The sequence below is a fragment of the Canis lupus genome, chromosome 16 (assembly GCF_011100685.1).
Source record: "Canis lupus familiaris isolate Mischka breed German Shepherd chromosome 16, alternate assembly UU_Cfam_GSD_1.0, whole genome shotgun sequence".
NCBI classification, from domain to species: Eukaryota; Metazoa; Chordata; class Mammalia; order Carnivora; family Canidae; genus Canis; species Canis lupus.
The window spans coordinates 47465153-47581878 of record NC_049237.1 but is presented as its reverse complement, the minus strand read 5'-3'; the positions used below and the strand labels follow the sequence as shown (position 1 = coordinate 47581878).

Below are 116726 nucleotides of genomic sequence, written 5' to 3'. Positions count from 1 at the left end.
GTGCTGAATTATATCAAAATTATGACTAAGTTTATTTTTATTTTCAATATATTGTTCTTTAATTTACCCATGGGATCGATTACGATAGACTTAAAGGGGATAATGATATGTAAAATAGACCATAATTGAGTTGTAGGAGTTAGAGCTGTGACTAGAGGAACATTTGTCCATGAGCTTCACTGAACAACATGGGTGGAAGTCTGGGCTAAGAGAGGATCAGTGATGGGAGCCTTCTGGAGGAAATGGGGAAAGAAATTGCAGTATGTTCTCAGCTCAGAGTCTATACTTTCCCCTGTGCAGTGACTAGCAGAACTGCAAAATGAAAAGGAATCCTGAGCACTTTGAAGGTGTAGGGTATAACACAGCTTCCATCAGCACGATTAGAACTTTCCAAATCCTCACGATTTCCCCCACTCTCTTTGCTGTGGTCCTCAAGCTCGTCACCCACTTCTTGGGCTTGGTTCCTAGTGTGAACACAGCACTGTGTGCCTAGTCTCACTAGTGACAATGACAGGCTGTCCCTAACACAAATAGAGACCCGCTTACCACATGTTTAACTATTCCACAGTTTTAAGTCAAGCTAACAAACTACTAATGTTCTCAGAATGTGCTTTATTCTATTAGTTGATTATTTTTACTTTGTTTTTAAAAATTTAATTGCTTTATTGAGATATAGTTTACATAGCATAACATTCACCTCTGTTAGGTATATGATTCAAAGAATTTTTGTATATTTACAGAGATGTACCTTTACTACCACAATCAGATTTTAGAACATTTCCATCACTCCTAGAAAGAAACCTCCTGCCCATTACCAGTCACTCTTCATATCTGCCCCAGTCCTAGGGAACTACAAATCTACTCTTTGCCTCTATAAAGTTATCTTTTTTGGACATCTCATGCAAATAAAAATGTACAGTTAGTGGTATTTTGTGTCTGCCTTGCTTCACTGAACATCGTGGTTTTGAGGTTCTTCCACTTTTTAGTATTTATTACTACATCATTCTTTTTATTGTTAAATAGTATTCAATTGCATGGATATACAACTTTTCCCCCCATTTATTGGTTCTTGGACACTTGGATTATTTCCACTTTTTGGCTATAATGGATAATGCTAGTATGACCACTGTGTACAAGTCTTTGTGTAGGTGTATGGTTTCATTTCATTTCTTTTGGGTAGATAGCTAGAAGTGGAATTACTAGTCACATATAAGACTGAATTTCATTTTTTAAAAGTATTTTATTTATTTATTTGAAAAAGAGAGAGAGAGAGAGAGACTTAGAGAACGAGGATGAGCAGGATAGAGGGTGAGGGATAAGCAGACTCCCAGCTGAGCAGGGAGCCGGATGTGGGGCTCAATCCTAGGACCCTGAGATCATGAGCTGAAGGCAGATGCTTAACCAACTGAGTCACCCAGGCGACCCTGTATTTCATTTTTTTGAAACATTGGTAAACTGTTTTCCAAAGTGCTACAGCATTTGACATTCCCATCAGCACTATATGAGGTCTCTAATTTGTTCACATCCTCAACGACACGTGCTGCTGTCTGCCTTTTCCATCATAACTACCCAAGTAAGTAAAAAATGGTATCTCACTGTGTTTTTGTCATTTGACAGTGTGCATTTTCTGTTTTCTTTTTTTAAGATTTTTATTTATTTATTCATAAGAAAGACAGAGAGAGGCAGAGGCAGAGGCAGAGGCAGAGACACAGGCAGAGGGAGAAGCCGACTCCATGCTGAGAGCCTGACATGGGACTTGATCCTGGGACTCCAGGATTACGCCCTGGGCTGAAGGTGGCGCTAAACCACTGAGCCACTCAGGCTGCCCCCGGGCTGCCCATCAGTGTGCATTTTCCCAATGACTAACGATGTTGAGCATCTTTTCATGTGCCCATTGGCCATTTACACATGTTCTTGAGAAAAATATCAAAACCATTTGGCGTGGGGCGCCTGGGTGGCTCAGTCAGTTAAGCAACTGTCTTTGGCTCAGGTCATGATCTCAGGGTCCTGGATTAACCCTGAGTTGGGTTCCCTGCTTAGCGGGGTGTCTGCTTCTCCCTCTGCCCCTACCCCTGCTCGTGGGCATGTTTTTTCTCTTTCTCATGAGCACACACACTCTCTTTCTCAAATAAATCTTTTAAAAAATAAAATCATTTGCCTTTTTAAAGAATTGTGGTATAACTGACATGCAACATTATATTAATTTCAGGTGTACTATATACCTTTGTCTTTTTGAGCTGAAATTTTTATTGAGGTAATTGCCATTAAGTTTTGAAGGTGATTTATATATTCCTTATGAATATTCCAAGTTCCTTATGAATTACATGATTTGCAAATATTTTCTCCTAGTGTATAGGTTGTGTTTTCATTTTCTCAGTAGTATCTTTTGATGTACAAAAGATTTTCATTTTGATTAAGTCCAGTTTATCAATTTTTAAAAAGATTTTATTTATGGATTCATGAGAGACACAGAGAGAAAGGCAGAGATATAGGCAGGGAAGAAGCAGGCTCCTCAAGGGGAGCCTGATGTGGGACTTGATCCTGGGATCCTGGGACCACTCCCTGAGCTGAACGCAGAGGCTCAACTGCTTAGCCACCCAGGCATTCCAATTTATCAAATTTTAAAAGTTGCATGTGTTTCTGGTGTCCTATATAATAACCATTGCCTAACCCAAGATCATGAAGATATTTTGCCATTCCTTCTAGGATTTTTATGGTTCTAGCTGTTATGTGTTGGCCCATGATAATTTTGAGTAAATTTTTTTTTTGGTATGGTGTAGGTTTTTTTTTTTTTGGTGTAGGTTGTTTTACTTGTGAGTATCCAGTTGTCCCAGCACTATTTGTAGGAAACGGTATGTTTTTCTTATTGCATTTTGTTGGCATACTTGCTTGAAAACCAGTTGACCATAAATGTAAGCTTTTATTTCTGGGCTCTCAATTCTTTTTCATTGATCTACATGTCTGTCCATATGCTAGCACCATACTGTCTTGATTACTATAGTGTATCTTTTCATTTTGATAAAAACATAGTTACAATCTATAAATTCAGGTTCTAATTTAGAACTTTTTGATTCCAGGGCATTCTACCTAAGGACACTCCATCACAGGCCCTCGCCTCTAGCCTGTCCCTTCTCCCTTCTCTTTGCACTCCCAGATCTGTCTCATAGTTCTAGAAGTCTCCAATACACATGTTCAGATGCCCTGACCCTCAAGTGTAGTACTGAGGTCCTGTTTCTGTGCTGCCTGCCAGCTGGGGGACCTCAGCTTCTAGAGGGCTCACTTTGGTTCTCGCACATGGGCCTGCACATCTTAGAGCCTACTATGATACACTGAAATCTCTCTGACTCTCCTTTCTGCCATATCTTTCTTCTGCCTTTCTTTTCATCTTCAGCTGGAAGAAAGCTCTGGTTGGAGGAACCCATATGATCACACATAGTTAATCCAGACAATCTAGGATAATCTTCCTATTTTGAGGTCAACTGATTAGTAACCTTAATTGCATCCTCAAAGTTGGTTTTTCTATGTAATGTAACATATTCACAGCTTCTGATGATTAGGAATTGGCATTATTGTAAGGCCATTATTCAGTCTGCCACATGGGGGTTAGAATTATTAAGCTAGTGCTGTGGTTTTTGAAATATTTTTTGCTCACCTTCACTTTGGAAAGTGAAATATTTTCAGTGCTGTCTGAAATATTTTTTGCTCACCTTCACTTTGGAAGATTATTGTCACTGGCTATAGAATTCTAGGTCAGCAGTTATTTTTGTTTGGTATTTAAAGAGGTATCATTCCATTACTTCTAGCTTCCATTATTTCTACTGAGATGTCAGCTGTTAACCTCATTGTTACACCTTTGAAGACAATGCACTTACTTTTCTTTTGGCTTATTTTTGGTATTCTTTTTATCTTTGGTTTCCAGCAGTTTTATTTTGATATACCTGTGTGTAATTTTCTTTGTGTTTATTCTGCTTTGGTTTCTGAAATCTGTGAGATGATGTTACATTTTCCAGTTTTGGAAAATTCTCTTTTGTTATCTCTTCAAATATTTCTTCCTTCCCATTCTCATTTTCCTCTTACAGAATTCAAATTATACACTTATTAAAATTTTCCAATATATCCTACATATTTCTGTTCCCTCCCAGAGAAGGACATTGTACTTTCTTTTTTAAATTTTGTTTGATTTTTTTTTTTTTAAGATTTCTGTTCTGTGGTAAAATCTCCTCTTGGTTTCTTTTTCTCCATTTTCCCCCTCTATTTTCTTGAACATAGTATAGATATTTTAAAGTTCTGATCTGCTATGGGTCTGTTTGGATATATTTCTATGGATATATTTCTTCCATAAGGACTCAATAGAGTTCTTTTCCTGGCATGCCTTGTAATTTTTAAATGAATGGAGTGTGTTTGTGTGTGTGTGTGTGTGTGTGTGCTTAAAATATTACCTTCTTCCAGAGAGAGTTAACCCTTTTCCTTCATAAGTAGAGAGAGTAGGGGCAGATCACGTTAGTTCACTAAGGGGCTGAATTGAATCATAGTCTGGATTGAAGTTCTGGCATAGCTCCATTTACATTTGATTCACCCTCTTCACATGCTGATGTCTCTGAAGGCTTTCAGGAGACAGCTTGATGTGTGTGCTGGGGCTCTTCCCCCTGGCAGCTCAGGAACTCCAATCTATCTCATCATTACACTGAGGTTGCCAAAAGCTTTACTTTACTATTCTGAGGATTTCCGCCCAGCTTCTCTTCCTCCCATCCTTTACAGGTGTCTTGAAAGAGAAAACTTCCTCATTTGAGGCCTTTCAATTATGTCACTCCAGCTGCATAAAACTGCCAGAAGTCTGTTGGTTTCTCCATCAACCAGAAGCAGCTTTTTCATCAGGCAAAGAGTGGATTTTCAGCTTCTGCTCATATCTAGGAAGTGGGTTAACCAGTTTCCTTTGGGGCAAGTGACTGCAGAAGGTCAACTCACTGCTTCATGGGTCTTCCCTTTGAAATTTCATTACTTTCTTTCCTTCTCGCTTCAACAACTATGTGATGCCTTTAAGCAGACAATGTTTATATTTTATATAGATTTTCTAGGTTCCTGACAAAATCATTGGTCCAATGTTAGCAACTCTATCCTACTCAGAAGCATAATGTCAGTGCTGGAGGTGGTATTTTCGATATACATAATTTTAAGTGCTTTTACTGAGAAATTTTGAGGATATATAGTGTGCTCCATTGCCAGAAATGGAAGGCCTAAATGCACTTTTTTCTTGATAATCAGTATGTTTTCTATTAAAGCACATTGACTTTGTCGTATGTATATATTTAATTCCAATAAGAAATATATTATGTAGACAGGAGCGCTTATCTAATTACCTTTCCAAATTATGTTTATACCTTTTAAAATATTTAAGTACAATAAATAGAACAAATTGAAAGTGGTGAGCTGAAAAGACACCAGGATTTGCAATAACTGTCACAGATGATAGACAATTCTTGTCAATGTGCCACTTCTAAATTATTAAAACAATCCCCATTAACAGTATAAAGGAAATGTGAACAAATTGCAAATAAAACTATAATATTTTTCCAAGACAGGGTATCTATATTTTTTCATCTACAATAAATGGGATAAATGTTTAGAAGTTAATAACTCTGTTTTGAATCATTAACAGTAACCAACTACATTTACTATTTTTCTAAATGCTTTACTAATCACATTTCTAAAGTAATTATGTGTAAAACAGCATTAGAATCTAATTCCATTTATAATTGAATGCCCAGGATAAATGATTTTGAAGTTCCACTTTTGGACAAATACAGCATGAATTAGATCATTAAGCTTTCTCTTGTGAATGACTGTGTTTCTGCCTTTTAAAATGTTTTGATATCTGCACGTTTCAGATAGCAGTTATCTGATTAACCATAGCATTTTCCTAAAACTGTCTATTTTTAGCTAGCCCTTCTCTTGGCTCTGGAGATCTGCCATGTGCAGTGATCTCAGAGGAAGGAGGGCCTGTTTACTGGAGAATACATACTTTGGGCAAGATGGCAGAGTTCTGACAGGTTGTAATTTCCACTGTTGGAGATCTCAGACACAGCACTCACTTCCTTATTTGGAGGAGACATAATCAAGGGTAGAACTTGGTGATTATATTGAAAAAAACCTCAACAGATAAGGAACTGATTTCATTCCAGTGAGTAGGAGAAAATATACAAAAGTTGTGTTTGCTTTATCACGTTGCTTTGTTATTAATATCAGCCATTGTTATTTCCATGAAATAGCAACAAGATGTTTATGTTCATCTAAATACTGATAAAATTAATGATGGTATAGTATGTATTATAGCAGCACTTTTTTTTTTCCCACACCGCAGCTTTTATGGGGAATACCATTTACATGAGGGATACAGTCCCTTGGGAATGCTAATGAAATGCACAAATCCTGGCAAAGTAGTTGTAACTCCACCCCTTTCTTTTCCTATCTAAGAAAGCCTTGAAGTTTGCAGAGGAATGAGAGTAAACTTATTGTTGGAGGGACTTTGAATCTACACTAATTTAAAAATAAATAGAAAGGATTCAATCCCGAACTGATATTCTATTGTTAATAATCATTTTCTATGACACACTTCCCAGTGATAGATACTCACTAGTGGATCATATCCTTTAGTCTGGAAGGAGCTATATGTAAAACACCAATATCATACAATAAATACCTACTTTTCAAGTGTTAGCTCAATATTGCCTAATGTATGAAGTCTTATCTCATTCTTAATGTCACTTTCTTAATGAACTTAATGAATGTATGTACATACTTATACCATTGCATCAATAAGGCCATAATTTCACTTCAGGGAGATTATTTGTCTATTTCCTCTTACAAACTATGATCTTCCCCAAAATAAAGACTAGGTCATATTTATTTTTCTGTGTCTAGAACTCAGAATGCCTAGAATACAATAGTTGTCTAATGTAAGATTGTAATGAATGGGACCAAGATTTAGTAACTCTCAATCACTCGGAGTGAAAGCCTGAGGCATGCATACTAATGCTGTGAACATCCAGTATCCTAAAACATTTCATGAAAAAAAAAAAACAACAACCCACATTAATTTGGTGTGGCTGATGGAATTTTTGCTCAAATAAAAGTGATTTTAGCATGAAATTTAGAGTGTATTGAGTTGGGTTTACAATAGTAGTCAGGAAAAATGTTAAATATTTCAATGAGGGAAAAAGTATTATTCTAGACTGGTTTCTACTCTTAAATGCTGCTATGCACAGCTGTAGGAATTGAACATGAATGAACCACTAATAGAAACCTAAGACAAAGATAAGTATATTTTGTACACTGGTCTTTGAAAATTGACTGGGATGGGCTTCTGCCACTGTAATTGAGATGCCAAAGCTGGTGCCATCTGACAGCCAGAGTACAGAGGGGTCATGGCTGTGTGATTGTCAACAAAGGCATTATTGAGAAGCATGTCAAGAAGCATCCAGATGAACCATCTTAATTTTTAGGCTATGTGAATCTCTCCGTTATAGTGGCAATCTTAAATTTTGTCCTAGGAAAGATTAATTCTTTGAAGGGAAAACTGAATGAGGAATCAGAGTAGCATCTAGAAGCACTTGGAGCCATTTTGAAAAGGTGTCTCAGGCAATGACAAAATCTTCCATGTAAGGAAGATCAATATAGGTCTAGACTAAGGTAAAAATCTTTGGTAGGTTGTTGGAAGAAGCAAAGCATGTGATATACTTTTGCACTCTTTTCAGTATCAAACTGATTCTAAACCACAAAATACAGCCCATATCCTCAGTGATTCACACAAGTTTGGCTATGATAATAAGATGATCATTAACTCTTTGAAGAAGAGGAGGGGCCTTATAGTATGGTTATCAAGAGCACAGACACTAGAGCCAGACTGCCTGGATTTGAATCCAGGTGACTTATTGGTGACTTAACAGCCGAGCCCCTGTTGCTTAACATCTCTGGATCAGTTTCTCATCTGTAAATATAGAATAACAACAGTATCTACCCCATAGGGTTGTCGTGTGGATTAAATGAATGAATATACATAAAGTACATAAGGCATAGTATGTGATACATAGGAAACACCGTATAAATTTTATTTATTTTTTTATTAATCTAGGATAAGCAGTTGTAGACTTGTAATTCAGGTCATCAATAATCAGTGTTATTATTTTTTTAAAATATTTTATTTATTTATATAAGAGACAGGGAGCAAGAGAGAGCATGATGGGGAGGTGCCTAGGGAGAGGGAGAAGCAGATTCCCTGCTGAGCAGCAAGCCTGACTTGACTCTGGGCTAGATCCCAAGACCCTGAGATCATGACCTGAGCTGAAGGCAGATGCTTAACGAATGAGCCATGAGGCGCCCTATAATCAGTGTTATTCTTTCAAGATAGTAGGTAAGCATGTAGTCGTAAGGGTCAAACAAAATCATTAATACTGCATAAGTGGTGTGACACAATTAAGGATGTAGGTGGATTACCCTTGAAATAACCTTTTAGGAGGCTTTTTTTTTTAAGTTTACATATATGTATATTTTTAGTAATTTCTACACCCAAGGTGGGACTTGAACTCATGACCCCAAGACCAAGAGTCATATGCTCTACTGACTGAGCCAACCAGGTGCCCCACCCCCTTTTATTTATTTATTTACTTATTTCATTATGAGGCTTTTAATTAGATGAAGCAGTGACCCCATGATTATAGAAACTCTGGAAATTCTGGAGTCCTACTACAGCAAGATTTTATTAAGTGGTTTGTGCAGATGTCATTTTTCCTGACATATTAATTGGTGCCTTAAACTTGTTAGTCTAAATCCAACTACAGCACTGGTGATGAAACAATAACATAACAGGACTTCCTTTTTCTTTATACAAGTTGGCTTTCCATAGATACCACACTCAGGATGTCATTGAAATACTATTTCCTGCCTGGATTCTTATACATTTGAATTTCATACACAGCGTGCAAACACAACAAGAGCCAATAGTGGTCCAATTATCTATTGCTTTGTAACCAATCCTCTCAAAACTCTGTGATGAAAAATGGCTGCCACTTTATTATGCTCACAATTCTGTGGGTTAGACATTCAGTCGGGCTCAGTGGGGATGGCTCACCTCTGCTACACTAAGTTGGAAGCTTTGGCTGCAGTGACTTAAATACCCAGAGATGTCTTGACTGGAGTTCAGTCTGGGGTCCTCGTTCTTCTGTATTTGGTGGTCAGCTGGGGCTAGAATGTCTCCTTTACTCACATAGGTCAAGTATCTGGTGCATGAGCTGGGATGGCGAGAATGGCTGGGCATTGGCTGACACTGCTCTCTCTTCATACCGTCTTCATGTGGCTAGCTCCAGCATTCTCACAACATGATGATCTAAGAGGAGTTGCACTTGTTCTATGGTGCCTGGCTTAGGACTGGTCCTCTGGACTCCTACTGCCGCAAGATTTTATTAAGTGGTTTGTGCAGATGTCATTTTTCCTGACATATTAATTGGTGCCTTAAACTTATTAGTCTAAATCCAACTACTACTGGATTAAGAGGTGGGAGTGAGAGCAGTGAGGCCAATAAGGTCTATGCCCAGAACTGGCACAGCATCAATTCAACTCTATTCTATTGGTCAAAGCAATCACAGGGTCTGGCCATAGTCAAAGAGGGAGAGAGAGAGAGAGAGAGACAGAGAGACTCTCCCTCTGGATGAAGGAGTGGCAAAGTCATATTACAGAATGCACATCCCTGGGCAATATCATGGCAGCCGTCTTTAGAAAACACGGTCTGCCACCAACAGAAATTCCAAAGTGAAGGCCCTTGGACTGGTATGTACCTCCTGGAGTGATGATTGTCTGAGCTTCTGTTATATCCCAGTGGACAATCAGCAGTTGATAAGTCTGGACAAGAGAAAGTTTAGCAAAGCCCTCTTTCCCCACAAGAATGGCTGGCCGTTGACTGTAGGCAGTGGGGGGAAATGCTGACAAAGAAGTTCATTCCCAGGCTTTACGTCCTGCACAAAATATCACTCAGTCTCAAGCTTCAGGATTGAGACAACTAGGCAAGTGTTCTTCCCAGGGTGTTGGATTTGGTTTGGGAGTTTCTTGTCTGATTAATAGTCAAACACTTCTAGATTGTTTTTCTTACATGTTTTCAAGGAAATCAGTGTAAGTATTTCTTCTGAATGAAGTGACATTAGGTCTGTCTTGTGGGTTCTTGTTTCTTTTGGAGGCTGCAGTGAATGCTGAACAAACGGGTTCTGGAGTCATAGATCTGGTTGAAATTTTGGGTTGATCAGCTAGTAGTTTTTTTGACCTTGGAGAAATTACTGAATGTCTGTGAATAATTCAGTACTGAATACTGAATTATTATTACTGAATAATAACTGTTTGTCCTTATTGAATTTTCTAAGAATGAGGCATTTGATAAATGTTGAACACCTCTCCTTGGAAATTGACCAGGAAATTTTCATGGCATTTGGGTCAACATAAAGGTCCTGAATACCGAATCTAGGGAAGAAAGCAGTTCCCTACTGAGTAACATTTGCACCTTCAATCAGGGATAGGAGAGGGAAAAAGAGAGAGGAAGACTAAGGAAGAAAAGAAAGCTATATTCGTGGACAGATTTTGGCGAACTGATGTGGAGCAGGAACAATTGAGTTCATGGATAACTGGGAACTGAGGGTTGTTGAAAATGAAAATATGTTAGGCTACTTATCTCGAAGATATTATTGCCATTATATTTATCCTCTGAACAAAATCACAATAATATCAACATATATAAAAAGTTCTTACTACATTGCCTGGCATTTTGTGAGTAATCATAAAAGGCCATAATGATGATAATGAGGTTGATCATGTAGGTGATGACAGTGTCAAGGATCAATTAGGTAGCTCCTCATATTAATTCCACTGAGTTCTGATGGTATAGACTCTCACACAGCCCTACCTGTTCAGAGGATCAGTAGTATTGTGTGTGTGTGTGAGGAGCTTGCTATCAGTATGTGAGAGAGAGCACTTATAGTAGAAGTTTCCCTTTTAATGTTTCACATTATTACAAACATTGTAAAAATGGAAACTTTTCACTGGTTTATTTTATTTTGTATTTTTAAAAAGATTTTATTTATTTGAGAGAGAGAGAGAGAGAGACAGAGATAACGACAGAGAGTACGAGTGGGGAGGAGAGGGAAAAACAGTTCCACGCTGAGTGGGGAGCCTGATGCAGGGATGCATGGACTCTATCCCAGGACCCTGGGAAAATGACCTGAGCTGAAGGCTGACGCTTCATGGACTGAGCCACCCAGGCGCCCCCCATTGTTTCATTTTAGTTGTTGTGGTAGCTAGCTTCTAAGATGACCTCACATGATCCCTACCTCTTGGTCTTCATACCTTTGTGTAATCCCTTGCCCTTGGGGTTGGGGTTTGGCTTTAGTGAATCACTTCTAGCAAACAATGTAGCAGAGATGATGAGATGTCACCTCCAAAATTAGATTGTGATTTCTGAATTGGATGATCTGAGGAAAGCCATCTAGCATGTTGTTACCGTATGTAGATGTTCATATTGTTAGGAACAGAATGACTCTCCAGAGAGGGAGGGACTAAGTCCCTCAGTCCAACTACACTCAAGAAACTGAATCTGGCCAACAGCTTAGTGAGTGAGCTTAGCAGCAGGTCCACACCAAGCCTTCAGATAAGACTATAGCTCTGGCTTGACTGCAACTTTATGAGAGACTGAGCTAGAGGCATCCAGTTGAACTGTACCTGGATTCCTGACTCACAGAAAGTGTGAGATAATAAATGTTTTGTTTTTTTTTAAGCTGCTAAGTTTGGGGGTGATTTCTTGTGCCCCAATAGATACCTAAGAAAAATGTTAAGTATCATTTATTCGAGAGGCACCATGGAAGGCCTTTTTTGGAAAATTTTATCTGCCAGTGGTTGGTCAGTTAAATGGAACAGGTATGAAAGCACTGGGGTTGAGCCTTGGAGACAACCGATCTAGGTTTAGATTTCAGTCCTATGGCTTCACGGACAGGGGAACCCTAGACAAATTACTTAATGTTCTTTTTGCCTCTTCCACAAAATAGGCATGGTCATATCTAACTCAAAGGGCTGTTGTAAGGATTTGCATTCTATGAGTGCTGATCAAATGCTACTCTATTATTATTATCAAGGGAGATTGCTGCCCAGAGAAGACAGTGACCCCTGGAGCTCCATGTGGAAAGAGTGTGCCCGTAGGACTTGTCCAGACATCTCAGGGCTGAACTCCTAAGCCCTGTGTTTGGGTAAAAGGGGCTTTCTTTTCACTGAGGCAAGGAGAGGGGAAGCTTGAGTTTTACCCTTCATTAAAACATGGCCCCTTGGGGGATCCCTGGGTGGCTCAGCGGTTTAGTGCCTGCCTTTGGCCCAGGGCACGATCTTGGAGTCCCCGGATAGAGTCCCGCGTCGGGCTCCCAGCATGGAGCCTGCTTCTCCCTCCTCCTGTGTCTCTGCCTCTCTCTCTCTCTGTCTGTCATAAATAAATACATAAATCTTAAAATATATATATATATATATAAAAAACCATGGCCCTTGGGCAGCCCTGGTGGCTCAGCGGTTTAGCACTGCCTTCAGCCCAGGGTGTGATCCTGGAGATCCGGGATCGAGTCCCACATGAGGCTCCCTGCATGGAGCCTGCTTCTCCCTTTACCTGTGTCTCTGCCTCTCTCTGTGTGTTTCTCATGAATAAATAAATAAAATCTTAAAAACAAAACAAAACAAAAACATGGCCCTAAGACCTTTCCTGTACAAGAGTAGCAGAAAATGGAAAGCCTGTTGTTTCAAAGCTCCAAGCAATCTTTCAAGAGGTAGTTTTTTGTGCATTCTAGCCAACATTCTTTATACTGGGAAAATCATTCCCGCGGAGCATTAACCCCTAATGCTTCTTCTGATAGTCATTGCTTTAGATACATGACAATATAGTTTTTCTCAGTGAAAAATGAGCAAGACACAATTTTGCGCAGAAACCTTAACGAAGAGTTTTTCTTTTTCTTTTAAAGCATGATTGTTACTTTTTCCTGGTAATATCTGTATCGTCTTCGTAAAGGGACTGTTGTGCATGTAACAGGGGGGGAATTACTGGGCTGCTTCTGTAGCCGGCCCACGGTGCGTGATGGAGATATGACAGGGGAGTTCCACAAGAGTTTGGGAGGAGGGGCTGATGACACATTTTCGAGGTTTGACTAAGTTTTTTAAAAAAGCCACTTCCAAGGGCCCATCAACCAGTCAGCTAATCCACTTGTTCCAGCAGGAGGTGGAGGGGGTGGGTGGAGCGTGGGGAGGAGCGACACTCTGCTCGGGAATCCTTGCCTTCCGAGTGTCGCCATGCCCCCCCCCCCCCCCCCCCGCCCCGGGCTCCAGGTCTCCCCTGAGCCCTGCCACCTAAACACCTCCCTCACCGCCACCCCGCCCCGGCCTTCGGGGCCACCCCCACCACCTTCCACTTGGGCCTCCTGGAGACTTCTCTGGCCAAGTCCAACCAGGAGGGTGCCCCGGCCTCGGCGCGAAGTGCCCTCCTCCTCCCGCGTCTCCGCCCCCTGCCGGGGCCGCGGGGCGCCGAGGGAGGCGAGGGTGCCGCCGCTGGAGAATGAGCGCTGCCCGCCCGGTGGCCCGCGGCTGCAGGTAACTCGCGCCGGACCTCGGGCCGAGCGGGCGCCGCGCACCCTCCCCTTCCCGGCGCGGCGACCCCGGGGCGGCGCGGGGCGCCGGGGCGCGGGGGGGCGCGGGGGGGCGCGGCCAGCCCGGGCGCGGGGGGGCACTAACGCTCCCCGCCTGCCGCGCAGCGACGTCCCGGCGGCTGTTCCCGGAGCGGCGGCGGCGGCGGCGGCGAGCGGGGCCCGCGCGGCGGGGGCGCCCGCGGCTTCGGAAGATGGAGAAGTTTCTGCAGATCGCGCCCCACTCCCTGGCCATCGTGCTGGGCCCGGCCGAGGGGCCGGCGGGGGAGCGGGCCGCCGCCGCCGCCGCCGCCGCCGCCCCGCCCGCGCCCCCCGCCCCGCCGCGCCAGCTCGCCCGGCACCACATCGGCTACGAGATCTTCGCCGACTTCAAAGCCGAGAACATGCAGCACTTCTGGAACAAGAGGGTCACGGCCGCGGTGGCCGAGACCTTCTTCCTGGGCTGGATCGACGAGCAGGTCCTGCTGATCCAGGGCAAGGAGGAGCACCTGGAGGCGCTGCGCGAGGGCTGGACGCGCCGGGCGCTGCGGCCGCCCTCGGGCTTCCACATCCGCTGCCTCGGTGAGTCCGGCTGCCGCGCCCGGGCCCCGGCCCCCCAACCCCCGCCCCCCACTCCCTGCCCCGGCCGCCTGCCTCCCCCGCGCGCCCCGCGCCGCCCTCCGCGCGCGAGCCCCGGCCGGGGGAGGGGCCGGCGGGCCTCCGCGGGCGCGGGATTGGGGAACTTCCTGGCACCCCAAACGGGGATTCGTACCTTTCCCCCCCCGCCTCCCCCCGCCGCGCGCCGGAGCCTCCCTGCGGCGCAGCCCTGCGCTCCTGCGGGGCGGTGCCTGCGGCCGGCAGGTAGGCGGCGGCGCTGGAGGCTCGGCGGCGGGGCTGCCCTTGGGCGCGCGGTCCCGAGGAGTCCGGAGAGGATCCCGGTCGCCTCCGGTAGCCGCGGGCCTTCGGGCGCTGCTGCCGCCCCCCCGCGCCCCGACCGCCTTCCGTGGCTCCCCGCCGTCGGCCCGGGGGGCGCGGCCCGGGGCTCGGGGCTCCGCGGGGTTCGCGCGCCCGCCGCTCGGCGCCAGGCGGACCTGCAGATTTCGTTTTGCTTCCAGTTACACCTTTCCAAGGTGCGCTTGAAGGGAAGAAGGGACACGAGGAAATTGGGGGGGGGGGGAGTCTGATCCTCAACAAAAGAAGGGGGTGTACGGGGCATAGGAGATGGTCGCTGCGCGCTTCCCGGGTTGCGTGACTTGCTGTCGATTTTCTTATTTTTATTTATTTATTTGTTTATTTAGTAATTGCACTCCTGTATTTTTTGTAAATGCACTCCTGTATTCTTCGTCCAGGTCGCATGTCTTGTTAGAATACACTTTTTAGTTTTGTGCCTTGGGCCCAGCGGGTAAAAGCGCATATAGTAAATAGCAGTGTTTAATGAAACGATTTCAAGAAAGAAAGCATTCTTTCTAAGTACCACGGCTTAAAAATTCTTTCATGACATTTTGGGAGGAGGTCAAAAGTTCAAACGCGAAAAGACTGTAAAGCCGCCTTTTTCGTTACCCGTTCCCGTTCCCGGTGTTGCCAGGCTGCCTTCCTCTGCCGGATTAGCTAATACCTGCTAATGTGTCTTCCTGTATGCCTGTCGCACATTTATAGCATTTAAAAAATTTAGTTGTATCTTGCCTGTTTTTGTATAGCAGAAATCTTTACAAAGCTTCCTTTGAATCGAGTAGACAATAAACCAGGAAGGCTTGCTTGCATCTTGTGTGTTTTGTAACCTGCGCTAAATTTCAAAAGGTGCTTTATTTATTTTTTTCTTTTTTACTTTACCAAAAACCTCAGTGGAGTACCTGTAATTAAGCTGCCTTAGTAAAGGGGCCAAGGTTAATGCCTCCGAGACTTGATCTGCTCTTGTAGGTAGGGCTGCAACACATCAGAAAGTAGGGATGTACGTAGTTATTTTTAATGCCCTGTATAGATAACAGCATTTTAATAGTTTACTTTTAAACTTGACTTCATTCCTGTTTTTCCCTTTTCATTTTCAAAAATCTCAAGCATGTAAAAGTAGCATAATTCAAAAATCTTGTATTGAATTCCCATGTGCCCATCGTCCATCTTTGAAATTTATCAGCACATGGCCAATCTGATTTCCCCTCTACCCTTGTCCTCCAAGCTAATGCCATTTTGACATCCCAGGCATTGTATCAATAGCATTTGATTTGTAAATGTTTCAGTTCACATTTTTAATTTTTTTTTTTTCATCTAGGCAGAATTTGTAAAATCGTAGGATTTGAGAACCTGTTACATATTAACCAAAGAGAAATATTCTGGCAGTTTGAAAGGTTCCAAATTGCTGTAGTTGATTGACTCTTGCCCTGATCCGGCTGATTAGCTAGAGTCGTCTCAAGCTGACTGGTAGCTGGTGGGGGCAGCAGCTGCATTGCTCAGCTCAGCCCGGAACTCAGTACCATGATGGGAAGCAAAGACACCGCCTCTTGAAACAGAAGCATCAGATAAAGGAGCAGGAGTGGTGCCTGCTGGGATCCAAGTGGTCACTTTCTTTTGAACTGCTTTGGGGGTTCAGAATTTCTACTGGAATTCCAGTTGTGCTTCAGTAATGACCGTAAAATGCTAAATTGTTGGCGAGAGTTTATCTACTAATTCTCTGTGGGAACCTCCGTTTCTGCTGCAGGCTCTGGTGTCTGCTCTATCAAAGGTGCAAGCAATTCCAAATTACTTTTGCCTGTAATTCCAAAAGTATGTGGTTCTAACCAACTGTAAAACTTCAGGTGAGCGTTGGGCAATGAGGAGGTGATAATGGATCCAACAAAATGAAGCAAAATAAGCAAGTCAAAGGAGAAGTTTTGATTTGGAATAGTCAGATTCACTCCTTAGAAATTATCTTCTCTGGGCATGTAGCAAAAAGCTTAGGCTTTGGATTTCCAGGATCCTTAGATGGGACATGTGTGTTCAGGAAACTAGGAACATTTCAAATTTGTGCTGTAGATTTTGAGTAAATCCCATATGTGTCTATTGAGTGCGTACTAGTTCCAGTCTCTGTGTCTCTCCTGAGATTGTAAAGACTGGTGAGGTGTGCAGTCTTTCTTGGGAGACTCCCACAAAACTGGGAAGTGCTTTGAAAAGGGAGCAAGGAGCAGGTCTTTCTGCCTTGTGAGCTGGTAGAGAGGTTTCACAGAGATGAGACTTGAGCTAGACCTTGTGCAGGTGTGGGGTGCAAGGGGTTCCTTCAGAACAGGACAGCTTTCCTATGCAGGCAAGAGCATGAGCAGAGTTAGTAGATGTGAGGTTGCTCATGACATGTTTGGAAATGGGCTGGTTTGGGTGGCGGGGAGACGGATGTGATCCAACAGTGCAAAAGGAGGCTAGGCCCAGATGTAATGATTTAGAAGCCACTAGTAGCAGGGAGGGGGTGACATGATTTGATTGTTGATATACGGAGAATTCTGGGGCCAGTGGGAGTGGTGGATGGGACTGGGAGGGATTAGACCCAGGAGCTCTGGCTAAGTCCATAGACACAGTTGTGGGGATAGGTGATGGGAGCTGTATTTGAGTGGTCACACTCTAAGGTACATGCCATGGTCAAGGAGTATTTCCTTAAGACACCATTTTAGCTGGGTTGTGTCTGGAGGGCCTTCCCACAGACCTGTGTATGGAGTGCACATGCTCCTCCTGCTGGGGCTCATGGGGTTTTCCCACCTGCCAGCTGTAGTCAGATCAAGCAGTCAATGCCATAGGGTCCCTGACTTCACATCTCAGGGGGTATGGCATGGCTTGGTTCTCTGTCCCTGCCAGTGGTTCTTTATAGGTTTCCACTTTATCCTTCAGTCTTCAAATACTTAGCACCAAATATGCTATATGCTTTTTAGACTTTAAATCAGAACTTCTGTTTTATATTATAAAATTGTTTAGAATTTATGGGCACCAAGATTTTATTCTATTTCAGTATCTTATTGGTTTTCTCAAAAGGAGTTGCTCTCTTGAAGTGGTTTCTTAAAATAAAACTTTAAGACAGAATTGAGGGGTTTGTGTGTGTGTGTGTGTTTTGTTCTTTGTTTTTTTTTCTGTTTTTTTTTTGTTTTGTTTTGTTTTGTTATTGTTTTTGTTTTGAGAGGGAGGCAGGGAGGAGCAGAGGCAGAAGGAGAGAAAGAATCTTAAGTAGGCTTCATGCTGAGCGGGGAGCCCATTGCTGGGGGCTGGACGTTACCACCCTGAGATCAAGACCTGAGCTGAAACATAGAATCAGATGCTTAACTGAATGAGCCACGCAGGCGCTTTCAGGGCAGCCCCAGTGGCTCAGCGGTTTAGCGCCGCCTTCAGCCCAGGGCCTGATCCTGGAGACCCACATCAGGCTCCCAGCATGGAGCCTGCTTCTCCCTCTGCCTGTGTCTGTGTCTCTCATGAATAAATAAATAAAATCTTTAAAAAAAAAATTCTTTTTCTTTCTTTCTTTCTCCTTTCCTTTCCTTTTCTTTCCTTTCTTTCTTTTCTAGAGGTGCCTGGCTGGCTCAGTTGGTAGAGCATGTGACTCTTGATCTTGGATCCCTGAGTTTGAGCCCCAAGTTCGGGGTAGAGTTTATTTAAAAAACAACAGGGGCACCTGGGTGGCTTAGTTGGTTAAGTGACCACCTTTTGATTTTGGTTCAGGTCATGATGATCTTGGGGTTGTAGGATTGAGCCCCACATCAAGCCCCATGTTGGGCTCTGCACTCAGCACAGAGTCTCCTTGTCCTTCTCCCTCTGCTCCCTGCCACCCACCCCTGCTGCTCTTGCTCTTTCTCTCAAATAAATACATAAAACCTTTAAATAATAACAACCCCCAAAACAAACAAAAATGTATATTCTCCAAAAAAGTTTGTATATAATCCCCCAAAAGTTTATTTTGTTTATTTGAGTCAACTTAATATTAAATAATATTTGTAGACTGATGGTTGGGATTGATTAATGAGTGTTATGAAGTTTTTTGAATGAGAGGTACTGATTTATTCAACAACTGGAACTCCATCTGTTTTCTAGGATTTGTTCTGGGAACTGAAGTGGAAAACCCGTCAGACACAGTCCTTGTACTTTTGGAGGTTCCATTTTTTTTTTTTTTTTTTTTTTTTAAGATTTTATTTATTCATGAGAGACACAGAGGCAGAGACATAGGCAGAGGGAGAAGCAGACTTCTTGTGGGGAACCTGATGTGGGACTCAATCCTGGGACCCCAGGATCACGCTCTGAGCCAAAGGCAGACGCTCAACTGCTGAGCCACCCAGGCGTCCCTGGAGGTTCCATTCTAATGGGGCAACAGACATTTCGAAAACCAAAGACATGAGAATGTCACATAGTTACAAGTGCTGTAAAATTTATGCAGGTGATGGGATAAAGAGTGATGAGGAGAAATGGGATAATAGTCAACATTTATTGATCCTTTATTATTGTCTAAGTGCTTTATTTTTATTAACCAATTTTTTTAAGTTAACGTATAATATTGACACACAATGTTACATTAGTTTCAGGTGTACAACATAGGGATTCAACAAGTCTATATGTTTTGCCATGCTCATTACAAATGTAGTTGTTATCTATCACCATTCAACACTATTCCATCACCATTGACTATATTCGCCATGCTGTACCTCTCATCCCATATTCACTCCATAACTGCAGGCCTGTCTCCCTCTTTCCTCCATGCAGTTTGCTCTCCCCCCACTCTCCCAACCCCCTCACAACCGCTAGTTTGTTTTTGGTATTTATGCGTCTGTTTCTACTTTTTACTTGTTTGTTAATTTGTTTTGTTGTTTAGATGCCACATATAAATGAAATAACATAGTCTTTTGCTTTCTCTTATTTCACTTAGCATATTATTAATGAATCTTTAAGACAGCCATCCTATTTAGGTATCATTATTTTACCCATTTTATAGATGAAGAAATTGAGGGACAGAAAAGCAATTACTTCTCCAAGGACACCTAGTTAGTAAGAGAAAGAGCTAGGATCTGGGTGCAGACAGTGAGTTTTGTTTTGTCTTGTCTTCTCTTTTCCTCTTCCCTACCCTTCCCTTCCCTTTGGTCAGGTTGTCCGGACCAAAATTTCCTTCCAATACACATACTCTCCCAACAATTTAGGGGACCAGATGGCTCAGTGGCAACTGGCTTGGCTGGAAGTGGCTACGTTCTTCTTTTCTCTTCAGTGACACAACAGAAAAGAGAAACCAGTGCCAGGGTCCAGGCTGTTGCCTTGTACCACTCTGTTTGAGCTTCCTTTGCACCAAACAGGTCGGTTCATTACTTTGTGTGGTGAAGAATCTTTCTGCAAGGCTTAGGCAAAGGACAGCAAATACTTCACTTTTTGCCCCCAAAGCTAGTGTCCTTCCCCACCAGTGTTTTGAGTGACTTCCCTGTCATAACATCTCATTTCACGTGGCACTTGACTGATGAGCAGTCTGCCAACAATGCAAGAGCACACGGAAATCAGCTTGACATGTTGGAGGAACGGAAAGAGCCAACGAGGCTGAGGCTTGTTGAGCCAGTGAAAGAATGGGAGGCAGGACAGGAGATGAGGTCAGAGGGGCTCTTGGCCTCCAGGTCATGTGGGGCCTCCTGGGATTTTATTCTGTGAAGACAAGGCATTGAGCATCCAATAAACACAGAGCACTGGATGGGGGTCTGTAGAATATCCAGAAAAGTTTCAGACATGGGCATCCCTCTCAGAGAACCTTACCTCTCCTATTAAAATCTCAGGATGAAGTCTAAACAGCAAACGATGATGCATGTCAAGTTTTATTAATTTCTGGATAGTCATAAAAATATTTTTATGGAATACCTCACTCTGGCTCAAAGATGTTTTCAGCCAAGGTGTGTCAGTTTCATTGTAATAAAGCATTTAGAATGAACTTTGGAGACTCCCAGGCTTGCTGTGATAACTGAGAGGCTTGGCAGATATTTGTAAATTTTATCTGGTAGGGCTTAATTCTGATCTTGAGCACATGTTTGTTTCCCTCTTGTATTAAGAGGTAAATTTTCCAGTTATCACCAAATTCTTTTTAAAAGCATAAGACTGAAAAATGTTTGTCTCTGTCTTTTGTGCTAGAGTGAAAGCACTCAGGTGTTTTGGGGTAAAAAACCCAGAGAGGTTTGTTGGATACAAACTACTTGCTACAAATAATTTTAAAGGTTTCATCCTGTGTACAGTATCTCCCACAAAGATGTATATGAGGTGGGCTTTACCATGGTCCTTTGGGGGTTGGAGATGTACTTGTGTCATTGTTCTCCTCATTTTATGCATTTGTAAAACAAGTTTTGAATCCTTCCATTCTGTATTATAGCTGTAGACATAACAATTGCAGACTTTTTTTGGTAACTTTTTAAATTAATAATCTGGTTTATCTGAATGAAGAGGTTAAACAGATGTCTTGATAAGGTACAAGCTGTGAATATAATCTAATATATAAGTATTACATATATGCACATATAGAAATAAATTTACCTTTTTTAAAAGATTTTATTTATCTATGTGAGAGGGCGCGGTGAGAGCACAGAGGGAGAGTGAGAGGGAGAAGCAGGCTCCCCGGTGAGCAAAGAGCCCAATGTGGTGCTCGATCCCAAGATCCTGAGACCATGACCTGAGCTAAAAGCAGAGGCTTAATGGACTGAGCCACCCAGGTGCCCTAAATAAATTTATCCTTAAGAAGATCCTGTGCGAAGAACTTTTTAATAAACTTGAATCACACTGGCATCAGAGGATGTTTAAAGCAGCTTTTGATTTTTTAATATCAATCCTTTTTTTTTTTTTTTTTTTTTTTTTTTTTTTTTTGGAGAGCGAGAAAGAGAGTGAATGAGCAGGTTGGAGGGAGGGGCAGAGGGAAAGAGAGAGAAGCCCAAGCAGGCTCCATGCCCATTGCAGAGACTGATGCGGGACTTGATTTCACGACCCTGAGATCATGACTGAGATGAATCTGGAGTCAGACGCCTGACTAAGTCACCCCAGGCGCCCCACAGTCAATCTCTCTTGATAAAGAACAGTAAATTAGGACACTGTCAAAAACCAGAATGAGAGGTATCTCTGAAGAATTTGATAAATAACTTAAGGTAAAGAGGATCCATCAGAGTCATTTTGGGGTGGAGATAATGGTAAATCCTCCTGGGAGGGCAGACCCAACTGATAAGAAAGTCCACAGGGTGGTGGTGGACACCACGTGGAACAGACTGGGCGTGAAGCTGTTCTTGTGATGTTAACAATATGAGAGCATACCTCCGTGCTGTCAGTTTAACTCTTAAAACACACAATAAAATTCCTCTATTTTTTCAAATTCTTGTGAAGGCCCTCAAATAGAATTTTCTAAAGTAAGAGCACATCTGTTGATGCAAAATGACTTGTCTCTGAAACCAGGATGTCCCCTTCTCCTTTCCCAATACCAAACACAAGGGGAGCGTATAAAGTCCCTCAATCTGCTGAATGCTGGCTGATTAGTAGTACGTCCAGAATAACCTTCTTCTCATGAATCTAGGGGTCCCTGGAGGCCCTAAAGGCTTACCAATGTCTTCAGGGGCTGTAGTACAATCTGGTGGTATTTCATCTTCTTCCCACCTGGGATTGCAGCAGCCCGTGTCCTCAGGCAGCCCAGGGTGCTGAGGGGCTGCTGGCTCGAAGCACAGCTGCCAGGCTTCTGCTTTGTTACTTCCTGGGGAAAGTTGCGGTCAGCATCCTCCTGTGTGCCAGCCTTCCTCCAGTGCTGGGTCAGATACCCTCCCTCTACTTTCCCTCCAGGGTTTAGGCAATTTTTCCTTTCACACCTTTGCAATAAAAGATTATGATTACATCTCTGCCTTTCTAGGTAGCGCCCCCCACCAAGATTTTTCTAGAAACTAAAGTTCCCCTTAGGTACCCATTGATAGGACAATAGAGCTCAGTACCTGCTCTTCTAAGGAACTTTATTTCAGAAATTCCAGGCTGACCCCTTCATGGTGGGAAAGGGGGAGAGCTGTCTACATATTTAACCCCTTGGAGGATTGATAGGATTCTCAAGATGAAGTTTTATTTCTTTGTAGATATTCCCAAACCTTTGGCTCTTGGCCCTTTAGGCTGTGTTCTGTTCATGGGGCGGTGGTGCAGTTCCAAGCCTGCTGTCAGCAGGACATTCCTACATGCTCACCCCAGAGAGCTGTAGGTGTTTGTGGCCACCCCTGCACCAATCCTTGGTTCCTTCCCTCTTTGACTTCGGCTTGATGCAGCTGTGCTTGATCCATAAAGTCTTGCCCCCTAGATTCTGATGACCCATCCTTTCCCCATGGGTTCCTTCTCGAATGGTCTTGCGCAGCGCAGGGTAGGGTGACTTGGAAAGCCTGCTGACTTTGGAGTTAATAAAGAATCTTAGGAGAGATGAATGGTTTGTTGTTACGGGGGATTTTGTGACCACAGTTTTCCTGGGTTGATCACTTTCCTTTCATCAGAGTCTGATTATTAATTTGTTAAAAAAAAAATAAGAAAGAAGCTTTAAGTTTGTAACTGCGAAGCGCCGATGTAGAGCAAAGAAATCAGTACTTCAGAAACCATGTCTCTGAGCACTCCCAGGCAGTGGGGGTTATTCTAGCATCTTCTCCTCTTCCTGTATCTTTAATGTTTCCTCTTATACTGAAGAAGGAACATTCTAGAACACAATCTTTACGCCATATGCTCCTTCATTTTATTAAATGTGTACTGGTGCTACTCCAAGAGTTGGTCATATGGGTCAGGAATTATTCCAAGCACTTTGATACATTGTCTCCTTTAATCCTTATAGGGGTAATGATAACATTATTTCTATTTTGTAGAGGAGAAAACTGAGGTTCAGAGAGTAATCTTGCATGAGTAAGCAATCTCAAATTTCAACCCGCTAATCTGATTCCAGAGTCTGAGCTGTCAACCCATTTAAAACTGGTTGTCATTTCTCTCTCTCTCTTTTTAATGAGACCATTTTCATTTATTAAACTTTGGCTTTGTCAGGGGATCAGTGGAGCTCATAAAACCAAGTCCACAGAAGATGGAGTTGGAATTGATGTTCTCAGCAACTGTGAGGATCTCTAGATTGCCTTCCCAATCTAGAGACTGGGTAAGTAGGGACTGTTTGCATTGAGAGCGATGTGGAAGCCCTGGGTCTCTCCACCTCCAATAAAAGTCATAAAATCTTTTGTGTCTTTGAAGAAGAGGCTCACAGAGATTAAGACTACTATCAAAGACTTGAAAGGTTCAGGATGGAAATTTCTGTCTCAACGCCATTTAGCTCTGAAGTATGACAGGTGCAGAATGGCAGAGAATTGCAAGCTTAATGAAGTAATGACTAATATCATAGCTCCAGATCTGGACATGGTCTTGTTAGAATATATCAGTACAGCCGTTGGCACAGTGACCCACAACTGATAAATATGTAAAAGTTTCCAAATACCAAGTGGTATACATAAAAAATTTCCACAAAATATGTACATACATACATAAACACACACACACATAATAATATTAAAACAAAATGTGTGCATCCGTGATTTAAGAATGACATGCAGCATCTTTGCACTTTTCTTCAACAGCATCCTCTTCTCTCTCCACCAAAGATAATAATTATCCTGAAATTTCTGTTACTCCTTCATTTGATTTTGTTTTGTAAGTTTGCCAAATATGTGTTCATTCCTTTTTTGAACTTCATATGAGTGGCATCATACACCAAAACTGATAATCATTTCTGTGGGATGAAGGTTTTGGCTTTCTTCATTATCATTGAGAATTTTTTCTCTTGTACTGTAATTTCTTTTTTAAAAATTTCTTTTAAGATTTAATTTGTTTATTTGAGATAGAGGGCGGGGGGAAGAGAGAGGAATGATTCAGGGCAGAGGGAGAGGGAGAAGCAGACTCCCCACTGAGCAGGGAGCCTTACGTGGGGCTCTATCTTAGGACCCTGGGATCATGACCTGAGCCGAAGGCAGATGCTTAACTGACTGAGCCATTGAGGCACCCCAATCTTTTGGGTTTTGTCGTTGTCGTTTTTTTAGAGAGAGTGAGTGCATAATGGGGAGAGGGGCAAAGAGAGAAGGAGAGAGTGAATCTTAAGCAGACTCTCCATTGAGCCAAACGCAGGGCTCGATCTTATAACCCTGAGATCATGACCTGAGCTGAAACCAAGAGTCAGACGCTTAACCAACTGAGCCACCCAGATCCTCTTGTGAATTAACCAACTGAGCCCCAGATCCTCTTGTGAATTTTTTTAAATGTAGATTCCATGCCTAGCATTTTAGTCTTTTGTATCCTTCTGTTTTAATGTGTGTTTTATAAGCAAGATATAGTTAGAGTTTGAATTTTAACTCAGGGTGAAGAGTATTTGCCTTTTAGGTATATTGAACCATTAAACATGCTGTAGTAGCTGATACGTTTGGTCTTGTTTGGAACTTTTTTATTTATCTGGGAGGCCCTATAGTATCAGCTTCTTATAGATCATTTGCATTTTTTTATAAAGATTTTATTTATTTACTCATGAGAGACACAGAGAGAGAAAGGCAGAGACATAGGCAGAGGGAGAAGCAGGCTCCCCTGCAGGGAGCCTGATGCAGAGACTGGATCCCAGGACTCCAGGATCACACCATAGGCTAAAGGGAGGCACCCAACCACTGAGCCACCCAAGCATCCCAGATCATTTGCGTTGTGAGGAAATGGTGCAATGTTACTCTCAAGTGGTCACTGCCAGTTTTACAAATGAAGAATTAAGTACCATCTTTGGTGTTTTCCTTTTGACCTTGTCACTAGAGCAATGATTCGCAAACCTGATTATTCTATAGATAAGTGAGCCCCAAATTCTCCACCATCACAGAGACAAAGAAAACCACAGCTGCTACCTTGCATTTCCCAGGAAGGAGCCAGTGTAGATGTGAGTTGGTAAAGCATTCCCTTCCTAGCCTCAGACAGTGTCAACATGGACTAGAGGCAGTTGAGGATGCTCCCACTTGACCAGGCTTCAAAGCGGGGAGAGAAGAGGGGAGTGCAGGGGGAGTGGCACCCATTTATTCTAAAGAGGCTACATCAGTGTCATTTGGAAACTGGACACTTTGTTTTATTTTTTTTTGTTCAGGCTGTGCAAGTGTCTTAGATTTAGCATTCAAAGGCAAAAAAGTGAGGGATGTTGGCATTGTTCTGGGTTAAACTGGCTCACAAAGCACACAGCACTCTCAGACAGTTCTGTAAAGAGATCTCCAGATGTTACAAGCAAGCACCAGCTCTTTGGTCCAGGCCCAACATATGGAGTGTCATGCTGTTCCTTTGGATGACAGTGTTCGTTGTTGTCCTTCTCCTCTGCTGTTTTAGATCTTCCATCTTTTTCATGTGGAAAGGGTTGATTTATGTTTTAAACTACTTATGCCAAATCAAGGAATAAATAAAGACCAGAAAGAGAATAGAAGCTTCTTGTAACGGAGGCAAGTCTTCAGTTTGGAGAAGCCCACAAAGACAAAATCAGATGGAAATTGCTGATGGCATGCGCTCAGCCTGTATGGCTAATGATAAAAGGTTTATTGTACAGAAAAGTTTTAATCTGGTGATTTCCCCCCTACTTTCTTTGAAAAAGGTGCACTTCTATATCTCTTTGGTTCTATGGAGAAAACAAGGCTCAGAAGACTCAAAAATGTCATTTTCTTAATATAATACCAGTTTCTTTTGTTCTGAAGTCGAGGATCACTCCTTATAAAATGACCAGCTTCCTTAAAGTCCAGCTGTAAGTAGCTATACTTGTGCTGAAAACTGTAACAGCAAATTTAATCAGCTAATTTGCATGTAATTTGAGTAAGTTATATTTTAAATTTATATGGACTCAAAATGATAAGTTGATAAAGTCACATTGTGCATAATACCTTTTAATGTGTGTAAACTTTTTAAATGGCGTTACAGATGAAAGAAAAAAGGGAGCTTTGCTGAAATAAGCATTATATTGCTTTCAATTATTTTTTACCCCCTGTCCCCCTGTTCCTTTAAAATTTCTGGAGATTTATTAGTAGAAGAGGGAGGGATCATTTTCATGCTAACAGAATGTGAATTGAAGTTATTTCTAAAGAGCAGTTTGATGTGAATTGGTGAGTTCACATAATTTCAGTGACTGGAAGGTTGCCTTCTCTGTTAGAATGTAAATCCGTGTTGGCCCATCTGAGGGTCAAGAGTATGGTCTATTCAGAAAATGCTTTTACATTCATGGAGAGGGATTTAGAGTACATGCAATTGTGCCAGAGAGAATGTGAGTACTTTTCCCTAAGCCCTGACCCTGGGTGCTCAAAAGTTCTGATGATTTAAGCATGTGCACTCAAATGAGTGAATGCAGTCCTCTGTACTGCTAACATAGTATTGCTAACATATTTAATTTCCTGAGTAGGTGGGTCATTGTGCCAACTTTGTCCTCTTGCCAAAAAGATTACTCAGTCATTTCAATTAAGATACTGCCTCTCAAAAGTCACAAAAGTTGGCATGATCACCATTTATACAATCACATATTTTAAAAGGATTGGCATTTGTATCCTACTTGCTTATATTAGCAGTTCACTATGAATGTGTCTTTCCCATTAGATTGTAACTTCTTGGGATCCCTGGGTGGCGCAGCGGTTTGGCGCCTGCCTTTGGCCCAGGGCGCGATCCTGGAGACCCGGGATCGAATCCCACGTCGGGCTCCCGGTGCATGGAGCCTGCTTCTCCCTCTGCCTGTGTCTCTGCCTCTCTCTCTATCTGTGTGTGACTATCATAAATAAATAAAAATTAAAAAAAAAAGATTGTAACTTCTTTGAGGGTGGAGACTATAAACTTCAGTATTTATTTCAAAAATTTTATTTATTTATTTGATGAGAGAGAGAGAAAGAGAAAGAGAGAGAGAGAACAAGCAGGGGGAGCTGTAGCAGGAGAGGGAGAAGCAGACTTCCACTGAGGAGCCTGATGCAGGGTTCGATCCCAGGACCCCAAGATCATGACCTCAACTGAAGGCAGAAGCTCAACAGACTGAGCCACCCAAGTGCCCCTAACCTTCAGTTTTTATGTCCTACTCCAATTCTCTATGTAATATGGATTTAGAAGTATAATATACGTATACTTATAGGTATAGTTAATGCTAACTGGGTGCTGGTGGCAATTTTTAAAGTACCATTTGATAAAATAGTTAAACAAGGAGGCCATTAGACAGGAGTAGCTTTAGTGCCTTTCATAGCCTGTGTAAACAGATTAAATCCAAAGTCATCTAGATTTTCTTGAATCTGAGAAAATGGAACTCAAGAACAACTATCATAACAGCTGAATAAATTTCCCACGTAAGGCAGAAATTTAAATTATAGACAATTAAATAATTGCTTTGCTTTACTTCCCTGTCTTCTTTTTTTTTAATTTTTAAGATTTTATTTATTTATTCATGAGAGACACAGAGAGAGAGAGGCAGAGACACAGGCAGAGGGAGAAGCAGGCTCCATGCAAGGAGCCTGATGTGGGACTTGATCCCCGGACTCCAGGATCACACCCTGAGCTGAAGGCAGATGCCCAACCGCTGAGCCACCCAGGCGTCCCTCCCTGTCTTCTTTATAAATACTTCTGCTCTACTGGGGAGACCCTCAACTGGAATGGTTTGCTCAAGAAAATTTTTAAAAATTTAATGTGTCTCGGTTTATCTTTTTAGATATTTTAACACTGGGGAAAAATGACTCAGATCTGTTAAAGGCAAGATAAGTCTGAGAATCTTAATATATTGACAAAGGTAGTATAAATTGAAAAACACATTTTTTGGGGAAAAGATCTTGTCAGTATGTAACGAAAAGCCATGTAAATATTCACATAGTTTGATGTAGTAAACCTATTTTTAGAACTATTTTGAAGGTAGCAATCCAAACTACAGAGAGCTATATGTAGGAAGCTATGCATTATACAATTATTTATTTATTTATTTATTTATTTATTTATTTATTTATTTATTTATTTATTTATTTATGATAGTCACACAGAGAGAGAGAGAGAGAGGCAGAGACACAGGCAGAGGGAGAAGCAGGCTCCATGCACTGGGAGGCCGATGTGGGATTCGATCCCGGGTGTCCAGGATTGCGCCCTGGGCCAAAGGCAGGCGCTAAACTGCTGCGCCACCCAGGGATCCCACATTATACAATTTTTAAGAAAGATTGTGGAGCTCCTGGGTTGAGGAGCTCAGTTGGTTGAATGTCCTACTCTTGATTTCTGATCTCAGGGTCCTGAGATGGAGCCCCCTCCCCCCCAAAATCAGGCTCCTCTCTCAGCTTGGAGTCTGCTTGAGATTCTCTCTCTCCCTCTGCCCCTCCCCTTACTCTCACCTGTGCTCTAAATAAATAAATAAATAAATAAATAAAATCTTAAAAAAAAAGGAAAGAAAGATTGTAAGTAACCTAAATATCATTAGTAGAGAGTAAATTATAGTTCTACATACTAGATGGATATACAGCTGTTCACATGTCATGACGGTTATGGAACCACATGGAAAATGTCTATACTACATAGTTTATGTGAAATGCATGTGGTGTTTCATAGCAGTATAAATCAGAACAAAATATCAAACAAGGTGCATAGGAAAAAATGGGGAAGAATAAGAAGTACTAGGTACTGAATAATGACTGTCTTATGGGCACAGTGCCAAGTATTTTCTCATTGAACTTTTATCTTTTTAATTTATTTTTTTAATATTTTATTTTTTTATTCATGAGAGACACAGACAGAGAGGCAGAGACATAGGCAGAGGAAGAAGCAGGCTCCCTGTGGGGCACCTGATGCAGGACTAGATCCCAGGACCCTGGGACTGTGACCAGAGCTGAAGGCAGATGCTCAACCACTGAATCACCCAGTTGTCCCCTCATTGAATTTTTATAAATGGCTTTTGATGCACCCGTTTTGTGGATGAGGGAACTGAGCTTTTGAGAGATTGGATAACCTTTCTCCACCATGTTAGTTGATGGAACCAGGTCTGGACCCAGGCCTGGGGGACCTAAAATCTGTGCTTGAAACTGGTGATTCCCAAAGTTGACTGTGCATCAGAATAATCGTGAAACTTTAAATAACTAAATAAATTAATAAATTAATAAATACTGTATGGCTTCACCCCAGATCTCCTGGATCAGGATTACCAGCCAGACAGCCAGGAGCCTGTGTTTCTAATACATAAGGTGGGTTCTGTGACTGGTCCATGGCCAGCATTCAGGACCCCCTGCAGATTCCACTTGTTGTGTAAAAAAAATACAGTGAATATTAATTTGTGAATATAATAGTAGTTGAATTTAGGTAATGGGACTAAGGGTGATTTTATTTTTTCCCTCCATTTTTCCATGAGGCAGTGATGTTACTTTGAGTATAAACACTTAATGAAGATGATTGAATAAAATACTTCATTTAAAGAGTCTCCCATTTTGGGGGGAGGATATTATATGCTGATGCTTTTTAAAAGTCCATTCTGAAAGTGCATAACTGAGAAAAATGGGATGATGCCCAAAAGAGGTATAATTTTAGCAAGCTACTATAAAATGTATCAGTCTAATGATGTTTACAGTTAACAGCACATACTAAATTTCTTTGCATTGTAACAGTGCCTTAGAAAATATAACTTGGACTATAGATTTAAGAAAAGAAGTTGATGGTATATTAATTATATTTCAACTAAAAAAGAAAATAAATACATTACATAGTTAGACAAAACCCCAGAGAAACTGATCTATTTAGCATTTTGAAGAAAAAGAAGACTATGATCATGGAATATTTTTGTTGTCAAGCAAAGGGGAAAGAGTTCTTTTTCTCATAGTTGGGAGGAAGGGGTGTGAAATGAGATCATAATTACAGGAAATAATGGACTTTATTGTTAATGTACAACCACGTGACACTCGTGTTGGAGAGGTCAACACTGGGCCTTTTTCATCGAGTCTCTGTGACACTGTGAGCTGCCATGTTGGGTCACCCTGAGGCAAGAATAACAATGTGAAACTTTAAATAAGAAGAAAGCAATGCTGACAAATTTCTGTTTTTTTTGGAGGACAGAGGAAGATGTCAGAACTACACAAGTCATATGTGCATATCTTAAAAGGAGTGTCCTACCTGCTAATGATATTTTTGTATTTATTAGGATACATGAAATGATCAAAAAGTTTGCTTACATGATGAGGGGCCCAGGGTAGCCTTAGACTCCAGTATGTAAGTTCAATATTTTTTCTTTGCAGGCCTGGCCAAGCAGTCTTCAGAATTCCTGGGTGTATTCAGATCATAAATAATTGCCTGAGTTATAAATTATATATTCATGAATGTATATTGTAAAGAATAAGGTGCACATTGTGTGTGTGTATATATATTTAGAAAGATTTAATTTTTTATTTTAGAGAGAGTGCGTGATGGTGTGAGCAGGGGGGAGGGACAGAGAGAGAGAGAGAAGCAGATTCCCCACTGAGGGTGGAGCCCATCGAGGGGTTCCTCAGTTTCAGGAAACTGAGATCATGGCCTGAGCTGAAATCAAGAGTTGGGTACCTAACCAACTAAGCCACCCTGGCGCCCCAAATATTATACATATTTTTAAAAGCTGAGTAATGATGAACCTTAGTTGTGAAAAATTTATTTAAAAAACGACAAAAATTTTGTCCTCTGGAGCAGTGACTTCTACATGAGAGAGCAGATGGAATGGGAACAGAGAACCAGAAATCCACAAAGACAGTGGAAGTTTTCTATTAAATCATTCCTTAATTGAAAATAAAAGAAGTCCCCATTAAAGATATTCTCATGAAAACCAGAGTTTTACATTGGTCCCAACTTTGTTGAAGAGGAAGGGGAGAAGGAGGAATTTCAGACGGTGTCCTTGTCCATTTCAAGGCAAGTGTTGAACTGGCTGAACTGATGGCTCAGTGGAAGCTACCGAATCTCCAGTGTAGCCATAGTTCCAATACTGCTTTTGCTGTTGGCTGTGATCATTGAAATCGTGTTCACCTGCTCTGGGTGTCATGTATCCCTGAAGTCATGATAGAAGAAATGAAGTCTGTCCTGTTTCTTCAGGGTAGGAGACCACCACTTGAGCTTTGAAATGCTCTCAACATTCTCGCAAGGTATTTGAATCAAAAGAAGAACCCTATTTTGGGGTCAGATTAGGAAACAATGGCCTTCACAACTGCCCCCTTAACCTAGAAGACCTCTGTCCACTAATTAGGTGGTTATTCACATCCAAACAAATGTGCTAAAGGTGGTGCACCTTGCTTTGTAAATCCTTGAATGATAACCCTTGGGTCTGTCCTTTGCTGGGTTATCAGAGGGAAATGTGCTTGCTGGATTTGTGAGTAAAAAGACATAGTAGCTCTGGGGAACTCCAGGGGAAAAAACCGACTTCTTTGCACTTCTGAACAGTTTTCAGTTGGAGCACTGCATATTTGGTAGAAGAAATTGAAGCTCTAGATACACAGAAATGGATACTCCATGGGATAAAGATCCAACATTATAGTTTGTGCATTTATAGCTGATTTTAAAAATTAAAGCCACTGTTTTATTTATTTATTTTTATTTATTTATTTTTAAATTTATTTACTTGAGAGAGAGAGAGAGAGAGAGAGAGAGAATGTGAGCAGGGGAAAGGGCAGGAGAGCCCAGTGTGGGGGCAGGATCCCAGGACCCCGAGATCATGACCCAACCCACAATCAAGAGTCAGACGCTCAACCAACTGAACCACTCAGGTGTCCATTACCTTTTAATTTTTAAAAATTTGATGACACCCTCAAGGCTTCCTGTAGGTGAATTTTAAGACGTTAGATCACATTCAGTCTGTCTGCTGGGTGACTCCAGGTAATGTACTCTTGTCACTGGTGGTAAGTCACTTTTGTGAGCTTTTGAGGGGAGACCTTTTCTCTCTGATATTCTTGAAAAGAGGACTAAGAGGAGTTTTGGAAAAGGGATTTGACTCAGGTGTCAGACATACTTTACAGATTACTGTGGTGATCTCCCTATTCGTATTAAAACAAGCTTTTCCAGGTATGAGCTTATTTCTTTCATTTACATACATTAGCTAGGCTGGTTTTCTCCTTCACTTCAGAGTATGAAAACAAGCAGAACACTTTGATGATGAAGTGATTGTCATTGTCCTTTCACTGAGCAAGCATCCTCAAGGGTCTTTAAGAACATTGGGTAATGAAGAAAAAATATGAATCTTTCAAGGTTACTGTAAATATTTTTCTTTGAAAATATCATTGCTGTGACACTTTTCATTGCTGTGTTTAATTTTGCAACGTCCAGTACAATGAAAAGAGAGGGTGAGATTTTTATGTTTACCTAAAGGAGGCAGGGTTGTGAAAGCTTGCCATAGTACATCACAAGTGGGAAGATAAAACTTCTTCCTCCATTTTTCTCGCTCACTTCAGGGTTGTGGTTTTGTTCCCCTGTAAACTGCTCCTGGAAGAGAAGTTGTGAGGGTCATGGTCTTAAATAGGGTAAGCAAATATTCTAGAAATAGTTTTACAATACAATTGAGATTAGGAGTGCTTAGAGAATGCAGTTTATGGCATGAGAAGTATCGGAATTAAAGTTAAACCCCTCTCCGTATTAGTGGTCAAAAATGATTTGTGTTTGAGATTCATCTGTTTTTGAGGTATTAGTAAAATCTGAAAACTCCAGGTTATTTTTGTTTCATTACTAAAACAATGTTCTGTGTCCAGGAGATCGACCCCTGCCTATGCTTATTATATCCCTCACTTTTTCTTTTTTACATTAGTCCCTATTATTAGGGTCCTATGTGGGAAGGAGGGGGATCATGGTCCCTTAGCACCTTTTCCTGCCCTGTGTGCAGAGGCTTCGGGAATACTGCTGACTGTCCACATTGTTGCTCTCTGGGTTGGGTGGAGATAAGCCTTTTTTGGGTGATAAACCTGGGTGGGATGTCAAGAGAACCCAAGGATGGGTTCTCATTCCTTTGAATTTGCAGCTCTGGGGTCTTGGATGAGTCAGCGTTCTATTGGAGTATTATTTCTTTTATTTTTACATTAAAAAAAAAGATATTATGTATTTATTCATAAGAGACACACAGGGAGAGGCAGAGACACAGACAGAGGGAGAAGCAGGCTCCATGCCGGGAGCCTGACGTGGGACTCGATCCCAGGACCCCAGGATCACTCCCTGAGCCAAAGATAGACGCTCATCCACTGAGCCACCTAAGGGTCCCTCTATTGGAGTATTAAAGGAAGTCAGCAAATACAAGTATAACCATTTATTCTTTCACCTTTTCTTGTTCCCTGATTTGTGTTTTTTTTTTTTTTTTTTTTTTCTGGTCTCTGCGTATTTATACGTAACAATGTCTCATTGGCTTCTGTATCTTGCAAAGGACTGAATTTTTCATACTTGGTTTCAAAGTATACTGATTGAATAACAGGCTGTCAGGACAGTAAAATTTGGCTAATTCCAAATTTTGGAATTTTGGTTTTTGAGAAGCTCAAGGTAGCCCTGAAACTAGAAGAAAAAAGAAGAAAAAGAAAGAAAAAAGAAGAAAATGAAGCTAAGGAGTTTTTTCTGCTCACGGCTCTGCTGACTTCCTGGCCCTCCTTTCCTGACGCTAATCCAATATAGTGTAACGACTTTATTTTGCTTTTGAATTTTTCACAGAGGCTTGCTGAGAACCCTCCCTTGGCTGGATGCCCATGTGTAACCATAGGGTACTACACGGAATGCGGATAATGGCTTCATTTTCCTCTGTTGTAATAGGTAGAAACCTGTGTTAGCAGGTAGCAGAGCTTTTATACGGAGTACAAATGAAAGCACACGCGGTGGTATTCATGCCAGGGCACAGCAGCCTGAATCTGTTCAGAAACAGTAATTGTCTTCTTTCTGGACGTCTCACTCATGACTCTGAAGACTTGAGGGTGACCGGCTTCCTTGCTCTCAAGGTCAGAGGTCCCAGCTGCAGCCCTGTCTGTGCTCCTTGCTGTGATGCTGCAGGTGTTGGGCTGGGGGGCTGAGAGGCAGGGAGGTCACCATGGTTAGGTCCGGCAGTGTCCGCTCCCCGATGCTGGAAAGTTCCAGTCCCCTGGCCCCCGGGGCCCCTGGCAGACCGGGGAAGGGTCCCCTTGCTCTCTCAGGCTGCCTCTACCTCCCCAGCTGCCAAGGCGCCCCCACTCCTGTCCCTGTCAGCTTGATGCCACGCTTGTCTCAGGGGTCTGTTAGTGAGTAGCCTGGGCGTCCCTAGGTCGCAGAGTTGGAGCTTAGGATATTAGATCCAGACCGGACCTGGGGAGTCACCCTTCCCTCAACAGGAAACAGAAGTGTAGAAAGATCTGATTGACGTTAGTGTCTGGCAGCCAGGGTGGCCCAGGGCTGGTGCAGGGCTCAGCTTTGCCCCCCAGGATGGGTGCCCCACACACTTCTTCCTCCCTGTCGCAGTTCAGGCTCAGGCTTTGGATGGGGTGAAATGTCTTTTCCAACTTCGGTCCGGGAGGGTCGGTCCCCATTTGGTGTGAGCCTGGAGGGGATCCGCATGCCCTTCTGGAGCTGGCACACCTAACTGTTGTTTAAGAACAAGGTTGGAGGGATCCCTGGGTGGCTCAGTGGTTTAGTGTCTACCTTCGGCCCAGGGCGTGATCCTGGGTCCTGGGATCGAGTCCCACATCGGGCTCCTTGCATGGAGCCTGCTTCTCCCTCTGCCTGTGTCTCTGCTTCTCTCTCTCCCTCTGTCTCTCATGAATAAATAAATAAATCTTTTTTTTTTTTTTTTTTTAAAGAACGAGGTTGGAAAATGCTACCATTTATTGCATACCTGCTGTATGTTAGGTTCAGAAGTAGCCCACTTATCTATGTTGTATTTAATCTGCATAGAAACCCAATGAGCATCATATTCTTACCTCCATTTTATAAGAAGCTGAACTTCAGAGAGGATGAGGGTCTTAGCTGCTGTCAGATGGATAAAGAGCAGCAGTGCTGAGGCTCTGAGCAGCCTAGGCCTCTGCCACCCCCCTCCTGGGGGCCTTCTGCTGGGTGCACCCCTGCCCCCACACTCCCCTGCTTCCCACCTGGCCACTTTGCTTCTCCTGGAACCTTTGGGTGCTCTGCAAAGTTTATACAATCAATTTTTTTCTTCCAATATAAACTTTACCACCAGAATCTAATAAGGGTCCTCTTTCTTTTCCAAACTCTGTTATCAGGAGGCCGTGGCTGGCCAGAAGTAGATGCACAAAGCATGTACTTATAATTCTCAAACCAGAGAGACAGCAGTGCCTAAAGGCATTTACTGCCCCTCAGGTCCATCTGGGGGACAGCTTCAGCAGGAATGAAAACTTGCTTGATGAGCAGGCCTTTCAATCCCAGTGACTTCTACAACGTTCTTGGGGTTTTCCTTGGCTCTTTCCGTCAGTGCCTCTAGACTGTAAATGCTCTAGGGCAAAGAATTTTGTTCTTTGGCTCATTTTAACTATTGTAAAGTGTGGTGTACACCCTACATTAAAAAAGATATAACAACAATACAACCTTGTCCTTCAAATGCAGCCTCGGGTCTCGATCTTTTCCCCAGATATGCAGACGTGTATAGCCATGTACCTTGTAAAGTTGGCTACCATGCTTCCCATGAGAAGTGTTTTTTAACAAGATCCATTTTGCTGTGTTCCTGCAAACTTGGGAAGTCATGAAGCGTTAAAGCAGTTTGACAGTTTTATGTAATGGTTGTGTTTAGCTCATCCTGTAAGCTGTTACCTACTTGAAAATAATTTTGAGAATAAGACAGTCTTATGATAAATTTAGACTTGCCAGAATAGGAGAATTTATTTTTTTTATTTTTTATTTATTTGGGAGAGAGAGAGAACACACGTCAGGGGAGAGGTGGAGGGAGAGCGAGAAGCAGACTCCCTGCTGATCAGGGAGCCTATTGGAGGGCTGGATTCCAGGACCCCAAGATCATGACCTGAGCTGAAGGCAGATGCTTAACTGACTGAGCCACTCAGGTGCCCCCAGAATAGGAGAATTTAAATAGGAATACTGTCATAATAAGCTTTACGTTTTTTTCTGCATCATAAAGCTAATAAAATGTTTTTATTATTCCCAATATTCCCCATATTTTAATATAAATTATTTCTCACCTATGATCTACTTTCATTGAGCCTATTTCATTTTCCTAGGCGGTTGGCCTTGGGTAGTTTCTTGAGACTCATTTCAGTTACATCTAACATGAAAAGACATACTAAAGAGAATTAAATGGAACAGCCAACCATTGTGTTAATCTTCAACAGCTTCTCAAATAAATGACCACAGAAATGTTATATTGTGTGATTGTTTAAAAAAAAGGAATGAAATTCTTTTTTTTTTTTTTTTTTTAAGAAATTCTTTTTGACTAACCAGTTACCAAAACTCCATTTGTCTGAGCACATGGAATAGTCCACTGGCTGGTGGTGAAGAGCCAAGCACCTGTTGCTGGGCAAGCTCCATGGGTTCATGGAAGGGGATAGAACTGTAGAGCTAGACTGTGGTCCTTACCTTGGACTACCAAGTGTGGGATCCCAAGGTGGCTTTCTTCCTGGCCTGTACATCCAGAATGCCTTCCTGTCCCTTCTCTCCTCAGATGGCCCTGGGGCTACTGGACAGGGGCAGAAACGTGGTGGATAATCCCTGGCTCTTAGAGACTGAGGAGGCTGCTATCAACGACACTTGCTAAAGAGAGGCGGAGTTGAGCTGAGGGTCTGGGATCCCTCCATGGTGTCAGCAGGTCAATGGTGGATAGTTCGAGGTAGCGGGGACATTCTTTGCTACTTATTAGGCTTTGAAGATCTTGAGCTAATATTCATGGAAGGGGTGGAGAGACTGTGGGTGAGAAAGAAAGCGGGCATTCTAAGGTGGGAGAAGCAGCTTGCATGAGGCCTCCAAAATGGTAGGGAGTAAGGCAGGCCTAGGGGGCAGTCCAGAGCTGATTCATCCCTCCCCCTGGGTTAAGCTCTGCTGGGGCTGGCAGAGGTCAACCCCTAGCATCAACTAGCATCCATATTTCAGTGAAATATACTTGCACTGGGCCTGAGGCAGCCTCAGAATGGAGGTGGGTCTTCAATCCAAGCACTTCATTTGCAAGTGCATGGGATGGAGGATGCCCTCCCCCACATCCCTCCCACCCCACACCCCCCCACCTCCCCAGCCTGGAAAGCCCTGAGCACTTGCTTCCATTCTGTTCTCTAGGAGGGCTTGAGATCTAAACCTAGTGCCACATTAAGGAGTATGGAAAATTGGGAGGGATTCTGGGCCGGCCTTCGTTGGGGAGGGAAGCAAGCAGAGGAGTTTAGATTTGTGCCATAAGCAATAGAAAGATGCCTGAGTATGATAAAAGCAGTGTTGGGAGATGATGAGTCTGGCAACAGGCAGACAAATGCTGGGGAGAGGGCAGGAGCAGCAACAGATCAGTTGGGTGTGAGCTGAAAATTGACATCATTTTTTCAGTCACTGAGTCCTTTGGGTAATCTTTGGCTTCTTCTTCTGTTTCCTATTTGTCTAACATGGAAGTTCTTGATTTTTACTTTTTTTTTTTTTTTTTTTAAAGATTTTCTTTATGAGAGAGAGAGTGAGTGAGAGGGAGTGCGTAAGCAGGGGAGAGGGAGAAGCAGGCTCCCTGCTGATTGTAGGACCCCGGGATCATTACCTGAGCCACCCAGGTGCCTTGGAAGTTCTCAATTTTTAGTACACAGCAGACTCACCCAGGGAGTGTATTAGAAATACAGATTCCTGGGCTCCCCCACCCTGTGGGTCTCTAAGTGAGTCAGCCAGGAGCAGGGCTGGGAGTCTGCATTTTTATTTTGCATCCCAGAGGATTCCAGTGCAGTGGATCTGATGACCATGTTTGAGAAAATTTACTCAATTGGTCCCTGTTAGGTTCTTAGTCTCTGTTCTGATTTTCCTTTTGCATTGAGGACCTCAACTGCTTCCTCTCACCCTGTCCTTCTCTGCTCCCCTCAGTGAGCCTGTGCCCAGCAGAAGGGCTTGTCACTGAGCCCAGGGCCTAACTCAGGGTGCATCTCAGTCCTCAGGCTCATGCCTTGAGGGGTCCAGCTCTGCACTCCTCTTCCTCTGAGACCTTCTGCTCTAGCCTCCCCAGCTGAGTCATCGTGGGGACCTCCTTTCCACTTCTGCGGCCTCTCGTATTCATACTAGGTAATAGTGATGAAGGGTAAGCCACCAGCTTGTCGAGAGAGCAGGGGCTTTGAATCAGGCCCCCCTGTGACTCTAGGCAGGTCGCTTCACTCCCCTCGAGTCCAAGTTTCCTGGCTGCATGGCCTGCCCCATGGGGTTTGGTGGGGTGGAAGTGAGATGCTGCCCAGGAGGGGACTCAGCTCAGTGCTTCGCATACAGAATGTTAGGTAAGTTCTTTCACCTTCTTTTCCGGGTGTGTCCTGAATCCCCAGCTGGACCAAAAGGCCTTTAAAAGAAAAAGGTTGTGCCTTACTTTGTTCCTCTTTGGTCTCAGCATTGGGCTGACTGCTCAGTAGGTAACAGTAACACAAAAAGTAGTAATAGTAGCGGTAGTGGGAGTAGCAGCAAAGGCAAATTTATAAAGTACTTGTGCTCTGCTGGGCATTCTATAGAGCGTTATCCATTTAATCTTCTCAACAAAGCTTTGAGGTGGGTGCTAATATTAACATTAGGTGAGGAAACAGGCACAGAGTGAGTAATCCAGTTGCTCAAGGTCACCCAGCTGCTGTGTAGCAGAGCCAGCGTTGGAACTCAGAAAATTTGGCTGCCACCTCTCACAGCACTTGAAAAAGAAGAAAGCCCATTTTATTATTGGGAAAAATGTTAATCATGTACTACAGAGATAGAGGGAACAATATAATGACTTCCTATTTACGCAGCCTCAATCATAATCCCACATGGCCCGTCTGTTTTGTCTATAACACCACCTACCTCTCTGTCTCCACTTTAAATTATTTTGAAGCAAATCCCAGACATCATAGAATTTCGTTGTAAATACATATGTACGTAGCTCTAAAAGATGCCTTTTTTTAAAAAAGTATAAATGCAATGCTGTTACCACACATAAAAATATCAGTTGTTCCTTGATGTCAACTATTCAGTTTGTGCTTAAATGTCTGCGATGGTAGCATTAACATTCTTGGGTTGTTTTGTTTTGTTTTGTTATTTTAGAGAGAGGGGTGGGGAGGGGAGGGGGTGGAGGGAGAGAGAGAGGGAGAATCTTAAGCAGACTCAACACCCAGCATGGAGCCTAACGTGGGACTTGATCTCACAACCCCGAGATCATGACCTGAGCCAAAACCAAGGGTGGGATGCTTAACTGACCGAGCCTCCCAGGCATCCCACATAAACATTCTTTACAGTTTATTTGTTCAATGAGGATCCAAACAAAGATAGCTTATTTTTAATAATGTTTTTTAAAGCAGAGTACCTGAAGACTTGTACTTCTTGGGCTTCCTTCAGCACGTATTTATCGCGTGTCTGCATTTTGCAAGGCCCGGTCTGAGGATGATGAAAGATGATTTCCAAGGAGCTGTCAGCTGCCATGGTAACTGACCGGATTCAGAAAATGGCAGATGGTATTGGCTCATTTTGCTTGGATGGGTAATGCTGGACTAGAACTCTTGACAGAGATAGAAAGGTGGAAGGAAGAAATACGATGGGTTTGTCTCATGGTTAGTATTTAGAATCTAAAATCATATTCTATCCTACATGGATATTTTCTGCATCCCACTCTTCATCTCTCCCTATACACTCGGTCCTTCTTTTCATGGCAACTGGAAAGTCACTGTGTTGGCTTTTTTTCTTCCCCTTTAAAAAGTTGATGGAAATTTGGGGGATGTAGTTAAACAACAGGATCTTTTCGTGAAATTAATCTAGGTGTGGTGGGGTCAATCCATGCACTTTAGTGGCATAATCTCAGTGGTGACAGGTGTAAGTTTCTAGATAAATGCTTTTATTGTTTAGTCGGGCTCTAATGTACCGGAGAATGCCTTGTCAAATGAGCAAGCATTTGGAGAAGGGGAAAGATGAAATTCTATGAAATATTTCTGTTTGCTTTGAAACTATTCATCTCTTTGTTTTGGGGACCTTGCTAACTTCAAAGTAAAGTGTTGTGATTTACCTTGAGTTTGATGGAGTTTTTTTTTCTCTTAACCAAGACCACACTTTAAAAACTTGACGGAGAATCATATGCACACTCTAAAAATCTACTGCTGAAACCTGCTGCTGCACACATATGAGTTTCATCAAGTAGATTTAAGTTGAAACAGGCAGACGAGAGAAAGCAATTTGACTTTGGTGCCAACCAGGAGAATAGAACAGCAGTTTGCTTATTTCGGCTGTTTCAAATAGCATTTATAAAGTTGGCTAATTTCCTCCACAGATATTTTGCCAGCTAGCACTGAGAAATAAGAGATTTTAGAGATAAACTTTTTTTTTTTTTTTTCCTGTCTAAAGAGATGGTATTCGGTCTTTTAAAATCTATCATCTTTTTCTTTGGTTAGAGATACTCTATTTGATGCGTGTCAGTCATTTTTCGTACCCATTAAAAGTTATTTTCAAAAGTACATCATGAAACTCCTGGTTTTTCTTTTTTTGTGAGCTATTTAAGTTAATCTGCTGTGCTTTGAATTTAACTTCAAGCATGAGGTTGTCATTTTAGAAATAATAAAAATATTAATCTTTGAGGCTCCTGGGTGGTTCAATTGGTTAAGTGTCTGCCTTTGGCTCTGGTCACGGTCTCAGGGTCCTGGAATCGAGCCCCGCATCGGGCTGCCTGCTTCTCCTCTCCCCCTTGCTCCTGCTCTCTCTTGCTGTCTTTCTCTCTCAAATAAATAAAATCTTAAGAAGAATAAAAAAAATATTAATCTTTATAGTCGATGTACTTTTAGGCTGCCAAGGGATTGTGAGTTGCAGTAGTAGCAGAAAGGGAAGAGGAGGAAACATGGAAGCAGCCTGTTCCCTTCTTGTTAAAGCTGTTGGTCCATTATCATATTATTGCCTTCCTCACTGTGTAGATCTTTCCAGTCTCAAGAACCCACCAGTACTACATATAACCAGAAAATTCATAGCTAGAAATTTTCTGTGAGCAAGAAGATTATTTATTGTTCTGCATTCTCTGTATTTTTGTGTTACACTATAAGTCACTAGGTTAAGTCACAGTACACATTTTACATTTCAATGGACATTGGTCTCTGAGCCCCTGGGCTGTGCCCCACCCCCATTCCAACCCTCCCCCTGGAGTTTGCATCATATGAGCGAATAAATTCCATGTAATTTTAGGGCATCTCGGCTTGGGGTTTCTGTTACTTGCAACCAAAAACACCCAACGAATTCTAATTGTAATGAACTTTATAAGCAGATGAACTTTACAAGGAAGTAAAACAGAGTCATTCTCCTCAGTGCGCCGAGGAATTTATACCCCCAAAGACTTAAGAAGGCAAGTGAACAATTATGAAGCACTTGCTGTGTGTCAGCACAATGTAAGATGTTTTCATATTTTCTAGGTTAATCCTAGAAATGGGCATGATTGGGGATCCCTGGGTGGCTCAGCGGTTTAGCGCCTGCCTTCAGCCCAGGGCGTGATCCTGGAGTCCCAGGATCGAGTCCCGCATTGGGCTCCCTGCATAGAGCCTGCTTCTCCCTCTGCCTGTGTCTCTGCCTCTCTCCTTCTCTGTGCCTCTCATGAATAAATAAATAAAATCTTAAAAAAAAAAAAAAGAAATGGGCATGATTGTGCTTGTTTACCTGCACAGTTAATGTCCATTTGGTCGTGCACGTATAAGTGATGTACACAGGATTGCAAGTCCCTTTTACTGCTTTTCCCATTGCTGCTGGAGTGATGAATTTCTACCCAAATCTGGGCACAGTGCCTCAGGAGGGCAGTGCTATTCTCAGTGGCTGTATGAGAAGAACTAATCTCACTCCTATTCTAACATAAGGTATTTTGGGTCACCTGGTCCATTCTTATTTGCCTTACATCCAATTTGTTTTTGGGGCCCATGGTAGAAAATTGGGCCAAATATAACTTTAATGTTCTGACTATAATTCAAAGGCTTTCTTTCCATTGGCCACATGCAAGCAGATGTGGTTTATTAGGTTCTCAGTTGGCTGGAGTATGTTCTAGATGCACCTCGAGAGATTACTACTAAGGGTGGTGACATTGTTTCCTCAATTCCCCAGGGCTATCGTGATATACTCCATTCTTTGGGAGAAAGGAAGATGTCTAGTGGAGGCCTAAGCGACGGGCTTGACAGAAGTAGTCACAAGGTCCTTATACTCTCACCTTGGAGGTTTCATTTTCAACTCTGCTCTCTCAATGTGTGCAGGGCTGGTCTGGCCTGGCTTCTTGTTCTTCCTGTGGAGATCAGATGAGGGCATCTGAGGGTGATGTTGGGCTTACCTGTTGGTTGAAATTAGCTGGAGTGGAAACCATATCTTTCATCACAAGCCAGTGGCTCCATGAAAAGAAATTAGTCATGAGCTTCACTCCTACCTGAAAAGTAATAATTAAGTGTCCTCCTCCCAGAATGGGAAATTGGTCATGCTTTCAGCATCACCCGGTCCACCATGAACATGGTTGGGAAAGTCACTGTAATAGGGGGCTATTGAATGAGAAAGGTTTACGGGATGTCTTGAAACGTTCTTGTAACAGGCAGGTCTGTGGTTTTAGAAAAATAATATTTTCTTATTGTTAGCTGCATGGAATTAAGTTGTTCTCAGTTGAAAAAGTGTACCTGTTCACATCACACCTGGGGCCAGCCTTAGGAGGACTGTGGGATTCTGAGCCAGGCCCTCATTGTGAAGATGCCCAAATGCAGGTCTCAGATTAGGCCTGAGCAGCTGGGTTGGAGGGTGTTGGCTTCCTTCTGTGGGGAGGGGCAGGCAGTGGCGGATTTCAGTGGGAGTGTTTGCTGCCAGAGGGCTCTGGAGAGGCAGGATATAAGAAGGTTAGAAAGGTTGTCCTGGGAAAAACACACCCACAGTTGTACACATGTAAGGAAAAATTTGACGGGACAGAAGCTTGGCTCCTTTTGCCAGCACTCATGTCTGCCCCCGGTCCTGCCTTGAACTTGGAACCTCGCTTTGCTTGTGTTGCCAGATTGCAGCCCCTGTCAGGAAACAGGTGGTCACACGGTTCCTGGAAACGCTAAGAATTGTGTGGATCCCGAAAGTTAGTTTTTGATGACGACCTCGATGGAAAATTTGGAAACAGGAGAATGTCTTGTGAATATCAGACTTAAATTCTGGGGGAAAAGATGTCTAGAAATAGCTCTATTGTCATATTGTTGGGATCTAGTGGTAGGTGCAGAATGAATCTGCTATCATCTGAAAACTGTACTGTGTGGTGTAAGAGAAGGACGCTTCATGGATTTCGTTAACCCAGTTCTTTGGCATTTTCTCTCTGGCCCCAAGCACGCTGTCCCCACCTCTGGGTCTGCGCTCGATCTGTTTCCTTCCTGCTCTGCCCAAATCCTCTCTGGCTCCCAGTCCTCTGTTGGAGCCAACTCTAGCAATTCTGGAGCTCATTGGTTTCTGTTTGCTTTCGAAAGCAACGGCTCTGCTATCCTTACCACCCATTCTGATGTTTGATCATTTTCCGTCACCTGCTGGCGAAGACCCTGTTGAAATAATCTAAGGGGTGTAAGAATTCATGCAATCTTTTAAAACTCCAGAAAACTAGATTCTGCAGGTCTTTATCAGCCCATGATTTGATTCTTATCTTTATTGTCATTGTATTTTTTCCCCTAAATCTTAGTGAGAATGAAGGCAAGGTCAATGTCATGCATAAGACCCTTACATATACTTAAGAGATAGCAATATCTCCTTTTACTTGCACCTCTGCAGGGCAGACACTACAGTCTCAGTTACTTTAAAACTTTCTGCTAAAAAAAGTAAAAAATAAATAAAAACCCAAACTTTCTGCTATGCAACACTGTCTCTTTTTCATCTTATGTGACTTTGGAAGATTAGCCCGTTATTAAGACTATTTTGCTAATTTGTTAAGATTTAGATTACCCTGGAAGACAGTGTACTGAAAATTTCTCCCTTGGGGTGGATGTGGTTCAGTAAGTTTTAGCACTGGCGAGTTTAGTTCTTAATAATATTTTAAAATTTAGCTAAAATTCATTTTGCTGCATCTAATAACTGCCTGCAAAAAGTCAGGTCCCTAAAGGGCCAAAGTCTCTTTCTGATTTTACGGGAGCTTTTGTGCTTTGCAGCCTCTCTTTAGGGTTTCTTAACAGAGCACTCGGGTCCAGAATCGTCCAACAGTGCCAGACTGTATTTCGTGATGATGAAGCCGGTAGAGAGTTGTTGAATCACTCTTACAAAGTTGTTTCCCAGGATCCCTGGGTGGCGCAGCGGTTTAGCGCTTGCCTTTGGCCCAGGGCGTGATCCTGGAGACCCGGGATCAAATCCCACGTCGGGCTCCCGGTGCATGGAGCCTGCTTCTCCCTCTGCCTGTGTCTCTGCCTCTCTCTCTCTCTCTCACTGTGTGCCTATCATAAATTTAAAAAAAAAAAAAAACAAAAAACAAAAAACAAAAAAAAACAAAGTTGTTTCCCTAGTTAAGTTCGCCAGAGTAAGATCATTTGTCAAGTGTTCATTAGACTCTTCTGTGTCACCCACCCTTTAACACCATCAGGTCTTTGGCTCCACATCAGGTCATGTGGAGAATATCCTGAAGAAATCTGAGCACAGACGATGGTAGACCAGGAACCGTTGTTTCACGTTTGCCACAACAGAGAAGTAGCAAGTCAGGGGCAGAGACAGACCTCAGCAAAATGCCACAGGCAGAAGAGGACCTTTGTATTTTCTGCTGGATTTTTGTTTTTCACACCAGGCACACAACAGCTTAACCCAAGCAGGTCAGAAGGATGGGAGTAGGGGCGCCGGGTGGCTCAGTGGTTGAGTGTCTGCCTTTGTCTTAGGTCATGATCCGGGGGTCCTGGAATCGAGTTCTGTATCAGGCTTCCCACGGGGAGTCTGCTTTTCCCTCTGCCTGTGTCTCTGCCTCTCTCTCTCTCTGTGTCTCATGAATAAATAAGTAAAATCTTTAAAAATTTTTTTAATAAAAAAGAAAAAAAAAAGAAGGAAGAACATGTCACAGGATCCAGGCATACCTGTGCTTTCTCCACCTAAAACCAGGGGAGCCTCCTCACAGAAGCCATTTGATCTTGTTGAGTCTCAACATTCCCATCTGTAGAATGGGTACAAGAGCATTAATTGCTTCACAGGAGAGGAGCTCTGCCTAAGCAGGAAGGCATTCACTAGCCTTTGTTTTAGTTCCTTGTCACAGCTTTGCAGGAGAGCCGAGCTGTAGGAGTACTCCCCAGGTATTGGATTAAAGGGTCCCTGAAGGCTTCAGATGGTTCATCTGAACCAATTCAGATCTCTGAAGTTTTACATGGTGAAAGCCTGCGAGCAGTTGACCAACCCATACCTGTGTTGGTTGGTTTGTTCCCTCTGGACCAGGAGAAGCTGGGGTTAGCTGAGCGGAGCCAGGAGAAGTAGTGGAGCTGGTGTCTCTCAGTGGTGATGTTGCTGTCTCTGCCGCAGTGATAGAGCTGCTGTCTCTGCCTCAGTGAGGTCGCAGCCACATGGTCCTGTGCAGTCACATAAGAGGATGAAGGTGGGGGGCTATAGAATTCCTTACAGTCTTCCATCATCTCTCAGAATAATCGTGAAGATAGTGCCTATACCCCTCTTTCTCTTTGTCTTAAAAGGATACTACTGTGAGGCAAGGAGAATACACAGGCTCTGGAGCATTAGCTGCTTGCTTTGAATTTCAGTGTGAGACATTCATTCATTTGTTCATTCTCCAAACCAGTGTAAGCACTTGCCTTGTGTCAGGCACTGTGCTAGGGCCTGAGGGCCCTGCCCCAGGAGCTTTAAGTCTGTGGTGGAAGAAACATGCCAGCTTTATGGTCCAGGGTTATTGAGGCAGGGGATGAACCATGAATCTTCTCAGGATAGGGCTGGGGCAGGTAGGAAGCATGTGATCTTTAGAGTTTGATGCAACTCAGTGGTGTGGAGAGGAAATGTGTATCTTTTTTTTTTTTTTAAGTTGTATTTATTTATCCATGAGAGACAGAAAAAGAGGCAGAGACACAGGCTGAAGGAGAAGCAGGCTTCCTCCAGGGAGCCTGATGCGGGACTCGATCCCTGGACCCTAGGATCATGACCCAAGCCAAAGGCAGATGCTCAACCATGGAGCCACCCAGGTGCCCCAGGAAATGTGTGTCTTAAAGCAGAGCATAGCTGAGCTTGAATTTTATGATGATGTAACAAACAATCCTAACATCTCAGTGGCTTACTGCCATGACCCAATCATATGGCTCTATTCTGCTTTGGGTGAAGGAGAACAACTAGTAAATTTTCAAGGACTGTTCATTGTCTCAACCCAGAAGTGACAGGCATCTGTTCTATTCACAAGCCATTGGTGACCCCTGACACATGGCTGTATCCAGTGGAGCAGGATCTAGGAATCTAGGAGACCTGATGTTAGTGAGTGCTCGTAATCTCATTAGAAAAATGCCATCATGGTGACATCTAGACTGGTGTTTGACCATCTCCTCACCAAGTGGACATCATCACACTGATCTAAAAAGTTTGGTTACCACTGAATTCGATGTTCTTTGATGAATATACAAAAAAAATTTTTTTTAATTACTTGATTTTTTTCCCTGGGAGCCACTGGAGGGCACTGTGAACAAGGGAAACAGAAGATACGGCTCATTTGCTGTTTTTTTACAACAACCAAAGTAGGCACTGCGAGGAAACCCTGGGGATTTCTCTATTCAAGTCCCTACTTCTACAGTTGAGAAGGTTACTTTCACTGCCTGAAAGTTTACACCGCAAGGTTACAGAGTAAATAAATGATGGAGGTGAGGGTGTTATACTGTACTGAATGTTGGCAAATTGAATTTAAATTTTTTTAAATTAAAAAATAAATGATGGAGGCAAGAGATAAAACTGTAGCTTTTTGGCTTTACATTTCATGCCATCCTGAAAATGTATATTAATATTAATTGCATAATAATTAATATAAATTGATAATTAATGTTAATTAAAATTAATTTGAAATAATTTGAAATATGAGTTTTTTGGTTCTTGTAAGTTACATGTGATGAAATGGTACGCATATATTATGCAGATTGTATGAGTATAGAATCCATATAACTTTTTATAAACCTTATGATACTCAGATTGTGTTGGTATTGGGTCCATTGCTAGTTTTGGTGAACACTCTAAGGATTTTGCTTGTTTTTCTTTTTTAAAAACAATACTTTCAAGGAACTGAGGAAGCTTGTGGCACAGAAAGACTCAGCACACAAAGATTCCTCTTTTTCCTGGGGTGTGTGTGTGTGTGTGTATGTGTCTTAGGGGTGGGGGCTGTTTAGGGGAAAGGAGGATGCCAAAAAAATAATTTTACTTTTTGAAATCAAGTCTTTTGTACCTGGATTAGAATGTTCTAATACCTTTGTTGTTAGAAGTAGGCAATGTGTATAAAAGGTGAAAAAATTTTTTAGAATGGATGGGTGACTTAAAATAATGCTTCCTATCCTATTTGGAAAACTTTGTCTTATTCCCAAATACCTGTGCTTTGTCCTTGTTTTTTTTTACAGCCGACTCTGTTGTCTGAAGGATGAATTTTCTTGGGTATTTTTGTTTCTCCTTCAGCTGGCTGGCTTAGGTTTGGTTTCCCCACCAGGGGGCAAGCGAAGAAAAGCAGTCAGTCTGACTCTGCAAAGGCCCTGCAGTGAGGCTTTATGTGGGAGTGTGTATGTGGCAGGTGCAGGAGGAAGAGGGACCTTATTTGATGTATTTTGACTGTATAAAATTGCCATAGTTTTCACCTGGCTTCTTGGAAGTCCTTTATTTATTTATTTTATTATTATTATTTTATTTTTAGTCTTATTTTTTTTAGAAGTCCTTTAAAAGTGCCTGGATGGCTCAGTTGGAAGAGCGTGTGCGACTCTTGGTCTTGGGTTTGTGAGTTCGAGCCCCATGTTGAGTGTAGAGATGACTTCAACAAAACTTAAAATTTTAAAACATGATTAGAACACAGCAGTTTCAGTGGAAATTCTAATACTGTGGGGCTTGTCTAATCTGCGTATTTCAATCTTGCCAAAATCCCGCTTCCAGTCCCTGAGATTTGGTCCTCTAGCTACAGAAATGCTTAGGAATGTGATCACAGTATGTTCTTAGAGACATTGCATACTGCAGATCTGTGGCAGAGAGTTTTTAATGCAACATCACTAATAATCAGAACCCTCTGGACCTCACTGGTCCCTCTCCAGCCTCTGTAACTGCCCCACCTGTTTTTTATTTTAAAGTGACGTTCACTTGGAAGCTGCCTCTCTCACTATTTTGGAACAATTGGAACAAAGTTTTATTCATTTATTTACTTAAAATTGACACACAGCCCCGCACAAGTTGAAGGAGCACAGCGTAATGACTTGACAATACATATGGTGCGAAGTGTACAACAACTTTCTAGAACAGGTAAGAAAGTTTAGAAAACAGGAGCAGGAAAAATAAACAACTCGTTAAGGCATTCCGAAATATATCCCAGATGATGATGGAGAACAGCCCTGTTTTAAGCAGTTCTTAGTGGATGAACAGTGGAAACAAATACAGAGTTGGTCTTGCATTATAAGCACGATTTTGAAAAATCATGGGCAAGATAAGCACTGCTGTCGGACCAGCTATTTTCCCACGAAGGCATATGATTTCAGAGAGTCCTCCATATGGAAAAAAATGTAGCTGTGGAATTATGGATGGTGGCAGTGCTTTCAGCAAGTGCTCTGTTCTTGCCAGTGTGTGGCTTACGTAATTAATTTCCTCATATAATCCCTGTAAAAAAACCCAAAAAACAAAAAACCCAACTATATGGGTAATGAAGTCACTTGATCTTTTCATGCTCATTACAACATATAGTCATTAAAATATAACACATAGGTAATTCCCCGTTTCCCTCGTCATTCTTAGTGCCTGCAATGACTGGAGTGTTTAAGAAGCCAGCCTAGAATTGGCGGCCTAGGCGTTCTGCAGGACTCAGTCTTTGTGAGAATGTATTGGAACTGCCTTTTTAGATGGAGCCTAGCCCGTGTCAACCTACTGGCTCCAAACTACATGACTGCACTAATTTTTCAGATGCTTTGAATGGCGTAGAGAAGACTGTTGGTTTACTGAAAAAGCAAACACGACAACTCCGGGTCTTCCAGCTAACCGCTATCAATTTACCTTTAATTATCTCCTGAAGCACCTATTAATGATTCATTACTTATAAAAATAAATTATAGGTACTGTGCAACCCTGTTGGTAGTTGCTTTAAAATTTTTGACTTGGCTACCGCCGGGAAAATGGGTGTGTGGCAAAAATATGGACCTGTGAACCCAATTGCTTTGCAATTTTATGTATTTTAATAAAGTGTACCACAGGGCTATGTGTGCATGGGGTTAAGCTGAGGTGGAAGAAAGTGTGTTAGGGCAAAAATCCAGGGCTTCTTATATCATACCAAGTTGGCGGCCTGCACTGTGGTACAGGACATGCGTGCTCAGCGGAGAGGGCTGCTTGGCCGGCTGGCCTGGTTTGTGGGGTTTTAGATGCATGGTGGTTTTTCCATTCATGGCCTTTGAAACTGGCTTGAGTTTGCAGTCACTTCTCAGAGATAAAATAGGTCACAGTGAGTTCCAAACTCTTTTATTTTTTTCAAGAAAACCCTTTTTCTTTCTTTTTTAAGATTTTATTTATTTATTTATTTATTTATTTATTTATTTATTTATTTATTTATTTATTTATTTTTGAGAGAGAGAGAGAACAGAGGGAGAGGGAGAAGCAGACTCCCCACTAAGCAGGGAGTCCAACGTAGGGCTCAATCCCAGGACCCTGAGATCATGATCTGAGCCAAAGGCCGACACACTTAACTGACTGAGCCATCCAGGCACCCCAAGAAAACCCTTTTTCAAATAAAATTACACATAGTATCCCAGTCTATAAGGATGAAAGCAAAACACCCGTTTTAGGAGGAGGGATAAGAGTCTCAGAAGCTTATCCTCATATCTCTCAAAGGGACATCACCCTGACCTAGAGGACTCCTCAGAACTCAGTGTGAAAAACACTGAAATAGGAGATTAAGTTGTTTTTTTGCGGGTAAGTGCCGCGTATTTTCCTCTCACTCTTTGTACTTGCTGTGTCCTCTATGTGTACAGAAGCATTTCTCTGCCTTCATGGGAACGAACCTTAGTTCAGGGATTGGCACACTTTTTCTGTAAAAGGCAAGATTGTAAATATTTTCAGGTCTGTGGGCCATATGGTCTGTGTCATAGCTGCGTAGCCCTGCCACTGTAGCGCCACAGCCGTCCCAGACGTATGGAAACTGAGCGTGGCTGGGTGGGAAAGCTCTATTCATGGACACTAAAATTTGAATTTCAAATGATTGTCACATGTGATGAAATATTATGGTTTCTATTTTTTTTTTTCAACCATTTGAAAATGGACAAGCAAGTCTTGGGTGACGGGCCATGGAGCTGGCTTTGGTGGGTGGGCCAGAGTTTGCTAGCTCCTACTTTCGTCATTCTATAGGTATTTTGGAAGGAAAGAAAAAAGAGGAAGTTAAATGTGTTTAGCTGAAGTTCAGATAAAGGTGTTTGTAGTTTATTTCAGCTTTTCTGACAACCTCTTTCCCCTTTTCTGAGACTACTGTAGATGTCTGCTTTGTGTCTCAGAGGCTGCTGATTCCTGATACAAACGTTCCCTTGAGTACATGGCGAAGAGGCAGTTAAATATAGACCAGGCTGGTAGGCCATTGACATAGGTCACAAAATGGCTAAGCTGCTGTGTATAAAATTAAAACGCTATTATTTTCTATTTAATATTTGCTTTCTTCCCCGTGTCTTCCGTTTCCTTCTCAGTCGACATTTTCTCAGGAAGAGATTTAAGACTCAGGCTAGAGAAATGTACTTGATGTCTTAAGTTTCTCACTTGGGCTGCACCTGTTCCTGTCACAACCTGAGCGTGGAAGAGTCAGAAGAATGCAAGAAGAGAAAGAAAAACAGCGTGCACTGTGGATCTGCTCACACGCGCAGACATGCTCTGTGACACGACTGCACATGTGCACTAGGACCCATAGAGCTGAAAACAAGAATAATGCTCTTAGTACATGCAGTACACTCTGATATTTGATATCCTGTTTTCTTCTTGCTTTTTTTTTCCCTCCTTACCCATACCAACCAGTGAAATCATTGTGATGACTCATAAAGGATCATGAGGATGCCAGGTTGATGAACATGGCCTTGTGTCTTGCATTGGAACGAATTCGAATCTTCTTTCCACAGCTTTGCAGACTGAGAGACCCCAGCGAGGCAGCAGTTGCAGTGTCCACCAAGAGGTGGTGGCAGTTCTAAGCGAGGTGTTGGCTGTGGAGGTGCAGAGGAGCTGGATACCATTGACAGGAGGAAGGAACCAGAGGGCGGGTATGGGGTGGAGAGGAAGGCGGTCAGGATGCAGGCTCAGTTTTCATGGGAGTCTCCTCTTTGAGTCTCCATGGCTTGCCTATGAAGTGGTAGCAGGGCAGGTACCTGCCTCCTGCGTTTTGTGAGTTTTTCAAAGCTGATGGCATAGGGTAGATATACCCCCCACCCCAGGCAGAGGTGGGCCCAAATCTCTGCTCCTTAGCTCTGGCAAGACCCCGATCTCTCTCTCTACTGGACCCAGCACTTTCTCAGTTTCTTCACTTGTCTTGTGGGGACAAGACTACTGTTTCATAGAACAACTGTGAGGATTAAATGAGAGGTTATTTGTAGTGCCCTTAGTAAGTGCTCACTGAAGAGCAGCACGTGGCATGTCCTTGGCCGTCTATAAATGACGGACTCCTCCCCTTTGAATCTTTTAAGTTAACAATGGCTACTTAAAAAAATAATTTTTATTACTTTTTTTTTTTTTTTTGCATCATGTCTGTATCTGTCTGCTTGGGGTGCCATAACAAATACCGTGGACTGCATGGTTTAAACAACAGGAATTTATTTCCCACTGTTCTAGAGGCTGGGAAAGCCAAGATCAAGCTGCTGGTAAAGTTGGTTGTGGGTGAGGGCTCTTTTCCTGGCTTGTGGACATCTGTCATCTTGCTGTGTCTTCCTATGGAGGGCAGAGAGAGTGCACTAGACCCTCTTCCTATTGTTAGAAGGACACTAGTTCCCTCATGGGGGCCCCGCCCTCATATCCCCATCTAAACCTAATCACCTCCTAACGTCTCCACCTCCAAATACCATTGCATTGGGAGTTAGGTCTTCAACGTAGGAATTTTTTAGGAGAGGGGAGACACAAACATTCAGTCCATAGCACTCTCTAATTTCTTTGTTCCCATTTTTATAGAAGAGCAAAAGGGAAACTAATACTCTGAGAGAGTTAGTGAGTTCCTATATTTGCTCTTGTTACCAAAAAGTCAAAATCATTGTCATTGTCACCAAAAAGTCAAATCCCAGCTTCCTTCTCTCTGAGCTGAGCAGCAGGTTTTAAAGACAGGAAGAGGGGTGGAAAAGGAGAAAACACAGAAGCAAGGGGAATAGTTCAAATAATGTATGCGGGTTGAAGTTTATTTCTATCAGTAAATACCCATGCAGAAATTTGCATCTTATGACTTGTCACCTATTCATCCTATCCAACCACTGCAAGCACAGTTGTATTTCCCTGATGTGTAATGATGTTTGGTGGTCATATTGTGTGTGTGTGTGTGTGTGCATGTGTGTGATAATTGCTATGTTATTTGCTGTTCAGTGTTGGCCAGTGTTGTTACGCTATGCTGTTGCTCCCATCCCCCTGGTGATCAAGACCAGAAGCATGAGGAGTTGGGCAGACTTGCCCTAGATCACATCACAAGTCAGTGACAGAGCTGAGATTGAGCCTCGGCCTGATACTCAAGTCCTGTGTAATTGTCACATCTCGCTACTTCCTACACCCTCCCGGGTAGTTGAAAAGCACTTGTCAAAACCTTATCTTTGAGGCTGGATAACAGAGTTTCCTGTTTCAGCTTCCCATGTCCTACCAGCGTCATATTTGATCTTGCTATTTTGTGTCTCAGTTTAACTGTTGGGGAAATTTTAGGGGGTAAATTCTTTTTCCTTCTTCTAGGGAAGTGCCACTGTTCTGTACCAGTCATTTAATGTTGAATTCTGTAGGACGTTAGGGACAAGCTTATATTGGTTAGGAAATTAAAACTAATTTTTTAGGGCATTGTCCAGTTTGTATAAAGCATTTTAAAATTGAAATTTTGCTTTCTTGAGATGCTGTTCGAGGCATAGACTTGTGTAGGAGAGTAAAGAAAGATGGCTGATAGAAAACAATTTTTTAAAAAGCAAGATATAAGTCATTTTCTGATCCTAGCAAATCTTCAGGATAAGTATTTAGTTCTCTTTTGAGGCTCGAATCTCAAGAATTCTCAAGAATTCTTCACATTAAAAAAAAAAAGAATTCTTCACATTTATGACATCACATTATTTTTCTAGACTGCAGCTTCTTACAGTGTTTGGAGTTTGGGAATTGCTTTTGTTGAGCCACATCCTTCAGGTCAAGTGTGTTGATCTCATCAAAGCTTGGAATATTGGTGCCTGGAGCCTGGACTCTGTTAATGGGGAAAGACACAGGGAAAATGATGGTCTCTTTGGTTCTCATGAGCTGGAAGGCTGATCTTAGAGCAGCCTCCTCATTCTCCCAGGCTCATAAAAAAGGGTTGACATGGTCCCCAAAAGTTGCTTAAACTTTCTGAGTAGAACTCTTGAGGCAACCCCCAGTCCTGGTTCCCAGACCTGGATTTCAATTTCAGTCCTGTCCTTCACTGCCACTTATCCTCTGTAATCTTCATTTTCCTTGTGCCTGCAAGGATGACAGATTCTGACAAAAGTCTGAGGATTAATGAGGACAGCATCCACCTTTTTCAGTGCAATAACTGGCACAGAGTAGGTATTCAACAAAAGGCAGGTCAGTTTCTCCTTCCTTCCCATCATCTCCTCCATGTGGTGCCAGGATAAGTGGCCCTGAAGGACAAAGAAGTCCAAAAGACCCCAGAACTAGCCTGTGAGTCAGGAGTGTGAGATCAAGGGACCCTGGGCATCCAGGTCTGGATCCGTCCCTTCCTGCCTTCTGGGAAGGTGCTAGATTTGTGCAGGGACCTGTGAAGTCATCAAGGGAGCAAGAAACCTGCCACAGAAGTACGTGACTGCCTGGATCCAGATCTGGGCTTCTCCATTTACATTGTGAAACTGGCTTTTGAATATCTCCCAGTTACAAAATGAGATGTTCCCATCGCTTCTGTCTCTGCCCTGTTCATCATTCCTGACTACGATTGTGTGTTTAATAGTTTATCCTCCTCATGTGACTATAAACTCTGTGAGGAGAAGGACCATATCAATCTCAGACATGTATATTCAGTGGCTTATATGTTGTTACAAAAGTGCCTGGGAAATGAATGTGGGGCATAGTGCCTTGCCCAGGATACAGTATGGATTCGATTGATGCCAGTGGAGTAACTATGGTTTTTTTTTCTTACTTTAAAGTCATGTTTGTTTACTTAAAAATTGAAGGCTAACATAATACAGGTGAAACATGTAAAGTGCACTAGCTTTAAGTGTACAGCTCAATGATTTATATATATATAAATACACATATAATAACATACATATACATACATATGTATACACACATACACATACATACATATGTACAATGGAACAGCCAGTCATGCTGAGATACAGAAATTCCAGGCACCCTCTATAGTTCATTTGTAGAGGGAGGTGTCTGCATTATATATTCTAACAGTTTAATTCATTTACTCAGCTCTGTTTTCTAGAACACTTATCATGTACACAGCATTATGCTATGTTCAAGGGATACCTACAAAAAGTAAGGCACATCCTTGTCCTTCAGGAGCCTCCTTATTTGGTTTGCAAGACAGGACTCAACATGAAATAACCCAGTACCTGGTTGTTTACCACAATTAGCACTGTAGACCAGTGGTTTCTGGCTTTTACACTTGTATTTATTTTTTTTTAATGACAATCCCATCTTCAAATTAACACCTACCTGGAGCCTGACATATAGAGCAAACAAGCAGAGGGATGGGATGTTTGGGTTGGAGCTAGAGTAGGGAGGCCCTCCCCACGTAGGGGTAAGTGCTATGGGAGTTCAAAGCTGGGGCGGGGGGCACTGGGGCTGGATTCCTGTTCCTGGAGCATGTAGGGAAGACCCTGGGTTTGCAGATGAATAGTATACCACCCAGGGGTGGGATGGTCAGGGCAGCTGGAGGAGGGGAGGGTGGCCTCCCAGCCTGGGAGAGACGTGGGAGGTAAAGGTGCCTGAAGTCTGAATGGGTGTCATGGAGGTGGCCCCTTGCCAGGTGGGTCCCTCGGGAGGGTGCGGGGCAGGGGGAAAGTGAGGACCGAGGAGCCCACTAGTGACAGGTGTGAAAGAGGACAGCGAGAGTTGTCCACCCTACATTACATTAGATTTCCTCATGCATTTTGTTTAAATTTTACACCAGACAGAGAGACATGGGATAGTTTTCTTTAGATAGCCAGATAACCCTGGAGAATAATGTCGGGGGAAGGAAGGTGAGTGAGTTCTATCTGTGGGCAGCTGGGGTCAGGGGCAACAACACCAGTTGATACCATTTCCTTGAGCGGTTGGAAGACTTTCGGGACCGAGCAAATGTCTCAGGACTCTAAAATGGGAGTTGCAAATAATGAGTGCAGAGACTAAAAAGAAAGGCATGGGAGGTGCATTTATATTTATAGAATCTAACCTCATAGTGGTGTGAGTACTCCTAATTATAAATAGAAAGGCTGTGAAGAGGCTTAAATGCACAGAGTCTGCTTCTACCAAGGCAAAGTAAGCTATCGTTTACCTGCTGGACTGGCGGGCACCCCTACAGGTGAATAGGTTGTCATTAAGTGTAGTTAAATGACAGTTTACAAGATGGATCCCACTACCTGAGTTCTGCTTTGCAGCAACCCCTGTATGTCAGCAAGGCGAGCTAGCCCACAGTAAAACGATGCTCTATCTGGTTCTATAAGAGACTCAGAATTTAGGAGATTCGACTTTAGAAAGTAATCATGAAAAAACCTTTTGTTGTTGTCAACAGCAAAATTGATAAAATTTCTATTTGTAATTCTTTGACCACTAAATTCAAACTTTTGGTGATTTAGTTCTATAAGTTCAATACATATGTGACAGACAGCTGTATATCAGGCACTGTACTGTGAGGTCAAGACAGAGCCATGAACAGAATTGCCAAAGTTCTTGCTTTCCTGGAACTTGGATTATCGTGTAATAATTCTAATGTTTTTCTACAGTCTCATCAACAGGGTGAAATAATTGCTTAAGAAAGCAAAGCATAAGTAATTCATTTGGCTGAAGTCTCAGGGGATTTTCAAGTATGTAAAATTTAGGGAAGGTGAAGATTTTAAGGAAAAAGTAGATATAAAGGTGAATTCCAATTCAACATGTTAATAACTTCTTGATATCCACTATTTAGTAGTATTGTAGAACTTTCTCTCTCCGTCTTAATATTCCAGAATTCTTTCAGAATTACTAACAGATATTTTTAAATACCTCATTTCATGTGGAAAATAAATAGAATTTGACAGCCAATAGCCATAGCCAAGTATATACATGGCCAAAGTATGTAAATATCAGTGATGTAGAGGTGTGTCAGCCATAGACCAGGAAGGTCTTGACTGATTTTCACAGTAAAAAGAAAAAAAAAAGTATCTGAAAAATGTATGTGAAAACATTAGCCATTTCTTTTATGTTTAGTTGTTACAGATGTATCTTAAAGCACTAAATATTAAGTGACACAAAGAAACATTGTAAGGAATTAATGTGGTCCAGGGGCTAAAACACTCTCACTTCCCTGACTTTCTGAGAATAGTGAGGGAGCAGAAGCACATAAGCAAACAAGAGGAAAGACATTTAGTGAGAATTGTCTACCTGGAAACCAAATAAAGTAAACATGTTAAAATAATCAGCACACATGTTTCTCTCTTATTTATAAAAAAGCAATTGCTTCTTAGAGAGGGTTATTAAAAAATGCAAATGAAACTTATAACCCTTTCCTTAAATAGAAGAGCACCAATATTAAAATGAAAAAGATTGATTGCCCAATGTTTTATTTGGAGTTTTACTTCAAACCCAAGAATTCTTGGTTGTTTCCAAACTTGGTGCTAAGGAATTTTTCTGTTCCACATTAAAAAATACAGACCATAATTTGTCAGTTGTTTTAACACTTCTTAAATTTAAATTTTAGACACAATTTAGAGAATAACAATGCACGTAAACTAAGAACTATGTATAGCATTAGTAGAAGAAAAGTAATTTTCCTAAAGGGCCCCTACAAATATATTCCTATTATTTTTTGTATTCAAAATTGGAGAGCACTGAATGTATTAGCTTGAGGGCTTCAAAGTGTTTTGTTTTAGCAAACAAAACAAAACAAAACAAAACAAACAAACAAACAAACAAAAAAGTCCCAAACAAAAAAATCCTAGATTTTCTTGTCTGAATTTTCATATCCATCCATGATTCCATAACCCATCTTTTTCATATTCTTCATACACCAGTGTATTTTCTAATAATTGTGATTATATTATATATAATATATATAATATATAGAAATATATATTTCTAATAATTGTGATTATAGTTGACTCACAGTTATGTACATTTGCTTTTCTCAGTATATATCAACATATATTAATATATATTTATATATGTTTCCAGGTTATAAAATATGATATATATTATAGATATAAAATAAATATATATTGAGGGGCACCTGAGTGGCTCAGTTGGTTGAGTGACTTTGGCTCAGGTCATGTTCTTGGGGGCCTGGAGTCAGGCCCTGTGTTTCCTCCCTACTCGGTGGGGAGTCTGCCTGTCTGTCTGCTCATGCTTGTGCTCTCTCTCTCTGAAATAAATAAATAAAATCTTTAAATAAAAATATATGTTGATACATGCCAGTATATAGCTATATATACATATGTAGATAGATCTATAAAATCCTATTATAATAATTTTACATAGTATAGGTAAAATTTTGAGATGAAATTGTTTAATTCTTTAATTTCATCTGTACCCAGTTGCAGTTTCTATTCTAAAAGTCGAATAGATTTTTTAGTATAAAAACAAAACCCATATGCATTTGGTAAATTTATATTAGTTGAGTATTCTGAGGTATCAGTCTCTGAAAAATAGACACATCATCATGAGTAGTTACTAAGATGGCAGTCATTGTTTTTTTTTCTTCTTCCACTCTTAACCTGCCCCAGGGAGTTCCCATGGTCCAGTTGAATATTTTGGTGCTGAAAAATGTCTGCAGGAAAGCAACAGTGGATTTCTTAGAAAAACAAACCCGTGAACTCATTTCTCTCTTTAGGCTGCCTGACATTTGTAGGTGAGTGAAACCAAGGCGAACAATTGCTTTATTTTACTATAAAAGCAGCAGTTTTACTCACTTAATCTTCTTGTATTTGAAGTCTTTTTTTTTTTTTTTAAATAAAACTGGTTATACCTTCACTATACCTAATGTAGTCAGTTTTTCTTCTCTCACTTTCATTTGACAACTTGATTATTGAATTGTGAAAAATAGCCCTGGGTTCAGAAAATTTTTACCTTGAGGGATACCAAAAAAAGTCATGTTAGTAGTAAAATAAGTCGTTGCTGGTGTTTAAAGTCAAGGTAAGGCATTTAACTGCACCTATTAAAAAAAAAATCCTTGTACTGATTTCCTCTGGTAGAGATTACGGATAATATGGTAAAATCATGAATAAAAATGCCTTTAAATTATCTTTAAATTAAAAAAAAATTTTAAATTATTCAGCTTCATCTTACCACAGATTAGCATGCTTGCTCATTCCACAAAAATTTATTGGGCACCTCACCTACTATGTGTTGAGTATTTTATTAGACATAAAAGTGACTGAAATGTGGACTTTGACCCTAGGCAAAAATGTTAACTTCATAGATAGAGTTCATATGTAAAATGAACTTTACAGATTACAAATAACATCATTAAATCCTCACAAGAATCTCGTAAAGCAGATGTGGTTTCACTAATTTTAAAGATGAAACAGAAACAGAAAACAAAATAGTCTACCCAAGGCTGTCTATAATGCAGTTCCTTAGATTACCAATCAGGTGTCCTTGGTAAGCTACAGAGATGACTCTGGAAATCAAAAAGGAACAATAAGAAATGTCCACTATAGCTAAATAAAAAATAGAAAATAATATATACAATTAGAGAAATACAGCTGAAGTGGTGCAGGAGTCCAGAAGAGGGAGAGATGGCTTCTGGGCAGGGGATGGACAAAGGAATGCCACTGCAATTAGGTTAGATGGACTTTACACTTCCAGAGTTGGGGTAGGTCTTTCCATCCAGTCCTGGAAAAGCTTCAGTAAAATTTAAGCCAGGTAGGAAATGAGCATGGGAAGATTGGAAATAGGAGTAGTCAGCAGTTCTGTTTATCTTATAAAATGTGGCACACAGAGTTTTTAGAGATGAAGTCGAAAAGATGCAAAAGAGACACATATTCCAAGTCATTGATGTAGATTAAGAGGTTTGAATTTTATTTTCAAGGGGCAGCCCGGGTGGCTCAGTGGTTTGGCGCCGCCTTCGGCCCAGGGCCTGATCCTGGAGACCCAGGATCGAGTCCCACGTTGGGCTCCCTGCATGGAGCCTGCTTCTCCCTCTGCCTGTGTCTCTGCCTCTCTCTCTCTCTCTCTCTCTCTCTCTCTCTGTGTGTCTCTCATGAATAAATAAATAAAAATCTTAAAAAAAAAAGAATTTTATTTTCAAGAAATGAAGAACCATTTGGGGTCTCCAAGCAGAAGTGGGATTGATCTAGGAGGAGTTTTAAACAAAAGAGTTGCAAACTCAAATGCCTGTAAATACCAACAAGTGAAGCAGAGAGGATGTGGCAAAAGGAAAGGATGTCTTCTTTTGTGGATTGTTGTCATTCATTGCTTTAGGGACCCAACTTCTTACCCTAATGTGGATTTATTGTTCTCTTGTGCACATGTGCTTTATTGTCACAAATTACATCTTTCTACCACGAGTGATCCTCAACATAGATTATAATTATTATTTTATATAGTTGTCTTTTAGGTCACAGAAGAAAAGGAAATAAGTACATATACATTAATACTGACTTTTATGTTCACCTATGTAGTTACCTTTGCCAGTGTTTTTATTTCTTCATGGAGATCAGGTTATTGTTAGTCTCCTTTGATTTGTACACAAGGGACTCTGGAGCATTTCTTGTAGGGTAGCTTACTAGCGACAGACTCTCCCAGTTTTTGTTTATCTTGGAATGTTCATTTCTTTGTCATTTTTGAAGGATAGTTTTGCTGAATACAGAATTCTTAGTTGATAATATCTTTTCCTTTAGCACCTAGATGTCATTCTATTGACTTCTGGTTTCCGTGGTTTTTAACAAGAAATCAGCTGTTAATCTTATAGTGGATCCTTTGTATGTGACAGGTCTTTTCTCTCTTTCTACTTTTGAGATTCTGTTTTTCAATACTTTGATTACAGTGTGTCTCAATGTAGACCTCTCTGAGTTTATCACACTTGGAGTCCACGTGGAGCTTCTTGAATATGTAAATAAATGTTATGGTCATTATTTTCTTTCTACCTCTTTTTCTCCTTTCCTTCTGGGTCTCCTATTATCCATGCATGCTTGTGGTGTCCCTTGGATTTCTTAGGCTCTGTTCGTTTTAATGCATTCTTTTTCTTTTATCCTGCTCCTAAGATTGGGTGATTTCCATTCATTTGGGTAATTTCCATTCATTTATCTTCAAGTTTACTAGTTATTTCATCTGTTTGCTCACACCTGCTGTTGAACTCCTCCATTCCAATTACTATACTTCTCAACTCTGGAATTTCTCTCTCTTTCTCTCTCTCTCTCATGTATATATATTATAGTATCTGTTGATTATCAATATTTTCTATTTGGTGAGACACTTTTTTCTTGGTTTCCTTTAGTTCTTTGTATATGGTTTCTTTAGATTTTTGAGCATATTTAATATAATTGATTTAAAGTCTATCTAGAAAATTCAGTATCTGGGCTTCCTCAGAGACAGCTTCTGTGGATATAAGAAATCCACAAGGATAAGAAATAAGATATTCCCCTAGATAAGATATTCCCAAATAAGAAATTTCCCCTAGATATGGGCCATACTTTCTTGTATCTTTGCATGCCTTATAATTTTTTGTTGAAAACTGGATGTTTTGAATAGTGTAATGTTGCTACTTTGGAAATCAGATTTCTCCTTCACAGGTTGTTCTTGCTTTTTGTGGTTTAGTGACTGTTCTGAATGAATTTTGTATTCTTTGTCATGTAAGGTCACTGAAGTCTTAGCTTAGTGATCAGCTAGCAATTTTGACAGAGATTTCCTTAAACATCTCAAACAGACAAAAAGTAATAATAATAATAATAATAAGTAGGAGGAAAAAGAGAAGGAGAAAAAGAAATAAATTTTATAAAGAAAAAAACCACATAGTAGGCAGTGTGTGTTGAGGCATGCCTTCAGCACTCAGCCGTGCAGTTTACAACTCTACCTTAGCCTTCATTTTCTGCTTGCTTGCAGCCTGAAAGTCGGGTGGAAGGGGATGATCATGGTCTTCTCAGGTCTTTTCTGAACAATATATGCCCTGGGCATGTATATGAGCTATTAGATTCCCAGCAATATGTGGGAGCTTTTCAAAGTCCTTATTTCCCAAAATATCTCACTCCCAGCTTTTTCCCCCAGGCTTTTTGATGTGTTTGTATCCCTTACCCCTAGTGGCAGCAGAAAATTCATTTGCCTTTAACATGTTTAATAAATGCCTCTTCACCAAGGGAGAATTCTGAATTAGGTGAAATAAAGATAAGCCCTTTGCACCAGTCCTTTAGAGAGCCCCCAGATAGGTCCAAACAAATAACCTGGTCCATAATTATTTGGAAAGGAGATCTATACGGCTCCTTCCAGCACCAGGAACCCATACCAGGCCAGAGGGTTGTGTCTTTAAGACCACCACTCAGCTACACTGGGGACGTGGGGTTAGGGTAAGTTAAAATGCCACTGATCTCTCCTCCTGATATTTAGCCATCTTTTTTGGGATTGTGTGTTCACTTGATTGCTGCAAGCATTTAACTAGTTCCCAGATTGTGAATGAAGTTGATTCTGACAGTGTTCAGTAGCTGTTGGCGGAGGGTCTGGCCCATGCAATTTCCCACTCCACTGTTCTCAGTGATGTCACTCATATACCTTAAAAGTAGTGTACCTCTCAAAGAAAACATATGTATGAGCTAAGTACAAAATGCTGCCTTACTACTATTTTGGTTTTAAAGAGTTCCATTAACAGAAATGGGAGGGGATACCGACCATTCCAACCTGGGGCCCCAGAACCCAGCACAATTTTCCTGGAAAGTTATGCAGTTTGTGTATGTCTTCTATTAGGGGAATGGCATTTGGTCATCTATGACAGAAAAGCTGGCTAATGCTAGCTCAGACAAGTAGGAATTTATTTGACTCACATAACAAGAAACGTGGGATGGACTGGCAAGAGCTAAAGAAGTAGCCTAATGACACTGTCAAGAATGCAAGCCCCATGATCTGTCTTTCTCTCCCAGCATTGTTAGAATATTGTCTCCTGCATCCTCTGTTGCTGCCTTTTAATCTCAAGGTGGCTGCTGTAGCTCTAGATGATTCCTGTGTGTTCAAGGTAGAGGATTGGCACAAGGCCTTTTCCTGGTGCTTTTTATTTTATTTATTTATTTATTTATTTTTATTTATTTATTTTTATAATGGTATCCCCAGAGTATTGCATTCTGGGCTTTTTTTTTTTTTTTTTAAGATTTATTTATTTTTTTTTAATGATAGAGAGGCAGAGACACAGGAGGAGAGAGAAGCAGGCTCCATGCTGGGAGTCTGACGTGGGACTCGATCCTGGGACTCCAGGATTGTGCCCTGGGCCAAAGGCAGGCGCCAAACTGCTGAGCCACCCAGGGATCCCCTCCTGGTGATTTTTAAAAAAATATCAGGACATTAGTCCTTCTCAGAAGACTTCTTATATTTAGTTAGCCATGAATGGATCATAGGCCTCTCCTGTCAGTCACTCTTTCTCAAAAGAAATGAGATTCACCATGACCCTTTCCTTAGGGCCCAAGCAAGTCCTGTCTGTCAAAAGATCGATGGATCAAGGTCCTATAAGCCAGGAGGAAGGATGGAGGAGAGCCATTCAGTAGGCAGGGGACAGAGGTGATTGTAGGCAGAAACTAGGAGAGTTGGCAGATGAGGAGGGTGGGAGGCGGCTGTTTGGAAGAGTGGCAACTGGCTGCTTTGTCCTAGACCATGCCCAAATGGGAGCAAGTTGTCACAGTTATTGGGGAAGTGGAAGGTTAGGAATGAGGATCGGAAATACAAAATGTCCAGACAGTTATTTAACAGGGGTAAAACCAGAAGTGTCAATCCAGAGCCAAAATAAGCCAAAGCCTGTGGTGTTGTCCAAGAGCTGGAACAGGATCCCGAAGCCCATGTCAGGCCCAGATGGAGCAAATACAGTTCCGCTGAGCGCCTGGTTTCTGGCTCTGGTTTTTGCTTGGTGGGAGTTTCCACTGCATTGAGGGCTGACAAGCCGTTTCTGACAGGTGTGGCAAGCTCTAGGGCCTCAGACAACTAGTTAACTCTGGGTAAGAACACAGTGTGGCAGGGGCTAGCAGATTCCAAGTATTGAACCGGAGATGGAAGAAAGATTTTTCAGGGCCAAGTTGGGAAATTGGCAGGAGTCCCAGACCCAGGAGGAGCCCAATGTTCTGGGCAATTACCAAAACAGGAGTTTGGGAACAAGGCCTAGAGGCGAAACCTTGTTATTTGAGGGTTGGAGGCAGGCTGGGATAGGGGAACTCTAGGGGGGACTTTAGAGAGGGCGTGTCAGTCCATGCTCCCTGCTGTAGGACTCCAGGGTAGAGCTGGCTCAGGTTAAATGAAATGTCTCCTGTCTCAGGGTGGGACTGGTTGTGGGAATGGAAGAGAAGGCCCAGCCTACTATACATGGGGGTCGGCTGGTCCCAGCTGGGGATGAAAGACAGGATGTAGCTTCATAGGAGACAGATATAAGAAATATTTTGGAGGTCAAATTTATAGGATCTTGCAAGAGAAGATGGTGCTGGCATTTGAACCTGGGTGGCTGACCTTATCAAAAATATGGAATGTGGAGGGGGCAATAATTGTTGAAGCTAAGACCCGTTGAGTCTGAGCCACACATAGGACACCAAGGTGGGGATGTCCGTAATTGGCCATATGGGACTAGAACTTGGGAGAGAGTAAAATAGAGGCTGGAGTCCTCCACATCAAGATAATGATGAGGTAAAACTGGAGCAGGAGAAGGCCTGAAGAGTTCAGCACGCTCTTTCTGTTTCTGTGCCACAAAGGAGAAGCCCTTGCCTCAGATGGAGGTGTTTGTTTCCTGTTCATTTTACTGCCCCCTGAATTCTTTTTCCAGATCCCTGAGATTTCTGATTGGTTTTTCTTTCCTAATGTTTACATTTGTACCCAATTTCCCCAAATAGCTGCATTTTCTTATGCTAAAAGGTTTATTTAGATTCTTCAAGGGCCTCAGAGAAGATCATCTTTCCCAGCCCCCAGATGAGGATTTTTGTTTATTATTCTTTATGATTTTTATTTGTAGCAATTGTTACTTATGGATAATCCCCAAGATTCTGTAGTGATATTTCTTTTAAGAAATGTCAAAGGAAGACTGTGTTGCTACTTTATTCCTACTTTCATCAGGCACCAAATAGGAGAGAGGACAATGGTGCCTCATGTCACACCCACATCAAATTACTCTAGATTGAATGATCTAGCCACGCCTTGTACTTGGGAAGGAGCCTTTCTTTAAGCTGTGAAGGATTCTTCTGTGTAAGTTAGAGGTGGGTTTTTAAGGGTTTATAGTAACAAGGAAAAAGAAAAATACTCAAATCTGTATAATAAGATAAATGGTTTCATGAGGGGATGTAATAGTGCCTCAGTGTAAGTAACAGGTGGGAGACAGTTGTAAGTTCTTAACAGTCGGAATAGCTAAATAGTTACCCAAACCTGTGCTTTTGCAGGTAGAGATGTCAACTAATTTTTCAGACGCACATGGTAAATGTAAAGAACTTTCCAGAATTGAGGTCAAAAGCTATAAAGATAAGGTAACCAAGTGTTGATGAGAGCAGGACAGTTTTGAGGGCAGTGTGGGGGATGATTACACACTGGGACCTGTTCCCAGTTGCATGGGACTTGCCGCCTAGACCTCAGCGGTGGTTCACTGTTCACAAACGTCAAGGTGAAATGAAATGAAAGTAAGGCATTTTCTCCTTGCTCCGGCCTCTAAGCCGAAGCACTATTTCGTTATATATAATACAGGTGGCTCAAGGGCCTGGAAATGCCCAAATGAGATGGTCTTAGTTGTCACGCTTTTCCGATTGCTTTTCAAGTCAAGGTGACAGTGTTTGGAGACTGTGTTGAGTGGATTCAGGGCCCGGCCCCATAGGTACTTAATGACTTCAGTGTGGGCTTTTAATCTCCTGCCCAAGTGTTATCTTACTTGCCCAGACAAGCCCTTCACCATTACAGGAGAGTGTGGGAAAATTAACACTGCCAGAGCAACCAGGGAAGGAAAGACATGTCTGAAGGTGGAAATGAATTGCATTAATATTTATTTTAATGCGACCTGGAAATGTCCAACTTTAAACCTCTGGGCTGCTTAAGGAGGACCCAGCACCCTTCCATGGAGGGTGAAAGAGAAAGAGAATAAGAAGATTGAAAAATATACAGAGCATGGCTATCTTTAATGTTTGAGTTAGCTATCAGGAAACCTGAAATGCTGAACGTAATAAAATGTTGACAGCAGCTTCACTTAACGTGCGGTAACTCTGGAACAGAACGACATCTTTGGCACCAAAGGAAATCAAGAGAATAAAGCAGCAGTCGTCAGGATTTGAAGTAAGCCACAGATTATTACCATCTGTACGTTTTACAGACCCATCGCAAAACCAGAAACCAGGACCCACACTGTAGAGTAAGTATATTGAACTCTGGGGTATGTTGCTAGATGGAAGAAACTCAGAAATTGGTCTGAATTTTTAAATACAATACTTCATAAAACCTGACAGGCTGGTTTTTTTCATTCTTCTTCTTTTTTTTTTTTTTTTTTTTGGTCTGGTGACAGTGGCACTAATAGTTCATTTGTTCAAAATCTGGAACATGAGGAGGAATTATTTGTGTGTCTCATGTGGGAGATACCATTGCTATAAAGTTTTACTATAGCAGGCCTTCATACTTCCATGATTTCTCTGTAAATGTAGAATTATTTGTCAATTGCTCTCCACTTTCAGATGGTTCTTGTAAATGCGTTTTTGCGTTCTTTCCAGAAACTTGTGGAAAGGTCATCACGAAACACATTTAAGTGTTTGGGAATGAATTGATTCATCACTGTCATAGATCACTTAGCTGGGACTTTGCTATTTATTATCCAGAAGAAGGTGCTTTCTGATGAGCCCACATGAAATATCTTCAGATTAATGTTTTTGTCCCCTGTTTGATTGACATTATAATTTGAGCCAACAGCAAGATTCCCTACAGCTGTGACCTACGTAGAGACCAGACATAAAACACAAAAGCTTTAGACTGTGTGTGTACACATGCATGTGCTTTAATCAAGATTTCTATTTGTTCTGAGAGCTTAGACCCAAACTTACAAACTCTAGCCCTTGAAAAAAACTAGATTCATGGGAGGTGGGGAGGGTTTGGGAAAGGGAGAGATGAGTTTGTTCTTTTGTTTTGTTTTTAAGATTTCATTTATTTATTCGAGAGAGGGAGCATGAGCAGGAGAAGGAAGGGCAGAGGGAGAAGCAAGCTCCCCGCTGAGCAGGGAGCCCGACGTGGGGCTCGATCCCAGGACCCCTAGATCATGACCTGAGCCGAAGGCAGATGCTTAACTGACTGAACCACCCAGGCACCCCGAGTTTGTTCTTTTTTATACAAAGTGAATGTCTGTTTTAAAATAATAAGCAGTGCACAGGAGTGGCCGGCTTTTCTAAAATGTTTACTTAGAAAGTTGAATCCTATGGAAATGGAACCATTCGGTAAATTATTTGACATCTCATTTGGGAAATAGAAACTTGCTTATAAGCAGGTTTGATATAGAGCACTGGAAATAAATCTAATGGGATAATTTTAACTTGAAAATAGCAATTAATGACAGATTGCAGAAGTCAGCCAGTGAATTGTAACTTAGTGCTTTTCCGTCCAACGCATATGGAAGATTGTTTATAAACAGGGAGGGTTTTTTTTTTTTTAATGTGCATACGAATTTAGTAGAATACTTGGCAATTCTTGGCTAGTTTGGCAACATTGAAATCTCAAATCTTCGAGACTCAGTTGAGTCTCCTGGATGTGAAATGTTCTGTGGATAAGCTTTTTTCTTTCCCGACAGGCCCTGAAACCTTAATGTTTAGCAAGAAGCTCTTCACCTGGCTTTTTTTTGCTTTGGTGATTAATCTAAAACCCACAGAATAATTCAATATGGAACATTTGGCCAAGTTAAAATGAGGGAGAGTGGAAATAATAGAATTAATTCCCACACCTGTTGTACACTAGATTAGCAAGCAAGTTGAATCACACACATTAGTTTTAAGTGCTTAATTCTGAAAACTCCTCATCCCAACTGTTCGCTTTGCAATTAGAGCGTACGTTTGAGTCTCTCCTACAGCAGGGTGCTCTGAGGTTAGTACAGCCCATTCCAGTTCTTTAATTAATGATGCAGATTCTTAGTCTATAGGCTGGTCTTGGGGGAGTCGTTTAGCATATGTGAAAGGGGCCATGCGGCTGGACTCTTGGGTCCTATTTGATAAATTGTTGCTTCGGTATATTAAATGGACCCCAGCGTCCTGAAAACGTTCATGTCATTTCCACATGTTCACTTTCTCTTGCCGGAAAGTGTAACTTATAGCAAGAGTAGCTTGGAAAGAGCCAAGCTCATTATTGAAGAAAAACCAACGTTCGTATGTTTCGCATACATTTTGAAAAATACCGCAGTGTGGGAAAAGTCTCTGGTAAAGTTTATTATGAATATGTTTATAATACACTTTTTATGTGTATGTAAGCATCTTTACGCTTAAGAAAAAAAGTGCCAAATGGGCATAGTTGACTTCTCCTGTTGCAAAATACTCGTGAGCAAGCAGCAAGGTTTTTGTTTTTTAAACAACATTAGCTTGGTGTGTTTTTTAAATTTAGTTATTCATGATAGAGAGAGAGAGGCAGAGACACAGGCAGAGGGAGAAGCAGGCTCCCTGCAGGGAGCCCGACGCGGGACTCGATCCCGGGTCTCCCGGATCACGCCCTGGGCCGAAGGCAGGCGCTGAACCGCTGAGCCACCCAGGGATCCCCAAGCAGCGAGGTTTTATGCAGCAGAAAGTACGGTTGGAATTATGGATTGAGGAATGTTAATGGTTTGTCTGGGAGCGTGTGAACAGAGAGCAAATGGAGCTCTTCATTTCCATCCTGCCTTCTTTTTGAAGTGACATTTGGCATTTTAGCCTCCTTGTGGTGCCAGCTCAATAGGAAGCTTGGGTTCATCCCACGATCCTGGGAAGGCCGTGCTCAGCTGCTCCGCTGTGGGTCAGGGGCAGGCGAGCGTGGCTGGGGCCAGCGGCCTGGGCGGGTCTCTTCTGAGTCAGCTTCCGTCCGGGCTCCATTCCCGACCTTGCTGGGGGCACCCTGACCAGCTTCCAGAAAGTCTTGCTGCAGAGGTGTACCTCCCCTGGAACCGTCCTGGGCATGCCCGCTGGGATCCCAGACAGGCCCGGGGATCTGCCCGCAGGCGCCTCGTCCGGGGCTGCCACTGCCGTCCCCGCCTGTCCCCAGCTGGCGCGCAGCGCATAGTGGGGCCGGCACAGGACCGTCGCTCTGCAGGCAGCTGGCACGGAGGGTGGCGGGGGATGACACTCCCTCACTCAAGTACAGCGGGGGGTTTGGCTGTTAGGGAGAAAGGGCAGGGAGATGTCAAGGTGCTCCTTCAAAAATAGCCTTTTTTTTTTTTTTTTTTTGCAGTTAGCATCTGTTTAAAAGTTACTGCATATGTATTTGGGTCTGTGACTTTATGCTGTTTGGCCCTGATCCCACCGGGACCGAAAGCATCAACTATTGAATCTCATGGAGAAATTTGCTGTGGAAAGTCCCTGGGGTCCAGGCTGCCATGTAGGGAGCGGAGAGGATGCAGGAGCCGCAGCGAATGATCTGAGCGTGTAATTAGAGCTCGACTGTGTGGCGTGGGCTGGGATGCCGGCCTCCAGAGCCCGGGGAGGTCACACCGCTGTTCCTCTTCCTTCTCCCCCCCACGGGGGCAGGCTCTGTCCGGGCCAGTGCCTGTGCACCCCGGGGACCCTGCTCCGCTGCGTCCTGGCCCAGCGCCTGTGCGCCCCGGGGACCCTGCTGCCTCCCCGCCAGCACCTGTGCACCCCAAGGACCCTGCTGCCTCCCGGCCTGCGCCTGTGTGCCCCGGGGACCCCGCTGCCTCCTGGCCAGTGCCTGTGAACCCCTGGGGACCCCGCTGCCTCCCGGCCAGCGCCTGTGAACCCCTGGGGACCCCGTTGCCTCCCGGCCAGCGCCTGTGCGCCCCCGGGGACCCCGCTGCCTCCTGGCCAGCGCCTATGCACCCCCAGGGCCCCGCTGCCTCCCAGCCAGTGCCTGTGTACCCCGGGGGCCCCACTGCCTCCCCACCAGCACCTGTGCGCCCCGGGGACCCTGCTGCCTCCCGGCCAGTGCCTGTGCACCCTCAGAGTTCTGCCTCCCCTGCTCTCCTGGATCCTGCAGAAGTCTGCCCTGACTCAGCTTCTCCTTGAGCTGAGCTGTTCCTTTACCTCTTCACTGCTCAGCTTCCAAGAGTGTTGCTATCATGCCTTGTGTTTTCTTCCTGAAACCATTCTCTCTTGAGTCACCAGTAACCTCGTCATTATCGGTGACCTTCCTGGTCCTGTCCTCTCCCACTGTGACTACAGGGGGCCTTGTTGGTCTCCTTTTTTGCTTTGCAGCTCCCCTCCGGTGGATTCTGGAAAGTTGCCTTGTCCTTGTTTTGCAGCCGATCGTGTCTATTTTGTTGGCACTCCCACGCTTCTGTATTTCCCAAGTGTCTATCCACCCAGCTCCTCCTCCTTGCCCTCAGACATTTCATCCACTCTCCCTGCCTCAGCTGTCACGGTGGAGGATTCAGCAGTCCGCTTCTCAGACACTCCTTGGGCACCTGCTCTGCCCCAGGCATTGACCCAGGCATTGAGGGTGACCTGACTCGCCAGCTGGGCCCCATCTCCCAGAGTCCAAAGTCTGGTGAGGAAGGAAGACCAGTAGATGCCTTGCCTTGGCCCAGTCCCAGGCCCGCGGAGGGGCACCTCCTCTGACCTGGGGCGGGGTGTGACTCCTAGATCTACGGCTGCCTCACTCCCACCTCCGTCACCCCCGTCTTGGAACTTCAGTGTCTCTTGGATGACCTGTCACTACTTCAAACATTCCCCAATATCAAGGGGAAAATGATCATTTCCTCCAAAGTCCCTGCCCTCAGTGATGGCCCCATTCCTGGTGGCATAACCAGCATTCCCCCTACATGGGCTGAAAACCTGGGGGTCCCACTGGATTTCTGATTGCCCTTAAATCCATCACCCAGTCAGGCACCCACTTCTTCTGTCAGCTTTTCCTCTGTAACTGCTCTCAGCTCTGCTTCTCTATTCCCATGGCCACCGCCTGCGGCCAAATCCTCACCACGTCCTCCCTGCACTATTTAATATTTATAAATGTGCTATTTACTTATTCAGAGGAGATTTTAAAAAAAATTGCCTGAGTGGTTCATGTGAGGAAAAAAATTAGAAAATAGAGATAACCAGGAAAGAAAGAAGGAAAGAAAGAAGGAATGAAAAAAGTAATCTATTTCACCACTCAGATGATACCCCTGTTAACCCTCTGAAGTTTATCCTACTTATCTAAATATTCTCATACATAAAAAAGAGAAAAATATGTTACAAATTGTGGTTCTATTACCTATATGGTTTTGTAGCCCACTTTTTGTACCTAAACTATATCATTGCTTTTCCAGCTCTAAAGATATAATTATTTGTAATAGTTTTTCATGGCTGCATAATTATTGGAAATAATGTACTTTAATCTCTAGGCCATTTCAATATATTTATGTACCACTGCTAGCTATCCCTCTTAAAACTTTTTTCATCCTGACTCTTCTTCTGTGGAAAAAACATCAGTGATTCCCATTGCCTATGCACACACACATGCACACACGTGCACACACGCATACCCTTCTTTTTTATAGGAAGATTTTCCTGACTCAGTCTTCAGGATTCCTTCCCCCATGAGGAGTAACATTATTTACGCCACATTTTGGTGGCTATCGAACATTAACACCTTATATGGTACATCTTCCAGGAAGGTGGGGGCCTCGGATGATGCAGATCAGTTCTTGGGATGTGCACAGTGCCTTGCTCAGCACCTTGCTCACCCTTTGTCCATTTTCTCTTTTTCTTCTTTGCCATCCGGGTATCCTGGGCTACAGATGGGACCAAGGCCCCTCTGAGCTCCTTCAGACCAAGGCTCCTTCAGAAGTAAGAGTGGGAGGCAGCTGTGTAAACAGGCAGATACAATACGGTGGGATCACGGTGCTGTGGGAGCAGAGGGCTCTGAACAGGGTGACATCATTGCGAGAGGCACTTACTGAGTTAAGTTGCTTGTGATCAAAGAGGATGAGGGTGGCCAGGACCCACAGGGATGTGGGAGGCGGGAGGTGGGGGCACTGGGAGAACCAGACCTGGAAGTCCGCGAGATGAGAGGCGGCAGGTGGCCCCTGGAAGGAAGGTGGGGTGCTGCATTGTGGGTGTTGGCGTGGCTGTGGCAAGAAAGAGATGGCATGTCCAGGGGTTGGAAAGCCTTTATGGGGAAGTCTCAATCCATCCAGCAGACGGTTTTGACTGTGAAGCACATAAAGCCAGCATGATTCTTATCCTCGGGGAGCTCTTAATCAAAACCAAGATAAATTTCTGTGTTTTTATGAATTTTCATATTGTAACTCAAATCCTGAAACCCAGATGTTAGTGGGCAATCCAAATTATTTTATTAAACTGATCGGAATTTTTTTTTAAGTATACTAAAAGACAACACCTTTCTGATATCTAGGACTTTATTTTCATCGCCTCGATAATCCTTTATGTCAGTGTGGATTACTTCATGTCGGAGTGTGTGTGTGTGTGTTGTGTGTGTGTTTATTTTCATATTTGTCAACCTATTAAAGCGACATGAAAATCCCTATAGCTCTGCAGGGAAGAGAGGTATTCAAAGGGTAATATGTAATTTCCCAGTTAACTGTGTGCCTTTAAATCACATCCCCTTTCATTGATGTGTGTACCTGTCTGTATTTAGCTCACTGTGAAATTTTAAGTCAAAGAGAAGCACTTGCTTCAGCTTTTGGATAAGGAGACAAGGAATTATTCAGGCTTCACAAATAGGATCATCATGTTTTAAACTGGGAGGGACTTTCCATTTGGGCCAACCTCTTCCATCGTTTTGCTGAAAAGGAATCCAAGACCCTCAAAGGTGAAGCAATTTGCCTAAAGTGACACAGCTAATTAGCAGCTCAGCCAAAACCAGAATCCAGTCTCCTGGCTGCCAGTCCCGTGACCTTTCCATCACAAAGAAGAAAAAAAAAAAAAAAAAAAAAAAACAGAAAAAAGTAAAAGCAAAAGAAAAAAAATTGAGGAACTGAACTGACATTGCTTTAATTCTCCTCCCTCTTTATAGAGTGTGAAAAATCCTGATGTACTTGAAAGGTAACATTTAAAAATGTATCCGGACTTGTAAAGACGATCAGGACTATTTGTGATATGCTAATTAGAAAGTATCTCATTATGCAAGGAACAGGAAATTTGGCAGAAGGATGCTATTCAGAGAAACTTAAGGAAACCTCAAAGATCGGACAAACGAGTGTTCATTTTATTTATTTGATAATGTGTGGCTGCCATCACATTTCTGATAGGGTCTGACACCTTTATAATCAACCACATAGAAACTGGGGAAATCTGTCAGACACATGGAAGGAAAAGCAAACAGTGTCATTTCCATCTGAGTTTCCTCTGGTGTAAGTCAGGGCCTTTCCCGGAGAACTCGCCTGCCAAGCTTCTTCCTGTAGAAACTTGTCCGTGCCCCCATTCGTCGTTTGCAGAGGGATTATATTTTGGCAGCCATGCTAATCACTCCAAGGTGACCCCCTCTCTGGAGAAACAAATCCTTTTCAGTTGTTGTTACGGTACACTAATCCAACAGTGCAAGTAGTTATTTGGGCGGGGGACAACAAAGTGTTTCTCTCCCCACGATGGCATATTTCCCCAGATGTCTTCTAACCAGAAGTGCTGTTTCTTCCAAGGAAATTCTAAATGACATAGAGAAAAACACTAGGACCTGGTCAGATTCCAAACTCAGGGCCAGACCTGAAGCCCCAGACCTGACTCTGCCCCTGGGAAGTCCTCCAGGTGAGCGGGGGCCATCGTTGTTACCTTGGCAGGTCCTCACTGCTGCATTGGGGCACTCTGCCCACTGTCTGCTTTATGCCACATGAGACTATTTCTGGTGTGTTTGATGCAAAGGTGAAGTTCGTGTGACTGTGGCATTTGTAGGTACCTGAGAAGGCGGGGAATAAGGGGCCGCATTCGACCACTGTTGGCCTGTGACAGCCTCTAGATGGGAAAGGGGAAGGGAAAGGGGAAGGATAGGATGCCTCGGAATGACAGTCTTGACTTTGTAAGTGACTTTCAAGCAGGATTCAATAGAATACTTGTACATTTTAGAATTAGAACAAATGGGTTTGGGATCCCAGTTGTGTTGACTTACTAGCTGTGTGACCATGATCATATTACTTGGCTCCTCTGTGCCTCAGTTTCTCCATCTGTAAAATGGGTCGTGATGATTACTTACATAGTATTTTTGAGGATTCGATGTGATGATATAGATGAAGCACCTAGCAGAGCGTAGGGCTCTTTGTGGGTCCTCAAGAATAGTAACAGTTACTCTCATCCCCTATTCGTGATTATGTAAACATCGGTATGTCAAAAAACCCTTTTAGTGTAACCCAATACCCAAAAGAGGGCAGAAATACACATTTACAGCTTGATGAATGATCACAAAGGGAATGCAGCCATGTAAACACCCTTGGGTAAAAGGGGAACACAGGGGCAGCCCCAGTGGCGCAGTGGTTTAGCACTGCCTGCAGCCCAGGGTGTGATCTGGAGACCCTGGATCGAGTCCCACGTCAGGCTCTCTGCATGGAGCGTGCTTCTCCCTCTGTCTGTGTCTCTGCCTCCCTCTCTCTCTCTCTCTGCATCTCTATGAATGAATAAATAAAATCTTTTTTTTAAAAAAAAAGGGGAACAGAAGCAGTGAGAACATGGAAGTCTTGTGTTTTTCAACAGGGTATTAGTGGAATATTAGGGACATACAGTACTCATGAAAGAAGGGGTCCTGGGTTGAGTGCATGAGGACACAGGGCACAGTACCTCCCCCACTCTGAGGTTTCTTAAAGTAAAATGCTGTAGAGGCTCTGGAGGCTCTGGGAATCTGCAGTAAAGAAATCACAGTAACCTCACCATTGCCCACACCTGGCCCTAGGCCCCTTTTTTATATGCAGAGATCCATTGACATCTCAAGGAATACAAGTTCTGGACATGCCATTTTGGAAAATACCAGCCCAGAGAGTTGCTATTTACTGTTTACTAAATGGTGTCTTGAAAGAATTCAGTTATTTTCTAAGCATGAAATGCCTCTCTCTGTGAAAGGATTAGAAACCACAGATGTAAAGCACTTCCATATGCTTAGCATGAAGAACCTGGATAAATGGAGATTCAAAGTGATGAAAATCATAAATCCACTCCTGTTTTGAACACTAATGTTAATTACTTTGCCCTTTGGACTCACAGCATTTCCATTATGTTGTGCCACGATTGGCTTATACTTCTGGATTCTAGGATGTTGGAGTTGGAACCAGTTTTATCTGGTTTAAAAGATAAGTGTTCTAAATCACACATGGCTTTGATTTGGGATTATTATGTACAAGGATATATATTTACAAAGAAAAGAGTCCATTTACAGATCACTCGCAATCTCCTGTACCTGTTTCCATACAGATTCTTCTTTTAATTATTTTTTGCTCTTCCCTAGGGAGGTATACAATCCTACCTGCGCTTGCAGGAGATGCTTTTGATAGATTTTCGCAGAAACCCCACTGATCCCTGGCAAAGTTTGCGGAAAGTGCCTGACTCGCTTCTAACTTCAACTTTATAATTCCTCACAGATTTTCACATCTCTTCACACCTTTGTTTCTCTCTGCTTCTTAGCTCCAGCTCCATCTGTGTTGTCTCCTTCATTTTGGTAACTCTGTGGTCTACACTTTTAAAAAATGTGAGTGTTACTTTATTTTAATACTCTGTGCTGCCTGGAGTTCAGCATGTTTTCAGTTAGGGTTCCCAAAACAAAAATTTTTTTTTTAAATTCGTGAAAACCTAGAGGTAAATGGGGGTCTTTAGTGCAGGACTTCTCAGTGCCTTGAATATTCTAATATGTATCGTTAATCTCCAGAAGGGAGACCAGATGGTATTTTCCAAACTTGTTTAACTACCAAACCTCTACCCTCAACCCCTTTAATAGCAACTTGTAGGAAAACTTGCAAATCTTGCTTTGGAAAGTGCTGTCCTCAGATTCCAACTCAAACCTCTCTCCGCCTGCATTTCACTGCATTATGCCCCATCACCCCTTGGATTATCTGTCCCAGCCAAACTAATTATTTTATAATCCTCCAAAAACAGTTTACGTTTCTCTACTTTCAGTTTAACCTTGTGATAGTCCCTCTCTTGTCTCCTTGGCTCCAATGATCATTCCTCATGAGTCCAGAATGCTTTATTTTCTTTTCTTGGCACCTGCATGAGAGCTTGCAATTCTTCCGATCTCGGCTCCTCTGGGAAGATTTTCCTGACCACCACAATCTACAAAGGATCACTCTTAGCATCCTTATCGTCTGTATCGCCCCGTTAGCCAGTATTATAAATGTTTACTGCCTTGTGGTTTATCGCATGTGTGCTCTCTCTGCTCCTGGAGGCTGAACCCTCTGTGTGAGTGCGCATACGTGTGTGTTTAATCTCCAGTTGAGCTTTGCACCTTGGGAAAAATCCACTGGATGGAAAAGACAGTTTATATTTTGTTTGGAAGACTAACGATGCGTTCGGTCACTTCCCGGATAAGGAGCGGAGTGGAGTGGGATTGTTGGTTCACCGACTGCCTGGTCCACGGGGCAGACAGGGGCTATAGAAGAGGAGTGAATAATTGCTGGGGAAATTGCAATAAACAAACATATTCAGCCCATGGAGGGTGCCAAGCTCTGTGAATAAAAGCACTGTTATTTTCCCTAAATTAGCTTGTGGTCTGTTGGGGGAGATATATACAATTTAATGAAAAGGCCGCACGAGTGGTACTGAAAACCATTATAGGAATACAGAATTCGGGATGGTTAGTGTCAGGTGAGGAGGGCTGCTGGAAGGCAGATGCATGGAATTTAAGAGATGCAAAGAAAAAGATTCCAGAGGATGTGGTGATGGAGGCAAGAAGAGTAAGGGGGATTGGGAGTTTGGAAGGTGAGAGGAAGGAAAGCAGATTCCTTCAGAGGGAAAGTGGCACGAGTGAGGCCCAGAAGGGGTGGAGTTGGCCTGGGGAGGGGTCGTGGAGATAAAAGCAGAATTTGAAGGGGATCATACTGTGAAAGGCTTTTTATCAGGCAGGCGTGGAGAGGCTGTTAAAATAGAGTTTAAGTGAGGCCCCTGGGTGGCTCAGTGGTTGAGCGTCTGTCTCTACCTCAGGTGGTGATCCTGGGTCCTGGGATCGAGTCCCGCATTGGGCTCCCTGCATGGAGCCACTTCTCCCTCTGTCTGGGTCTCTGCCTCTGTCTCTGTGTCTCTCATGAATGAATGGATAAAATCTTTTTTTAAAAAACAGAGTTTAAGCTACTAAGGGATGTGGTCAAATGTTCGGGCAAAATGGAAGGGGGAGTTGACTGTAGGTGAGAAAAAAAAACGAGGGTCCAGCTGGGGCGATCGTGGATCCAATCCAGCTATCCTTTTTATTCCCAGCAGATCTGGGTCTAAGGCGTCGAGAAAGCCTCCAGCCTCATCTGGGGAGACAAGGATGCACATGCAGGTGGGATTTCCGCTCTCCCGGTGAAGTAGGCAGTGCAGATGCCTCAAGGCCTTGCCGTCCACTCACACGCGTTCCCTGATGACAAGTGCTCAGCCTGCCCGGGAGGGTACACTAAGCCCTGAGCAGGTGCTCCACCCCCCTGGGAGTCTGATTGCTGGTCTCCGCCGTGGTCTCTCTCCAGGTTTCTCCAGCTAGCAGCCTCCACAATATCACATTATACTGAGTGAGGAAAGAATGTTCTCCATGGAGAACCAGTTCTGACACTCTCAAGATCCTGTTTCTCCTGGTGTTATGAGTAGGATGGTTCAGTCTTCAGAGCTTCAGGGTATGATTTAAGAGCCATCTGTTCTAATCAGGCCTTTTCTGAGATTTATGGGGAAGAGGAGGATGTGGGGGGAGGGGGCTGGTGTAAACTATATTCTCCTAATTGGATCAGAATTATTATGCCAGTACCAGAGGCCCCGGCGAAGGTGTGTTTATATTATCTGATGCCATTGTTGTTTCTCCTCTAATTGCTCTTGAGCTTGAAGTTTCAAAGCCCTTTGCCAGGGTTTCTAAAACTGCAACAATTTATATTTTGGGAGCTCTCAGACTTTGGATTTTCAACCTAAAATAACACAATATTTCTTTATTTTATGCATATCACGATGCATAACATCTCCCTGCATGGAAAAATGCTTAAGAGTTACATAGCATTTACTTGGTTCAAAAACTTATTCTATATCCCAGACATAATACAAATTCAACTAGTCTCCTGGGAGCCCCCTGAAAGAGATGCTGGTGTTATTACCACCAGAGGACAGGTGAGGATACTGAAGGAGGAGGTCATAGCAGTGGGAATGGCCCAGCTGGGGTTTGAACCCAGGCCCCCGAGATCTGCAGTCTGCCCACACCAGTGCGCCACGACCCAACCTTTCCCTTGGGTAGTCTTCTCATTTGCTATGATGCAGAAAAGATGCTACTAGTGACATTTTTCTAAAAGAAAAAAATAAATATATATACTTCAAATGGATGTTCCAGATAGGAATGATGCATTTCCCACTGTTTATCCCCTTCCTTTCCAGAAATACTTTTTTTTTTTTTTTTAAGATTTCATTTATTTGTTCATGAGAGACACACAGAGAGAGGCAGAGACACAGGCAGGGGAAGAAGCAGGCTCCATGTAGGGAGCCCGACGTGGGACTTGATCCCAGGACTCTGGGATCACACCCTGAGTCAAAGACAGATGCTCAGCCACTGAGCTGCCCAGGTGTCCCTCCTTTCCAGAACTTCTTAGGGAAAATACAAGTGACATAAAAAGTTGCAAGGTGGACTTGGTTGTGAGAATGCGGCACAGAAAATGGAGTGACTTGAAAGTCAAAAGGCGTGAGTTTCAATTTTAGCCTGGACTCCGACGAGCTCTGGAACACTGTGCCAATTATTTACATTTTCCGAAGCCTCTTCTTTCCATGTGAGACGATTCCAACTTTAAAGTTCCATGAAGCCGTTGACACAGAGCAATGGAGAGGAGCTTCTGGCTGCCTTTGAGAGAGACAGAGGGTGAGGGCTTGCTCCTTTCAGGGTGACCAGACCTTGTGGAACTGGGCTGGAAGGTGTGCGGCTGGGTGCAGTGGGACTGGAGGGGTCTGCCAAAGGAACATCACCTGTGGGTAAGATTCAACTCATACAAGCATTTTATCTTTTCTGGCATGCTGTTTGCCATTTTCATAGAATTATGTGGAGTTTTTTCCCAGATTATAAATGACTGCCATTTGGAAGGCTGTCACTGTTTCTTGTTAGCACAAGCATCATTGTCGCAAGGAACAAAAGTTAAAGGAGTTTGCTTTTCTTTTTTTGTGTTGGTAGTTTTGTTTATGAATCAGATTTAACTTGAGCTCTGCATCCTGATGGCCCTTTGCATTTACATGGGTGACCACTGTGTCACCATATCAGTGGCGATGATATTCCAGTGGCTCTGACTTTGGAATCAGGCGTTTATTCCCATTCTAAATGCAATATTTGATCTGTCAGATTTCTCTTTGGTTTCTCATAGTATTGTCGATGGAAAACTGCCACTGTGCCAAGGGTCTGAGGAGCTACTACATTATTTGTACTGAAAAAGACATATTTTATCATATGGCACCTTGCACTTTTCTTTGGGACCCTCTTTTTTGCTCTTTCTCAGTTTAACTTTTCTTTAATATTATTTGAAAAAGCTAGGAGTAGGGTAAAATTTAGGCATACATAAACATCCTGGGCCTTCCGTATTAGGCGGCTTTGAAATCTGTTTTCTTACAACGAGAATATTTGGACTGCCGATTTGGTTGCGAAGTAAGCTTTTTCCTCTGCTGACTTGATAAACTCAAACGGCACTCACTTTAAAACATATGAAGTATTAGATCCCAGATAGTTAGGGGAGGTGAAGTAGGGAATATAGGTGTAAATATAGTAGATTAAATGATCAATGTATTTTGTTTATTTATTTTTAAAAAGATTTTGTTTATTTGAGAGAATGAGCAAGGAGGAGAGATCAGGGGAGAAGCAGGCTCCCCGCTGAGCAGGGAGCCTGATCTGGGGGCTTGATCCCAGCACCCCGGGATCACGATCTGAGCTGAGACAGACACTTAACTGACTGAGCCATCCCAGCGCCCGATCAGTGTATTTTATTCCGTAAATCAACTTGTCTAGAAGTTGAAGCAGTTCGTCCTCACATTTGATACCTGTGGCGTGAATTAGAGGAAAGAAAAATAGAGCTAACTTTTGTTTATAGTTTTTCCCCCCATGAATGGGAGCTATTTTATATGTGGAGGAATCAGTGGCTCGACTTCCCATCACTGTTTCAGCTCTAGAGCCTCCTGTAAACTGCTTCATAGATTTGAGTCGATCAAGGGGAGTGTGTATTCACCATCCATCTGTATCCTATGGGCATGTCCCTTGCCTGTTTAGAAAACAGTTTTTCTCTAAACTGCCATTTTCATTTACTGACAGATCTTTTAAGAAATTTCTCCAACATTCTGATTGATTTCGAAACCCCTGGATTGCCTTTAAAACTTACCAGGACTGGGATACCTGGGTGGCACAGCGGTTTGGCGCCTGCCTTTGGCCCAGGGCGCGATCCTGGAGACCCGGGATTGAATCCCACGTCGGGCTCCCGGTGCATGGAGCCTGCTTCTCCCTCTGCCTGTGTCTCTGCCTCTCTCTCTCTCTCTCTCTCTCTGTGTGTGTGTGACTATCATAAAAAAATAAAAAAATAATAAAAAAAATAAAACTTACCAGGACTATTTATTAAGTGTTAGAGGGAGATTTTTAAAATGTGATATAGGGGCTCCTGCGTGGCTCATTCAGTTAGGCATCTAACTCTTTTTTTTTTTTTTTAAGATTTTATTTATTTATTCATGAGAGACACAGAGAGAGGCATAGGCAGAGGGAGAAGCATCTCCCTGCAGGGAGCCCAATGCGGTACTCGATCCCAGGACCCTGGGATCATGCCCTGAGCCCAACACACCCCTTGAGCCACCCAGGCACCCCAGCATTTGACTCTTGATTTCAGCTCAGGTCATGATCTCAGGGTTGTGAGATCGAGCCCCACATTGGGCTCCGCTCTGGGTGTGGAGCCTTCTTAAGATTCTCTCTCTGTCTCCCACCCCCTCCTTCTCTAAAAATAAACAAACAAACAAAAAAATTTGTGCCATAGAAAGGGAGGGTGAAAGAATAGACATTGTTAAGTCCATGAGCCTAAGGGGCAAAGGCCAGCATGGTGAAGGATGGACATGTCCCTTTCCGGGCAGAGCTACTAGAGCAGTGGTGCTAAATGAGCAGCGAATGCTAAGTCTCATGCTTTTTCTCTTGGTCTGATTATCATTAAAAATATGTAAAACTGTCATAGTTTCTTGGAGCAGTAGCTCCATGATCCTACTTTACAGGGGCACAGGCAGGTATCTGTCCCTTGTCATCAGGAGGAGGGTTCCCCCCTCCGGGCTTGTCCCATACAGGGACTTCTTGTCTTGTGCAATGACTTTTGGTTTGCTGATTGATTTCATCAAGTCCCTTTTGCGGGTCCAGGTTCAGTGCCCCTCCCGAAGGCTGTCTCCCTGCACCACAAAGGGAAATAAACAGGGAAGCAAATTGTCACCAAGTGCCCGGTATTCGACTGGAACTCCCACAGCACGCAAGGGAGGTGGAAGGAGGAACGGGTTGCTTGGGAAAGCCAGAACTCCTTCAGCAATTTATTCATGCTGTTCGACATTTGTGTGATAGGGAATCAAATTAATATGCTGTGTCAACTGATGCCTTTCAGACATTGAAGTGCATCTGAGGTCAAGGGTGTGGGCTCTTGCGCTGCAAGCCTGCATTTACCCTAAATGCTTCTCTTTGGCATCATCTCCATGACTGCAGCCTCTCAGTGGCATCTGAGGTGAACTGCTAAGGAAATATTTGGACATCAGGCCAATAAATCACAGAAACAATTTTGCTAATAAAGCATAGTGACATTTTAGAGAAGACACCAGAATCTCGGATAGCCATGGATGAGCGTGACTTCAGCTCCTTCCTATGCCTGTGGGTTGGGTAACGGAAGACCTGTCTGAATCCTGCCAGCTAGCTGGGTGGCTGATGTCGGCCCCGCCACCTAAGACCAATGTCAGGGCTGTTGTGACACAGGAAAAGTCTAGGGAAATGAGGAACGATCATTAAACGTCAAGGAGCGATATCACAGCACACTGCATCCTGACTGCTAAGAAGTATTCAGATGCTCAGTCTTTGTCCTGATTGCTAGTCTTTTACCCCAATTCCAGACCTTATGGGATGTAGCCAAACCTCACATGAGCAGAAATAAGGTGTCTGGCTTAACTGAATTTTCTGGTTTATTAAGAATAAACCTTTTTGTTAAGAGCAAACTCTTATTTCTTTTAAGAGCAACCTCTTTTATTAAAAAAAAGTCTTTTTATTAAAAGTAAACCTTCCCCCCCCCGCTCCTGTCTGTGAAAATATGTCTTCAATATAATATAGCAAATACTCATGAATCTTCTTTCTTATTTGTTTATTTGGTGTTTTGAGGACTTCTCCAGGTTTATTTGACTGGTACCCATCCTCATGGTAAGAGGATGAGCATGTAACTCTTGGAAATTCAGATTATTTTCTTAAATAATTAGATAAACACGGATTATGTATTTATTTGCTGTGAGAATGTGCTGGCTAGTGAAATTAAAGTTTACCAGTACAGTATGATGTAGCCCGTTTTTAGCACACATGACAATTAGCACACATGACAAACACAAGAAACCAAGCTCTGCTATTTTACAACACAATTTTGCCACCAAAAGGAAAGAGAACAGACAATAAGGAAAGCAGAAACCACCAGGTAATAATACTGTCAGTGGCATTAAGTGATAGAAACTGGCTTATCATTGAAAGCTATTCACGTGGGGATCCCTGGGTGGCTCAGCGGTTGAGCACCTGCCTTTGGCCCAGGGCATGATCCTGGAGTCCCGCGATCGAGTCCCGCATTAGGTTCCCTGCAGGGACCCTGCTTCTCTCTCTGCCTGTGTCTCTGCCTCTCTCTCTCTCCCTCTGTGTGTGTGTGTCTCATGAATAAATAAATAAAAATCTTAAAAAAAAAAAAGGAAAGCTATTCATGATCCATGTCTGCCATCAGTGGTGCATCTAGATTGATGGGTAGAAACAGGTGTTCTTAAAGCATTTCTTTTTTTACTATAGCCATAGGAATCCCAGGAAAGGTTAGAAACTGTAATGTTTCACCTTTTCAATGTGCTAAGTTAGATTTTCATCATTGGAAGTAATTTGTATTAATGTACCTGTATACCCTCTATTTATACAGTTGGAAAACAGAATGTTTTCATTCCTTAGATTAAATCAGTTAAGGTGAAATTTGGCCTAACCGTCAGAATACTGAGACTTGTCAGTTTATCACACTATTAATTGGTTTTTTTTTGTTTTTGTTTTTGTTTTTTTTTAAATTTTTATTTATTTATGATAGTCACAGAGAGAGAGAGGCAGAGACACAGGCAGAGGGAGAAGCAGGCTCCATGCACCGGGAGCCCGATGTGGGATTCGATCCCGGGTCTCCAGGATCACGCCCTGGGCCAAAGGCAGGCGCCAAACCGCTGCGCCACCCAGGGATCCCCTATTAATTTGTTAGCTCAGAATTTACCTTTATTAATTTTGGCTTTGCTAATTTTAAATGTGATTATGTAGGATGCAGTCTGGACTAGGATTGCCTTTGCAGGATGTGTGAAAGGCTTGTTAGATTATATAATTGTAGAAATAGAAACAACCAGTGACGACTTAGGGTTACTTAAGAGACCATTCTTTGGAAGTTCCCCTATACTTGAAAACATTGAGAAGCTATTTAAAAAATCATTCCTTTCAGTCTTAAAGCCTGGAGACAGTTTGCTTTTCCTTGCTTCTTGTCCGGGGATGTGTTCATTCCAGGCTTTACTATGGCAGGATCAAGGAATGGGCTTCTGATTAGCAGAGGGCTACTTTAAATAGGTAGTCCATACGGTGACATGTAGGTCTTTCCCAAAATTTGTTTTTGAAGGTTTTTTTTTTTTTAAGATTTTATTTATTTATTCATGAGAGACATAGAGAGAGGGAGGCAGAGACCTAGAGGGAGAAGCAGGCTCCATGCAGGAAGCCTGATGGAGGACTTGATCCCGGGACTCCAGGATCATGCCCTGACCCAAAGGCAGACGCTCAACCGCTGGCCACCCAGGCATCCCTTGTTTTTGAGTTGATCTGAAGCAGCTCAGAACTCAGATTTCCAAAGGGAAAATCATTTAAAATAGGATGGTTTTTAGGCTTACACCCATTTCGTTCCTTGCGCAGCTGTGATATCTATTATGGTAATAGTATCTCCAAACTATAGTACAGATAGATAGTTTGCTAGAATTAGAGTTCCAGAGCCACATATGGTTCAGATGGTTTGGTGAGCCCAGCTCATCAAAGTAGTACCTTAATGCTCTTACAGTCTTCCTAGTTATTTCACCTACACGAGGGATTATGTTGGGCTTTTGTGCTCTGGATTATGACGTGAATTACTGCTGAAAATATTGTTTCTTGAGATAATGTATTCTACAACAGATTGTGGTTCATATATTTTGAGTCAAAGAACACCTGTGTCCATATTCGAATTATAAGGACCAGAGTAAACTCTGTTTCATAATACGAATCTTTAGATGAAAACTTGTTCTTTGAATAATTTTGGATGCTTACCCTGTTAGGATTCTCAGAGCATTGCCATCATTGGGTCTTTCAACATCATCATTATGAATTTCAGTTGTTATACTGAGCAGGTTAGTGTCTTAAAGTTACTATATGTGGGAGTTGGGAGTGCTGGTTACTAGAACCTTGTGTGTTGGTAAAACTATTCTTAAAAAATATACAAGTGGACTTTCTAAGAGGATTCTTAATTTCACAGTTTTTATTAATTCCAGCTATACGTCCCTTAGCAAGCATGGTTGTGGAGCTTATTGAATGGAGAAATGTTCTCACTTGAGATCTTATACGATTCTGTTCTTTCACTTAAATTTAGGAAACCTAGAAATCGTGCAGATGCTGGTTATACGTGGCTTACCTAATGATTGCCTGAATTTATTTGTGAGCTTTCCATTTATTTGATTCTCTTATCTGTCTTAACCAATATGGCACCACAGTGGCTCTTACTCTGTTCAGTGGGCACCATTCCTGGCTGGATTTAAGAGAGATGCGATCCTGACACAGGAGCCAGTGTCTTTTATACCTTATGGTTAGATCTATGGCTCTGGTGGTGCCCACAGATTTTTGTTTTTATTTTATTTTATTTTATTTTATTTTATTTTATATTTTATTTTATTTTATTATTTTATTTTATTTTATTTTATTTTATTTTATTTTATTTTATTTTATTTTATTATTTTTTCAACTGTTGCTCTCCCCATAACAACTACGAAATCTCTTCAGCAGATAAACATTCTTTGCCCTTTTCTTGGCTGCCCTTCAGAGGGCATGTCTTTTTTTAGTGCCTCTGATAGGCATTTCCTGCTCTGTTTTCAAATCTTGCTAAACTTGGAAAAGTTTTTGAACCTTGCAAAATGTGTATCCTGATCTACTTTCATTGCTAATGCCAGTGAGTAAAATTACACTAATTGCTTTTAATCTCCTAGTCACTTTAGCTTTGGTATGAGAACATCGTGGTATTTGTAGAACAGGCTTTTGTGCCAGAAAAATAATATAAAACCATTGCTCAGAAACATAGTGCCATTAGGAGCCATCAGCAGCACATAATAATGGCAATTAATGACAATCAGGGCCAACGTACTGCCTGCCACATCTGACTTTTTTTTTTTTAAAGGAGCAAAGCATATGAAGTTTATTTTATTATTATTATTTTTTTACTTTGTGCAAGTATTTTTACATCTGCTTGTGATTACTCTGCCTTGTAACTACCACCTCAGGCCCAGTTCTTTTTAGGGGGAAAAAAATGAATTCCTTATGTAATAAGTTATCGTTTGGAAAATTTCTCTGACAGACCGTGAGCTCTTCTTATGAAACATTCAATACAAAAAAAAGTACGGCTATAATTCACTACAGAAATATGGGTTTATAATGGCAAGATAGTGGATTTTATGTATCCAAGTTAGTTATTTTTGCGAGGATGAAAATTTGTACCTGGTATATTAATGTAATAATGTAATATGAAGTGTTGCAGAATAAAATTAAAAGGCGGTATCATATGGATCAACTAGAGCTTGTACCGAGACAGCATGGCATCATGGGGAGCCGTTTGGATCTTGTTCAAGATGACTTATTTATTAGAAATACCTTCAGTTCAGGATTGCGTTGGAGCATACCCTCTAAAGGAAGAGTCACAGTCAGATTGTAGGATATGTATAAACATTATATGTACTTAAAAAAACACAAGAGCATTTAAAAATTTAAACATATGGGAGAAATACAAAGGCTATGTGTCAGAGGCTTGAAATAGCATATTTCACATTGATAACAAAAGGAGCTTCTTGCAGATTGTGAAGTGGTGGCTTTTAAAATTAGAAGCCGGGTATGTTGTAAGCGAAGAAGCATATGATATAGCCGTTGCTAGGGTGAGGGTACCGCTTTTGCCAAAATCTGAGTAAATAAACAAGATAAACCCACATAAATTGATGGCTCTGGTCCTCATAACTCATTGACCATCTGCTTATTTTTTTTTAATCCTGTCTATTCTCACCCTGCAATATCTGCGTATCTGACACTTTGGAATTCAGATCGGCTATAATGAGATTAGTCAGTCATCTTCGTGGTGGTTCTGTTGTTTGCTTTCCAGCGAAAGTTTGAAGAACCATGAAAACCCTGGAATCAACTGTTAAGATGCAAAACGTTCAGAAAGTCACGTTCTGAGACTTGTGTATAAGCTATGGATGTTATTTCCCCGATTTGGAAAGTGTTACTTCTTTTTCAGAAGCCGTCTCTTTATTTTTTCATCTCAAGGGGGTCTTAAGTCTTTCCCCTACATGTCACATCCTGCGGGCACACCCCGATCTGTGTGTCCACGTTTTCGTATTGTGCGTGTGCGACGACCCGGAGGATTGGTTTATTTGTTTGAGCATCCTGTCGAGAGTCCTAGGAGAGTGTTGAAGACTGCCTTCCCAACTATTAAAGGACAAGTGTGCCCATCATCACACACCCCAGAGCCACCCTTTCTTCTGAAACACTGGGATTTGGGGAGTGTTTTCACGGAGACAGTGGGCCTAATCACACCAGCCCTGCTCTCTCACAGGTGATGCTGGAAGGGTAGTGAGACAGTGTGTGCACACACACGGGCTTTGAGTTCTTGGAAGAGAGAAGTTTCAATCAGGCATGTAATTGGTTTCATCCCCATTATTATCTGTGCTTCTCCTAAAGGTTTCCCAGGGAAGCTGCACGGTGATGCAGCGTCGCAGCTGTGGAAGTCTCCAGGGCCACCCTGCCCCTGGATGCCTCCTTCTTCCCAGGATCATCACTCCAGGGCTCGGCAGTGAGCTTGAAAGAACCTCTTCTTGGACTGGGGAGGGTGGACGAGCCCTGTTCTCCAGACTTGCTGTCCCCTCCACCCAGGCACATGCCTTTTGGGGGTGCACTGGGGCTCACCTTTTTTTCCCATGGGTGCCAGACACCTGACACCATTCTGCTTGGTGGCTCCTAGGCAGTAAGTGAGTGGACAGTCCTTCCAGTCTTTCTTGGAGAAGGGATGTTCTGCCTCAGACGTGGTTGTACCCACAGCCTAGCAGATGGCGAGGAACAGATTGCAGATACTTGGAGGGAATCGACATGCCATGGGTGCAGCCAACCCACGCTTGGAGCTGCAACTCCAGTTGGGCTGATTTCTTACCAGTGTCGTTGTGAGCGAGTCTTGGTGCCCTGGTGGAAGTGACCCCTTTGCAGGTCATTCTTCCTTTGATGTGCCTGTCAGTGTCCTACTCAGCTCTTCAGGCCCGGCCCTCCCCACAGTCCTCATTGAACAAGTTTGTTTTGTTTTGTTTTTTAACTGTCTCTCTGAGAAGGGGAGAGCCATGCAGTCAGAGCTTAGATGTACAGAAATTCTGCACACTCGGGTCAGGTGTGCAGAGAGCTGGATGCTGGAAATTCAGTCTCTGGGAGACTAAAGATTATTAATGAGCTTTTTTTTTTTGTGGAGGGTTTTAAAATGTACTTATTATTTTAAGCATTTGTACAGAACTCTCTCCACTCCTATTTATTTTCTTGATTGTAGAACTGTGCACCTATTTATGTGGAGACTCTACCTATATATTTTAGGGGTTGACAGTATAAGTTACATCTGCATGTTGTGGGATGTCTTTGGTTTGTGTGCAAACTCAAGAAGAGAGTCGCATCCATTCCCAGAACTCCCATTCCTTGGATGTTGGGGGGGCACTCTGCGGCCTCTCCCACCGACCGGCATCCTGCCCGAGTCATGGCCAGCAAAGCTGATCAGTGGGGGCTTGAGGCCGTGGGGATTATGGAGAAACTAAACTCCAGTCCTTTTAGTTCTTACTCTCTTAAAAACATCAAAGCTCTTTTTATCTTTCTCTTTCTTTACCCTATTCCTCCTTCCTACAGGCTTTAAGCCTAGTAAGGTAGTGGTGAGTGCCAAGGTCAGTGTTTTAGAGATGGGCCAGGAAGGAGAGGCATTATGATTCTGTTTTCTTCTTGCTGCTAGCACTTTCCCCTAGCCAAATTGCTTTTCTTTTTTTTTTTTAATATTTTATTTATTTATTCATAGAGACAGAGACAGAGAGAGGCAGAGACACAGGCAGAGGGAGAAGCAGGCATTCATACAGAGAGCCTGACGTGTGACTCGATCCAGGGTCTCCAGGATCACGCCCTGGGCTGCAGGTGGCGTTAAACCGCTGCACCACCGGGGCTGCCCCAAATTGCTTTTCTAGGTGGGGTCTCTGCCCCTGCCCAGACCAGGTCTCCTTTAGGGGGAAGGATCTGGGACTGCCAACCACGGGGCTGTGTTACCTGGAGAGTTCTCTCTCACAAGCCATGGGAGCCAGCAACCCTGGGAAGCCAGGCTGCTCTTCCTCCACCTTTCACATGACAATAGTTGGTGCCTCTGCAAAGCTCTCTGAAACACATGAGTGGTGGGATGTGTTTTATCAAATGATGCAGAGAAAGTCTCCTTAAAACCTGGCTCTTGAGAATGATGGGGTTTTGCTTACTTTAGTTTCACATCAACACTTTAGATAGCATTGACCTAGAGACCCCAAGCCAGGTAGGGTTTTTTACAGGAACGTGTTGCCCATGCTCACCTTGAACGAACCTCATGTCCTCCCCAAGAGGTACGGGTCTCCTGTTGACACCAGTTCTGTTTCCTGGGGACATCTGAACTCTGTCCCTGATACACACACTTCTTTGACAGAGACCATGTCTATAATTTGAACATTAAGGGGAGACTCCAAGCAGTCAGAGTCATTACCCCCGACTTGGCCAGGCCCCAAGCTCTTGGCAGCCTCCCAAACATGCCTGCAAAGGCCATGCTTGCGGTCCTTCCAGAGAGTGTGCAGCAGGTCTAGGAAGTCTGGGCTTTGTTTCCATGGGGGAAATGCCAGCTTTGGCTCGGCAACCTACCTGGTTGGCTCTGACCGGTAAGTGGATGATGAATAGGCTTCCTGGCGTTCTTTGTTTATAGTATTAATATCTAGAAACGGAGTTCCACCAGAGAGGAGATTTTTAAAAAATGAAAGTAGTTAGTCACACTAAGCCTGGGATGAGGAGGAGAGGTTGCCAACGTGAAGTGATTTGAGAGGTGCTAAAAGGCCCCACCTGCACAAAGTCTGCCCGCCCAGCTGTTAGTAATTCTCAGCGTCCAGTGGGGGACTGACCAGCTGTGGCCTGAGCTGAGTCGCTTAACTGCTGTGCCTTCCACTTTCTTGTCTATAGAGAGGAGCGGATCAGGGGTTGCCAGGTAGGTAATGTAAATGAGCGAAGTCAGCCAAGTAGACGTCCTTGTCTGCCATTTCGGAGAAGATGCGGCCCCCTCAGTACCACTGGGACTTGGGAATTGAGAAATAGATCTCTGGTGTGAGAAAAGTTTACAATAGTGCGTGTATGATGATCCATAGTCACTGATGTTTGGCCTCTGTGTTGGAGAGGACCATGGTATTGTGCGGTCCTGGAGAGCATGTGGTCCATCCCTTGGGCCATTACTCAGTGTTTATTGCCACTCAAGAATAAAGGCCTTGTGTTATGGTATGTTTGGATTTTTTTTTTCATGCTGTAAATCAGTAAAAATTCCCCAGTTTCTGAAAACAGTAGGAGGATCAAAAAATAAAAAATAAACCCAACCCCCACTTATGTGTGACCTGAATTTTTTCCAGTTTTCTATCTTTGGGATAAAAAACAATCTTGAATTTCTTTGTAGCTCAAAATTCAATGGGTCTTCGATCCTTATTACCCTGAACTAGAATCCTGTCACTCAAAATGTGGTCCATGGATCAGGACCAACTCCGGTCCTGGGAGCCTGAGAGAAATGAAGAGTCTCAGACCCCCACCCCAGACTGTAGGGACCCCAAACAAAGCGTTTGGAGAAATGGTAGACTAGAACATCATTTCGGGAAAGGTCTTGCTGAAATATTTCAGAGTAGGAGAAAGCATGAACACTCACTGATATATTGACATGAATCCAGTCTTTAGATTAATTCACCGATGGGCAGAATGAATGAGTCAAACGTATGAAAATTAGCTTTGATGAAAGGAGAAAATAAAGCTTGTGACTTTGGTTCTGATGTTTTAAATTCTCTGGGCAGCAGGGTGGGATGTGTGGAAGCTTCTGGTTGAGGATGGAGGTTTTGTGTGTATATATGTGGGTGTTTTCATTTTACTAAGAATTCTAAGCGCCTACCCGATGCCACATTGTGCTTATTAACCCTTTCCCATAATTTATCTTACTAGGTCCTGACAACAGTATTTTGAGGCAAGATCAACTTGAATGTTTTAGTTGAGGAAACCAGAGTTGTAGAAAAGCTTAAGAAACCATCTAGTGCCACGTGGTAGGAGGAGAGAGGAGTGATTTGTCCCCAGAAGAGCTGGATGCCCAGAGAGCTGTCTAGTTCAGGCTTCTTTTCTGTAGCTTTGCCTTGGCCTGGCCTTGCTGAAGACACTTTCAGATTCAGTGACCCTGCCTGCTAACGGTGCCCCCTGCAGAATTTCCAGGGATGAGTAAGACTACAATCCAGGCCTTAGGATGCTGCTTCACACTGATTCCTTGTACTTTATTCTTTTGTTTTTGGGAAAGACTGTTTCTTAGATCTTCAATGGCCAATAAAAAGTGAGAGCAGCTCCAAGATAGGAAATATTTGTCACTTCATAAGGACCAATTATTGTATTTTAACAGTTGTTTCCTGTACGTATTTGATCCAAGAAGTTGGTTCCTGATTTTGACTTTTGAATGAGAATTGCAGACAATAGCAAATGCCCAACATACATGAAGTTTTGGTGTTGGAAGAAAACTGAATGAGTGTGAATTTAAAAAGCATGCTGTTTGTGCACCTTTTATGAAAAAGTTTCCCCCATAAAGACCTCTTCACTTTGTCATTTAACATTTCAAAGGATTTTGAAGGCCTCTGCCTTCATGAAAGTTGTCAAAAATTTTAGCGGTTGTCATCATTAGACTTCAAAGCAGAAATGGAAGGCTATTTTAATGCCAGTGCTTTTAATCCTAACCTTTGTATTGAGATTAGGAACACAAAGTAGAGTCCACGAGGGGCAAGCCGTACTTTTTTTGTTTTGCTTTATTTTTCTTTTTCCCAAAGAGTTACAATGAAAAGTCCACTCTCTGGAATTGTTCTTTACTCATTGATAGATTTTTTTTTTTTTTTTTTTTAGTCCTAAACTATGTTGAAATCTGCACAGTGGGGTCTGTCATTAAAAAAAAAAATAGAGTAATGGAAGGACTTGGCACTTACAAATCAGTCTCATGTGCTCACAGCCTGTTTCCATAAAAGATAAAAAGCCATAAATCTCTCTTAAACTATCTTCTGTGTGTTGTTATTTCAGTGTTTGTAGGGTGTATATCTGCAAGGGGGGGGGGTTGGTATAAATTAGTTGCAATGACGTCAAGCAGGCTTAGCCCAGCTTCCATTGACTCTTTGGCCAAGGGATCCCCCTAAAATAGTTGCTGTCCCCGCTGCCTCTCACCACCCCTGCCTTCCCTACCTACACCGGCGCTGCACACACCATTCACACACCTTCTTACTCTCAGCCAATACGCCAAAGGTGGATGTGTTGTACAGTGTTTCCACTGAATAAAAATTGCACAGAAGCATGCTGTGGAGGGAGGCACAGAACTTCAGTGTGGTTTCACGAACTCTTATACGTCTTGCATGAGTTCAGAAAGTGGCTGGATAACAGGCTGTAGTGGTTTTCTCTTCTAATTGCAACTATGTCAGTAAGGCTTGTGTAGCCATAAGTGAAAGCGAGATACATCTCAAGTACAGCATTTCTCATGGCAACATTCGTGAACCAAGATATATGTTATCTTCGTGGGGGAATTTTGGGAGCAGTTTCAGGAGGTACAAGTGGTGTAGTTGGTTTGCTGCTGCTGCGTCCAGAGAGAGGTGAGCAGGAACTGTCTTAGGTGTGTGGCCAGCCTCTTATGAGGCTTAGGGGATGATGAGATATAGAACAGGAATCAGTTCTACTTGAGAAGAGTGGAGGTGGCTATGGAAAAGTGGTAGCACGTATCATGTGGCAAACAGCAATGACTCCCAAGTCAGGGACGTGGGGCTAGTCCTACTGTGTGCTGTCAGCTAGCTGCAGGCCTTGGGAAAAACATTCATGCCTCACCACAGTGTAGGTGTAGGAGAAGATGACTTTAAAAGCTATCTTAAATAAAATATAAAATAAAATAAAATAAATAAGTCCTCTTTTTCAGTTATCAGACTATTTGATTCTAATCTAGTGAATCCAGTCAACCAACAAACCAACCAAATGAGCCAAAAGTCTTAACAAGGAGAACCAAACATTGTGCATCGTTTTGCAGAGGAATTGAAACATACCATTAGAATTTTTTATTTTTTTCATTTTTATTTTTTTATTTTTAAGTGATCTCTACACCCACCATGGGGCTCGAACTCAAAATCCCAAGGTCAAGAGTCATGTGCTTTACTGACTGAGCCAGTTAGCATTTTAAAAAGAGAATATTGTGGCCAGATCAGGAATAAAGATAATTTTGTCATCTACATTAAAAATATGACCAGAAAAAGTGTTTCTGGGGGCCAGGAAAATAGAGAAAATAAAACAGAAATGGTTAGGTTAGAATTAAGTTGAGAAAAAAAAAAAAAAAAAGAATTAGGTTGAGGCCTGTGCTGCTAAAGACAAGGTGGAAAGAAGAGGGATTTAAAAAGATTGTGTATGAGAGGGCAGAAGAATTGGACAACATCTCTGATCATTATTTTCCTCTTATTTTAAAATTTGACCAATCAAAGCATGAAATGTTGGGATCTTACCTCCAAAAGATGAACAACACCGTAGGGTAATAAATTTGACTGGGAACTCATTTCTGAACAGGATTTAGTGACTTTTTAAAAATCTGTGTAAAAACATGTAAGAAGAAATTTTTCCAAGGAATATATGTTATTGTTGGATTTTTTTTATTTTTATTTTATTTTATTTTATTTTATTTTTTTCATTTATTTATGATAGTCACACACAGAGAGAGAGAGAGAGAGGCAGAGACATAGGCAGAGGGAGAAGCAGGCTCCATGCACCGGGAGCCTGAGGTGGGATTCGATCCTGGGTCTCCAGGATCGCGCCCTGGGCCAAAGGCAGGCGCTAAACTGCTGCGCCACCCAGGGATCCCTATTGTTGGATTTTTAAAAAAAATTTAGAATACTGTGTATAGCAATTACAATTATTCTTTGTGTCATTGGTTGGATGATTCATGCTTCAGATACCAAGTGAAAAAATGGAGGTGAAAACATTCTCTACAGATGACAAAAAGACACTGTTGGTGGTGCAGGTCCCTTCAAGATCCTTCCTGTCTTCAATGACACTAAAGCATATTGTCTGAGCTCCAAGGGCTGCTAAAGTTACCTATAAGCTCAGAGATTGTCCAGGAAAGAAGTACAACCTCAGGTATCAAGAGGGAGAGGAAATCTCTGGCCCAGTCGTGGAGAACAAGAAAAGGCTGGGTTAGTGCATTAAAAGGATGTCACTGTGGTCCATCTTTGGCTCTCAGATATTTGTTAAGTATCAGATTGATACCGTCATTTTTGAAAACGAGATTTCAACGGGAATTTGTTGCCTAGGGCACATAGAAAAACCTGATGAAAGTATTGAAATCTCTATATACAAGGTGATTTTTTTTAAGGCAGAAATGCACAGAAAGAGTAATATTTCTATGCTTCATTATGCTATTTCCATTTCTACTCAAGCCTGTTTCATACTCTGCTTTAAAATTTCCGTCTGACTTCATTCCGTGTGGCGTGTGAGCCACCATCTGTGTGGCTTCATAACACTGGCAAATAACGACCAGAATTATTTCTGATGGAGACATCTTTAGGCTCCCTCCATTCTAGTGGTAGAACTAATTTGAACCCGTAACTTTAGAATACCTTATTTCAACTTCTTTGAACTTGAACTGACCTAGAACTGAATTAAGGGCATGTGATGAGGGCCCCGGCTAATGTACCATTCCGTAGTATGCTTTGTGACCGACAGTGCTATGTGACAAGTATGGGTAAGGAACAGATAGTAGGGCTTCAGCTCTAATGTACATAAATACCCAACTCACCGTTCTGAAAAATTACAGTGGAAATGTTTGTTCTAAAACAGATCCCAGCCTGTTCTTTCTTTATGAGGACTCCCCAAATGGAATTTGGGAAACTGAATCCCTGAGATGAAATGTTACTCCCTTGATCCGTGACCCCGTGTTTTTCTGTATATGGAGGTTTCTGTTCATTGACCCTTTTACTCTACATACACATTGATCTTTATGGGTTCCTGAGTGCTGGGCTCCCACTTTTTTAAAGCAATTATAAAAGAGAAAACAGGGCATTTCCCAGACATAAAACTCTTTCTCATGTCCCAGCGGGTCAGTTAATCCTGGGATATTGCAAGAGTTCAGCAAAACCTAATTCAATTAAATTCTATCACTTCATTCTATCTGGATTCTGGAGTATACTTCTGGCCGCATAAAGAGGAACAAAGCCAAGACTTTGGTCAATGTCAGAAAATGTCTTTCTCCCAACATTTAGGGCGAATGCTTAGTGTCTGTCGTTGAGCACATGTACTGTAGAGTTTTAGCAGCTGTTGGGATTTATTGTGCCTGGGTTGTACTTGAAACTGCTTGTCTGACATATTTCGCTGCTTATTTTTAAGTGGGCTTCGAATTTCATAGAATCTTATAGCTGGAAAAGACCTTGGAAAACTTTTGGTTTGACCCATTTGTCTTGGAAATGAAGCAACAAACAGGAGTCAAGAGATGGGCTCAAGGTCACAGAGCCCGCAAATGGAAAAACCCAGGCTACAACCCGTTTCCTGACTTCTACTCCAGAATTTTCTGTCGCTTATTTCCAGATAGGATTTAGTGATATTTTTCCACCTCAGTCCGGAATTGGGAGGAATGTTTCCCAGGGAATGCATGATATTGTCGGAGATTAATAAAACTCAGACCATTTTATATCGCTGTTACTTTTTTTTCTTTTTGTTGTGCACAATTTCTAATGTGTACAAAGGTGGAGAGCCTAAACCCACAAACCCAGTAGCCAGCCTCAACAATTTTCAGTTTATGGCTCACCTTGTTTCATCTATATTTTTCCTGACTCTCCCACCCAGATTATTTTGGAGCAAACCCAGACATCATATTATTTCACCTATAAATATTTTGGTATGTGTCTCCAAAAGATTAATGCTTTAAAAGAAAACCCCATAACTACCATGCTATTAGTAACCTAAATAAATTAACATTAATTCCATAATCTTGAAGAATATCCCAGAGCCTTTCAAAGACTCTATTATAAGTAGTATGTGACCATTTTATTTTCAAATATGTTTTTTCTTTGAAAGGAAAGAAAAAAGCTCCATTAAGAATGGTGGGTGTTTTAGGTCAATGAAAAGAGATATGGGTAATAAAAGGATTCTCAATATTACTGATAAAGCCTGCCATGACTTTACAATCACTGAGGAATTTACTAGATGTTCACTTGATTTTGGAGTGTTTCAATTCTACTGAAACTAGTCAATTTTAATGTGATGTTTTCCAAGGACATTGCAGCTGTTCTTTTCATATCCCTTTGAGTTAAGTATCAGTAGATTAAAGAAACTTATCACCACAGAAAAGGGGAAAGTCGTGGTTATTTTTGGTGGTGAGTCCATAATGGATTTTTCCTTCACATCAGCAAATGTGAATAGCCTGGGTTCCTAGAGCTCTAGTTTCCTAGGATGGGATATAAAATATTTTACAGTTAGAGACTTGTTCTGTTCACTGCAAGCTACATTCCAAGGGACCATTTTAGGGGAGACAGGTTGATGCTTTAGGGGGACATGGTTGATATTGCATTTCTCATTTCTTTGACTTCTTCTTTTAAATGTGTTCAGTGATAGAAGCCAAGAGCAGGTTTTGAATGGATATCCCATTTCAGTCATATAGCCAGACTGGCCTGGAATTTTGCATTGCAGGATATAGAGTACACAACAAAAGTTTCCTCCTTGCTTGTCTGGTGAAATGAGAAAGCGATGAAGTTTGTCAGGCTGGCTAAAGCCAGACCTTTTCTTTTCTTTTGCCTTTTTTTTTTTTTTAAAGATTTTATGTATTTATTCATGAGAGACATAGAGAGAGAGGCAGAGACACAGGCAGAGGGAGAAGCAGGCTCCATGCAGGGAGACCGACGTGGGACTCGATCTGGGGTCTCCAGGATCACGCCCTGGGCCAAAGGCAGCACTAAACCGCTGAGCCACCCGGGCTGCCCTAAAGCCAGACATTTTCTTCCTTAGAGAAAAGGTAGGGAGAGTTGGGTCCTGGGAGTGAAAGCAGCAAGCAGGATTTTCCTGAAACCGGCAGGCATGAACCTGCCGGACACCACATCCGATGAGCTGGCCGGGGCGAAGGAACGGGGTGCCCCAGGTGCCTGCTCCGGTCACCGCACCCCTGAAACCTGACCGTGGAGAGAGGTGTGATCCGAAGCCAGCTGCAGATGAAATTAATGAGTGAGTGCCATGACTCATGCAGCCTGACTTGCAGCACGGAGCGCAATCCGGGGCCCGGTGGCGATCAGGGCCACCGACGCACCTGTGATTCGCTTGCTCTCCCCTCGAGGTCACCAGCCTCCCTACAGCCTGTCATGCAGCGGTGTTGTCACCGTGTGCCTTTCTCTCTGCCCTTGGTTTTGGCTGGTCTAAGATGTACAAGGGTCTCAAGAAAACAAAACAGAGAGACAGAGAGAGGGAGAGGGAGAGAGGAATTGCAGAGTTGATGGATCCTCCGGCTGGAACAGCTGTTCGTGCCTGGGGTTGACACTTGGGTCCCCGGGGCCCGTGCCCTGGGGTCAGTGCCTCCCGTGTGCGGCTCTCAGCCCTGTTGAGTGATGGTGATGTGGGTTCTCGTGCCCGGAGACAAACGGGGCTCCTCGGTCCATGGGAGCCACGCGGGGCGGCTGCCTGGCATTTGCCTTGTTAGTGGTGCCAGGGAGGGAGGAGGCGACGTCTCAGCTTCTGGAAGCTAAACAGTGTGGACGTCCAACCTGATGGATGAGTAAAATTTCTACCTCGCTCCCCGATAGTCCATTTATCTAAAGCGCTGCCCTTTCCACCCATCGGCCTGTGGCTCTGACTGGGGGGTTAGAGGCGCCCACCTTGTCAAGATCGCCTGTTTCTTTTTTTTTCTTTTTCTTTTTTTAAGATTTTATTTATTTATTCATGATAGACATAGAGAGAGAGAGAGAGAGGCAGAGACACAGGCAGAGGGAGAAGCAGGCTCCATGCAGGGAGCCCGACGTGGGACTCGATCCCGGGTCCCCAGGATCACGCCCTGGGCCGAAGGCAGGTGCTGAACCGCTGAGCTACCCAGGGATCCCCTGATTGCCTGTTTCTTTATGACAGTTGGCTCACATAGGACGATCGGCCAACAGCCAAAGGCCCGAGCTGCTCGAGCGCCCCACGGAGGGAGCCCTGCCACCTTTGTGACAATGCTCGCGGGGTAAGAACTGTAAGACTTCCAGCGACACCCCATTCCTGGGCTCCTGTCATCTGAGTTCGCCGGCCAGAGGGAGTGACCTTCCCTGGCCCAGACACTGGGCCTCAAGTGGCGGCGGCGGGGGGGGGACACACAGGATTCTGGAAGGGAATAAGGAGCAGAGGCAGGGTCTCCAAAAGCACATGAAGGCTAGAGGGTGTGATGGGGTGTCGGAGGGTTGCTTGACAGGGGCTTCAGACAGATGCAGGGTAAGGGAGAGGGTTGGCTGTTGCTGAGGAGGGATGGAGAAAGGGAGAGAAGGGATCCTCGGGGATGCTTTGCAAATGGAATGTGCTTCTACCTGGGGGCCGCCTGGATTTCTCAGGAGCATGAGCCTGGACAGTCAGTCCTGCCTGCATGTCTGTTAGTCCATCGAGGGTATCTGGAGGCTTGGGAGAAGGGGAAAGAGCTGGTGCATGGGCAGCAGTTGGCGTCACGGTGCTTCCCAGGCCCGCACCGGCAGGAGGCAGAGGTTAGTCGGGCAGGATATGCAGCAAAGGACAGGCCACAGCCTTCGTTTTCGCCCACCTTTCTCTCAGATGTCCTTTCACCCTCCCGAGCACTGACATCCATCAGGTGGACACAGAACGATCCCTAATAACGACTGCCTGCCCCCCCTTCCCTCCTCCCCCACCCCTCCTACTGCAGATCTTGGAATGCCTTCCGTGCAGGGCAGTAATGCTTGCTCCTCGGAGCACACCTGCCTGTCCACGTCGGGACTTCTTTCCACGGCCGCTCACGGCGGTGTGCAGACCCAGCCCTAGGGTGCTCCAACTACAAGGGTGTCCTTCCCATCAGGGCTTCATGAGGCCATCACGGCAAGTTCGGGGGCGTGAAGTAATGTGTCCTTAGACGGGTACCCCTCCCCTGCCCGTGTAAGCTGGTGGCGGCTCACAATCCACCTGCTTCCCCGCTTCATGATCAAACACGTGGCTGCTAATGATTGAACTGCGTCAATAGTTATGAAGCGGGCACCCCACTGAGTGCTTTACGTACATTTTCATATTCATTCTCCACACAGCATTAGGGGAAAGCTATTTTTCTCATTTTTTTTTTTTTTTTTTTTTTTTTTTTTTACCTTAGAGGAAATGACGGCTTAGTGGAGATTTCGGACTTTGCTCAAGGTTATGCGTCTAATAAATGTTAGATCCAGGCTCCAAAACCCAGGCTCTTCTTAATGCCTTAGAACGGTAGGCAAATATCTTAGACTCCTCTGTATCCTTGGACCCCGTGTGGGGAGGAATACGGTGTTGGGAACCTCTGTATTTCCCAAGACAACTTTCTTTTTTCTCAAAGGATGGGGACTCAAGGCTCTAAGCAAGAGGCTCCCCCTAGGCCATGCCCCTCAAACAGTGTTAATGCTAGCTAACATTTACAGTGCTTACTCTGTATCAGGTGTTGTTTCAAGCAGTTCATGTGTATTCATTTATCTGAACCTTACAGCAGCCCTAAGAGTTCTATTGTCTTATGTGTGTGTGTATTCATATATATATATATGTATATATATATATATACACACATTTTTAATAGTAGGTTTAAATACTAATAAATAGTATTTAATAGGCTTTATAAAAATTTAATGATTTTAATTATTTTTTAATAGTAGGCTTAAATACTAATAAATAAATACATACATACATACATTTTTTAATAGTAGGCTTCATGCTCAGTGTGGAGCCCAACATATGGTTTGAACTCACGACCCTGAGATCAAGACTGGAGCTGAGACTGAGAGTCGAGTGCCCAGCTGACTGAGCCACCCAGGCATCCCCTGTGAGTTCTATAATTATCTCCATTTTACAGTTGAGGGTATTGAGGCACAGGGTTGTCCAAACACGGATTATCAGTGGCCCAGTGTATTTTGCGTGGGGCAGCAGGCTCCAGAGTCTCCACCTTCTGCCTCTCTGATGTGCCACCTGGATCCCTGGTACTTCTGAGGACTTGTCCTGCTTGTTTCCTCCTGGCTTCCATGGAACTTGAGGAGGAGGCGTTTGTGAGGTCTGACTGAGACAGCACAGCCTAATTGGGATGTGGATGTGATCTCTTGCCCGCTCTTTGCCAATCCCGTGGTTACTTCTTATTCTAACTTGCTTATTTAGGGGCCCTCGGGCTTGGCACAGAAGAATCTAGAGGTTCACACACCCTGCATGGAAATGAGACAGATTCTTGCTCCTGTTAATGAGAGTTAAACAACTTGAGTGCTACTTTTTTTCCACCTCTATCTCCCACTTTATTTTTTTGGATGGTGCTCAAATCCTGCAATTATGCCACTGTCTGTAAGGCAGACCTGATTTACCACTTACTGGTGCCTTGGACTATTTTGGTTTTGTCCGGAAAAGGGGCCAATGCTCCCTTTCTCTAGAGCACAGAAAACAAGTTGGCTTCTTCCTTGCATAAGTGATATACAGGTTTACCCCAAAGGGAAGTTTTGCTTTTATAAACTGCCAAGAAGTTTTGGAAGCATTGTTGGGCCATCTTGCTTGTTTTTTTGGTTTTGTTTTGTATTTGTTTTTTTTTTCTTGATGAATCTAGCTTTGGTTCAGGACTGGGAAGGAGTGTCAAAGGACTGTCATCAATAGCACTTTTGTGTGTTGAATTGTGTCTCCCTAAATTCATATGTTGAAGTCCTAGCCTCTAAGACCTCAGAATATGATGTCATGAGGAGCTAGAGTTGTTGGAGATGTAATTGGTTACGATGAGGTCATCGGTAGGGTGGCCTCCAATCCAAAATGACTAGTCCTTATGAAAAAGGGGAAAATCTGGACACAGATGCACACACAAGGAGAATGCTAAATGAAGGTAGGCATGATGCCCCAGGCAGGGAACAGCAACAGTTGACAGGAAACCACCAGAACCGAGGAGAGAGGCCTGGGACCCATTCTTCCTCACAGCCCTCAGAAGGAGCCAACCCTGCCAACACCTTGATCTTGATCAAGGTGATCACGTTGATCACTTCTAGCCTCCAGAAAAGAGACCATTTCTGTTCAGCAACTCAGTTTGTGGAGTTTTGTGATGGCAGCCCTTGCAAACCAATACAAATTCTTCCCTTGAGCAAACAAAAGAAAGCAGCAAAAGTGAAAGCGTTAAGTTAGCAACATTTGTGAAGGAGGGCTTACCTTTTCCTTTTTTTCTTTTTAATTTATTTATTCATGACAGACACACAGAGAGAGGCAGAAACATGGGCAGAGGGAGAAGCAGGCTCCCTGTGGGGGTCCCGATGCAGGACTCAATCCTGGGACCCTGGGACCCTGGGATCAGGACCTGAGCTGAAGACAGATGCTCAACCACTGAGTCACCCAGGGGTCTCAGGGCTCACCTTTTTGCAACATTGCAGCAGCTTCAAAGCAGAGGACCTCGGTGCTGGCAGGTACCCACCCGAGGTGTCCAGGCACCTGCCAGGTGCAGCCAGAGTCGGGGCACCCTGCTCACTCCTCTTCCCCACCCAAGCATCTTTCCTGCACCCTTGTCCCCTTTCACAAGGTCCACATCCCAGAGACCATCTTCTCCTCCCAGCCTGCTAAGCGCCCCCTCTCTTTTCCAGCCCTTTTCTTTTAATCTTCCTTGTTTGATAAAAATACACTGACTGCTTCCTTTCAACTTTCCTGATCCAGAAGCGAAATCACCACCCGCAAGGTGTGGAAGAAACACTACCTTGATTTTACATTTCTTCCCACTCTTAACCCCTTCAGTGCCTTTAACCTTCGCCTGTATGTTTGGATGCCACGTTTTGTGCCTCAGTGTCTGGTGCCTACCATACTGTATTCTAACACGTTAGGTAAAGTTGGAGCTGAGGTGGGACTGGCATTGTGGGGGAGGCCAACAACCAGACGGGGTTGCAGTTGCAGGTGATGGAGGGTGTCAGTAGCACCCACGAGCCCTGAAGGGGCAACCACAGTCAGAAACACAAGCCAGCGCACGGGTGACTTCACACCTGGGGCATCTGGCCAAGCATCAGGCAGGGAAAAATAGAAAGTACCAGGCAGACGGAGAGAATGGGTTTAGGATCCAGGCTGAAGACCCAGCAGTGTAGACGGTCTCTGGCAACAGTGTGCAGTGTGTGTGCCCGCCACTGGCCAGTGAGTACGGCTTGCAGAGGTTGGAGCCTCATGGATTAGGAGGTGCAGAGACCCTCAGGACGTGCCCACTGGGTCACCCAGGATGAAAATCTCTTGAATTCACAGAGCCTGCCTGTGGAGGGCTCTGAGTATTATGCTTTCTACAGTATCATGCTTTACTGGGAGTAATAATTCTTTCTAAAGTGTTACTCATTTTCTCTTTGGAACCCCAGTGGTTTCCAAATCTGCTCTGTATGGAAGAATGGGCAAGAGCTGTACCAAGTGGATGGAAGAAAGTGCACTGTACCCTGGCCTGTCCCCAGAGGGGACTTTTTTCCCTAGCAGACACTGAAGTAGAGCCAGGTTGCTACTTCTATTTTTCTGTTCTCTTTGCAGGATAAAACAAGGTTATCGCCCCCCTCCCCCCAAGCAAAGACTTTAGTTATTAACCAAATAAATACTTAGTGAAAATCCTTGACTTAACTAAGTTTTGCCTCATTTGCTCATCTTCAACAGCAGAGACTTACTTCCTGGGTTTAAGACTGAGCTGAGAGCTTCACAGTTATTATCTTATTTAAATTCACCACTAATGTAATATTGTTCTCATTTTATTATTTTTTACTTTTTAAGATTTTATTTATTTATTCATGAGAGACACACAGAGAAAAAGAGGCAGAGACACAGGCAGAGGGAGAAGTAGGCTCCATGCAGGGAGCCCCACCATGTGGGACTGGATCCCAGGACCCCAGGATCACACCCTGGGCCAAAGGGAGGTGCCCAACCACTGAGCCACCCAGGCATCCCAATATTGTTCTCATCTTTATTTTTATTTTATTTTATTTTATTTTATTTTATTTTATTTTATTTTATTTTATTATTTTTTCATTCTCATTTTAAAGAGGAGAAGACTGAGGCTTATAGAGATTAAATCATTTGTCTGGGGACATAGACACCGTTAGAGGCAGAACCAGGACTTTACCAAGGGCTGGCTTCCAATGTGTTAAGCATTGAACTGTTATAACCAGTCCTGTCCTACTTAGCAATTCTGGGTTCCTAAGAATTTCTCTTTACTCTTCCTGTTGCTCCAAAGTAAAATTTTACCATAACCTGCTATATTATTATTATCTCAAAATCACAAAGAAATAGGAAGATGACCTACCATCTATATTTATTACTATTCCAGCCCCAATCAACTCCTGTATATAAAACTGAGATAGAGTGCTTATAGAGACCTCAAAGTGTGTTCACATTTATTATCTCATTATAATAATACGTGGTGGAGCTTGAGCCAGGGAGGGGACCTGGCAGCTGTCTAACACGCACCCTGCCTGTTCTAAATGAAGATGTCAAGACTCACAGAGGCTTTGTGACTGTCACAGGGATCATTAAAGCCTGGCGTAGGGCCTGAGTTTCCAGACTTCCATCCTGGTGTTCTTTACCCACGATCGCTGTCCCATCCAGAGCCCCGTTCCTCCTGGGAACTTCGCTGAGCTTGGTGGGTGAAGAAGCACAGGTTCAGAGAAGTTAAGTGACACTTGCTAGAGAAGCCCAAGTGATTGAGTAGCAGAAGCAGGACACAAGCTGCAGAGCCTTCATTACTGTCTTGGGGTGCCTTCCATCGCCCCGCCCCAACTCCCCGAGCCTTGCTATGCTGTGCCCAGTAGGGACTGCCCTTTCTGTAGGTCTCAGAGTGGCCCTGTTGCCTTGAGCCCACTGAGAGAGGGAGGGAGAGGAAGAGAGGGAGGGAGAACCATAACCACATCGTATCTGATTGTGACTTACTGTGAAAATACTGAAGGGTGGCTGGGAACTTTGTGTAAATGAGGTGATGGGCGGGGTGGGGAAGATCCTGTATTAGGCTTCGGCTTCTTCTTAGGCGGTGCGGAGGAGGAGTCTGGGGCGAGGAGCGTTGGAGGCGGGGGAGGAGGCTCTCTGAGTTATGAGTTGCTAGGAGGTCTTTTTCTTGTCGCTTCTTTTCTTCTGTTATTCGTTTTTCTTCTATTCTTCTTCTTTACTTTCTTCTTCTTCTTCTTCTTCTTCTTCTTCTTCTTCTTCTTCTTCTTCTTCTTCTTTTGGTGAAAAAGTCAGATTTTATAAATATTAAGGGATTCTTCCTATTTAGCGACCCCCCCCAAAAAAGGAGAAGGAAATGAAAAATAGGAAAAGTGAACTTCTTGCTTCCATTTCCAGCAATAGAGCTGACTCTCTAGCCTGAAAAGCCCCAGATTAGAATAAATAAATCTAGAAATTTTCAGGTGAAATATTTCATAGTATTTCTTGGCTCTTCAATTTCATAAGACAGAGCTATCTCCATCCACTATTAAGAAAGGAGCTCCAACCCAAGGGAACTGGTCTGCTCATGCCGAGCAAGGAAACTGGTAGACAGGCCAATTGCTACAATTGCTACAAGGTATGACTATTTAAAACAGTAATAGAAAAGGGAAGGAGGGAGGGAGGAAAGAAGGAAAAGAGAAAGAAAGAGAGAGAGAGGAGAGAGAGACAGACAGACAGACAGACATCCTGGACAGAAAGCAGTAGCTTGGGAGCCAATATGTGTGTGGACAGAGTTGAATCATTATAAGGTCCTTGTGTTGTTGGGGAAAACATGGAGATAGTGATTAATTTTAGATTTTTTTTTTAAATGTAAGAATGTTTTCTAAAATAGGGTAGTCCCTGAAAGAATAGAAGGAGAGGATGAGATGAAATGGAGAGAAAAGAGAGACCTTCAACCTTCTCATATGGCCCAGTAAAGAGCTCTGTGAGCTTTCCATGGGGGGGGGGACCCCTTCTCTTGGGGGGCGGGGACAGAAGAAGTTGTCTGTGTGTTCAGCCCTGGGCCAGGTAGAGGGTATTAATGAAAAATAATTAAGGGCACCTAGGTGGCTCAGCTGGTTGAACGACCAACTCTTGGTTTTCAGCTCAGGTCATGATCTCAGAGTCATGAGACTGAGCCCTGCGTGGGGCTCTACACTCAATGTGAAGTCTGATGGGACTCTTCCCTCTCCCTGTGCCCCTCCCCACCTGCTTGCTCTTTCTCTCTCTCTCAAATAAATAAATAAATAAATAAATAAATAAATATTTTTAAAAATTTAAACTAACATTTACTGAGTACTAGCTAATTGCCAGGCCCAGTTTTAAGCTCTTGGTGTGTATCTCACTGAATCCTTAGAACAACCCGCCTTTGTTTGTCTCCGTGTTACAGACCAAGAAGTGATGGAAAAAGAGCAATTATAGGGCCCGTCCACCATCAGCTGGTTGGGAAGCAGAGATGCTGGGATTTGGACACTGAAGCATGAATTCAGAATGTTTCCTTGTGACTCCTACCCCACGCCGCCTTGGCAAAATCCTTGCAGGGATATTCCTTACCCTAGCAAATTTCCAGAGAGAGAGTTGAGGACACCATGTCTCTCCAAGATGGCTGAAGTCTTCTCCTGTCCCTTCTTGGGTCCTGGGCCTCTGAGCCCCCTTCTGGGAACCTACAGATGCACACAGCCAGGACTGTGGCCCTGATGTCATGGGTACTGTCCAGTGCTGCAGTTCTTGAACTGCAGATCTTGAACTCGGATCATGTGTGAACTCTGACAAATGCATAGAATCACTTTCTCTTAAACTTTTTAGATTTGGGTGGCTGAGATTGAGGTGGTGATCTCAACGATCTGTAATGACATGTGAAAGCCAAGATGTCCATTGGTAGATGAATGGATAAGGAAGATTATATATATAATGGAATATTACTCAGCCATCAGAAAGGATGGATACCTACGATTTACATCTAGGTGGATGGAACTGGAGGGTGTTATGCTGAGTGAAATAAGTCAATCAGAGAAAGATAATTATCATATGCTTTCACTCATATGTGGAATATAAGAAACAGCACAGAGGATCAAAGGGAAAGGGAGGGAAAACTGAATGGGAAATCACCAGAGAGGGAGAAAAACCACGAGAGACTCTTAACTGTAGGAAACAAACTGAGGGTTGCTGGAGAGGAGGTGGGTGGGAAGGGGTAACTGGATGATGGGCATTAAGGAGGGCGTATGATGTGATGAGCACTGGGTGTTATACACAACTGATGAATTATTGAACTCTTCATTTGAAACTAATGATGTGCTCTATGTTGGCTTATTGAATTTAAATTTTAAAAAATGCCAACTGGGGATCCCTGGGTGGTGCAGCGGTTTGGCGCCTGCCTTTGGCCCAGGGCGCGATCCTGGAGATCCGGGGTCAAATCCCATGTCGGGCTCCCGATGCATGGAGCCTGCTTCTCCCTCTGCCTGTGTCTCTGCGTCTCTCTCTCTCTCTCTCTCTCTCTCTCTCTCTCTGTGTGTGTCTCTCATGAATAAATAAATAAAATCTTAAAAAAAATAAATAGAATATCACTCTTGCAAGGCCACCTCTTCATTACCATATGGGTGATGCCTCTGAATACCTTTTTTGTTAGTATCAAACATGAATGGATTTCCTGATGCCTGAAACTTAAATAATACAGGTTAAAAATTGTATCATGGTTCTGGAAAATTCCGTGGAAGGCTGTTTCCGTGGAGATGTTTAAAACACAGTGTCTGGAGGCCAGCACGCCAGATCAAATATCCTCTGGAAATCAGTCTTTGAGATTTGGAAGAAAACTGTGTCACGTACCTGTGACCCTTTTTTATCTCTGGGTTCAGTGTTCTCTTTCCTTCATTGCCTTCTGTTTCTTTCTCCTGGCTTCTTATTTGGGTTCAGCCTTTTCCTACCTCTAGGATACTTTACCTTCTTTCTTCTGAGAAGCCACTGAGGTAGATAGGTAGAGTCTGGACAGGCACAGAGATCTGTCCATGAAAAGCCCAAATGTAGGCTGAGGCCAGGGCTCCACTGTCAGAACTCGTCTTGTTTGTGTGCTGAAGCGTGTTCCACATGTACAATGTTAGGCATTTGTTCCTTTCCTCTGCTGCCAGTGTCCTCAACATGATGGCCTGGAGGGAGCCGCCAGAGGCATCTTAACACCGTCAACCCCTCCTTCTCTTTGGGAAGCAGGAGAGTGCCAGGGAAGAAAATCTAGGGAATGTTGAGTTCATGTTCCCTTCACAAGGATCTTTTGCCATCATATGCACTTACTGAGAAGTGGGTGGTTTGTTTTTTGGCCAATGGGGTCATAGCAGAGCCGATTGAATATATGTCTTGGCAACAACTAACCATTTGCTACAGATCTTTGAATCTTCACCATTTTAATCAGAGGAGAGAGAAGAGCAGATAGGGACACACCCCCCCAATATTATTATTTTATGTTTAAAAGTAACTTTTCTTCTTGGGAACATCTCTCGTCTCCCCACTTTAGATTTACTTATTTGCTGTTTTAAAGCAAAACTTAGTATTTTTTGAGTAATCTTCCTGAAAGTAGAGTGACCAGATGTCCCTGTTTGCCCAGGAGGGCACTGGTTTAAGCATTTTGTCCTAGTCTTGTTAATGGCATCCTTTCTACTTTGGGAAGTGTCCTAGAGGAATAATAAATAATATGGTAACTGTAATGAAAGCTGCTGCAAATGATTTCTAGGTTATAGCTACTCTTCTGTGTTTGAACGAGAGGGTCCACAGCACCTTTAAAATAACCAGATGAATAATAATAGGAAGACTGAAGATTATTATCCATAAGTCTAATTACTTCAACTCCTAACTATTGAGAGAAAACTAAAGAAAATTTCAAATGGACTTAGCAAAAATTATTAAATAATTGCATCTGTGTGCCTTTCACTCCATATTAAAGTTTAAAATGTTGTTAGTAATTATTACATGAAATTACCTAAAAGTCCTATTTTCACTGGAGGTTGAAGTAGTTATTCTTAAATAGAGGCTGGAATTTCCGTATCTGGGGCCTTTTTTTTTTTTTTTTACAATTATTATAATTTGATAGAATAGGAAACTATTGGAGCTTTGCTTCTTTTTTTGATATATGCCTTTAATTGTTCATGTATAACATTTCCTTAAATTACAGGAAGGCACATGTTGGAAAAAAAGATCCCTCCTTTAAAAATCCATCTGTGGTCTAGTGTGTTTTTTTTTCACTGGCTTGGGAAACGGGTCTGTGGTGACCTGTAAACAGAACTGAGGAAAGAAAACTTTCAAGATTGATTAGTCTGAAGGAGGTGTGTGGATTTAACTCTAAATCTCATGCACCATCTGTATAAAGCAGCCGAGGGAGTCATTTGAGTCATCTGAAGAAATTCGTCTTCTGTTTTACATACACATTGATTCATGAAAATGTATTAATAAGATAACAGAAATTTGGGGGCTATTCTAGCAATATAAAAATGTGTATGAACTTCATTCATGCTATGGAAAGCAGTTAGCAGATGAGCCTTGCAACTGCTCAGAGCAGTCATTTCCAGAGGCAGGTGGGTGGGGAGGAAACTCCTGGATGGAGGGTCACAAGGATGGAAGCCCTTCAATCTCTGTATGACTTTGGGCAAATAAATCCATTACTGCTTTTGGGTCATCTTCTTCTTCTTTTTTTTTTTTTTTTTTGGTCTTTAATTGTAACTCCTGCCTCGCTCACCACAGACCTCAGAGACTCAGTAAATTGTAAAGTCCTGTGTAAACAGAAGGCATCCTTTATTATTCCTTAGCTACAAGTGGATTGAGGGAAAACGAAGTAGTTACAATACTAGTTCCTTTACGATCCCCAAATCCACAGTACACATCCATGGCATTTGTTGCACTTCTGCTAGGAAGGGTCTAAAATTAGCACAGCATGGCACACATTTTATTGAGGGCCTCCTTTTGGAAAGGCATGAGACATCCCTGAATAGTACAAGAAAGCTGACCTTGGCTTTAAATTGCAAATAAAGGGACATGTTTGTCCCTTGCTTTATTTTCTTCCATCACAGTATTGCTGTTTCACATTACTTTGTTTATTGTTGTCTCTTCCCATTAGGACGCAGACTCCTTAGTGACCGAACCTTTTGTTCTTATTGCTGTTATTTTGTTATCCCAGAACTTTTTTTTAAAAGATTTTATTTATTTATTCATGAAAGACAGAGAGAGACAGAGAGACAGAGATGCAGGCAGAGGGAGAAGCAGGCTCCATGCAAGGAGCCCGATGTAGGACTCGATCCCGGGACTCTAGGATCACACCTTGGGCCGAAGGCGAGTGCTCAACCACTGAGCCACCCAGGTGTCCCATTTATCCCAGAACTTAAGGCTTTTCTTAGCACATAGCAGGTGCACAGTGCACATTGGTCCCATGAGCAAAATGGTCCTTGGTCTCAAGCAGCATACAAGCCAGAGAGGCAGTTGGAACCTGTGTGCAGTGTTGTGTTATATTACAATGTGGTGAGCGCTGTCATGGAAGCAAAGCAAGGGCTTCTCACTCTGCAAGAGAACAGGAGGGCTGAGGGAGGGAGCAGGTGGGAAGTTTGTCAGAGCACTGACCACAGTTTGAATGTTGAAGGAGGAGTGAGAGTATTCCAGGAGGATAAAGAGGAGATAGGCATCTCAGGCAAGCAGGGCGGCTTCCAAGAAGGTCCAGAGAAGGTTAATGATGCTGCTGGGAGTGGGCATAGGTCAGCCTGCTGTGCACATTGCAGTGAGTGCCCAGGGTGATTTGTTGGGCCATCAGGAGAAAATGCAAGGACTTGTATTCATTTTGCACTTCTAAGTAAAAGCTACAACAGAAATTAAGACTTACAGATTGAGGGCAGGACCTGCACTTGGGTGCGTCAGATGACTGTGTGTCATCTGGGGATGAGTTAGGAGTACATGACGTGGAGGCCATTTCTCTGTAGCTGCATGCTGTGTTTGACTTTTAAAAAATTTTTTAAATTTAAATTCAATTTAGTTAGCATGTAGTGTATTGTTAGTTTCAGGGTTAGAATTTAGTGATTCACCAGTTGCATATAATACCCGGTGTTATATGCTCATCCCATCACGTGCCCTCTGTAATGCCCGTCACCCCATAACCCCATCCCCTCACCCCACCCCCCCACCCCAGCAACCCTCAGTTTGTTCCCTATAGTTAAGAGTCTCTTATAGTTTCCCTCCCTCTCTGTTTTCATCTTGTTTTATTTTTCCTTCCCTTCCCCTATGTTCATCTGTTTTGTTTCTTAAATTCCACATATGAGTGAAATCATATGGTATTAGTCTTTCTGTGATTGACTTATTTCACTTAGTGTAATACCCTCTAGTTTTATCCACATCATTGCAAATGGCAAGATTTCATTTTTTTGATGGCTGAGTAATATTTCAGTGTGTGTGTGTGTGTGTGTGTGTGTGTATGCCTCATCTTCTTTGTCCGTTTATCTGTTGACATCTGGGATCTTTCTATATTTTGGCTATTGTGGACATTACTGCTATAAACACTGGGGTGCAGGTGCCCCTTTGAATCATTATTTTTGTATCCTTTGGATAAATACCCAGTAGTGCAATTGCTGCATCACAGGGTAGTTCTATTTTTAACTTTTTGGGGAAGCTACATACTGTTTCCCGAGTGGCTGCACCAGCTTGCATTCCCACCGACTGTCTAAAAGGGTTCCCCTTTCTCCAAAGCTGTGTTTTGCTTTTAGGACATTATTCTCCATTGCAGATTATCTGTGCTCAGAAAGTGGATTTACAGCTCATGTGATCTTCACATTTTGTTATGAGATGAGGAGTAACCATGAGAAGAATTTCTAACAGGCAAAGCCTGCTGGTTATCTTGTGACACAACACTTTAAAGAGTTGTTCAACATAAAGATACAGTGTTTTTCATTATAAGATGATGAGAGCTAACAGTTTTGCTGACCTTTTCGGAGTCCAAGGTTGATACCACTCCTATAATCTGAGGAACCCACCAATACTGTGATTTTAGCTAATCTTTTGTGGTTAGTGAACTATGAGCAGAATGTTTGGGTTCACAGAGACATTGTATCAGTTGTGACTAAAGTCCTGGTGGTGCAGTGGAGAACTCAGTCTACCTACTGAAGCTTGGCAGTGGAAGCAAAAGTTTCTCACTACCCTGTACACGGGCCCCACATGTACGTGAAAAATTGAAAGATTTATTTAATGAATTGTTAATATTACCAGTCATATCAATCGGGCAATGTTCTGCTTTTTCCTCTCAATCAGTATAGGGGTAAGGTGACTCAAATTTTTCATCCACTCAATTCATTCAGATTGTTTCAGTATGAAGCTTATTAGAACATGTGAAAAAGCCCAGTGTGCATCTGCCTGGGTTTCAGAAAAATATTAGGCCTTTCTAGAGGAAGCCTGTTCTCTGAGAGTATGCCTAGTTGCTCCTGGCCTTGTAGATGGCCGAATTTTGGTGCTATCTTTAATTACTTGAAGCCTTTTGAGTATAACATTAGGTTTTTTAAAAGAATAAATAGAGCTGCAACATGTGCTACTTTGCAAAGACAGTTTTTCAGCATAAGGAGGATTTAAAAAGGTGGTTTCAAAGCTGGTCATAGGGGCTGCACGCTAAAATCATGGTGAACGAGGTTCTTCTAGTTGGCTGAACAATCATGAAAACTCTTCTGATTTTGCTGAAAGTATTTTAAGCATTTTGAAGAGAGACTTGAAGGCTTGATATAAGACCCTCGTGGATACTTTTCCAAAGAAGGGGAGAGAAAAAAAAAAAAACCAAAGAAGGGGAGAGAAGATATTGCTAAATATGTGGCATATTCAGAATAAAAACCAATTCTGAGGTTTACCTTAGGTAACAGAACTTGTTGAACAGAAGTCAACTGCCTCATGATCAGTGTCAAAATCTTCTCAGAGAAGATGGTTAAATAGTTTTATGATTTCCAACTACGGTCATATGTGATGTGGGGCTTCTCTATGCTAGTTAATATAAAGACTGAAATGTATAATCTTTTTATTACTGTATGATCTGATTTTTGCCTTAAACTGTATAATACTGAGCCAAATTACTGATGATCAGTTTCCATTTTTAATTGAAAAGCGTATTTTGAAGTATGTATTAGACAAATAAATTAGGCATATGATTCTATATATCTCATTTTAATTTTTGATATTTAAATTTATAATATAGTCTTATTTCATTAAAGATTTTAGGTTACCCTTCATGTATCTTTGGCAAGTGACACTGGTTTTCTGTTTATGGCCAGCTGCTCCTTCTCCAATGCCTTCATTAGGCCTTTGGGACATAGGAAGGCAGTAGAAAGTGGGAGAAATATGGTGACCACTGGGTGTAGTGTGGGGCATGGGATGGATGGGAGGGAGCTATGAGAGAGAGAAGCATAGTTGATCCCATGTACTTGCTCTATGAAACTGGATGGCTGGGAGTGCCATTCACCATGCCCAGAAATGTATGTCAGAAAGCCAGAGTTTGGGAGAGCGGGGATAAAGATGATTAATTTTGTGTAATGAACAGCTTAAGTTTGATTGTCCATGGAGTATCTGGGGAAAATACCCAGTTTGGCAGTAGGAATAGGGATTTGCAGACTAGGGGAGAGGTCTGATGGTGAGAGTTTGGGGAAAGCTTTCACTTACGGGGGTTAACACTAAGCAGAGGGTGTTGTTGAGCTCAGCTAGGGAGACTGAGAAGGCGAAGAAGAAGCGCTTGGTGATGGGATCCAGAGAACACCAGTGTTCGTGGGCAGAGGAGAATTGAGAGGTAGGATGAGAGAGGATGGTAGGTGGAGAGGGAGATGAAAGAGAGACATGTTTTAAGAGGAGAGAGTGGGCACCGGTACCAAGCAAGAATCCAGATACAGACTAACATCTCCAATGGGTTTTGCAATGGAGAGATTGTCAGTTCTGTTAGCAAGAAGAAAATTGTGCGTGTATAATATTTAGGAATATATAATATTGAAAAGTGTGAGAATAATGGCCAAAATATGTCGCCTAAAATCATAAGTGCTACAAAGTTCAGGAAAGGGGGAGGGTCCAGAAGTAAAATGACTCCCGGGTTTCTGTGTGTGGAATCACCAGTCCATAGACCTTTGAGGGATCTATGATCCTCTCTGGTCTCCTCCTCGCCCATCCTCTTGTAAGGTCTGCAGATTCCAACCTGGCACTGGCTCCTGTCCACACTTCTCCATTTTTCCAGCGAGAACTCAAATTCCAACTCACATCACATCAACCCCACTATTGCAGTAGTCTCCCAGCTGGTCTTTTGGTGCAGGTCTCTTTCTTTTCCAGATAATCCTCCACTCAATGACGGAGTGATTTTTTTTTTTTTTTAACAGCATTAAAGAGGTATAATTCAGATACCATAAAATTCACCCATTTTTAAGTGTTTGATATATTTTGATACATTTGTACAACTGTTAGCTGATGCCACAATTCAGTTGTAACAATATTTTCATCACCCTCAAAGGTTTCCTCTTGCCTGTTTACAGCCAGTTCCCACTGGGTTAAATTTATAAATACTATCCAGTTTTGTTTCTCCTTTGCTCAGTATTCATTATGCCCCTTTTCCTTGTGAATTATGCACAGACTAATCACACTAAATCCCAAGCTCTCGCTCCACCAATGGTCCCCATATACCTTTCCACCCCTGTTGTTCACTATTTGCTGCACCTCCCTATCTTCCAACCGGGCAAGACCATCAGGTTCCTCTTTTGATTTCTGACCAGTGTCATAGCTCAGGCTACTTTCTCCAGCGGGTAGAAATGGAGTGTTAGAATGCAGTGTTCGTTAACATACATTTATTTATTCATAATATACATTTAAAGAGCAAAAACTTAAGTGTCTGTAAACTTTAAAAAAAATCTTAATTTTTTTCTCTCAAGCTTGACAAATTCAAACGCATCCTTGAAGGACCCATTTCTCACTGGTAATGTGGTGGCACCTGACCGTGCTGGTTTATTTTGGAGCTTGTTCTGTGCTCAGGGCCTACGATAGATTAGCCTGTTTTCAAAGGTCATGAAGGAGATGTGTGCAACCAGTGTGGACAGGTCAGAAGACCAACTCGCAATAGCTTGTCCTCCTGCAGGAGTGCACTCACAAGGCTGCTTCTTGGCTGTAGCTTTGTTCCATGTACTCTCTTCTTTTTATTCTTAAAATTTTGGTGAAATGCTTAAAATAATTACCATTTTAATTATTGTTGAGTTAGCGGCATTATGTACATTTTTTTTAAAGATTTTATTTATTTATTCGTGAGAGACAGAGAGACAAAGAGAGGCAGAGGGAGAAGCAGGCTCCATGCAGGGAGCCTGATGTGGGACTCAATCCCGGGTCTCCAGGATCGGGCCCTGGGCCAAAGGCAGGCATTAAACCGCTGAGCCACCCAGGGATCCCTATTATGTACATTCTCACTGTGGTGCAGCCATCACCACCATCCTCCTGCAGAACTTTTTCATCTTCCCAAGCTGAAACTCTGTCCTCACTAACTACTCACTCCCTTTCCCCACTGTCCCTAGGCCCTGGCCACTGTGATCGTCCTTTCTGTGCCTATGGATTTGTCTACACTGGGTACTTCATTTAAGTGGAATCATGTAGTCCTTTTGCACCTGGCTTCTTTCACCTCACTCAGTGTCTTCACGGTTCATCCATGTTGTGGCTTGGGCCAGAATGCCATTCTCTTTCAGGCTGAGTACTGTTTCATGGTCTGGACAGGCCACATTCTGCTTGTCCGTTTGTTGATGGACACTTGGGCTCTTTTTACCTTCTCTGGACTCCATTCTTGATCCCAGTAACTTTTCCACTTGAACCAAGTTGTGCTGGGCACCACTGAATGCCTCCGCTCTTGAGTATGCTCTAGGTGAGCTGAGGGTTGTTTTCTTTCTTTTTTGTAAACCGGTGTGTGGATACTGTGTATTTCAACTATGGGACTCTGCTGCAGGAACTGTGTGCTAAGCTGGTAGCAACCCTGGCCCCCACTGGAATCCAGCTCGCTTTGTTAATTTGATACAAAGCTCAGTTCAGAGGTGAACAAACGGGATCTAAAGAGGATTCAGGTTTTTAAAATGCTTTCCTCCCTCAGTGTTCAATAGAAATAATAAAATTGGCTATCTTTTGCTGATGCGCTTTCTGTTTGTTAGCAGTGAACTGGGACATTTGGTATATTTACCTCAAATCCTTGCTACAACCCTTTGAGAGAGATATTATTACTGTCCCAATTGAAAAAACAAATGGAACTCAAAGACTAATGTTTCCAGGCCACCCCCCACCCTCACAAAGATATGAATGCCTGTGTCCTGGGCATCACCATGCCTCCCTGCCCTCTCTTACCTGCCTGTGATCAGTCTGGCCTCGAGATGTGCATCACATCACAATGCTGCCCACCCACTCCATCAGCAGGCCTCCCAAACTCAGGCCCCACTGGAATTACTTCTTTTCAGTGAATCCCTCCATCCCCAAACATCGCTGTCCTTGAGGGTAGTATCACCAACAACCATTACTCATTATGGCCCTGTCAGGAGTGAATGGCAGGTGACAGTGTACCTACGTAGAGAAGAAGAGACATTTGAGGGAGATTTTGGTAGCAGTGGGAAGGAAATACATACATACATTCTCATTATTCTTAGGAGTTCTCTTAACCTTATTTTATCCCATGGCTTTAACACTTCCCAGGGTGTTTTAGCCACCACCAGTCTAGCATCTTCTAAGGGGGGGCCGTAGTGCTGGAGCTTTCTGTTAAAATTGTAGCTAGCAGTTTGGAGCCTGGGTTAAGGAAGACAAAATGTGGACCAAAGTGCCCTGGGGATAAGGCTTTGGTCAGCTACCTTAGTTAGCTGCTTTTGGAGGCCAACATACTCCAGGCCCTATGGATGTGGAAACACACATACACATGAATGTATGAGTGTAGACATGTGTCCCATAAGAAATTCCCCCGTAAGATGTTTCCATCTCACAAACATCTGAAAAAGCTCTGTCCTAGTCCTTCAGGGGAATGTTCTTTCCCAGATTCCATATGGCTTTGTAACCTTGGCCACACAACTACTCAATTTTAAGGTGTGTATATATACTTTTTTTTTTTTTTTGACTAATCAGCTCATTAGTCAAAGTAACCTATTGTTATCATCTGCAAATCACGTTTCAGGAAGAAGCAGAAAAATAAGTTACTATCAGACTCAGAATTCTGATTTTTTTAGGGGTACCTGGGCGGCTGACTCTCGATTTCAGCTCAGGTCACGATCTCAGGATTATGAG

At 42.8% G+C, this 116726-nt stretch overlaps 1 protein-coding gene across 1 annotated transcript; it reads left to right on the top strand.

Moving 5' to 3' along the window:
* The first annotated feature begins 14006 nt into the window (after positions 1-14006).
* On the top strand, positions 14007-59172 carry LOC119874665 (storkhead-box protein 1-like). The gene is made up of 2 exons (XM_038560438.1): positions 14007-14261; positions 58937-59172. Exons 1-2 carry the CDS (start codon positions 14084-14086, stop codon positions 59023-59025), a joined length of 267 nt encoding a protein of 88 aa, XP_038416366.1. The 5' UTR covers positions 14007-14083; the 3' UTR covers positions 59026-59172.
* The last annotated feature ends 57554 nt before the right edge of the window (positions 59173-116726 follow it).

Excerpts from the sequence above, each read along its gene's own strand:
- LOC119874665 (XM_038560438.1), top strand. The coding sequence starts at position 14,084 with ATGCAGCACTTCTGGAACAAGAGGGTCACGGCCGCGGTGGCCGAGACC. Across the intron at positions 14,262-58,936 it reads CTTCCACATCCGCTGCCTCG|GGAGTTCCCATGGTCCAGTT; the intron begins GTGAGTCCGGCT and ends AACCTGCCCCAG.